Source organism: Taurulus bubalis (genome assembly GCF_910589615.1).
Source record: "Taurulus bubalis genome assembly, chromosome: 12".
Lineage (NCBI taxonomy): Eukaryota > Metazoa > Chordata > Actinopteri > Perciformes > Cottidae > Taurulus > Taurulus bubalis.
In genome coordinates, this window is record NC_136600.1 from 15,776,380 (window position 1) to 15,893,168 (window position 116,789).

Below are 116,789 nucleotides of genomic sequence, written 5' to 3' on the forward strand. Positions count from 1 at the left end.
AGAGCCCTCCTTGTCGTCTTCCTCCGGCTGCAGCTCATGTTCATGTTCATGTTCAGCTTCACCCCCGTCCACGTCGCGTGGCGTCCCTCCCCTCTTGGCTATGTTCTGCAAACACTTCTTCTTGACAGATTTGCTCTTCATGCTGTCACCATTAGGACTGCGTCTCTTCCGTCGTGCTGTGGCCCAGAGGAACGCACTGTTGAGGCACAGACAAGGCAGGTGTAAGCAATACAAAAAACCCAGAAACAAGCGTTTTTTGGGGGCCGTCACTCTGTTATCTAACGTTAGCATCATAGCTAAGCTGCACCAGCAGCGCTAGCCTAATGCTAGCACTGTGGGTCATCTACTGCACGTTTTCTCGTCACGTCATCTGTCAGCGTCAGTGCGCCTTTGTCCGCTGCAAAAGAAAAGACATACCGTTGAAACGTCGGGGATGCAGCCGACGCTGCTGGTAAATATGTAAGCGTACGGTGACAGTGATTGTCTACATTAGTGTGTAACGTTGGTGATAATAACACAGGAAAAGCAGCTCACTTCCTGCGGTCTGTGGCCAACCAGCTTGGACCACCGGGGTGTCCACTCCACCCTGTGTTTAAAGCGACAGTAACTGTTTGTTATTACTTATGTATGCATGTTTATTCATGCACAGGGACAAGCAAAACATTAACAGCTGAAAAACGACGTTTTACTTACTAAAATGGACAGATAAGCATTTATAATTAGATCTAGCCACAAGCTGAACCTTTCATTTGCTGCTGTCAGGCTGCACAACCAGCAGTAGAGCACAACAACACTTCAATCGCTTCAACTGGTGCAATATAAATACATGTGTATTCTGTCTGTATATATAATACTGCTATTGTGCATTATGTACTACTTTATTACTGTGTATTTATATTACTTGTGTTTTAATTTCATTTTACTATGTGTCTCTTGTGTGCACTTTACCTGTCTGCTGCTGTAATCCTGCAATTTCCCCACTGCGGGACTAATAAAGGATTATCTTATTTCAGGGACATAATTAAATATAATTGTTTGGGCAAATTCCACACACACAGAACTACAACTTCTTTGAAAGTAGTTGGTGATATAAAAGATCGAGAGGATCGAAGACTCACTTCCAAACATTGCCTGAAATCTACTGTGCTATTTTTAATATTGATCTTATTTCGGGATAATTATTTTTGTCATGTAATTTCCCGAACCTTTGTTCAAGCTGTGATGTCTGATTGTTATTGATGTGCATTAGTTTTTGTTTATAAAGATTACAAACAAAAACAATATAAAACTGCCATAAGCCAACATTTTCCTTGCATTAAGAATGATCTCCAAAGACATACATCTTTGTATTTAAGGATTAATTAAGTAGCAAACTGTGAGATTAAAAAGAGATTCTTAATTATTGTTCAATTCTAAACAAGTGCACTCGGGAGATGACGGATAATACACGCCTACAGTACTGTTGTTTGATCCAGGTGAAAAGTCTCAGCTTATTCCAAATAACCTACAGTAGATTTTAGGCAACAAATAGTATTAATACAAAATATAGGAAAACAGATTTTCTCCTCTGTACAAAACAAACTCAGGTCATGTTCCACAGACTTTATTTCAGCCAATTCAGGACAGAATCTTGATGCAAACTTCTGTACAACACTGTTCCCTTCTTTGAAAACAAGAAACAAACACAACTAAAGTTTATGTACAACAATATGTTAAAAAAGAACATACACAAAGATACGAGACAAAAAAAACAAAAAAAACAGTATTAATGCTTTTCTGTGAAGGGCTGTTATAAATAGGGACAGTATTCATCGTAGCGTTAGTTTGCTTAACTATGCTGTGAGTATTCAGTTTATGATAAAACAATCGTGCTATCATAACTTTGTTCATTCGATAAGAAGCCAGTAGTGTCACTGTGAGTTCATCCATGACACTGTGCGCCATCTCAGGCTGGACGACTTCCCCTCATAGTGTTTCACGTGAGAAATGGGGCTCATTGCCTCCATGCAGTGCAAAAAGGAAACCAAAGAGGAAACAAACAAACACCAAACAGTGAACCAGTAGTTCACTCTCATTGCAAATAAAAATGTTTAAAACAAAAAATCTCACCAGGAGAACTTTTTCATCCAATTTTTTTTTTCTAAATGAAATCGTAGCTATGATTGGTTAATACAATCATCTAAGCAGACAAGTTGCCTGAAAAAAGCAGTCCAGCAAAACTAGCCAAACACCAACATACATTTCATGTCAACAAAATGCAATCAAATGTTTCAGAATGACACATCTTCATTCTAATGGACGAGTTCATTTGTGTTTCAAAATGATTAGTGTCAGGAACTGAACAACAATATTGAAAACACTATCCTTCATTTTCTTTTTTTACAAAAACAATTCATGAAACAATATGTAATATATGTAACCGTTATTAAATGTAAGCCGGTCGACTCACAGACAAGGCAAAAAGTGAAGGCAGATGAGCAGAAGCACACTTGAAAGTGTAACAGCCGGTGAACAAATATGCAAAAACATACTCGGGAGTCTGTTCAACATAAACATGTAGCTTAGAGGCCGGCCATATACTGAGTTACAATTATAAATCACTCATCGACTATAAAAACCATCTCACAAGCAACTTTGACCTTTTTTTTTTTTTTTTACCTGCGCTAAGCTGACAATCAAATTCTTACACATTATATGCTGAACCAATTTAAAAGTCTTTTGTTCTCGTTTGCAATTTTGATTGTCACTTTTTGGGATATAAAGCACATGTTGGTACCACAGAGGGCGGCTGTATTTTTAACACCTCTGTTGGTCAGTGAGAAGAATTTTGGCAACAGTCTAGCTTCAGTCTTTTCCTGAGACCGACTATTGAATGTGCTCATCCCTCTTTAGTGATCACAGACCGGACGCAACGTTGTTTTGTTGATGCGTAAAGCAGTTGTAGTGCATTCTAGAGACAGCTGGCTTGGTCATGTGAAGCTCCGAAGTACAGTACAGCAATACATAATACAATAAAATACACTTAATTCATCATACAGTGTATGTACATCTCTGTTCAAAATGCTCATGTTAACTGACTGTCACAACTCTTTCTTCTGGACTGAAAATATGTATCATATATCAAACACATTACAGATTTGCTCCTTCTTTTATCTCTGTCCTCTTTGAATAGTATTCTTGCTTCCCTACATAGCCATAGTGGTCAGGTGTTGATGCCCTAGCAGCCCCTTGCGCCCTGCTCCTGCCCCTGGGTGCCCCCCTCCGTTGCCATGGCCACAGTATTCCTGCAAGTTCTGACGCAAAGTAACCAGTGCGGAGCCCAGACAGGCACGATTTGGAGCCAAGACACCCCCAGGCAGCTGGAAGAGGACAGTGGCCACCCCAGCCATGCCGTCATCTGTGGGCTCCAGGGTGATGGGCCCGACCTTGAAGGTGGAGTAAGAAAAGCCCATGAGCTGAGAGAGGAAGGGGTCGGAGCGGCAAAAGTGCTGGTAGCCGCTGTACGTGGATGGGTGGTGATGTTGTGAGGCCGGGGTGCCAGAAGTGGTGCTGGCATAGTGGTGGGTGTTCAAGTAGTGCAGAGGCAGGTGCTGGCCACCGTTGCCCCCTCCACCCAGGGTGAGGTGGTGGTGGTGGGCTGTGGGTCCGGAGCCCGAGTCATGTTTGTAGGAGACGGCTCCTGCCCTGCCCCTCTGGCCCACCACCACTCCTCCCAACTTGCTTGTGCGGGCATGAGCAAGCGATACAGTGCTGCCCCCCACCCCTCCGCCAGCTGAAGGCAGATAGATGAGCTGAGGCTCCTCTGGCTCAAAGTATATGGTGAGTTTAGCAAAGGGCCTTGATGCCATCTTGGTCATCTCCTGGATGTGGCGACGCTGCTCCCGACGGAAGTCCAGGAACTGCTTAACCTTCCACAGCAAGACGCAGACAGACAGGAAGAGGAAAAAGCAGGAGAAGAAAACAGAGAAGAAGACAAAAAGATCGATGTGGGCTTGATCTTGTCGCAAAAACAACAGGCCCTGGGATTCTCCCAGTTTATCGTTGGTTCCCACACCTCTCAGAGCGATGTAAAAGCGGCTGGATTTCAGGGAGTGCACCTCATGCGGGAAGGTGATGACCACACGATCTCGAACACCACGGACAATCAGCACCGTCTGTGGTTTCCACACAGTGATGTAAGTAATGAGTCCTTCCGCCCGATCCTCTGTAATTTCTCTCTCTGCCCCTGGGACTTTTGCTTGCAGCTGCAGTGGGTTATGGGAGAGCACGGGACCCCCAAGACTGGACGAGGCATTGGCAAACACCTTTATGGGGGATGGAGGCGAATCCTTATCCGCACCAGTCGTTGTCCCCCGAGTCGCTGATTCCTCCTCGATCCTGATGGTGTGAATCCCTGTGTATCGGTCGACATCCACGATGAAGATGTCATGAGAGTTGGACACATACACCTCCACCTCACCAAAGGTAACATCAATGGTGACTCGAATGTCCACATTGGTGAACTTTGGCTGCGCAGAGAAAAACACAGTGCGCCCCTTGGGCAGGTTGCGAATGGTGGGATCATGGAAGCAGTTGGTCTGGGACGTGGGGTCAAAGCAGCACTCCGTGTCCACGTTGAACTGACGGTAGCACTGACGCCCATTCACCGGTGTGCCATTGAAGGAGTCTTTGCACTTGGCACACTGAATAGAAGGGCACAACAAATAACATTTGAGCAAACACGGCATATTCCTATTATCAACGCAGGTAAAGAAAATGTAGAATTATATGATGACCAAGGCCACCATCTGTGTGTAGAAGTGAACCCTTTTCCATATTTGATGTGCATACATAGAGCTGGGTGATAGAACGACATATATCATAAAAAACATACAACAATGTGTAGTGTTCATGCTTTTCTTAATCGTTTCTATCATGTAAAAAAAAAAAAAACAGTGTCTGATGTGCATTACGCCAATATTTACGCCACTTGGACGGCGCTTTGCGTTCTGATCCGTGCATGTGGGAGTCGAGCTGTAGCAAACGGTCAAAACAAGAAAAGGCTCGTACCTTGACGAGGGCTGCTTCTTTCGTTTGGCTACTAAAAGGGTTAGTGGTAACTTCTGCAAAGTTTGCCACAAGCTGGTCGTGGGGACCAGCATAAATGGAGCGCAGGCTATCTGTTGTCATTAGCCGGCACAATGTGCCTTTTTTCTTATGCTTACACTCCACTATGATTTAACATTTAATTTAGTTATGGAGGCTACATACACCTCACATGCAGTTGATTCAGACCAAGATGTATATGTGTACATTCTCATGGGCCTCAATGTGCCCGGCCTGCCCTTTAAATTGCATTAGACATTTTAAATTAATTTTACATTTGCTGTCCCCTTTATCTAAACACGCCTGTATACCGGTATATAAGACAAAGGATAGACCTGTATTCATTCATTGCTTTTCTCTATAAATTCACTTTAATGATATATATGAACATAGTGAATTTTGCACTTATGTTCTTAACAAATTGAGAAAAATACTCAGTAAACTATATTTGTGAAGTATTTCATTCACACGTGACTAAATAAAAATGTCCTTTACCATTTTGGTTATTTCACATGCTATATTGTGATATGTATTGTACATGGAGATATCTAATGTCTTATACCTGTTGCCTGTAGCAGTCTTTCCGGTCACTCTGAGGGCTGCTGAGACAGGAGGAGGTCTCTGTGTTGTTTTGGCAAGGGCACCCTGTACCATCGTGTTCAATACACGTGTCGGCGTGTCCATTACACTGACATCTGCAATGAAAAGGGTCAAATCCAAACACTAAAAGGGAGTCGTAATACTAAGACTTTACTTTTTACCAAGTTTGTTGCCTCTATAAGCATTTTTGCAACATTTGCATATCCTATTTATCTACCTTATAGGTATGGGGAAATGTACATCTCATTACTAGCATTTTGTTTTGTTACTGTAAGACCAGATAGAAAAGGAAGACGTATCATTTAGCTGTACAACATGCAGTAAGCACCATATATTGATGCTGATTATATCTTAAAGCTCTGACATTGTGTGTACCCAAAACAATGGTAATTTTGCACACTGCCTAAACAAGCAGTATAAAGGCCTTTTTAAAACATTTAAAAGCCTAACATGCATATATGCTTTGTAATGTTTGTCACAGCATGGGGATTCAATTGTCTGCTGGGCAGAACACAATACTCACTTATCACACTTCCCCTGCAGCAGGAAGAAGCCACTGAGGCAGCTCTCACACTTGTCCCCCACGCTGTTGTTCTGGCAATTCACGCAGACAGCATTCTCTTCTGTGGGACCCTCAGTCACCCAGCTCTGAATCTGATGAAGGGACAAAGAGAGATGGACCCCAGAAAAGAACGACGGCAGTGCCCGAGAGTAGGCACACTAGTGTATTTTTTTTCACATATCAAGAGAAGGCTACAAGGCCGGCAGACACTTACGCTGTTGGGGTCCAGGGGGCAGAGTCGTGGGTTCTCAATGGCCTTCTTATGTTCATCTCCGGATAAACACACAGCACTGTTTCCTCTGCAAAACTCCCGACATGGACGACAAGTGCCACCCCCCTTGGCAGAGCCCACAAATAGAGGCTTACACTTCTCACAGTGCTTTCCCTGGAAATGGAGGGGGGAAGGATAATTAATCACCAGTAGAGATGGAAAAACAGTGTTTACTATAAGTACTTACGATGGTGTTATTGTGGCATTCAAGGCAAACATCTGGTTTGCTGACTCCAGCGCAGTTGCTGTGTTTGTTGCAGCTGCACTGAGAGGAGCAGTTCTCCCCCACAAATCCAAAGTGACATTGGCAAATTCCTGGGGACGTGCATGTCCCGTTCACACAGCCTTGTGCACACACTGGCTCACACTGACCAGAAACACTGTAAAGGAGAAAAACAAAAAGAGATTTTGGTTAACATACATACACACACACACACATACATATATATATATATATATATATATATATATATATATATATATATATATATATATATATATATATATATATATATATATATATATATATATATATACATACATATATATATATACACATATATACATACACATATATACATACACATATATATATATATATATATATATATATATATATATACATATATATATATATATATATATATACATACACATATATATACATACATACACATATATATACATACATACATACACATATATATACATACATACATATATATATACATACATACATACATACACATGTGTGTGTGTATATATACATATACATATATAGAAAATATATATATATATAGAAATACACACATTTACTCTAAAAAAAGCAATACAGTATTTTATGGTATTTATTAACTATCCTTGTGTATTAAGTGCCTGAGTCATACTTGCTAACTCTTGATCTTACCTGCTAAGTATGTAACCCTGTTTGCAGGTGCAGTGATATCCCTGGGGTTGGTCATGGCAGTCCTGGGTGCTGTTACAGTGGTGATGGTCATTGGCACACTCGTCCTCCTCTGGACAGTGAAGGAAGGACCAGCTGCTGTTTCTCATGGGGCAAACACCTTCACTCACACCTGGGAGACAAGAATGGAAGAAGGTGAGTGCAACACTGATGAGAAAAGCAGAAATGTAGATTGATCAAGTGGAACTGACTGGTTACACATTGCCATGCACAACTAATTGAATGCATCAACTGAAGATATTTCTCACCATCAAGACCTCCTTGTAGGCAGCGTCCAGCCCCATTGCCCACCTGAGTAGCACACCAACCACACTGAGGCCTGGCAATGCACTGGGAGCACTGGGTGAGCTGGAAGCATTGGGGAGAGCAAGAGTCCCCCCCAGAGAGCAGACGACCACACTGACCTGCCTCACATCGCAGTGGAACAAAAGAAGGGCTCATGCACTAGAGGAAGGGGAGAAGGGTTAACTGTATATTAACGCGTTTTCTCAAATAACGCACAAAATACTCTGGAAAGCACAAGCAGGGCAGTCTTACCTGCTGCAGAGCCATGCTCCACACACAGTGCTGCCAGCCCCCATCAGAGCCCCTGGAGCCCAGACAGAGGCTGCAGTTATTGAGACTGTGGCAGGGCGGAGGGCATGGCATAGGGGGAGAAGACTCCACCTGCATGGGTGAGACGTTGAGCAGGGCGTAGCTGAAACACGTCCAGTCATAGGTGGGGTTCACACTCAGGATGCGCCTTGTCTCACCTGGAGGAATCAAAACACAAAAAAAGTGGATCACTTCATGAGAACAAAAATGCCCTAAATATGGCTTCCAAAAGATAGCTGAAACTTATCACCAAACTATGTGTAATGGTCATAATAAGTTAATCACAAAGTATTTTTTTAAATTATCTATAGCTTTAGACTGAAAAATAAAAAAGAGCCTTGAGGAAATTATGAATTTTCTTAAAGCTCTTCAACGCTATTACCCCTACCTGTGCGCTTGAACTGGCGAGTCCACATGCATTTCCCAGAAGCAGTACACTTGGGGCAGTCAGAGGCCTCACAGCTGGTCTCAGTGCAGTTGCTGGACAGGAAGATCTCTCTCTGGTTGATTCTACAGTCATGTTCAGACGTACAGCTAACAGAGCTGCTGATACAGTTCCCCTCTGGACAGTTTGTGCACCACTTGCAGTGTAGTGCAGGCTGGGAAATTCAGTGAGGAACAGATTTTAGTTTATAGAAAGTAGTTTTCTCGCCTAGAGCTACCAACTGTGTTAGAGAAGAGGTATTGTATGTTACCTGTGATGGACTTGAGAATGTTTTAGGGTGTCGGGCGAGGCATTCACTGCAGGTCTTCAGTCTGCGACACTGGTCTGGCTGACGAGGGGTCGGCGAACAAGGACTCTGGCCTGTGGAACAGCCCATTCTGATGGAGAGGGAGGGAGATAACATTGTATTCAGTAACAGTACATACAGGACCTTGCAGTAATAGTCTCCAACATGTCTTTTTTCTTTTTTTATTTGCCTAAAACCCAACTCTGTGGAATGAATGCCATAAAGTGGTCCTTTGGAGATGCTCTCTTTTGCTATGGCGCTTTCCAGCTCCTTCAGGGTTAAGGTCTATTTGTTGCCTCTCTGATTAATGCCCTCCTGGTCTGGTCCGTGTTGTGGTTCCATATTTTTCCCATTTTATAATAATTAATTTAATGGTGCTTCGTTAGATCATGTGACACTTACATTGCACATAGGTGGGCTTTATTTAACTAATTGACTTCTGAAGCTAATTGGCTGCAACATATATTATTTAGGGGGATCATAGCAAAGATGTTGCATGCACCACTTTTTCAGAAAACATCTTTTTTTATTTCACTATTATATTATTTATATTATTATATTTGTGTAGGTCCATAAAAAAAAAAAAAAAAAAAATCCATATACATTTCAGGTTGTAAAGCAACAAAATAGGAAAGAAAGCACCAGGGGGATAAATAATTTTGAAGTTGCACTGTAACTTCAAACACAAGAACAGAGTATATATTTAAAGTTGCTTTAAGCCATCACCTCTCAGCAGTATCAGAAGAAGCGCAGGTTCCTCGAAACCAGACGCAGCTGCCTGTAGTGGTGTTGCAGGCCTCTGGTGTGGGCAGCAGCGCACAGGGGTCAGCGGGCACAGACAGGGTTAAGAGTCTGCCAAGCGTGACACCATTGAAGCCTCCTGATAGGAAGAGGCGGTCGCTCCAGCTTGTCATGGCAAGAGAGACTGAACGATTTACTGGATCTCCGATAATCGAGACTGAAGATAGAGATATAAAGTGGTTATAGTTATGGTAAATTATGATTTGACCATCATCAAATCTGCAGAATGACATTAAGATGGTTACCTGGGTGTATCCAGGTGTTACAGTTGATCTGGTACAGAGACACTGAGTTACTATAGTCTTCTGCTTCTGTCCTTCCCCCGACAATGACCATGGTGTCTTTGATCATAGCCGCAGCGTGGAAGAAATGGGACAGGGGCTGCACAGCAAAGAGATGACATAGCAAGAATTGATAAGTTATCTATATGCAGTCGACTGAGGATAAATGCTTGGCTTGTCTAATTTACTGGGTTGTAAGAGGAGGATAGAGACTAGATGAGGCTGGCCTCTTACCTTATTACCCTGTGAAGGGACCAGCAGAGACCAGGTGAGGTTGGGGTAGTACAGACTGTAGAGCTCGCCTGAAGGCTCCACAGTCTCCACGTGAAAGCGGTAACCTCCAAAAACGTAGATGGCATCAGTCTGCTCATGGTAGACTGCTGAGTGGCCATATAAACCTGTTTGAAGAACACATAGGAGCACGTTTTGCTTGACTAATAAATAATCTATGTTTGTGTGTGCATCAGTCAATAAGTCATTGGCCGAGTAAAAACTATGTTATAACCCATAAAAAAGGCCTCAGAAACCTGTAGGTGGTGTGCCAGTGTGGGCGGCAATGGTCCAGTTTCCAGTGTGAGGGCTGAACTCCAGCAGAAGGTGGTTGAAGCCGTTGTCTGGAGAGTAACCTCCAATCAACAGCACAGAGGAGTCTCGTCGAACAGTTAAGGTGTGACCTGCCAGCGGTGGCATTACTGAGCTCTGTCAGAGATGGAAGAATATTGTATTTGCTTGGAGGTAAAACACACTTCAGTTTTTATTCATATTTTGTATTTCCCAGATAATCTAAGCCTCACCTTGTGTTCTCTCCAGACTAAACTGCTAAGATTGAGACTCCAGGCATCCATGGCAACACCGTTTTGAGTGACACCACCCACCACCAACATCAAGTCGTGACTGTGGCTGCCAGACTCGTGACTGGTCAGTAGTGCAGAGGCGTGGTGATAGCGAGGACTAGGAGTCGAGCCTTCTTCTACAGAACTTGTCAACATTTGGGTCCACCGGTGCTCTGACACAGAATATCTAATAAAACCAGGGACAAAATGTATTATTGTACACATATAGACAGTACATGTGCTGCAGTGGTGGGCCGTCAGGGCCTTCTGTGCTGGCCTAAACAGAATCACAAAGTTATAGCTATTTTATAATTTATTTGTTTTTCACAAATACACTACATGTATTATAATAATGTTTCCCTATCAGGTTATTTTCTCATTGTACAGCTCTGTTGCTCAGCCTGCAGTCTTCAGCCATCAAACTGTAGCTGGTTTGAAGGAGAAGCTTTCATCCAATCAGATTTTTTCTCTCCAGTGTCTCTAGGCCAGCAAGGCAGTTTAAGCAGGCCTTTGCAGATTAAAGTACACGGGGAGTGGACGTTGTGGTTGGTTGTCATGGACTTCAACCAATCAGATCGTTAGTTTGACAAGCTGGGCGGGTTCTTTGACGTGCAGGGCCTGCGAGGTGGCATGGTGATTGGTTCGTGGCCCAGCGTGACCATTAACATGCGCTGTGATTGGCCAGTGTGTCAACAGGGCGGCGCTCAGTGGGAGCTGGAATGATTCAGGCAGAAGCTAGAGAAGTTGTGACATTTTTTTTGCGTGTTTTGGCGCTCGGTGGAAGATAAGCGGACTTGGTGGTGGATTTGGGGCGTCGACTGCTGCTGTCGAGCGGATATGTTCTGCCCTAGAATGCGTGGAGGTTTTCGGGGTGCGGTCGGAATGCTCTGCTGTCCTCACCGGTCCATGGCCACCCGTTGCTGAACTTGTTGTTAATAATGATAGACGGATGGACTTTGTCTTTAAGTGAACAGCATCAGGTGAGTTGCTTTTTGTGTTTCATCTGCGGTGGCGTTGCATTGTGTGCTGTTTTTTTTTAATCATGGATTGTGTGGTTCTTGTTGATGCGGGGAAATCCCGGGTCAGAGAGGCGCTGCGTGAGCTCTCCCCGACTCAGAAACGTCCGCTGAAAAAAGAAAGAAAAAAACTACTTCCACTTCTTTCTTTTTTTTCGAGAATAGGCAAGGGGGGGCTTGGCGCTTATACGGTGAAAATAGCTCCGCGGGTCGGTCCACACCGTGTGACCTCCATGCCCGTAATAGTGCAAAGAAATCGGCCGTATAGCAGAGTGAGCGTCTGCTGTCCACACAAGACAGTTTGTATGAACGCGCCGTGTAGTGGGCATCGCGCCGTGTTCAATACACTCAAGGGTCAGACAGGAACTCCCAGGACACTTTTTTTTTTTCTTCTTCCCCAGTCCGCACCTGATGTGGACACACGTCATTGAAGGCCTTGGTCTAAAACCCACGGCCCGCCACTGATGTGCTGTATACATACAGTAACATTACACCTATAAAGTTTGATGACATTACACTCCAAACAGTCTCCGGATACACGGCCCTTACCTATAGACATTTCCCAGAATGCCCTCAGACAGAGAGAGTCCTCCATACATCCAGAGGGTGCCCTGTGGTCCAGACACCAGAGAGTGTCCCATCCTGTGGAGGAACCTGTGTGCCTGGTTCTGTGGAGCAACAGCACATATGAATGTGTGTCCGTGTGTGCTTTGGATTAAGATTCATGAATAGTGCAGATCATTTTTTGGGGTTTATTTTCTGTTCCTACCACTGTCAGTTGTGTGTCCAGCAGTGTTTCCCAGACCAGGCTGTTGGAGTCCCGAGGAACAGAGCAGTCTGAGCCAGCCCAGCTGTGTGAGCACACACACACTCCCAGAGACTGGGGCAAACAAAATATGTCAATAAGCAATTTAGGGAAATTTGTAACATGACTAAAATACATTATTTTACAGCTGTCATTTTATAGCTGAAGATTATTATGAATATATCACAATAAATCAAATGGCAGGAGTATACAACTATAGTTTATGGTATTAAAATGCTGAACAGTACATTTTGTATCATTTTCTTTCTTTATTCATTTGCAAATATGTCTATCCCCATAAACCATTGAGCGCAACTTGGAAAATGAAACCAAATATATATATTTTAAAATATAAATTGTCACAACTCTTACTATATTACAAGCTCCTCTTCCTTCTGCTACTCCGCAATCCTGAGGGCACATGGGCCGGTCGCAGTGTGGTCCACCATACCCCTTAGGGCACTGACAGAGCCCCCCTTGGCACTGGGCTCCACCTGGACACACAGGTGACCCCTCTTCACCCTCATCAGAGCTCTGGTGACAACGTCGCACCCAGAAAGATGCATTGAAGCCTTGAGGTTTGTTTGAGGAGACATTGGCCTCAAAGTAGACAGAGATCACACCTGGTAGTAAAAGAGAAAAGACAATATAATAAAAAGGGACATGGTGAATTTCTACTACTGTGTTTTTAATTCCCACTATAACTTGATTACTTCAAATAATTAGATTCAGAGTTTGAATAACATGTTTCCATTAGTGACGGTAAAAGGACTTCCCTATTGCCTTGAAGTGACGTAATCGGCTTGGTAATTAGTGGTTAATGTGTTTACAGGGATGTGTGGTAGCCCACAAGTGGCATTTAATAGCTCAAATTTTGCTGGGCGCCTGTAATGGACTCATGTCAAGGCAGATTTCTCCAGACAAAATGTTTATTACCCAATAAATATATGGATGGATACCTGAGGTGGCCTCAACAGTGATCGGTTGAGTCCTTGTGGTGCCACAAAATGCCCCAATCAGGTTGTGATCTGAATGAACCACTCCATTGGCCAGGAAACGAGGGAGGCCATCAAACACATAGACAAAGGAGCTCTGAGAAAAACAAAACATATGGAATATAAGGGAGACAGTTATACAGAAGGGAACATTGACAATGTGTGATGCTACAGCAGAGCAAACATGTTAATTGGCAGAGCTGTATAATCAGGTCATGTTTGTACTCACTTTACAGTGCGTATGGGAGTCTGGGTGTAGAGTGAGGGCGACAGGGGGACACGGCTGTCTCGGCAGACATGGTGCCAGGTTCTCAGTCACAGACAGGACCCACAGGCAATGAGAAAGTCCTCCTCTCCCCTCTGTGCCACTTCGCCATCCCAGAGAAGAGGAGAGAGGCATGGCAGAGGAGGAGGTGGAGGAGAGCAGCACAGAACGGCCCTGGCACTGGCGGTAGCATGTGCCATTGTTCCTGTCAGAAGGAGAACGATGGAAGGATAGACGAGTCGTGATGAAAGCATCTGAACATACAAAAATCATCCACTGTTTTCACACTTTCTGCTGTTATCCATAATCGCCACTCCTTGATTTCAAATTGTTTTCAATCAGTTCAGACAAGAAGAAATTAAAAGTTTGCATTACACCTAAGGTATAAGATGAAGATCTCCTTACCTGGGGTCTCCATAGTAACCAGGCAGGCAGGACTCGCAGTGTGGGCCCTGAGTGTTGTGGGTGCAGTAGCACTGGCCTGTCTGGTTGTGACAGTAACCTCGGGCAGGGTCGCCATGGCCGTTACACTCACATTGCACACAACCACCGCCACCAGCCAGGGCTGATCCAAAGCTACCCGGACGGCAGTGCTCACAGTGGGGTCCTGTCGTCCAATCTGAAAGACAGAAAGTAAAAACAAAAACACGTTATTTTTTTCAAACTTTATGAATGTGTTTACCCAATAAATTGGCCTGGTTCAGTAATGACAGAACAAACTATTGAAATAATGCATGTATTAGGTCCTCACCCTGGCATTCGTCACAGATCCCTGGTGCAGTTATACAGGTGGAATGGAAGTTGCAGCCACAGTCAACGTCACATTCAACTCCACTGAGAACCAGGGTGGCGGGGTCAGATGTCCAGCCAAGGGAACATTCACACTCAAACCGCGGGCTGCCGCTACATTGGCCCTCACGGCACTCGTTGTAGCACCTGTGGAGGGGACACATTAGTCAAAATGTCCTTTTTCAAACCTTAGAAAAATAATCCTGATGACTAAATGGTAAAGGTGAAGAAGAGTTTTAGAGTAAGAAAGCTGATGGATGAATCCACAGAGGACCACATCTTACGTCTGGTTGCAGTGTAGTGTGCCATCCCCTGTGTATCCTCTCTCACAGTGGCACTCATAGGAGGTGGGAGTGTTGATGCAAGTTGCAAAGGGGTGACAGTTGTGGAGACCTAGCCGGCATTCCTCCACATCAGGGCAGGTCGGGTAGGACCAGATCGCATCTTGGTCTTCGTCATCCAAGTGCTCCAGCTCCAACTCCATTTCCAGGGGGCGCGGCGGGGCCGAAGTCTGGGGCTCAGGGCTGGAAGAGCAGGAAAGGGAGAAGTGAAGTTAGTACTTTATCCACCTATACATCCACCCACTAAGTTATGGCTCTATGTAGACATTCTGTTTTAGTTAGGCAGACATTCAAAGATATGTGAAGGTTTCAGAAAGCAAAGCTCAGCCATCATTAAGAAACAAAAAACATAAATTATCTATTTTCAAATGACTATAACTGATAACAACGTGTTTTCTTTCAATACATAGACTGGGACTGGATTGTATTTATTGTCTTATTGTATTTTGTCCTATTTAACTTGGAGTAATCGTATTGTGAAAAGCAAGGTAAAGACCACCACAAATACATTTACAAACTGTGAGACACACTTCATCCACACTATTAAAAAACTATAAAATTACCCATTTAGCAAAAGTCCTCGTCTTATGCGAAAAAGTCATATGCTTATTACTGCAGCAAATCATGAAAGTATAAAACAGATATCTTTACTTTGCGGCCCGCACTTCAGCCACAGCCACGCTGCAGTTATACACCAAGGGATCGTCCATTCCAGCCCAGTCTCCCCTCAAACATCTAAAGAGATAAGAGGAAAACATTGAATAAATAAATATAAATCACAATAAAAACAATGACATATCAGATTTATTTTTGATAGCAGGGATTTATTAATTAGTCATTTAAAATCAGATGTGTTGACCCTGTATAGACTTACTCTGTACAGTGTAAGTGTTGCCATACTTACTTTCCAATTGTGGGATTGTTGTAGTCACCACACCAGCCACACTGGAATGTTCTCAGGCAGTCTGTGCACGTGTTTAAAGCTGAGCATTGCTTACACTGGGGAACCGAATGAACACTGACAAGTAAGAGAATAAGGAATGAGAATATTAGATTATTTATTTATGGTTATTTTCAAGTCACTGAATCTTTGTTTTAATCTAGTCAGTTTTTTGTCTTATTTGTGTGTATGTGTTCAAGTCACTAAAAACAGAAAAGCAGCTAACTGTATGTGCAACTGCAAATAGTTATAACGAGCTAACTATCGCTTGAAAATTATAATAAAAAAAGTCATCATACCTGTCGTACCAGTCCCTGCACTCTCCATAGGGGTATTTTGTGAGGTAGGCAGCAAAATAGAAGCAGGCCTGGGCTGACTCACACCAGGCACACTGGCTTGAGTTAGAGAGGCACTCACCACACGTCTTTCTCCTTTGCAAGACAAAAATATGTCCAAAGAGGGGAGGACAATAAGGTGAGTTATAGGTTATTGTTAAAAACATGTATGATCTGCATTTACCTGTGTTAAAATGTAGTTTTTCAACTCACTGGTTGCAGACTTTGGGACACCCCCCTGGGTCACGGATTGATCCATCTAGTCTTCCGCGTCGACTGCACTGGTAGTCGCCTTTCTTGCTGGAGTTTATCTGCCACTCGCAAAAAGGGTCCTGGAGGCCAAAATCATCTTAGCATGAGTGAGAAATACAGCAGCTCGAAAATAAGCTAAATAATACCAACTTCACAGTGACATTCTATGCTACAATTCTGTGATGTACCTGAGTACAAGCAGAGCAGTCTCTGTACTCTTCACACAAGGTGCAGTGCTGGGGTGCCAACAGCAGATGGCGCTGACCTTCTCCCTTGCCTTCCCCAGTTTCTCTCTCGGGGCAGGACTCAGGGTCTGGGCTGTCCCGCAGCAGGCAGCGGGACAAAGAAGGGCACCAGCCACAAGACTGGTCGGACAGACAGGCCAGGCAGGACATGTATGCGGAGCAGGAACCGGAGCGGTAAGGCTCCAGGAAAAGGAAGGAAATCTCCTAAAGGGAGAGCAAGTAAGTACGAATTCAACTTTTGAATCACTACTGAATGAAAGTCACTGTGCAGAAAAATGGCAGAAATTACAATGTGCAATGGTTTCTTTTCTTTTTTTTCTTAAACATGCCATGCCAGTACTCACACTCCCTCCAGGCAATGTTCTGTTCCATATCAGGGCCATCTCACTGGTCTGTCCTGAGCCTGAGTTGTTAAGGTAGCCCTCGGCTTGAACAAGGTAATGGTTGCCCCTGGTCAGGTTAGAGAACAGTCGACTTCCATCTGTGCGAGCCAGCAGCTTCAACTCTTTCTCCTGCTGGGCTGCCCAACGACCCACTACCTCCTGCTCCGACAGTTTAAAGGTGTATCGAGAATGATACAAAGAACAAGTGGACAAGAGTCAAGTGAAAGTTTTGAAATTAAATTAGCGTTCCAGAAATGTATATAATGTAAGGCAGCTACTTTAAATTTAAAAAAGTACACATCACAACCTATTGCAATATTTGTCAAAACCCTGTCAAAAGACATACCTACATCTACTGTATTTGCTGTCAAGTAAGGTAGTTAAAATTTCTAACAAGCAGGGACATAAAGGAGATTATTTTCCCTTCACGGATTACTCTTGTGGGGATGCCTGCCTTCCAACAGTCACAACTCAATGTGATTCAACAAGGGAACAAGAGAAAACCACTACATGACACTTGTTATATCTCGAACATCTAATCTGTCAATGTGTTCCAATTTCAGGTGAGCAATTTGTTTAAAAAGTGTTAACATGCACTTTCCCCTCACCAGTTGTTTGGAGTTGGGCCCTGAAGCCATTCGAGCCTCAAAGTGGAGCCTCTGGATGCGAGCCCACATGGAGACAGTCTCAGTGGGAGCGGGTGCAGGTGGAGGGGCCCCCCACAACGGGTGGACGAAGCCCCTGAACTGTAAGGCTACGTCCATTTCTGTAGTGGGGCTAAGGATGATGGTGGTGCTGCGGAGGATGGACACCTGGCAAGAGGTGAGGAGGACAGAGGACAGTAGAGAATGGATGGAAGTGGAAACACATCAACAGAAGCACTAATATCTACAAACTGCTCCACAAGTTTGACAAACTACTTGAAAAGGGAATATTCTCTATGAGAAATAAAACAGACAGCGGAAAAGAACAACGACAAAAAGACACGTGAGCATTGTCGATTTTAGAGGCGGAAAAGCCAAGAGCACCAGCCAGAAATAACAAATAGAAGTGAAACAATCATAATATTGAAGTTGGAGAACTGCAGTACAGTTAACGTGTAAGTAAGGATCAGTTTAAGCAGAGAGGGAAGTCACAATCACAACTAGTACAGTTAGCACTTGAGATTTGAACTCCGTACCTTATCAGGCTGGGAGTCGTTGCGGGGGTGCTGGAAGGTGAGCAGGTGCAGTCCCGGGACATAGTTCTCGGTGCGACAGGAGTGGAGGGAGGTTAGGAAAAGGGTACGCTCCCCCCACCAGCCGTACGCCCCTGAGATCTGGTCCACACGGCACGCACTTTGCTCTGTGAGACCGAGAGGAAGACACACAAAGAACACATCTGATCTCCTAAAATCTCATAATACAGCAGTTTCCTAAAGTGTCCTACTGTACTAAAACAAGTGTGATCGGTGACTTTTGTGTGACGTGTGATCAAAAAGAGTAAAACAAGATGACCTCATTGCACCAAAGGAAGTATGCGATTAGACAGGCAAGTCAAATCATGGTCTGAGTAGCTTGTCCAATCTCAGCTGGGTGTAGTGACGTCACTGTGCTCAATCTCAGAAACACGTCCAACAAAAGTCTCTCCAATGACGACGCCATTGTTTTATTTATTTTTTTCAATCTGAGGCTGAGCCCTTCTCTTCTGCCTTCTTTCCTCCCTCCCTGGGTCTCACCTGACACTGGTAGGCAGGACTCATTCTGAACACACCAGCCAAATTCCCCAGGGGCACGGGCCAGAGAAGCTGGAGTGCCACTGAACACCAGACAAGACTGGCAATCAGACAGGAAGCGAGCCAGGCCCAGGCAGCCAGTACTGCCACACTGTGAAGACAAAGGGCTGGTTATAAATTGCACTGGTAATCCTGACAGATACATCAAAGTGAAATTAATGTGGGAATGGATATAACAATAATATAGTTGTACTCTACATTTGTATGAATCAGTCAAAAACAGAGTAAGCCACAAGGATGTGCCGAGCGAAGTGTTACCGGATCAGTGGGCTGGTACTCTCTACAGCGGCCTTCACACCAGCTGCACTCGGGGTTCTTCAGGCACATACTTTCGTCTAGGGCCTCAGCACAAACGGCATCCTATTAATGACACGGACACGGACACACACACACACACACACGCACGCACACACACACACACACACACACACGCACACGCACACGCACACGCACACACAAATTTAGTTATCCCTAGTTGCAAAAGTTGTTCAGCCTTTCTCTCATCAGTTGCACCAATGATATGACTTCCAGTCTTGTTTTATGACACTCACCCTGTCACCTTGATCGCTACTGACAAACAGTGGAACTTTATAAGCCACCAGGTCTCCAAGGGCAACACCACTGTAGCCTCCAGCAACCAGCAGCACTCGTCCCTCCATCACAGCAGCAACATGCGAATAGCGGCCCCTCACAGGATCCCCTCCTAAACAAGTTAATGTTTTGTAGTCAATGTTTGTGAGGATACTTAAGTATCCACCACCAAGAAACAAGCTGTTGATCAAAACTGGACTGCGAGTATGGTTCTACAGAAACTCACTGAGTGACCATCTCTCCCCCGCAGACACCCATTGGTGACAGCCTAGATGGTAAAAGAAGATTTCCTCATCATAGCACTTCTCCTCTTGGTAATGAATATGTACATTCCCCCCTGCGAGAGAAAGGCAGGAAGAAATAGATAAATATACACAGAACGGCATTAATTACATGGTAAATGGACTTGTACTTATAGTGCGCTTTTCCAGTCTTCCGACTACTGAAAACGCTATGTCATCATTCACCCCCATTTATACACTGATAACAGGGGCTACCGTACAAGGACTCTAACTAATCATTCATACCCATTCATACACCGCCTGCACAGCCTGAGGGAGCCATTTGGGGTTAAGTGTCTTGCCCAAGGACACATCGACAGACTAGCGAAGCCGGGGATCGAACCACCGATTCCTCTGATTGAAAGACAACCCTGCTCTACCACTGAGCCACAGTCGTGAATTATACCTTCTGGTTTTCTCAATGCTTACCGTAGACAACCATGTAGTTCCCAATGACGGTGGCTGAGTGAAAAGCTCTCTCTCTGGGGCCGGTTGCTGGGAAACGGGAACGGAAAGATGTCCAAAAACGTCTGTCCACGTGGAACACGTCGGTGTTGTTCACTCTCACACTAAACCTTAAAAAAAGATATACAACGAGAACTTTTAGTATTGATAAAGATACTGTCTATGTTTTTATTCACTTTCAAATGTCTACATTTGCTATCCCTTTCCATCTTATCTTTGTTATTTTAATGGAGTGCTGAATTGAACAAGTCTTCCTAAATCTAATGGGACAATATTATTTACAATTCACTTGATGAGAACAAGAATAAACTGAAATATCACACGTGCAATCCCCAGACACAGAGATACACTCCAAAACGTGGCACCAAACTGTTCCCTTTCCTCATTAAAAAAAATCCCAAATAGAAAACAGTGTCCAAAATGGATGTGTATGCGTTACTCCATCCAGTATGCTAAAGGACAAGAGGGTGTGTACCTGGCAGTGGTAGGCCTGTGGCCTCCGTAGACCAGCAGTGTCCTGGATGGGCTGTGGAACACCATGGAATGGCCAGCAGTGGCCGGGGGCTTCCCACCTGTGGGCTGAACCATTTCCCACCGACCAGAGCCACGCAGGCCGAAACGATACAGAGAAGAGGAAAACATATCCTCCTCAGTGCGACCTGGGAAATAATGAAAAGGAGAGATGCTGCTAAATTATGATTTATTTCTCAAGGGACTTATTTAAGCCAATCCAAACACAGACTGCCAAATGAAAATATCATGTGAAACCCACCTCCAAATACATAGAGATAATTTTCTACTACAGCTGCAGCATGATTGGCCAGTTTAGGAGACCCACGCGAATTTGAAAAGCCATGCTGTTGCCAGTCATCGCGAAGTGGCCGGTACATCCAGACATCACTGGCCAAGGAGCCGTTGGCTAGCTCTCCTCCAAAGATAACCATATTACCCGTCCACTCTACCGCTGTGTGGGAATGACGAGCCACCTAACAACATAGGGGAGGCAAACCATGCAGGCAGAAAGTGAATGAAAAGAAAAAGTAAATAAATTAGAGCATTTGTATTGAAGTTGTATATGTTTGAATGTAAAGAAAAAAACATCGCAAATTAGAGAAATCAGGAAATAGGAGTAAACATTAATTGCACTGCATTAACCTGATTATCATAAAAACTTTATTTACAAACATATTGCATCAGCAATCAGATTTCTGTACCTTCCAATGTTCTAAATCTTATCTGGCATATTTTCAGTGAATTTGTCATGTGATGATGTTTTTAGGGTAGTGTTTTTAACAGGGTATCTGGACTGAAAACACAGTGAGACAAAAGGCTCTATAGCAAAAACTTGTGCAACTGTATCTGAATTGTACAAATGATTTACAGTTTAGTTGTTGAAACCAAATTTGGATGAGACTTCTACATTTAAGTCTGAATTTGGATTAGATTTTTTTGGAAGACTCACTTCATTGCTACGGCTAATTATACTTACAATAATCTCTGCCAAGAAATAAGGTTTCTCCAGCAGAATACTAACTGTGTTGTTGACAGGGTTTCTTGAAATACCTTATCCTGATTAAGGAAACCGGGTTTCTCATTAACATGACATTTAAAGGATCAGGTTATTGCAGAAGGCTGATAGTAAAGATGTCCCTTGCATGAAAACACGGTATATGAGGTGCAAGAGCAGGAGGAAGCAAAAACTGTGTGTGTGCACTTACAGGAGAGTAACCATACGACCTGCTTTCCCATTGGTTTGATGTGAAGTTATATTTAATCAAGTCCCCGAGAGCTCTATTCAGGTCAAACCCTGTTAGAAGACAAGGAATAATCAAACATAAACTGATTAAATGAATCATCAAAACACTATAAAATACAAGAGAAGGGTAAAAGGCAATGTGGGACTGCAGCTAAAACAAAGGGGGTGGAAGATGAGTTTGTTCACTGAATATTGTGTCACTCTCACCGCCAAACAAGTACATGGCTCCAGTGGTGGACAGATACACGCCAGCAGAACCCGTCCTGGGCGGTGTGTCGGGGTCTCCCTCACTCACGCGCCACCACTGCCCTGCCCCACTGTCGTTATGGAAACCAAGCATGCAGCTGTGACCCAGGAAGCCTGGGTTACACAGACAGCCTTCTCCTTTCTGAGACAAAACATGGATGAGCAAGAATAGTTTAAGCCCAATGTTTTAATGAACTGCACATCTGACAGACATAACTAAAGCTTCTTCAGGGGAAGATGAGTGACCCTTTGGTTGAAGACTGGTTGCTTTGTGTGTTCATTCAACCTTCCCCACTCTTACCTTGTCACACTGGCCATTCACAGAACAAGCCTCTGAGCACAGAGGGGTTGTACAAGCTGGTCCTCCCCAACCCTGATGGCAATTGCATTTTGATGTTGAGGAATCACAGCGGCCATGACCGCCACAGGCTCCAGGGCACACAGAGAAGGTATAAGTCGCATTGAAGCCCAGCAGGTTGTAATTAGCATCGCTGAAGAGATGGAGTAGCATCTGCAACAAGAAAATGAAATAACAGTCATAAACTTAATATAATCAATGGTTATAATGCTTTAGAGGTTTTTTTTGTAAATTGGTAACCTTTCCAGACTTGGCTTCAATGGATTGAGGCAGAGTGTTGCCACTCAGGCTGGCTAGGAGAGGGCTCCGGTAGGAGTCTCCATCATACACAAAAAGGTAATCATAGGTACACTCTGTGTCCATGAAGGTGAAATTTAAGACAATGCGGGGACTGTTGCTGGGAGCTGGAATATATAAAAAGATGGGAAATATCAGTCAGAATAACTAGCTGTGGATTGGCTGAAAGTTATTTGTTCAACTGTCAATTTGTCTGTGCACAAGACAATAGCATGGCTCGTTATACCTTTGATAAGCCACTCGCAGTTCCCATTGACAGAGTAGTTCCCTGGTCCATCTGTGACGTAGCCTGGAGCCCCCCTCAACACCTGCCTGTGGCCCTTGCAGTCCCCTGCCTGGCATGCAGGCGACTCAGCCAACAGCAGAACCACCAGGACGAAGGAGACAGGGAGGGGGGAGGCCATCACTGGCACCGCCTTAACAACGAGGGGTGAAAGAGAATGAGTTGGTGTGGTTTCTTGACAGACATAAGTTTCACCAGAAATGTGGAGCAAAATCATGCAGCAAACATGGACCGACCACTTGATATACCACACATGACAACTGAACTAGAGGAGATGTATAATGGAAAACCCAGAGTCGTGCAGCTTGGAGGTCCCACGACCCACTTCATGTGACCCTCACAGTGCCCTGTCCGTGTACATCATGCTGACATGATGCATTAGCTTATGCCACTCGCACAGCAGAATAGAACAAACCCAAAAGGTGCCCAAATAAACCACTAGCTTACTACACTTGATGAAAAACACAGATTCAGATGCTCAGCTTTATGTCCAGTAGGTCGTTATGGTGAGACACTTTTCTCTCAAACACAACATTAACGTTACACGAAGTATTCCACACGTGTGAGTCCGCGTTATTTACAAAGGTTGCGTTAACAGACTGTCTTTATTAACCTTACGTGAAAAAAAACAGCACCGAGGGGCTAATCACAACAAAGCTAAGGTACGTTAGCGGAACACCGTTAAGAGAGGCCGTTAGTTGGTTTGTAATGTAACATTAGCACACTCACCAGTTCCCGTCTCGTTGGTCTCATGACAATTTACATTTTCGGTGACCCTGTAAAGTTGACGACCACAGGAGCACACTAACGACTGGTGAGCGCTCGCGACTGACAGCTAGCCACGTTAGCTCGTAGCTAATGGGGCTACAACACTGTGGTCAGTTAGCTTGTTCGATAGCTACCTAGTTAGCTAGCTAGCGGCTAAATCCAGATGCGCAATCATCAGCTGGCTGCAAACCTATCAATAAAAGTCACTTTTGAGAGTAATTCCTGGTTTTGTTTCTAAAACTCTGTCGATACACTCGTAGGCCAGCTAACAAAGGAACCCTTTAACGGGTTTGACCCGATTCCTGTGGTCCATCTCCGGGACAGAAGTCCGTTGTTTTGGTGTTTATGGCAGAAACGCTAGCCGGTGGTTGGCAACACAAAAGACAGGGCGCGTGCCACCACCGCCATCCAGCGGCGGTGAGAAACAGCGTTTAAACATCTGGACATTGACCACGGACAATAATATCTGACATGAAATCAATGATTCTTTCAGAATTGCCAATAATGTGCACCAAGTGCAACATTATTTTTAATTGTAATTAGCCGCGAACAGTTTATGTGGTAATGAAACAAAATACATCTGATTTTAATGTTATTTATTGATCAAGTTTTTATATGAAGACAGAAAATTCAGATTTCAGCATATACAGATTCAGAGCAGTAGTAGAACGATTGGATTATCTGTATTGTACTGTGTTCAGCTGAGCAGGACAAGTGATGTAATACAATACACTGAAAAAAAGAGGAAACAAACCACACAGATTCAGTGGACATTTTAGTCAACTATATATTCGAGCATAATCAACAAAAATCATATAAAAGAAGTATGATTAATCAAATGAAATTTCAGAAGCCTAAATGCATTTCATTCAATTATTATAAAACTGAAATTGTGTACAGAAACACTTTTTTTAATTGAGCCATCAGATATTAAGAGCTGGATGTCCCATTTTTGCTTCCACTGCATTAATAAATCAAGAGAGACCGTTGTAATCAGCTCTAAAAACGTTATCAGTATTGGCCACTAGCGTCAGCCAAGCTTCCAGTCATTTCTTTAATGAGGTCTGTTCCTCCATTGTAAAGTGATGACAAAAGACTGATCAATCCAATCTCCTCCAGCTAAGGCACATCTAAAAAATAGTTTTTTTCAAGTTCCAGCGCCATCAGTGTTCCAAAGTCATTTCTCAGTCAGCTCTAACATGTGCATCATGCAGCTGCAAGGCTTTAAAAAAAAACTAAATGTCTTACCTTTAAAAAGGTATCCCCCACATTTGTATATTTTCTTAAAACATACTTTTTGTTAGGCTTTCAGTAAATGTATTGTCTTTTATAATCTTTCAGTAAACCCATTCAATATTTTCATCAATATTCTGATTGCCTCCCTAATTGGTATTGTTTCATCTCTTCTCATTGGCATTGTCATCATTTATTTTCTACAATGATAGGCAATTCATCTCTGTTTGACTGATAAAGTTGAAAAAGATTATTATTATTTTCAATCCTTTTAGGTCACCAACCACCCCTCTGCAGTATATCGGCTCATGAGGTGTGAACAGCTATTTTTCCCGGAGCCAGAGTCGTAGGCGTAGTATGGAGGCCAGGGCCAAAAATTGGATACATCTTCTCATCAAACTTGTGTGTTAAACTAACGAGGTGCTTTAAAGTTCCCGCATCCCAAAATGACACCTCTCCCTTATCTAAATTAAGCTTAATGCGGATTTTTTCAGGACGCTGCTGCACCTGCAGCTCGGTACGCTCAGGTGTGGAGACGGTGTACACGCCTTTGCTCAGTCCTATGGACCACACACCACGGGTCGTAGAGACAGTGAACTTCTTTTTACGGGGCACTGACTCTTTGCAAACTCCCACAATCCACCTGGGGTTGTCACCAACAATGACATCCCATCTGTGTTTCCCAGAGTAGTAACCTTCAGCACCCATCACAAAGACGCAGGGATCAAAGCGCTCCGGGTTGTCAGGGGCGGTCAGCCGCTCTGAGCTTTCCTTCACACTGGACAGGTCCGCATTCAAGGACAGCCATGGAGAGGCTGTGTTCGGGTCCAACACCACTGGATCTGCACACAGGAAGAAACAAGACCCAATTACTTCATATCTGTACATTTTGTCCGGTCACATGTAATGTTAGGAGACTGAAGAATAGTCTGCTCTATCACGTCAATTCAGTGTTCCCCTAGACTTGTGTTTCAAGTACACCGATAACATTTTTAGCACTAATAAAAACACTAATTTTAACACTAAAACAGTAAAAACTCCCAGTACCTACAACCACAGATCATTCCCCAACTCCCAGTGTAATGTACTCACTATATTTGACATGGGCCTGCATGTTCTTCCAGATGTTGAAGCTCAAAGCACCAACATGCTTGCCCATGTTCAAAAGACAGTCATCAGGGATGCGAGGTTCTGCACGAGTCCACTGGGCTCTAAAGCAAAGATGGCAATATGTGAAGTTGACAAGAGACATTTGTAAATCCACACAAATAAAGCAGAAACCTGAATAAAGCAAATCTTTGAATGACAAAAATGTGTAATGTAAAAATTATCCTCTACCCTCGATATCTAATATAGTTTATTTGTTTTTTCCTATGCAGCAAATTGGTATGCAAACATTTAAACCGTGTAAAACAAAATACTGTGGTGTATATGTATATATATATATATATATATATATATATATATATATATATATATATACATATACATATACATACATACATACATACATACATACATACATACATACATACACACACACACACACACACACACACACACACACACACACACACACACATTGTGATTTTTGCAGTTACTTACTCTCTTTTTAACTTCTGGAAATTCTAAAACATAAAAGAGAGTAACTGAGATTAGTTTAATGTTGTTGTTTTTTTTAAACATCACAAACAGGCGAAACTCAGGCACAGTGTTATAAGTCTCATGACTGTGAGGCGAGCTGCCTTCTCTTACCCGAAGGAAAGTTAGATCCTCGTTGCCCATCTCTTTCTGCAGTGTATCACTGAGCTTGTTCATAGCGGCAATGTCCTTGTTTGTGTTGTCAATCAGCTCCTGTATTGAAGCAATCTTCTGCTCCTCCTCAGCAGCCAGAGCTTTTAGACGCAGAGCTTCCTCTGTGACAAGCATCATGCGTAACCTCTCAAATTCCACCTTGATCTGCGTCTCTGCCAGCCCAGCTTGATACTGTGTTACGAGAAGAGAGTTTACATGTATAGTAAGCATGGATTAAGAGATGTGCAGTGTGTTATATGTCTTGTCTTGTTGGAGGAGTACTATTTAAGTACTGCAGAACACAATCTCTCTGTCTCAATGCGTAAGGGAAGAAGAACTCCTTCCAAATAGCAAACAGAATGCATATTATGCATATATCAGGGGGAAATTACCTAAGGGATCCCTGAGGCGAGCACTTTCCTCCGTAGAGGTCAAAAGTCGAGCTGAACAAGGGGTGAATCCGCGGTATCTGGTTCAAGTACTGAGGATGTCTGAGGACAATGGACTAGTTTTGCAGCTCGCATAATAATAATAATAATAATAATAATAATAATAACCTACTTTAATGATTACTGTATACACAGATGAATATAATATGAACATTGTGAGACATGACATGAGTAACTTTACCTTGATGTATTCCATTGTGTTGCTGAGTTTATGTGTAATTTTCTTGTAAGACTCCACTTTCTTTTCAAAGATCTGGACTTTGAAGCCCAGCTCCTTCTGCAGGGGAAAAAAGCAGAACATGAGGTGATCGGACGGTTGTTCCTCAAACCTGTATCCACACTGTGGACACAACACGCTACCCTCATTGTCTTTACATATTGTGGTGGGGAAAAAAGGTTAAAAGAAAAGGCGGATTCAGATTATATTTATTACTGGGGCCATATAGTTATGGGACAAAGGTGGACAGCTGTAAAGGTTAATGTAAATATAGATGGACAGAAATAGGGAGGTTATGTTATTTCCACACAAAATCCCCATTTGTGATGCTAGAGAGTGGACATCTGATCAAATTGCTGACTCGGGCTAATCCCTGCTTTTTTCCCCATTCACAGGAGACCTGAAATTGTACACACTTGTGACTTGGGAAAATAATAATAATAATAATAATAATAATAATAATAATAATAATAATAATAATAATAATACATTAAATTTGGAGGCGCCTTTTAAGGCACCCAAGGTCACCTTACAATTACAATAAAATAATATAGGGTAAAAGATAAGCATAAAAGATATAAACAACAGTAAAACAGAGCATCAACATACAAAACAAGTGAGGTGCACAGGGACCAGTTATAGTGTGTATGCCAGTTTGAACAGATGAGTTTTGAGTTGAGATTTGAATAATGTGATGGAGTCTGATTGTCTTATGTGTGGGGGGAGGGAGTTCCAGAGCCTGGGTGCTGAGCAGCTGAAGGCTTGGGCACCCATGGTACTGAGGCGTGGCGTGGGGATGGATAGCAGTCCAGAAGAAGATGAGCGGAGAGTGCGGGAGGGAGTGTATTCCTGAAGGAGGTCGCAAAGGTAAGTGGGGGCTAGACTGTGGAGAGCTTTATAGATGAGGAGAAGGTTTTTGTAGTCGATGCGGTATTGTACAGGGAGCCAGTGAAGTTGGATGAGTACAGGGGTGATGTGGTCCGATAATTTGGTACAGGTGATGATCCGGGCGGCTGAGTTCTGAATGATTTGCAGTCTGTTGATGAGTTTGGTGGGGAGTCCGGTGAGGAGGGCATTGCAGTAGTCGACGTGGGATGTGACAAATGAGTGGACCAGGATTTCGGTGCTGGACTGGGTCAGCGATGGGCGGAGTCTGGAGATGTTGCAGGGGTGGAAAAATGCAGTCCGGGTGATGTTTTGAATATGGGGTGCAAATGAAAGGGTGCTGTCCAGAATGACGCCGAGGCTCTTGACTTGGGGGGAGAAGGGTACAGGGAATCCGTCAATGATGATGGGTGGAGCTGGGGTGTGTGGGGATTTGGTGATGATGGATTTGGAGCCGATGAGCACGGCCTCAGTTTTATTGCCGTTTTGCTTTTACTTTAACAAAGGCTGTGTTCGACCTTGTCTTGTACCATCTCTTGTCTTGTTGGATGAGTACCATGTGTGTACGCGTGTTCATTAATGTTATTAAATAAATTGTTACTTTTTCTGCTGTGACAAAAAGTCACTGGCAATATTGACTATATAGTTATAATAAGTATATAATACATTTGTAGTAACTCTGTAATAATTATATAGTTATTATAATCAAACCCATGATCTCTGGGGTCTCAGGTCAGCAGCAAGAGATCAGAAAATCAGTAGACCTGCATTGACCTGGTTTTTGTTGTTCACCAAAATGTATATTGACACAGCAAATGTGAACGGTAGACTTGGATTTGGGAGTATGTGGTGAAATATGGTGAATTTTGGAGTTAGAATAAGGCAGAGGTCACATGTTAGTGGAAAGGTGGTGAGGATTGGAGGATATCACATATACACTCACATTTAGAGGAATGTTAGATGCACAAAAGCATTTAACTGAATGAATGAATGAATATATACTTTATTAATCCCCAAGGGGAAATGTTTTTGTCATCATCAGTAGCGCCTAACCACTTGAAATACAAACACACAAGATAAAAGATAAAATATATAAAGAAGCAACAGGAATTAGAGATATATACAAATTAAAATAAAGTAATATATATATTTAAATATACACAATAAAATAGAATAGAATACAACTAACTGGAATAAAATATATATATATATATTTACAGCTGAAGAGTGTATTCATTAACTAAGTAAATAAGTAAACTAGATAAACAGATAGTGCACAGTGCAAAATATATACGGTACAGTGATGAACTAATCCACGTAGGAACTAGCAAGCGGTGACTTGTTGTAAAGCCGTATAGCTGTCGGCAGGAATGTTCTCCTGTAACGGTCCTTCTTGCAGCGGAGCGTGAGGAGTCTGAAGACTGAAAACGATAATAGTAGCATTTACTCAAATATTAAAGAACTACCAGTATGTCAGTTCCAGTATGACTGGAATGACTGGTTATGGGGAAACCGTGGAACTACAACAATGTATAGTAGTTCCACGAAATTTCCATAGAAAAACACTGTCGAGTATTTTTTCATTCAGTCAACAAAAGTTGAAATCAAGATGTTCTTTTTTCTTTTTTCTTTCTGGGTGTGAACCCGAGTCTAACTTTACCTTACACATCGGCGCCCCCTCTCTCAGCGACCACAGCGTGTGTGTGTTGTGCAGAGTGACACAGTCCACACACACGGGCTCTTCGTCCTTCTCGCAGTACAGCTCCAGCCGCTTCAGGTGCAGGTTACAGGTGTCCTCGCTGAGGGGCATCCGGTTCGGCCGCCAGTTCGACTGGAGGAAGCTCTCGCACGCGCTGCTGAGCGCGCGGTTGGCGATGGCCCGCCCCTCCTCGCACACCTCCCGGCACACGGGACACTTCTTGTTGACCTGAAGACTTTTCTGCAGACACTCCCGACAGAAGCTGTGGGTGCACGGCAGCAGCACGGGGTCCTGGAAGACGCTCTGGCACACGGGGCAGGTCAGGTCCTGCCGCAGCGGCAGAGCCTCTTCCGGCATTTCTTCATCCATGCAGTCGGCCATGGCTTCACGGGCCCGCCTCCGTGTACTTTCGGTTTTGAGAAAAACGAACAAAATACGCACCCAGCTGGCTCCGCGTGAGAGACTATGTCACGGCTTAGACAATTTGCTTGCGCTCATGAAAGAAAAATGCGGGGGAAAGTATCGTGGACAGTTTTAGAAAGCCCCAAATCTGGTCTGTCGAGTTTGTTCAGCGTTAAGTTCCACAAACTATTTTCTTGCGTTTCAGTGACAGGCTTCTTCCTCTTCCTCTTCCTCTTCTTTGGGGGTTTCCGGCAGTTGACGTCCTTTTACTTGCATTACTGCCTCCTACTGGATTTAATCGTCCACTGTTATTCTCTTCTATTACGGATTGTAAAAAGGGAGTTTGCTTTGAAAAACTTAAATATACATTTTCTGCTCTCCACAGTCAATCCCCTCTTTAATCCTGGCCTCCCCTCGTCCTTTTAATTTTAATAATGTATGTCATATACATTGAATGTTTTGTAACTCTGTATTGTTGTTCATTCTGTACACATGACATCCATTGCACCCATCCATCCTGGAAGAGGGTTCCTCCTCTGTTGCTCTCCCGAAGGTTTCTTATGTGTACAGATTGTAAAGCCCTCTGAGGCAAATTTGTGATCTGAGATTTTGGGCTGTACAAAATAAGTTGAATTGAATGAACTCAAGACGTGCTCAAGGCTACTGTCTCCATTTCTTAACACTGAATTCTTAATCTACTTATGATTACATATTAGTTCTTATAGATATGTTGTATTTCATGCAAGTAGCTTCCTTTTGTCGCACTATCCTTATAATGTTGCCACTGTTTTCTTACTTCCCGCCAAACTAAACTTTCCCTCCCTGATTATGTAAGTTTAATATGTATTAAAATATTTTCTCCCCTGACTGCCGCCTTCCCTCATAGTGACAGGACGCAAACATGATCAGAGTTAATGCAACGTCGCCCTCTAGTGGATCCTGAGGTTGTGATCATTATTATGATCAGTTCTTGTGGAGGTGTTCACATCTGCACCTGTCGGCACACCTGGCAGAGACAGAGAGAGACAGAGAGTAAGAAAGAGAGAGAGAGAGAGAGACACTCTCTGTGAGACAAACATTATTCAGTTACCCACAAGCTACCATGACAATATGCAAACACACCACAGCACATACGCTTACTATTCAGGTATTGGACTTTGTATTTTGACATCACAGGTTGTGTTTTTTCATTTACTTTGCACTTCATTTTAAGGAATTCAGTTGTTTTAGTTAAACGTGATGAACCCATAAACTTGCCGTTTTGCATAGATGTTTTGTCAGTTTTTTTACCCTGATTGTGGATAAACAAAAAAGGTAATTTAGACGTAGGACTAAAAAGCAAAGGATCAAGCTCTTTCTTGTATCACTCCTGTTTTTGCTGAGTCAAACTAATCACACATCATAGCTTGTTACTCCATTATTTTGCACACAGACATGGACGCTACATTTCTGGTGAATATTAAGTTTTTTTTTAAATCTCTTTGCCATGTTGTCATATAAAAAATGTTCTAGCTGTATATCTTCCTTTTATAAAAGCCAAATCATCTCATTGACTGGTCCACACACCGGCGCTTCATTCAAAAGCCCATTCTGGGGGTTAATGGTTCAAGTATGTCCAACAGGTGGAGCCACATTGTCATCATGTGACCATGTCACCATGGAGTGAAGTGCGGCAGACGCGCTCTTTGTGTCTGTCCTTGAAATGATTTTCGCAACTCATAAAAATATAAATTAAAACATTGTAGCCATGATCAAATGCACGTCCAGGGCTTCAGACCGCCATCACATAGACGCGCCTGAAAGAGTGGGCATGAAGGAGCAGTTGGATACATTGTATGTTAAGATTATTTACTAAAACGTTCAAACCAATGGAAACATCTAAAGAAAAAATGACACATTCTGTTCTCACCACAAACACTCTCTTCCACCCCCTCATTTTCCATATGTTCTATGAGTTTATATATGAGTGATGAATTTCCAGCAAATGTTCAAAAACACTTCATTTATCACATTTGAACATCCCATGAGTCGGCATGACAACTGTATGCCTTTCTATATGTACTAATAGCAGAATACAAACTTTTTTTTAAATGTTGCGTTTACTACTGTCACAATTTAAAGTGGTGAATTCCACGCACTGTCAACACAAAATGCATGAAAATATAACTACATTTCAGTCATACATATTTTTTGAGGGGCCCACATCTGCACTGCTATACTAAATATCAAGGGTGATAATGTGGTTTATGACAGTCAGAGCAGCACATTTTACACAGGAAAACCACAAGGGTCCTGTGGGTATGAGCTTTTTTAGTTAAGTACATTTGCACAAATAATCAGTTTTTGTGGAGATTGGTGGTTTTGTGATCTTGATATTGTAAAACTTCACAAATAAATCAAAAAGTGAATAAATGTCTTCCTTGTAAAAATGTAGATTTGATAATGTGATATAAACTTGTCAAGTCTCTTTGAGACACTGATTAGATTTGTTTAGTGATCCCTTTTTTATGGGTTGCTGTATTATGCCATTGTGGGCAATGTTGCAAGTACATTAACTGTAAAAAAAAACTACTATATTATCAATATTGCAATATAAAATTCCAAGTGACGGTCACCCAAGGCTATACAAAGGAACGGAGACCATGTACACATAAGAATACATACATGTAATAAGACAACAAAGTACACCTCCCACCAGCACCGACACAGAAACCATCTTGTCCACCCTCAGATGAACCTTGGTATCCGAGGAAGCATCTGTGAGACCACTTAGGGACACAAGATTATAACTTAACCGTACTCCAATATACTTTGCATGACCTCTGCATTTAAACCGCCCTAGGCACTCAGGAGCAGTGTGATGCTGTGAAACTTAGGTTTCAGTGTCTTGCTCAAAAAGAAAAAAACACATTGAACAACATATAAGACAATAGTGTTTGCAAGGCCAACTCCTTAACAACATGAGGAACACGTTCTAACAAAAATCTTTGCTATGAGCCTCATGCAACACAAAACCGTACAAAAGTCTTCCGGCAAGTGTTGCTGTCAGGACCATACAGAGAGCTTGAAACCAAAAACCATATTCTAAAACTGGATTTTCTCAGAGATTATGTGCCGTACTCCTTCTGTTAATCACAAGGCTTGGAAACTAACAGATATAATGTGTGAGAACTAAAACATTTCAGTGCATCATGACATGATGTCACCGTCGGTGCTGCCATGGATATCGGGCCTTCAATGCATTCGGGTTCTGATGTTAGTGACATACTGACCTACAATGTGGTTACACCACGTTCAGCCAAACCAGATTAAGGAAGCAGATGTTCAAATGGAGGGGTACACAAAACCATTTCTGTAGGTGTTCCAGGAAAGGAAAAATGTCTCGAGGTGTTTTGATTTTTCCTTAATAACATTGATAATTAATACATCAATCTTTCTTCAACTTATATTGTTGTGAGCTATGCAGCTCACGGCCATTATTACAGGAAGTGGAAAATAATTTAAACAGAATTGTGTTGAATTAGTGCACTGATTACAGCTGTCTGTGTAAAATGATGGTTGTTTTTCAAACGGGATGGGCAACAGGACAGGTTATAATAGAAACTGGCATGTGGAAATGTTTTTTTTGTATGTATTTTTGTTCTTTTCAGTTCCTCCATGATTTCACAGTTGTTCTTAAACAATGTAAATTTAGGGAAATGTTCACAACCTACGTTGAACATCACTCTTTCGTCTATCTCAGTCTATTCACAACCTAACAGTGTATAGTTACAGAACAAAGCAGCACCATTACAAATGTAAAAGAAGTGGTGCAGTGTTTTGTGGTCTAACTTTTCTCTATCTTTATCATCCCTTTCCAAACATCTGAAAACAATATTGTCACATGAGATTTTTGGGTAATATGATTTAACCCGACAAGTCCTTTACATTGGATTTCACAGCTCAACTACAGTAAAACCTTAAGTGTGCGTGCTGTATCCATACTATGTGAAATCAGTGGTGTAAATCACAATCCAATTAGTTTCCAACAATGTTTGTCTCTTGGTTGTGGCCAGTAAAATACTCTTCTGTCAGACTCTCACTGCAAGAACTGCATACATCCTGCAAAACAAAAGAGGAAAGAAAAGGTGTGAAACAAACAGGAAAAAGCTCTGAGCCTTTTAAACAGGCAACCAAGGGGAAACAGACACTTGAAACTTGAGACTGCTGCAGGTGTCTTGTTTGCATGCTGGTGAGCAAAAACTAAAGTTGAGATAAGCTGAGCTTTAGGAGACAACTGCAGCTATGATATCGCAAGTGAAAATGATTCATGATGAGATTTTAAACTGATTTGTGTTATATACATAGTATCATAAGGCCTTTAAAGGTGCAATGTGGAGTTATTTTTACATTCACCGCATTGATTGTATCTTTGCGGTCTAACAGACGTGCAATTCCTTCCTGAATATGAAACATGTGCATAGTACAACTTTAAATACATAGGAACTTTAAATCCAGCATTGCCTCCATCAATGATTACAAACTTAAGAGCTTCTTCTTCCTCATCTTTGCTGGCACGTTGCAGCACATCCTGACATCAGTGGAATAATGTGACAGCGTTGGCAGGACTGTGTAAGGCGTCACCTGCATGCCTCTGCGTCCGCATGTGCACGGAATGCGCAAAACAGAAAACTAAATAGGAAAAACAGCTCAATAAGACTATTAGAAGTCTAAAACTCTACAGAATATACACATTAACCAATAGGAACAAGTCGAGTATTTTACCAAAGGTGTGACATGCTGCTGTGCTTGTATGTCAGTACATACTGTTCCACTACATCTATGCACTAAAACCACAAGAATAAACCTTGTTTTTTTCAGTAAATTGGTAAGTTAATAATGGTGAACAGCATGCTCATTTCACTGCTCGGTTTGTATGCAGTTGTGTGCTTTTCAGTTGTCTCTGGATGCAACATTAGATCTATCGAAGCTGCATTTAAGTACTTGAATCTGTATTGTATACAATGACATAGATGAATGGTCTTGTTGGATATATTTGAATGGTCTTGTTTTTAGTTGCATCATTACAGTATTTTCACCCTTGTATTTATGAATTGCTTAATTGCTACATTGGCTTTTAACTTGGCTGAACAGTCTCCTGTCGTACATTAACGTCTACTTTGAATATGTCTAGTTTCGGTGTTAGTGTTACTTCTGTAGTGGCAGTTTCATATACTGTCTGCTGTGACCTTCATTGTGTCTCTTATTCGTTGATGTCATTGTAAAAAGATGACAAATCTGGGGGTGAATAAAGTTATCTAATCCAGTTCCGAAATGTAATCAATAGCTTCAACATCTCAATTGAATGCACATTACATTCAACACATGACCATGCCAGTTTGTACCAGCCAGGTCACATGTGTTTTTAACATATTCATATTTTTATAGTTCCTTTGGCGGCTCAGCCAACGTTTAGGTTCTGCTACAGAGACCGAATTGAAGCAGTTAATTAAATATACTGTGTCTGGTGCATTTACTGATGAAAGTCCGAGACAAACTTTATATTTGAACACTCAGTTTTTTTATTTGTTGACATCTGTGCCCATTTAACGTTTATAAAATTAATCAAATTGAGTTGCAGCCACAATCTGCCTCAGCATTAATAGTGTGTGGCCAAAATCTGTCCATCTTCCGGACGGAACACCTGATGAGACTTCATATTTAAATCTTCATATATATATCATATTTAAATACACGTCACTTTAACACACACTCACAGTACACTTGTTTACAGTACTGTTATCTGTGCAATTTATTTTATATTCTATTGTAAATGTAATATGTTTCTATTGCACTGTGTTGCTTGTTGGTTGTTGTTGTTTGTCTATTGTATGCAACACCCGCCAAGGCAAATTCTTCGTATGTGTAACATACCTAAATAAATGGTTCTGTTTCTGATTCTGAGACAAAGGTACTTATTGATCTGAGCGCTAATTGGCTTTTACAGTCACTTTACGAACACAAGACAAAAGGGCAGCAAAGTATCTTGGGTCCAGACCTCTGAATCCCCGCCCAGCTCTCTGATTTGTTCAGAGCTCGGAACAAAGAATTGTTTTTCTTTCTAAAAACTTCAATTTCAAAGTTGTATTTAGGAGATTACAATAAAATAGTAAAAGTGTGGTTGAAATCACAATGATTCCAACTATCAATAAAACAGTTTGCCTTTAAACATGAACCCCTCTGCATGGTTTTGTTTCTCCTCTATGCTTTACGGTTCCACACAGTGGTGAGAGGCAGCTCCCCCCATGGTGGCTCTATATGTATGCTGTTCTTTTGGTGACACAACATCATTTTTGCCATCTGCCCCAATGAACTCACTGCTCACTGACGAGAATACAATACCAAAAGATTACAATTTGGTAAGTTATTGCCATAGCCTAATTTAGCAGACATACATTGTTTGTTACTAGGAAGATTTTAGTAAATTATATATCATTATTTCTTATTTGATCGATGCATTTCAAGTGCTTTTGTACTTCTCACCTGTTTTGTTTATGTGATCTTCGCCTAATTACTGATAAACCTTAATTGAATCATATTTATATATTTGACCTCCGCCTACAAACAAGCAGTTTGTTCTCACAACTTTAGTTCACAGTAGGAGATGGCAGCATGTCAGACTGTGATGTGGTTTGTAGCGTGACAATGTGCCGTGAACGTTATGGTGCCATTCAGTATAAAGTTGCAGCATTTGAGTCATGCATCATGACCAAATAATATTCCATGCAACAAGTTACAGATGCTAATTAGGACTGTGATTAATGCACTATTATTATGTCATTTATTTCTTTATTCTATACTCTTCTGTCTCACTTGAATGTTCATTTTTTTCTTAAATATCTTTATTTTGATTTCTGTTCTCTTTTCATCCATACAATTATTTGTATTGTGTTACATTGTTTTGAGCTGTGTCATGTTATTTTGGTTATTTTTGCAAGACTCTTGCTGAAAACTCTGAAACTGAAATGACACATGCTTCCTGTCCTCGTGCATTAATTTCTCTTCCTCAATCTGCACGAAGCAATTCTGTGCAAGTGGTCATAATTTCCTCCATCTTAACAGGTAATCACCATGTTGATTGGCACAAAGTCATGAAGTTTATCAGGTCTGATATCATAAAACCTCACAAAACTTGGTATTGTTACACCACGATCAAGAAAAAATACGGTGCTTACATTTAACAAGACTAAGGGCTATTATTTTACCTTATTTATATTTAAGGATATATTGGCACTCCAAAAAAGTTGTGAGCACAGATAAAATTTGATAACTTGACACAGATAAAAAAAATGCCTAAATAAACAACAATTATTAGCCGATTCTGTTCACATTTTTAATTTAGGATTTTTTGTAATTTACATTTATTTGTCAAAATGTGCGTTCTAATGTTCTAATAGACAGATTACGAACCAGCTCCTCAAAAGACCGAAATCTCTTTTGCTCTTGTCCTATTTTGTTTGACATAATTCATTGGTGTGTGGGTGTGTGTGTATGTGTGTGTGTGTTGAATTGCTATCTTGCTCTTATTTCGTCTGACACAGACAATAGGTAGGTGGATAAATGTGTAAACAGCACCACTGTGTGGTAAAGATGTCAAATGCTCAAATACAATTAATGTAGATTTGTTCTTCTTTTTGTGCAGAGTTCACCAATGGGGACATTTAAAATGAGCAGAGATAAACTCAATGACGAATTTATGGATTTATACGACAATTCCTCTTACGATGAATACGAGGACATGTGCGAACTGAACGAGGGTGGGCAGTTCAAGGCGGTGTTCATCCCAGCTCTGTACTCTGTGGTGTTTGTTGTGGGCATACTGGGGAATGGAGTGCTGCTGGGAGTTCTGGTTCAGAGCAGGAGGACCTGGAGTGTGACGGACACCTTCATCCTCCACCTTGGTGTGGCAGATGTCCTGCTGCTGGTGACTCTGCCCCTCTGGGCTGCACAGTCCATTCATGGATGGACTTTGGGCACTCCTCTCTGTAAGATCACCGGAGTTGTTTTTACGGTAAGAGGTGTGCAACAGGAGAGATGCACTCAAACTTGCACTAGTGCATGATAGTAAATTGTGGTTGCAAAGAGATTTTTCACTTGTGTCTGATTTCTTTGTACCCTCAGATTAACTTCTACTGTGGAATCTTTCTGCTGGCCTGCATCAGTCTGGACCGCTACCTGTCTATCGTCCACGCTACCCAGATGTACTCCCGCAGGAAGCCCTGGGTCGTTCATGTCAGCTGCTTGGCCGTGTGGATCTTCTCCCTGCTCCTCTCTATCCCTGACTGGGTATTTTTGGATGCTGTAATGGATGACAGACTAAACAATACACAGTGTGTACGCAACTACCTCAGGTTTGCCTCTGGGGCAGTAGGTGACTTGCGACTGGCATCCCGCCTGCTCTTCCACACTGTGGGTTTCCTGCTGCCTTCAGTTATCCTAATCTTCTGCTACTCTAGCATCCTTTGCCGGCTGCGGTGCGGCTCCCAGGGCCTCCAAAAGCAGAAAGCTTTCAGGGTCATCGTGGCAGTAGTGGCGGTTTTCTTTCTCTGCTGGACGCCTTACAACATCACACTCATGGTGGACACACTTCATTCCGGCAACACCCGTGAGACCTGCGGAGTCAGAACGTCTCTTGAAACAGCCAAGATAATCACCTCCTCCGTGGGCTACCTCCACTGCAGCCTAAATCCCATCCTGTATGCCTTTGTGGGTGTGAAGTTCCGCCGTCAGCTCCTGGACATCTTGAGGTCTCTGGGCTGCAAGCTGAAGACAAGTGTCAGACTGCAATCTGTTGGGACCAGCAGGAGAAGCTCCATTTGGTCGGAGTCTGCCGACACCTCCAACTCCCTTGCTATTTAAAAGAGAGACACAAACGCATTAACAAGCACATGACATTTTTTTTTACCAAACTGACAAAATAGTAAGTAATAATTTTTAAATAATTTAAAAAAAGTGAGATTCTCATGTTTGTTTTTTATTATTATAAAGCAGGTAAAAGTGCTATAAAAATACTGTAAAAGTATCAATTAGGAATTACGAACAGCTGACAGGAAGTAAACAAGGACACAATTCCCTTGTTAAACGTGCTTAAATGGCGTGTTCCACACAGAGGGTGAATACAGACAGTATACAAATTCGATGTTTGTTTTGTTGTCATTAAAGCATGTTGATGTGTTCTAGTATAAACCCAAAATGCAAGTATGAACCTGGAAATGGCGTGATATGTATGTAAAAAGAGACATGAACAGCAGCTTGTACAATGCTGTTGTTAATTTCCTGTGTGATATAATTGTTAATATGCTATGCTTTCTTGCAGTGTCCTGTAGTTCATAGTATATTAGTAGAACTTGAAAATGCTCAACATGAACATGACTAAAATACTGTTGTCTTTCTGGGACTTGAGGTTAAACACCTGTACTTGTAGGAAGCAGATCTATTTTGTATTGTATTGTAGAAGTCATTTTCCTTTTCTGACTGCACAGCTGCATTGCAAAGTAACATGTGAGTATTATTACTAAGGCTGTATACTGCTTTGAAATCAATGTTATACCACAATTATAACTTACTGTATGTTGTATTTTATTTTTGTACATGGATTGTTCAAACACAGAATAAAATGATATTTTTAAAATCATAATCCAGTATGTTTTCAACATTACAGTACAGAAATAGGCCCGACAGGACTCATTTTAGGCTAATTCTGAGATTTCTTATGACTAAATTTCCTAAGATTTACAGAAAATAAATGAAACAGATACATGAATGAATAAATACATTTGTAATAGCAATTTTGTTTTACATTTGGTTGGTGTCTCGTAAAAAATACTATCCAAAACACGCTTTATCCCTTAAAACTCTTGTGAACTGAAACAATTTGTCGCTTTCCTAAATTGTAATCTTGAGAGGTAATTAACAGAAACTGATATTTTGACATTTTTCTATTACAGCTAAATTATAAAATCAGTCAAGTAAATACTAAATATACTATAATAAATGATGTGAATTTCACAATTTAAACTTTAATAGAAGTTAGATTGTGCAACGGCCGTTTGTATTCTCTGTTCTTTCTGTATTGAGCATTTAAGATATTCTAATAGTAACTTTTCTCAGAATGTTCTCTATGCTTATGATACAGTTAGGATCAGGTGATTAGATAGAATACATGCATGAATGACAAGTTAACTGCAAACCACCACGTAGGGTTTCAGTGGAAATCTCGTACATCTTTTTGACAGGAAACAAAAAGCCACCGCACATCCTCAAAAGCAAAAAAGAAACTGCAATAGATGAACAAAGAGCACAGAGTGATGGCGTCACTTGTGGCAGACCACTGCTTTCCATCACAGCACGGCTTATTCACAATTTACAAAAATGTCCCAACAGCTGGCTGGTGCCACTGGTGTTAAAACGAGATCATCCCTTGAACTTGCACAAGTTTGATTCCAGCAATAACAAGGTATCTATGGTATGCAACCGTTCACTCCAGAAGCAGCAGCTCTGGTTCAGTCACTGAGGTAGAGAACAGAGTTCATGAACTCTTCCACAGTCTTTCAGAGTAAACAGCTTGACTGCACGCTCATTCAAACGCATCAAGCTCTTTAACATGCAATGGTCTTGCTTTCAGTCATCGAGCTACGATGCTCAATTATTTGTAACTTTTTTACTGAAACGATCAAAGTCTTGAATTTCAAGTGGATTCAACTACCTTTCCTGTGGACGGTACATCAAAGTTTGTGTTTGTACTGATACAGGTTCGTTACTTATTAAAAAGTCCTGACGAGCCGCTTGTCTTGTAGTTTGGTGAGAAGCTCGAGCCGACACAGGAAATAGCACTTCAATCTGAGGCAATACTCAGACCAGCAATGCTATAAACTTGACGTGTTGCTGCTGTCACATCATAAAACTTGCATATCTCACATTCAACCATATCTTTCAGGCTTTGGCTCTTGACAAACTGAAACACCATTAGAAAGATTAAGGAAAATAGGTGGCCTGAGAGGAGGGAAGGTGTTTCTTGTCTTGTGTAAATTTATTTTACAGTTTCTAAAAGCACACCCAGTTGTGAAAGCCCACTTAATTTCAGGTCACATGTGTTTTCATGATCTTGCCTAGCAGGCCATACCTGACCAACAAACCACAAATTTAGTGCTCAACACAACGTGCACCGTGAGCTTTAAAATAAGATATTTTCTTCTCTAACTCCTCTTCTTTTCTCCATTTGCCACCTACATTTTTTTTTCCAGTCAACTGTGCTTATGGCATAAAGCATGCCACTGTTCTCTCGCCACCAAACAAACAGGCAAATCTTGAGACGAGAGGAAACCGAGAGCTATGAAAAGGCTGCAGTATTAATGTCTTTCTTCCCCTCTTCCACCTCCTCTTCTATCACCTGACTGATGACATCACCACATGTTTGTGTCATCCACTGTCCTACAGTCCACACACCCATGTTGCAACAAAGAAGTCAAGAGCAAATAAGGCTTTGGGATTCGTCAATGTAAATTCCCTCACTGCACTGTGGTCATACACACACACTCACTCACTCACTCACGGCACCATCGTGGAATCCACAATCTTTACTTCCTGAAGATTACAACATAACAACATAGTTATGTTATGTTAACAATAAGAAGTGGATCAGTTGTGTAATCAGATTACATGTAATAAACTCCATCTGTCCGCTTTATGGAGGATCCCAATAACACTGACTGAATAATTATCTTATGTTTTACCATATTCCATTCGAAGAGGTTCAACAATTATTATGGCATATACAGTATATGGCATTATAGCTTTGTGATGATTGTTTAACAGCTTAAAAACTGTTCACTGACACATTTCTTTTTCATATATAAAATAATAATAATACACAATAAAAACACAGATATTTACAATTTAATACAAAATTGTAAATATCATGATTTAGGCTAAAATTGTGCAACAGTGATTGCAAAATAAAAATGCGATGTTTGTCACCATGACGTGGTACGGAAACCTCCGCATTGAAGTGCAATTTCTAGTCATATTTTAAAAATATCTCTTTCTCAACCTTATCTCATCATAAAGTCCTCCATCCCTTAAACCCATGACACAACTTCCCAATAAATTCCCCTCAGGGGCGGAGCACCATTCTGATCATTTCTCAGTCACAGCAGGGCCTTTTTGTCCATTATTCAGCACTGAGTTGACTGCACCTCATGACCTTTACTTGACATCTGTTTCAGAGCTTCCCCTTCGGGATTTTGGTCAGGCAGGTCCTCCTCGCCAACACCCAATCCCCACAGCGAACTCTCAAATTCAACTTTAGCGCGTCTAAACATGGCCAGTGTCTGTTTCCTGAAGTTTCTACATAGGCCGAAGTAGAGCAGAGGCCTGAGGCAGGTGTGCATGCAACCCAAAGCAGATGTGACCATCAGAGCTGTTTTTAGGGCACTTTCAGGCTCAGAAGGCTCCTTCGAGCGGCTTCTGAAGGTGTCCACAATGAGCGTGATGTTGTATGGCACCCAGCAGAGTAAGAAGGCCCCTACCAGGGGCAGGATTAAGGTGACGGCCCTCTGCTTCTGGAGGACACAGGCGCAGCAGACGATCAGGGCGGCTGCAGGCAGCAGGAAGCCCAGTGTGTGGTGGAGAACGCGTGACACCAGTTGCCAATACATTACTGACGGGGAGTAGCTGTGAACACACAGGGTGTTCCCTTGGGCCGGATCTCTCCTCGCCACCAGGAAAACACAGTCAGGGATGGTGAGGAACAGGGAGACGATCCACACCGACAGGCAGCTGATATGAGCTAACCTGGGCTTCTTCTGGAAGAACCGGTGGGTGGTGTGGACGATGGACAAGTAGTGATCCAGACTGATCACAACCAGCAGAAAGATGCCACAGTAGAAGTTGATCTAGGAAAAAGAATAGGAAAACTTGAGCTGTTATTTAGTGTAAGTTGCAAAACCTCCAGCTAGCTTTCACTTTCACCTCTCCCCTACTTTGATCCCCTCCTCTTGCCTCTTTCCAGAAATGCTGAAATGCTTGGAGAAATGTGGATGTGACATGGGAGTATACTTGCTCAATAAAAGTGTTAAGTGCAATGACCCTGGTTGGCCAAGAGAAGGCTTAAGAGGGAAACAATTGGCCTACAGCCAAACACAACTTTCTCACAGCTTCACTGATAAGATCTCTCTTTCACTTCCCAGATGCCACCTGTTGAACACACTGTGTGGTACTTACATTAAAAACAGCTCCAATGATCTTGCAGAGAAAACTCCCAAAGCACCATCCACTCTGTTGAGCCGCCTGTGCGGCCCAGAAGGGCAGCGTCACCAGCAGCAGGATGTCCGCAATACTCAGGTGGAGGATGAAGGTGTCCGATATGCTCCAGGATCGCCTCTTCTGAGCCAGAATGGCCAGGAGTAGTCCGTTTCCAAGCAGCCCTACAAGCAGCACCACGGAGTACAGAACCGGGGTCAACACCGCTTTACTGGCTACTGTGGTGGCGTCCTCTTTATACTCGTAGTCCTCATCGTAGTCATAGGTGCCATTCTGGCGAAATAATCCATCGAGCTCCACATCCATGTTCATCTACTGTGGAGGCAAAAAGAGAAATCGAAAATGCTAAAGTGCCTTAGAGCACGGATGTCGAAAACACCAGTTTATATACTCCTCTCCCTCCCTCTGTGTGTGTGACAGTCAGTTTTGTGTGAGAGAGTTGAGTGCTGAAAATCCCCCTCAGGGAAGTCCAGCTGAGGCAACAGTGGAGTTAGTTTAAACGGAAAGCACAGTTCACCCTGGCAATGGGCGCGCGCACGCGCGCACGCACACACACGCACGCTATTTTGTGCACAGTGACTGAGCTGTCACTCTGCTTGATCAAGTTAAATATACAAACACGTATGCCACGAAACCAGAAGTGCTGGTATAAGATACTGTACGTCAAAGAAGCCGGCGCAAATATACATGAAGTAGCTACATCAAAGATACATTTCGAAACTGAAAATAAAAAAAGAAACGGAGAGGTAAAGACTTAAATATCAGAACTGCAATATTGGCTACAACTGACATAATGTATCAAGTCTCCAGTCAACATGTACTTACTTATTATGATACCAAAAAAACCCACTGTAACCGCATGTTATGCACAGAGAGGCTACATAAAGACTGAAGAGGATCACCTCGCAGTGCGCAGACGGGCGATACTAAAACAGGACACACTCTTCACAGGGGGGGGGGGCACGCTTTGGTCGAGTTTACTGCTGCAGGTTTTTGGAGACTTGCAGCTGTCTCCCGCCACGTCCGGCAGACAAACTACCCAAATATCTCTCCGGCTTTGAGTGGCAACACTGAAGGAGAAACTAAAGCAGACGATGAGACGATGAGAGACGCCGCGCTTCGCCAGCTGTTTTACAACACGGATGCCCTTCAAACAAACAGTGATCTTACCGCCTGAATAACACGAGCACCGGGTGGATTTACGTCCACTTTAGTTGCGTTTCTCACCGGATTGTTTTGCTTAATCAAACGCCACCTCGTCTCGCACATTGCAAACTCTACCAAATCCACACGATCCACCAGAGGCGCTCCATTAATTGTTTTTCAAAATAAAACGCGTGTTGGAGATCATCGTAGCGTCAACTAATACAAATCCAAAAGAAAGAGATTGAGAGGTGGAAAGTGCGCTTGTGTTTGTAGTAAGTGGTCGACTCATGGATACAAAATGGCACTGTCCTTACTGCCTATGCCATTGTCGTGGGGCTAGGGTGCTTTATTCTGAAGGTCAAACTGCCCAGCTTCCGCGTGTCCGCTTTCTGTGCCTGACTTGACGCGACTACGAACACAAAGTACAGCCGAACAATACATCTCACAATGAGCCGCACGGAGAGCCGCTTTCCACGAGGTGGCGCTGTTGTGTTTGTGTTTCGAGGCCTGCTCCACGAGGTCTGCCCGGCTGGATGGATACCGTGAAGATGAATAACATCTGCAATTTATCTTTTTTTACATCACTGTGTGACAGCGATGCTTTGGTGAGATCATGGTTTTACTCAAGTAAAATATAAATAAATCTGACGGAAGGATGACAATTAAAACATAACAGTGTTTGAGGTATACTATTCAACCATATATTATAATTTGAGGTATAGTTGCAGTCTACTTTACTTGAGTAATTCAATTTTAAGCTACTTTAGAATTAAGTTTTTACATTTGTATTTTACCTACAAAAATTATACATTATTAAATAATAAACTGAAACTAATGATAATGCATTGATAAAGATTAAACTAATGGTTTTGACCTTTTGACAATTGATACATTTTGTGAAAATATGTCATCTAAAAAAAAAACTAATAACTAGTGATATATTTCAAGATTCAAGATGTTTTACTGTCATATGCACAGATAACAGAGTTATTCTATACAATGAAATGCTTATTTTGCTGGGGCCTCCTAACACAAAGAATTAGAATAAACTTAAGGTAAAAAATAAATAAAAATAAGGCACAAAATATAAAAGATATAACAGTATTGCACAAAAAAGAATACATAATAATAATAATGAATATATATATATATATATATTTATACATTTATAAATATATAATATAGTTATTAACTATCATAATAATTAATATATATATATATATATATATACACACACTAATATAATAATTACAATCTGAAAATAGCATTAGTATTGCTCAGTGTATAAAGTGCACTATGCATTGCTACAATGTCCAATGTTCACCAGACTGACAAATGTAGTAGAGTAAAAGGTACAACTTTTGCCTGTAGTGGAGAAGTAAAGTACAAGTACCTCAGATGAACTTAAATATATTACATTCACCACTGGCAGTAACAGGATACCTGTCAGTGCACTTAGCAACTGCACTGAGCTGGATGAAAGTTGGTCAAGTAAACGTGCAGAGAGTGAACCTGAGATGTGGATGCATGACACTATTTTATTCAAAAATATTTATTACAAAAATCTTTGTACATCACAAAAATCATGGGTTTTGATGTGATTTACACTGCAAAAGAGTTTTGAAGCACACCATTGAGACCAGCTGTATATAGATCAGGGGGGGGGGGGGGGGGGGGGGGACAAGAAATGGGAATTTTAACACAACTATTTTCACTGTTTTATAATTTAAAACTTGTTTTGCTACCAATTGCGTGTTGAACCTGATGAGAACATCAACTGAGTTTAAGGGTGTGAGCTATGCGGCTGACTACTGAGGCCACAGCTATACCTCAACTGCTGAACAAGCTTTTCTAGGAGTGTGAAGTAATCTAGACGTTTCACAAGATTTGACTTATGGACAGAAAAAAAGCACTCTGTACTCAAAAAATAATAAGGCAACATGTTGGAAGCTGCACCATATAAACAATCAAATATCAAAGCACGGTGGAAGAAATTGTTCACTCTTCCCGCTGAGAACAAGTTAAAGTTAAAATAAATTCATAGCACACGCACGCACACACACGCACACTCTTCTTTGTCTCTCGCTTCACCCCATGACAGAGTAGGAGGTGTTTTCGCTTTCCGCGGAGCTGAAGGATTTGGTGGTTCTCCTGAGCTTCCTCTCCTTCCATCCCTCCATCCCCTGCAAGCCTCTCTGTCCCATCAGCCCCTTACACATTCTGGCCAGCTCCCTCCTGAACTTCACCCCCACAAAGCCATACAGCAACGGGTTCAGAGCGCAGTGCGACAGCCCCAGGCTTTCAGTGATCAGAGTCCCAATGTCCATCACATGGCCAAAATAGCAACCTCCAGTCACCACGCCCAGCTTGTACAGACTATCTGCCAGCTGGAAGCCGTTGTACGGCGCCCAGCAGACGACAAACACAGACACTAAGGAGATAATGAGGCGGAGAGACTTGCGCTTCTGGCGACGAGTGGCGTTGCAGAGAGACCTGAAGATGCGGATGTAGCAGTATAGCATGATCAATAAGGGGAGCCCAAAACCCAGAAGCACACTGACCAGCTGCAGCCCCACCTGCCACTGGGTGGAGTTATCAGTGAACCACACCTGGCACAGGAGCGACTTCTGATGGCCCACAGTGTTCACCTCCACTACCTGTTTGAAGGCAATGTCTACTCCACTCAGGCCTATGCAGCACACCCATATGAGGGCACACGCAACCTGGGCATGGCAGGTGCTGCGCTTCCAGCTCGAGCCGACAGCATGGACGATGGCCAGGTAGCGGTCAAAGCTGATGCAGGCCAGGAAAAGAATGCCGCTGTAGCGGTTCAAGGAGAAGAGGGCCCCGGAGATCTTGCAGACAGCCAAGCCGAACACCCACTGGTGAGCCCACTGCACTGCAAAAAGGGGCAGGGTGAAGGCCAGCAGGAGGTCCGAAATGGCCAGGTGAAGGAGGAAGGTGTCTGTCAGGGAGAAGGCGCAGGCTCCACCACACTGGGAGTTTCGGTAGCGTCGGATCACACACAGCACCAGCACGTTGCCCACAAAAGCCAGGAGGAACACCAGAATGTATACAACAGGGGAGTACCTCTGTGCAAAACTGTAGCTGGCCTCCTGTAAGCATGGGGTGGCCTGCGACTTGCTCGTGTCGGGGGACCAGGTGTAATTGTCATAGTCATCGTTGAAGTCCTGTTGACAAGAGAGGAAAAGACTTATCTCAAATTCTTGAAACAGATGGATGATGAAAGTGTGCTTCTCACCATTTCACAAACTGTGGTATCCAGAAACCAATCGTTGTCTATTTCCTTTTAATTTTCTTGAACCTCAGTGATGGCACTTTTTGAAACAAAGTAATATAATAAAATTCCCAAAATGTCAAGATAAAACCTAGTTCAGTATGTTATCAATAGGGAACTTTAAAGATAGCTATTTGTGCAAGATACTGAACAACATTTGAGTAACTCATCTGCAAATATTAGTTGTCTGAATATGTACTCTACGACCTGCTCAAGTTATAGAATCTAAGGTGCAAACAGAGACAGGCTAAGTTCACTCTTTGTGTCCCCTGATGAACGATGATGCACATGAAAGATTTGAAAAATATCCACTTACCCAGTAATCTTCTGTTGTTGAAATAACTTGATCCATATTTGTAGCAAACAAGGAGGCAGCAGAACACCTGAAATCCTCCAACAGTCAAGAAAGCACACTCACAATCAAAATGGGTAAACATCCCTCTTTTTTTTGCCATCCTCATTTATCCAGAGAGGGGATCAGAAAGAAGAAGTTGTATTTTCAGGAACTGAATCCTCACACATTTAAGACAGACGCAAACATAGCTATGATAGTAATAGAAGACTGCGTAAGGGAAATTGTGATGTACATCTTTAAAACATGGCAGCCAGCTATAAAGCTCCATCAGACAGACATGACTGGTGTATGGAAAAATATTCTATTTTCTACTTAGTCTATACTGCAGATCCAACTTATGTTATTGTTGAGTATACACAAGTTATTACTATTGAAAGGGGACAAAATGTATGGGAATTTAACCCAAAGGAAGCAGAAATGGTTTTACAAAACAATCCTCCACAAATGGAGAAGTGAAAGTGCTTGGTTGGCAGAAATGATAGTTTCTACTATAATGTTGCTTATTTTGAGATAGTAAGCACTACATACTGTATTGTAATAAATTGGTGAAGACTTGTCACACATTTCCCAAGTCCATAAAAATGTCAAAATGTGAATTTTTTGAAGAAAACAAAAAAAAGTACTGAAACCAAGTTTCTGGTTTTGATTTTAGTGTTTTTAAAAAAAAACTCCAACACCTTTACAAAGCTCTGTTTGTATGCAATCAATGTTGAAACAAATAAATGAGTTTCCTTACCCTTTGAGATCTTCTTAAGAAGACAGGATGCACACAAAGAGACTGATAGAGGACATCCTGGATACATATATGTTATATGTTTAGATATTAAAAAGAACACAACCGGAAATGAAGTACTTTTGATTATCAAAAGTGGTTAAATGATCAGACTCTTCAGGAAAAACATGAACATGCTCATTAGAGATGCTTTGGACAAACGGAAGTCTGCAAGAATGCACTATGCAGAAAAATAAATACATTTAAAACTCTATCATGTTCTGTAAAGCAACAAGTTACAAAATTATCTTGTTGATAGCCTTTGGACAACTTCCTGCAGATGCCTGATATGAACAAACACCTCCAGTGAAACTACCAGTAGTCTGTCCACATTACAACTTGTTTTTCACTTCAAAAGGGAGTGTTTAGGTGAAGTTTTAAAACACATGCAGACTCAGCTCAGGAGCTCAAATGCTGGTTGAGAGGAAGAAAATGCAGCGACGTGTCACATAGACATTTTCTTTTTATAACTTCCATAAACTAGACCAGAGACAGACAGGATGGACATAATGAGTAAAGTCTCCTTTCAGTATTACTTTATGATTCTTTTCAAAAACAGCTAAAGTGTGAGGAACTGAACACTCTTGCGGTTACTTCTGTCTCGACTAAGGGTCTTCTGGTAAATTAAATTATTGTGCAACATCACTGGTGTTTTGCTTCCTTCTGTCAACTTATTTTTGTTATGAACAGAGCAATACACACCACAGAAGTATAATGTTAAAGTTATATTTACAGTATGTAATTGGATGAGCACATTTTTGTAGATTTTTTTCTAGAAATAGTGTTACTAATTAAGTACCAAGATGATCAAGATACATATTAATTAAGCAGTGTAACAATCACCTATTCAGTGCTCTCTGGTGGACAAACTGTGCCATGACAGTGCATTACCTAAAGCAGGGGTCGGCAACCTGCAGCTCCGGAGCCTACCCGACCAAATCTCTAAGTAACATTATATCTGTGGGACATTCACTTTCTCATAATCTTCCACAGCTGCATCACATGCAGGGGATGAGTCACAGAAAGGCATAACAACGTATGTATCTGTTCCGTCTTGTCTTGACAGGTATTTTTGTAATCAGATTATAGTTTATCTGCTGCTCAGATCGGTGAATACAAACTGCAATGAGATTTAAAGCCACACCTCTATGACTTACTGCAGGGGACTGCTTGAGCTTAATGTGTCCGATAGTTCATCGGACAAAAACAAAAAACAATATAGTTCCCCCGAAAAGCCATGATACAATCAAGTAATGCTCGTGCATGTCATTTTCTATTGTCAGTCTCTTCACACATTATTAAGCCCACTTTTTAATACAAAAAAATAACCCATTTAACAAGTGTTTAAATGTTGTTTACAGGATTAATATTTGAGTGTTTATGTATTTATGCTATATGGGCTATGCATGAACAAACATGCATTATTAAGTTATTTACAGACAAAGAAATGTATACTATCCCACATGCTGACATCAATTATGTTTCGGATCAGTGGTTATAATTATAGTATTCAGTTATTATGAATAACCTGCTTCTAAAACACCAATAACAGTCATTTGGGGTTTGGGATGGCAGTGCTGTGTAAAAAGAACTGTCAACATTAATCACAGATTTAGAGCATATAAGGTTTTACAGTGGTCCTACTTGTGAATTAAGTTGTCAGTTTAAAATTATGTTCATAAGAAATTCTTATGAAAGTAGGAAAAGTCATGAAATATCAAGGTATTAAAACAATTTAAAGTATGCTTTTTGAGTTGTGAAAGAGGACCAGGTGTCTCCAGTGTTTAGCAGCAGGACATGTTTATAAATGTTTAGAAGAATATATACAGTTGTTGAGTTGCATAGGTATAATGCTAAAGCACAGTGTAATTCAATTCTGTAATGTATCACTTGCACTTTATTGATCTCGGGCAGGCAAAAAAGAATCTGGAAATTAACTTTAATCTTTTAATGTTTTCATCATACTATATGCCACATGTATTGCATTACATCTGTACCAATGTCAAAGGATGTATCATAGCACAAGAGTACAAACCATATTTCAACTCAGGTGTGTGCTTGAGGGTCCCAGCTCATATTAAATTCCCATTAACAGAGTTGGACCCACAGTGTGTATACACACCACGCCTGCCATAATGGTGAAACCTGGTTTGTAAGTTGCTGAAATACAAATATGCACTATATGCCCACTTTGTTCTTCAATTACTTCAATGCTGATAAAGACCACGTCATGTACGGTGCACTCATTTTGAAAGGTGATACGCCCCAAAACTAAACACTTAGGTTTTGTCTTTACAAGATGACTGCACCTGCTCAAATGGCCATTGTTTGCCATTTCATATCAGCACTGAAAATGGGCTCTGGTGCAAGAGTGAGGTCAGACTGGATATAAGAGTTGTGGCCATGCCTCCAACCTCCTATTTGTGGATTAAGCCCCGGACCGTCTGCATCGTCAGGGGCCATACGCGGACCTCAGGAGGAGAGACCAGGTGAGATATGGAGCAATGTTTCCTCCAAACTGAGTCTTTTGGTTTTCATTTAAATGAACTGCACTGAACTGATATTGTGGATTTAATGCCTCTCTTTCTTGCACTATTAATGAAATGAGCTTAAATTGGCTCTCGTGAAATGAAAACCCGCAGAAGCTTTGACGGCACAGGGCAGGACAAGGTTTTTGTTTGGGGGAAACGTTGCTGCAAATAGGGCTAGAAAATGTACCATGAAGTGAACTGGTATCTTTCATTTTAAATATTGTGACTTTGTATAATATTATCTGTTTTTAGATTTGAATATTCATTTGCCTCTCCTCACAGCAATGACGTTCCAGTCAAATGTGATCAACTCGCAGCCTCAGGTCTCCGTCACACAGTACACTGTGTCGTCCGGATTATCGGATTGGAGTTCAAATGTGTGCGACTGCTGTGAAGACTGTGGTATCTGTAAGTATTTGTGGAAGCAAGCAGAAATTAACCAACACTGCGAAATGAATTCCAATGTGACAAGGCGCCTCTCACCTCCAGGTCTTTGTGCAACGTTCATCCCTTGTATCCTGGGCTGTAAGGTGGCTCAGGACAACGGGGACAGCTGCTGCCTGCCCTTCCTTCCAGGTGCCATGATTGCTTTAAGGACAAGCATCCGCAGCAGATACCACATTGAAGTAAGTGTGTTAAAATGGTCTAGACCAAAAAACAATGATACAATTCATTTCTATACTCAAAGGGTGATGCTATTGTGTTGTAACTGTGAATCTAGAGACGATATCGTTCACCCCAACCAATATTTGTTTTGAGATAACTGATGTTTGTGCTTCTTCCCAGGGCTCGGTGTGTGACGACTGGGTAGTCATGGCTTGCCTGCCGCTGTGTGGACTGTGTCAGATGGCACGAGAGCAGAAGAGGAGAGGATAAGGAGATTGGACGTTGACTATAACTTTAAAAAAAAAAAATATATATATATATATATATATGTGGAAAATAACAAGGTTGATCAGGTTAATAATTCAGATGGATGAAAAATAAACAAAATTTACATTTCACCAAAACTTTCACACTCACTAACTGTGATGAAATTGTCTTAATGCAACAAAGCAGTGAAGAAGGAAATGAAGGACAATGCCTTTCACCGTACAGTAAATCAGCATTTATAGTGGTGAATTTACACACATTTATTTTGGAGTGAAATTATACCTGAACACTGTTTTTCTAGTATACAATGTTATTCAATAATGTATATCAAGTGTTCATCTAGTATCCTATTAAAATTAGTAATTTACTTGTTTAATTAACTAATGTATATTCATTCACTATACAGTATTTCAATAAAGAACTCTTGGGATTTTGATGTTGTGACTGGAAGGAAAAGAATGGGTTGCACCCATGTTCCTCTTTCTGATTTGGTATGTATATAAGATATCCACAGTTCAGTGCGAGCAGCTCTCTGAAGAAGAAGGTGAGGCCGTCATGACATATTATATTATTTTAACTTACAATATAGTAACATAGTTGGCAAAAACTGGCTAGTATTTTTCTGATCACAGTGAAAGATTGTAACGATTCTGTGTGCGATTATGAGATGGTGACTTCTCACAGTGTCACCGTCATTTGCATTTTCTGGGACAACAGTCAGTTTGAGACTAAAAATACCTTTTTTTTTTAAAGTGTATGTAAATGTACGTATAAATGTAGGACACATAATGGGAGGATGTTTACGACATAAAATGTACAAGGAGTATTGACAAATGCTGGGGTTACTCATACGACGATTGACAAAATGTCGTAATATTTTACTCCTCTGTAGTCCATTCCTTTAGTTAGTAGTATTCTTCGGGCCAAATTATTTGCTGTTTAGCCAATATCCAGCATCAGATCTGTACTATAACAAAGTAAAACAAATGTCAGGCGGTAGAGGAGGAACACAAGCACAGACTGAAAAGGGATATGAAAACATCTTAAAAGAGGAACCCAGTTTTTCTTGTATAAAGTTCAGATTTCTCTGTAAATACGACAATACCTCAGGTTCTGTGATAAAAGACAATTAGAGGAACCTGGTGAAACTGGAGTTTTGGATTGAGTCGGGATGTGTTCAAATAATTGGTATGTGTTAAAATAATATATGTAATAATGTAACAAAGTTAACTTTTGGTTTCACATGGGACACAAACAGCGGGCCCCCTGGGTTAAAGTCCTGTGTTTGTGTGAGCCATCCACTACACCTTTAACCCACTTTGTATGTACTTTATTCGCTCTTTATATAATGGCCGCTCAATAAAATGGGTGCTGGGTAGGATCGAGCGTTGAGCAAAACAGTCTAAGGCATGCTGTGTATGAAGAAGGCTGCTTTTAAACTGTGTGTCACAACAGAGGCTTTTGCGTGGTGTAACTTGTCAAACTTGAAAAACCTGCCGTAATAGTGTACTGTGACTTCAGAGTTGTCATTCTTCCATGTAAGCAGATTAGTCGCGGCTGTTTGCCATGGACTGTCTCAGGTCTTGTGGACTATCATGGGCTCCTTCGTGTTGAAAAGTCCTTTCTTCTTCTAAAGTCATACCTTTACAATCATCTCCTCAATCTGCTGGTTCACCCCGGGCTAAAATAGGATGTCACAGTTATGTTCACTAATTGCACTATTCTGCATGGATTTGGGACAATATCTCTGCATGCAGTGAGGTAGGGATGAGGATTTTCTCCCCCTTGAATATGGTGTCATTTATCCTTGAAAGTTCATTTTGATGGTTCCAGTATTCTGCTGTGCTCTGAGGGCACATTCTCCTCAGAAGACCCGTTCTCGATTGTCTTTCTCAGTAGCATTTCCTTTTCAGTCTCTGGTGTACGGTGGTCATAATGCAAATAGTGAAATTAAATTATGTAAACAACCACTTCCTTATCGGCGCCTTTTCATGTAAATTTACACCAGAAGCAGGTGGGAAATGATTTCTAAAGGAATCTAGTTGTAGTCTTGCAAATACTAACCCTAAATCGTATAGTCTGTGACTAAAAACTCTGACTTATGACACATGATAGGAAAGGGTGTCAGTCAGTGTATGGTAAGCTGCTCGATACTGTCTGTACCCGTGTCCGTGCTTTCTCTGAGGCTGTTGCTCTGGCATATTTGATTTCACTGTCTGTTAGTGAGTTAGATGCATAGCCAATGTGGTTGCCCTGGTGCAGCAGGACTGTAGCCTAAGTTCTTTGCTAAAGTCAAATTATGTTAGGAGTAGACTCTTGAGATTATTTTTCTGAATGCTTTATACCTTTCTTTTATCCTCTGTGATGTTGCTCTTGAACAGACCAGAAAACAATAAATCCTTAGAAGTTTAAACTTGCTACGGGCAGCTTGCCAGCATCCCAGTCCACATGGGGTCAAGGAACTCCAGTGATGTGAACATCATTGTACTTTGACAATGATGTTGTTTCTCAAAGTCAGGGAAGGATCCTTCAGGGGCAAAGATGGCATATCGTTGGATCCCGCCAAAGGACTCTTCCAATGTCCAGGATCCTTCAGTTCTACTGAGGACTGAGTCCTTCGTTCAGAGGATTATGAAGGATACACAAGTGTATTCTCTGCGCTCCTAAAACACTCATGCCCCTATGCTCACGATGTATTTCCTGCCCTTTGAATTTGAACTAGGGGAAACATGCCGGTTAATTTCCAGTTCTTTTATTTCAGCAGTCCACCAAAATCTGTTTCTGAACAAATTTGAGGCAAAACAATAGAAATCCAGTTGTTGAATCTTTGCTCATATTAGAACCTATATAAGTGAAGTCAAGGCTGAATTTAAAAGTGTGTTTCAACTTTCGTTGTGCAACGACAGATTAGTTTAGTAACAAACTCGTTCAGCGACAGACTCCTGAAATTCAGACTGTTGAGCAAGCTATTAATAGCATTGAGTCCGGTAAACAGCAGAGAGAAACAGCAGGGGCAGAGCTATCTTCACATCTATCTCAGTGAATTAAGACATTATTTTGACCAAACCAGAGTTGGTGATTGTTTCAAGTGGAAATACTTTCAGTTTTAATGAAGTGTGTTTTACAATCGCTGAGGTAAAACTGCTGTGATTTACCAATGGAATCTGGCGGCTTTAAGTAGAGCATATGAATTGCATGTTTTATACCTTTATAAATCGTAATAATTGTAAAGTTACTCTTTAATAGGCCAACATGTTGTGAATGTGTGTACATTGTTTTGTAAAATGCTAAATCAATACTCCTACTAGAAATTGTAACGTAATGAATTATTTTAAATAGAGCAAAGAAATAAACCAAACCGGTACACTCGTCAAACCCATCCTTCCCAGGAAGCATCCTTGTGTTGACTCCCATGTCTTGTTTTGTACAATATAATACATATATGTAATATACCAGGGACACGCATTGAGATTGCACTGATAATCTTTATCTGTATATGAACCAAACACAATCAAGCACGGTTAAGCAGCCACAAAGGATATTTGTTATCATCTCATAGTTCTAACATTGCTGATAACCAAATCTTACTAACATATTCTACATGAATATTACAAAATGTACAGTATGAATGGTGAATAAAACATAAGTTCTGAAATTCTGCTCTCTTTCCTCAGATTCCTGCACCTCTTCAGTTCAAGAGCCCTTCTTCAGACATTTGCCACATAATATTCAAACAAACCAACAAAGAAACTGATGAAAGTAATTTAAAAGGACGTGTTTTACCGATGTGAAACCAGACAAAATGGCAAGTCGAATTTATCAGCTGTTGGCAGTAACAGTCGTCCTCGGTGCCGTTCAGCTCATCAGTGGTTACAGCTTCCAGAACTGCATTGAAGACCCGTACTCAAAACTGCAAAGTTTCAACTGCATCCGTCGCAAGGAAAACAAAATGTCTGCTATCATCAAGGACCTTCCACCATCTGCCATCAACCTCACCATCTCCATTAATCCTATTTGGCACATTCCCAATAATAGCTTTGCTCATCTACAAAACCTTCAATATCTCAAAATGGATCATAATCACTTAAGGATCATTGATGAATTAGCTTTCAAAGACTTGCCTCAACTTAAGTCTCTCAATGTGTCCTTTAACAACATATCAGAGCTCAACCCTTCTGTGTTTCAGGACCTACGCAACCTCACCTTTCTCTCACTGACAAACAATTCCTTAAAGCAGCTCCCCGAGGGAATTTTCTCCACTCTTCTCAATCTGAACACTTTAATCATGAGACAAAACCATATGACAAATTTTTCCGGGATTGCGGAGTCTGTGTCACATCTGAGGAATCTGAGAGTACTAGACCTTTGCTTTAACAAGTTGACCTCTCTCAGCCATTTAAATGTGTCACTACCCAAATCTCTCACGATATTATACATATGTAGAAATAATCTGTTGACATTAGGATGCAAGCAATCGTTTCTCGGGTTCATCCAGCTACTGGATTTGTCATACAATCCCAGGCTCCATACGATGGCTTTTAAAGGACTCGATCTCAGACATGTAAACTATCTGCGTTTGCGCTCAACAAGTGTCAAGGTAGTGGAGTTTTTAAACATCAGCAATATCACTGCAAGTCACGTGGATTTCTCTGGCACGGGTCTGCACAATGACGACCTGCTCATAGAGCTATGCAGATTGTTAAAGCGAAAAGTGAAAAGGATTCCAAAATTAAGCTTGGGTGTTAATGGGATTGAGAATCTAACAAATTACACACTGTACTATTGTCCGACAATCACAGGGACTTTGGATCTATCCCTCAACAACCTGAAAAGCATAAATTGTCTGAAGTTCCTCAATCAACAGAAATACATAAAGAGTATCAATGTAGAGCATAACCATCTCACTTCCCTTCAATCCTGTAAAACACAACGTATGGTTTATTTGAACAAGCTGGAGGAGCTGAGTTATCGTTACAACCGCATCCTCTCTGTCGGCTCTTATGCTTTTTATTATACACCAAATGTCAAGACGCTAAAGCTTAACATAAACACAATTGCTTTTCTCGATTGTAAAGCTCTCAAAGGGCTCAAAAGGCTTGAGACACTGCGTTTGGATAATAACCTTTTAACTGATTTGTTCAATTTCACCTTTGAAGATAATTACAACCTAAAAATCCTTAACCTACGCAACAATCGCATATCTGTCATTTTTGATAGGACCTTTCACAGTCTCAGGAATCTAACTACACTGGACCTAGGAGGTAATAAGATCACTCATTTTCAGCCATCTGGCCTTGATGGACTAAAAAGTCTGTCCAAATTTTATTTAGATGGAAACAACCTCAAACAGATTGACTCTTCCCTCTATCGTGTATTTCAAGATACACTAACAGTGCTGGATTTACAAAGTAATCAGATTCACTTCCTCAATGAACAGATAATTTCACCCTTTATGAATCTCAGCAAACTCAGTGATCTGAAACTGGATGGGCAGCGGCCGCATGGCCTCACTGTTTTACCCCGCACTTTTTTCCGTGGCCTCCACTCACTGAAATCTCTGTATCTCACCAACAATAACATCTATTATCTTGCACCCGATGTCTTCGATGATCTGACAGGCTTACACTTCATCACATTGGATAACTGCTGTGTTGGGGTGACACAACTACAACCAGGAGTCTTTAAAAATCTGAGAAATCTGACCAAATTGACAGTAGAAAATATGGGTATTCAGAATCTCTCAAAGGAGGTTTTTGGGAATCTCACACAGTTACGCACACTGCAGCTCAACCGTAATGTTATGCAGAGCATTCATGTTGATGTACTAGAAAGTTTACCTAACCTCCACTACCTTGACATGCGTAATACTCCTTTAAGCTGCACCTGCGAGAACAGCTTACTGCAAAACTGGACAGTAAAAAACCCACATGTGCAGGTGGTCTATCTCTACAACATGCCATGCCCACAAGATGCCAAACTTAATTTCTACAAATTCGACACCAAAGTTTGTTACATAGATCTAGGAGAGTACCTCTTCTTAAGCACAGCAGTTGTGATCTTTCTGTTTGCAGTAACTCCTTTACTTTATGTCAAACTCTACTGGAAAATGAAGTACGGCTACTATGCGTTCCGTTCCTGGTTTAGTGAGCAGTGGCGCATACTCAGAGAAAAGGAGGAAAATTGCAAATACGATGCATTTATTTCCTACAATTCCTCCGATGAACAATGGGTCATGGAGCAGTTAATGCCCAACCTGGAGGGAAATGGATCGTCTTTTAAACTTTGCCTGCATCACAGGGACTTTGAGCTGGGCCGTGACATTGTGGACAACATCGTCTCTGCTGTATACAGCAGCCGTAAAACTATTTGTGTGGTGAGCAGGAATTTCCTGAGAAGTGAGTGGTGTTCTCTGGAAATCCAACTGGCCAGCTACCGACTCTTTGATGAGCACCGGGACGTTCTCCTGCTCGTGTTTCTGGAGGAAATCTCTGAGAGGCAGGTGTCGTCCTATCATCGCATGAGGAAAGTTATGTTAAAAAAGACTTATCTGCAGTGGCCTGGCTCAGACTGCACTAACCCGACACAGGCCCAAGAGCTGTTTTGGAATCAGCTACGTAGGGCAATAAGAAGCGGGAGCAGACCAGAGGCCGAAGAGAAATACAGTGAAGGTTCGAAACAAGAAGAAACTGTAAATGTTGAGACATCAGATGAAAACTATTACTTGCTACCTTGAAAATATTTGGCAAATAAATGTGTGATTGTCAAGATAAACCTCTCAGTACGTGAAATTAACAATCACATGTTCTGCTGCTGCGGGAGAGCGTCATTAAATGTGGTGTAAATGCGATGAATTGTAAGAATAATAATTCATTCAAGCATGAATCAGAAATTAAAGCAACACCTTGTGCTCAGTTTATTTAGGAATGTCTTTTATATTGTGTGGATTAACCACTGTACATGTTTATGGTTATCTACACTTCACACTTAACATATCATATTACATACATTATTTGCATTTTTGCACTCTCCTGTTGTTTGTTGTTGTTATTATAATTTTATTTACACCTCACGCTTAATATGCACATAAATACTTGCACTTCTACTGTTTAAGTTAATTTAATTCCTAAATTAATACTGTGTTATTCTTTCTTTCATCTAGCTATTTTATTGTTATCTGTATTAGTATTATTATTGCATATATCTTATATATCTTTCATCCCTGTTGTTTTTATTCTTATCTTATTTTCTGTGTAAAGGGCTGCTACTCAACACGAAATTTCCCCTTAGGGATTAATAAAGTATATATTCATTCATTCATATTATTGCACAAATGTGTTGAATTAAAACATCAAATGAATTTCACAATAGCATATTCTTGGTTAAAATTATTGGTCTGTAAATAATTTCCCATCATAACACCCGTGTTGAAGAAGATGTGTGTACAGTTCTGCATATTAAAAATGTTTAAAAACACATAATTATGGGTTTCTATAACTCAGCTGCACATAGGACAAAAGAAAAAGAGGTGACTCTTGAGATGTCAGCTATTACCATTACATTTAATATTGTGTTTTTAGTAAAATATGAGGACACAACATATTATTTCGTTGACTATGAACAAAAAATCTTGAGGGTATGAATTAAGAGAGCATTGTGTTTTTTAGCCATAGAAATGTTCACAAGCATGTCTATGCAGAGCTGCAAAACAACTTAGTACAGTCTCATAGGAGGGAAGGACCATTGTTCAGGGCTCGGGAAAGAAGAAAGGGGAGCTGCTGGGTCTCTTTCAAGGGTGTGAGATGGTGGGTAATGTATCATGTCAGTGTGGTGGGACCTGAGGGGAGGGCAAGTTGAAGGATGACTGAATTGGCTCAAAGGTTGGAAGCTCTGCAGAGGATGGTGCAGTTGAACAGAGAAGGAGGGAGCAAAAGAGTATCTGTCAGTTTCAAATGGGTCTTTCTCCTGGGGGAAGTGCATTGGCACTGCTGAGCGTCTATCTGGCAGCTGTGTTGGATAAGGAAAGAAAGGCTGGATGTTGCCACTACTGTATTGAGACCCACTGCTCCCCTTTGGAACTGCTCTGGTGTGGTTAAAAAAGATTTTTTCAAAGGGATCAAACATAGCAGCCTTGTTGTTCTTTGGCTTGTTGAAACGGTCTTCCCAGTGCTGAGATACTGAGGCCTTTTCTCCCCAGCATGAGGTGGGAGAGAACAAATGATCACTGGCTGTACCTCCAAAGGGCTCAAAGTCCATGCAGAACTCAGGAGTGTAAGGTCTGAGGATATCATCCACAAGGCTGACCGCGGTTGCCATAGGGCTTGTCGGCCATTCAGCAGTCTGTACATGAAAACCAGAAAACATTTTATTTCCAGAGTGACGGAATATTCAATTATCTGAGGATTACTAAAGGAAGGCTAACAGCTGGACCATATGTGAAATGAACTAAACTAAGAAAGTAACAGAGCAAATTAAGATCTTACCTGCTCCAGGTTTTGGTGTGATTGTGGCCTGGACTTCCAGTTAAAAGGTCTACTTCCCATCATTTTGAAAGATGTGGTTTTCTGGGTGTCGAAACATGGCTGACTCGCCGTGTCAGCTTGAAATGCTACTGCACCTAAAAAGAAAAAGGAGGAGACAACTGAAAATTGCCCACAAACTATAATGTGTACAATGCTCACTAATGTTCATATGATAGGGTCATAATAAAAATAAAATAGTCGCTTTGTTACTAGTCCTGTACTGAGCTTCATAAAAAAGGGAATTTAGTACTAAAAAGACAGTAACTTGCAAAGACACAAGACGCATGCAGAACATACTGTACACGCCTGCCATTGCGGATGATTGACAGATATACATCTATGATAATGGACTTAAATAGAATTGACATGCAAAGAAAGAAAGTAATGCTCCAACAAAGGCAAAGAAGACCAAAAGCTAGTGAACACAGATGGAAACAATGGTTTGAAATCCGCTTTGCAAATGTTTTACACCTCAAGGATACACTGAAATAAATAACACTGAATGTAAACATCACTTTTGTTGACAGAAAACTCCACAGGGCAGCTTTAAAGACGGCCAACTATCACTGTATAATAAACAGTATTATCAATATTGAGATGAATTTGTTATTGATACAAATACTAAAGTTTTTTTTATAGGTTTTTAAACATCAATAATGTTGGTTAAATGTATTATACTTTTACTTATTCTCAATGAGAACTTAACCACCATATTTTAATTACAATAAAACATACAGTAACATTGAGGCATCACTTAAGCAACCTTTATGTTTTAATAAATCACTATATTCTTTGTTTATAATGAGAATCCCAGAGTTGTCTCGTATTTCAGTGCCTACCTGGAGGAAAGAGCTCATCTATCATAGTTGGCTCCTGATCCTGGACTTTCTTTGTTGGCTCAACACCAAAGCTGAGGCCTCGGTGCACCTCAAGCAGGTTCTTCTGAAGCCGGGGTCCATGCCTCTCCTGTAGAGCTTTCAACAGCACCTCCCTGCTCTCTGCCACCAGGTTTCTTCTCCTCAGAAGTGGGAACTGCAGACAGTCACATAACCTTGCTGCCACTGCACTAACAGACTTGGATGCGCAGCGAGCATCTTTGCTTCTATCCTGCGTGTCAAAGCCGCCAACAGTGTGTGAGCTGGAGAGCTGAACTGGGCTTGGGCTGAGACCATGAGCTTGTGTTTGGTGAACCGGAGACTCCTGGTTCTTTGAGGTGTGCTCCACAGTTGAAATCAGGTCGCCCCTTGCGTTCCTGTTTAAGGTCTTCACATTTTCTTTGACAACAGTGGGAGTCAGCAGTGACCCTCTGCCCTTTTCCGACATGAGAGGGTTTGTCTTCTTGCTCTTGATTATCACGACATCGCAGGAGCTGCGTTTAGATGAGATGCTTTTGACATTTTCAGATGAAAGATCAATCTTTTGCTGCGGTCTCTGCCCCGGTGTAATATCTGATCCTTGACTGATTTTCTCCTCTTTCTTCCGGCAATCATCATGAGCAGATTTATTTTCAAATGGCAGAACCTCAGTAGTGTCAGCACCCAATAAATCTTTAGTGAGGTACGGAGAAGGAAGGTGAGATTTTGAAGACGGATGTGAAGTATAATTTTTCTTTTCTCGTCCTCGATGTCCACTTTGCCCTAGTTTCCTCTGCTCACTTAACAAGCGTTCTATGTCGATAGACTTCACCTCATGGTTGAACAGGCCATGGTGTCCTATCAGGCCATGGTGTCCTATCAGGCGACTGTCCGTGATTATACTAGGCTCTTGTGCAGCAGGAATGACATTTGGAAATGGCGAATTTCTCCTTTTAGCACAAGGACAGCAGTTCTGGAAATATGCCATGTCTTTACTCATTTGGCTTTGGCCATGAGGATGGCGATGCGCTTTGGACTTTGAGGCTTCTTTCCCACCAGCTCTCATCTGAGTCCTTTTCTTGCGGCTCCTTAGTCGTTTAATTTTGGGCTGCCCGTCGGTCTTACTGCTCATTAAGCAAAGTTTTGTATCTGTTTTTTTAAACTGCTTGTTGAAAACATTGAATAACTTTCCTTTGTCCGATACAACTCTGCCACACACGTGGCTCATTCTGCACCGTATTCTGTTGGAAGAAAACTGCATTTAGAAATGTTTAATACTGTAAGGAATAGATAAACAAACAGCTGGGCAACTTCATCAGGATGCTGTTACATTATCAAGCAAATTAGTTATGTTTCAATGACAGTGGTTGAATCCAAATGTTGAGCCTCGTGTGGACTGGGACATTTTGGATCATAGATAGTGAGACATGTTTCTTAATAGTTAATGACAATACAGACATTAGGACTTAATGCAAGATAGTGTAAAGTCTCTGCTGTGGATAGTTAAGCAGAGACAGACGATAGTTGACATGTACGGAAAAATATTCACTTCACATGATCATCAACTGTTTCAACTGAGGATCCTCACAATGGGAGTGGTATGATTTTTTTCCCCCTAAGTTGATTAAAAACTAACCCGTCTACAGGTCCTTTTAGATAGTGTGCAATATTTACCCCTTGATTGTTTATGCATCACAGCAACATCTGCACTCTGATAATAAAAACACTGATGTTCTTCAGACCCAGTTAGTCATATTTTGAGAACAAAAATCTCAACAGTGCGCAGGTTTGACAATAGTGCACACATCTTTAAGCGGTGATGGCAATTAGATGAACGTGTATGATATCAACTGAAACTTTTTGCTTGACTGTAGACTACATTCATAACAACTGACCAATGTGATAGACCTTTCTTATAGTGGGTCATGGCTGATCTGTCTCCTCTCCACATTTGCCTTCCCATAATGGGCAGAGTGGCTCTTGTCAAATGCACATAACTCCCATCTCCACAAAATATTCAAATTGACTCGTAAAAGTATTTCATGGTGGGAAAACTGGAAAAACTAAATAGCTTGAGCGACAGTGGATCAGGGCACTATTTCCAGCACATAACGCTATATTATGTGTACCGTGTCAAATGGCCTTAACTAAATAAATGTTCATACCGTCACAAAAAAACAATAAAAAAAACTGATAAGTATTGCGCATTTTGACTAAAGGCTAACAAAACGTTTGGATCTTGAATGTCTTCTCACTTAATCAGATATCAAGAACGAGTTAATGTAACTTAGCCTAACTGTGAGCTAGCGTTATGCTAGCTATTTATGTGGTCAGCAAACAGGTGATAAAAACGTCAATCACCAGGTGCACATTTACCTGACACACACGTGTATGACTTCAGAGTGTTTAGCTGTAGCTGCTAAGGAACACAGAACTAACCTTAACTTTAGATATATGTCATACGAGACATAAAGTAAATCTGTCAAAAAACTTTTTTGTACAAACCTAAAATCGTTAATTAACAGCGCTGCTTACCGACAGTCGTTTTTTGGCCACTTCTGTCGCTGCTCAGCAACACGTCGTAGTAGAGGCGTTTCTTTGCGCAGCGACAACTCCCGCGAACACCAACGAGCCGGGCGAATCCACTTCCATAGACGAGTAGGTAAAACGGTCTCAACTTTTATATTCTTCTTTGCTTGAACAGCGTTTGAATTGTCATTTCTTTATACGGTATGTTCTTCAATCCAACAAAAAGCACGTACCACCGATAAAGTATCGAACAATTCTAAATTACACGTAAACATATATGCTGTTGCCCGTGGACAACAATGGTACGTGCAACTATAGTGAAAATGTACTTCCTGAAACTGAATTGGGAGATGACGATTTTTTGATTTCATGGTAACCTATGTTCATTAATATCTCTAAATGTAGCCGCTAAATAAACCTCGCTCCTTCCCATTTAGCATAATACAGAGTTGCATAATTTAACGTTAAAAACTATTTGCGTTACTTGTGTGACTGGTGTCTCTGTAAAACTAGCGACATCAATATGTGTTTCAGCAAGTAGGCTAGCTGCTGTGGCTAATTCTACCAACCTCCTTAAATCTAGCTAGCAGTTTCAGCTATCGTCTGAGGATTATCGGTTTGTTTCCGTTGTGAAATAGTGCCAACAACCCGACGTGATTGCTTTCCCAACACAGATAGAGCCAAGTCATGAGTGCAGAAGACCCAAACCCAGCCGCCACACCCACTCCCTGTGAAGACACCCAGGGAGATGGACGATGGATGTCTCTGGTGTGTGAAACAATATTATAATGAGTTTTCTGTCACTTCCCCAGGTTTTCCACAGCTGCAGCACAACAGTCATGAATTCCCAGGTTTTATGAGTCTGCATTGTTGCTAATGTTCAGTTTTGTGGATAAAACTAAACAGATTTGTACACAGTTGATTAAAACATTTAAAAAACACGATTGTGATAGTAAATTAAAAGCTGTGTTTAGTTTTTCATTAGATTGACATGGGAATATGCACTGATATTAGTTAGATCCACTGATAACATATTATTTCTTGGATTCAACCTAATTTATTTGTGTATCTGAAGTTCTCATGTAGAGTTGATTTCTTACTTCGTATATTTGTCTTTTTCTCTTTGCAGCACAACCGATTTGTGTCCGACAGCAAAGACAAAGAACCTGATGTCCTGTTTGTTGGAGACTCTCTTGTTCAGCTCATGCACCAGTTTGGGGTAAAACATAAACCACACACTGAACTGTCTGGTGCTGTATACAGAGTGTGATAGCGTGAACTTTGGTTTCAACACGTGGACTCTTTGTTGTGGTTTGTCTACAGATATGGCGGCAGCTGTTCTCCCCTCTTCATGCCCTCAATTTTGGGGTGGGTGGTGATGCAACACAACATGTGCTGTGGAGATTGAGCAACGGCGAGCTGGATAACATCAGCCCAAAGGTGCATATCACTGCCAAATATAGAGATCCTGATTGTGCTTGTTTATTCACACAGTAGATTAATTGTGCTTATATGTGTGATAGATTCCAAGTGTAATGACCCGAAACTATCAATGGCAGATGCTCAGTCATGAATTCCTCTCTCTGTGTTGTTATAGGTTGTGGTGCTGTGGGTAGGAACTAACAATCATGGTCAGATTGCTGAACAGATCTGTGAAGGCATCATGGCTATTGTCCAAGTAATCAAGAACAAGCTCCCAAATGCTCGGACACTTATACTTGTAGGTCTTTTTTCTGATTCATTCCTTAAATAAAGTGTTTATCTACTCACCTGTCTGTCAAACATGACAAATGGAAGTTCATACAATCATCCGACTGCACAGTGACTCCATCCCTTTGAGTTCCATCTAACCTTTGTGAGACTATTGAAACAATAGGCTATTGAACTGTGCGTTAACTGTTTGGAGATGTGCTACATCTCAATTGTATTTAAAAAGCTAAAATGGATCTACGTGTAAGCTTGCTGCATCTTTGGGGCTACAAACATCATTGGTGATTCAACTGACGCGGGTGGGAAAGTAACATCTCATTACATTTTTTTTACATTGATGTATGAAATACTTAGAATATTACTAAAAATGTGAATATGTGTTCTATCTTAAAAACAATAACATCCTTGCATCTGTTTTCCAGGGTGTATTGCCCAGAGGTAAATTGCCAAATCCTCTGCGGGAGCGAAATGCCAAGGTGAACGAGCTGGTCCAGGAGGCTGTGTTGTCACTCCCCCACGCCTCTTTCCTCAAGGTGGACCCAGGCTTCGTCCACTCCAATGGTAGCATCTCCCATCATGACATGTATGATTACCTTCACCTGACCCCTCAGGGCTACCAGGCTGTGTGCGAACCCCTGCACGCCCATCTCAAGTCCATGCTAGACAAGCCTGCAGAGAACTGAGCAACAAGCGCACAAAATTACACTACCACAGTGGTCCTCATCCCTGGTCCCAGAGAACATCACAATTGGCTTATTAACACTTGTATGATGGATCAAATCAATTACTTGGGGGTAAGAGCTGCACACATTTTTGTGTAAGTCCTCTTCATGGCCAGGGTTGACGACCACTGCTAATGGGACCATAAAGGTTAATTTGTGTTTATGATACAGTAAAACAATTAAATGTGCTGTGCTATAGAGAGACAAAGTCTGACCTCAATTCCTGGTTATCATCTGTTCCACTAGCTTTTGGTTTTTAAAGTGTTTTTCCATTGAAGGGTTATTTCAATCCTCTGCTGATGAATAGGATAAGGGGAACTCCCTGGCTGTCATCCATCGGGGTCAGAGCCACACAGTGAAATGACGCTTGAAGGATGACACTGGATGTCAACAGTTATAGTTTCTGTAGGTCAAAACTTAAGTTGCTGCACATGATTAAGAATGATATTTATAACTGTGCCCCATATCTCGTCCTTTTAGCCTTCAGCCCTCAAGAAACTATAAAAGCCCAATTTACCTCAGAATATAGACAGATATCTGCTTTTCAGGAGAAAACATTTCTATAACAAAATGCATTGCCTGTCCGAGGCTACTGGAACAGAGAGTAGTTGGAAAAGGTTGTGAGACCTTGGCTCTTTAGGTGCTAGGATATGTCTGGTAAAAAAAATACGAGATACAAGAACTGCCCCTACCAGGAAATTGCTGTAATTTGTCATTTTGGTTTTTCAGTTTCACTAAGTTACATTTATTTGGCAATAGCTTTATTTACTTTTGTGATGTCTGGTGTCTTTTGTATATGTTAATTTGAATGACCAAATGTTTTTGATTGACCATTACTGTTTACTTGCCTTTTATCACGTCACATGTCTCATAATTGTCCTTGTACCTTTTTGCTCCACATATTGTAACGGCAACAGATTTTGACGCAGGAGGCTGTGTTGCAAACATGGATGTATTTGAGTAGCTTGTGAAGTTGTATAGATATATCTAAAGTTGCTTGTGCTTCAAGTTTAATCTCATCTGCAACATAATGGCCAATCAGACCATTTCCAAAGGCTTTTACTTCACACTAAAATGCTTCTGAGCCTCTTATAGAAGGATTGTGCCACAGAACTTGAATTATGCTTCAGGACGGCTGATTGTGTAAGAACAATGCATTAAATATGAAAAACTGTTTTAGTGTCCCTTGACTGATTGATCAGATCTGCATGCTGATACTGAATAAGATGCATTGATGTATTGTCACTGATGCGGTGCGCCATTTGTATGCCTCAAAACTGAATTAGGAGATTCATTGCGAGTACACCTACACAGATTCGGTCCAGGGCCCTATTTCTCGTACCTGGCTTACTGAGTTAGCGGGCTAATTGTCAGGATAAGATGACGTAGTTCAGGCTTTCTCGGTTTCTCGAAGCAAGCTTAGATAAATCACCATAGCAACACATCCAAAAATTTAAACCTGCTCCCGGGCAGGCTTACTGAAATTCACTGGATAAACTGGACACTCCCACCGGACAAAAAAGGCAGCTCACTTCCTCAATGATAAAGGAGCGATATTAGTTATTAGATATTAGTTTTATAGGGAGAGAGTTCTTTCAGATCGCCAGGATCCATCCTTTACATTATCATGACTTCCTGTACGCGGTGATATAGATTTTGCCGGCAAGACATAATTTATTTACGAGAGCTTCTCGAGCCGCGGACATTGATCACCACAGGCGCAGCTGATCGCCCGTCTCAGACACAGACTATCAGCCGCTGCATGCCGCTGTTCTTAAGTTTATTTAGCTCTTAAGAAACTTATGGATGTGTTGAAAGCACTCATAATTATATGACAGTGTTATTAGTACACCATACATATCATTATTGTAGAACATGATTAAGGTGATCGTGATTAGAATACAGAGAATCACACACAATTTATTTTCACTGCTTCAATTGATTGAATTTCTGATTATGAATAATGCATACATACTGATCCGCCCATACACATATTCAAACTCATATACACATATATAGTACATGATTCATACGTCCATACAGTACATATATCCTCATAAGTATATATTTATTCGTAAATATAATCTGATTGATTTGGGTGATGAAGCACTTCAAATTAGCCGATACATTTTCTCAACACTGACGCATTTAACTTGTCTGATATATTTGCGACGCTTATGTCTCGCAGCGGGGGCGATGTTAAAGTTGCGTTCACGGCAACAATGTTGCAAAAACGTTGGAATATTCGCAACGCGTTTGCTGTGAATGACTACGGTATTGACTTTCTCATATGCCTTGATGATCATCTCCTGCTTCTCATTAGAGAAATAAAAAGAGGTTCCTCTGAGTTTATTTGCCATTGTACTGTTAGAACATCGTGGTGTCAGTGCTCGATTATTATCCCTTCTGAAGAGGAGCGGGCGCGCGCATTTATCCAGATGACTGACGTCTGGCTAGAATTAACGAGACCGTTTCAGCGCGGATCAGCCGTGAAGAAACCCAGATAGCCTGATGTCAATCATCTCGCTAATTTTAGCTGGAGATTAGGACATTTGCTTGACTTTGTTTAGCCAGGTACGAGAAATAGGGCCCAGCAGAGATTTATTGCTTTCATTCCAGTCCCAGGCATGCTTGTTAGCAGAGAGTTGTATTTCAGTAACTTTAGGAGGTTGAACAAGTCTCACTTTGCCCATTATCTGCATTCAACATTCATAACACTTAACCCAATACCTTATACTTACAATGCTGCCAGTTGTCTAGATTATAGCAGGCATGATCTAACATGTGATAATGGACGACTTGGCTCAGCACTTTGATTGATTGTGGGCCAATCTGTGTAGCATGAAATACTTTGGCCAGGAATTTATAATTCACTATACACTACACCAACCAAATTAGAGGATCTAATTCAATTTTGACATCTCAGTTTCCTTTACGTTGGCTGCAACAGATACTGAAGACAACATTCAATCTCAGCTGTGTCTCAATGTGAGAAAGCATGAACACCTAAATACATAATAATGAGACCATGTCAGAAAGGTTTCACTTGAGACTTAAAACATGGGCACATCTGGCATCCAAATGTTATTTTAGTGCAGGTCAGTATCATGTGGGTCCCTACATTTCTCACGTCAATGAGCCATTACCAGAACCACCTTTTCTGGCAAAGGTACAGGTTTCCTGTATTCACAGTCACCCACTGTGAAAGGTGCGGGTTGGGCAGGCTTCATGCTTCACATACCTGGCAGCCGATGAATTTGCCACAGCTTTAATTTCAGACATCAACACCATCCTTTATAAAGAGCCACAACAACAACCATGTCATTCTTTCTCTGGGGCTGGAGTTAGTGCACATGCAAGATTTCTTTACCTGGACTTACTGTATTGGACTGGCTGAACTACAACATGGGATCAAGGATGTTTTTGCTGTTGGTTCTTGTACTGCTTGTATTGACTGATCACAGCCACGGTATTGTATAATTTATCAGAACGAGACAATGTACTAGGTTAGAAAAGTAAAAAATCACATCCTGTGCTTTTTTTATTTTGTTTTCTTCAAGGAGTTCCTGAGACAGATGCAGAATCATTGGTTGTCAACAAATTCACCGATGGTTTGTGAGGTTAATGTTTAAAACACATTTTCCACAAGAGTAGTTTAATATGTATTGAGTTTTTTGGCATTTGCATTACTTCATTAAATGAAATTATTATCATTTCATTTCATTTTCAAGTTTGACATCAATTGTGTCTTAGCCTCTGCTGTTGGAGAACCACGGACCACCGCACATCCAGCCAACATCCCAAGACAGCACACCAGACTGTGTAATTGTGAGGGTGAAAGCGACATTATCAAAGGTGTAAAGTGAACAACGCATCTCTGTTTATATGTAATCAGAGCCTGAGTATCAGTGTAGTGCATTTCATCCTAACCCCTTCTGCTCTTTTGTCCTTGTGTATTTGGGTCACGTAGGAAAGGGAAGAGAGATGGTAAATAAACACTGTGCTTGTCAGCAATCTGGCAGGCGCAACGGCAAGTATGGACAATGTAAGTGACGTGTTACATTTTTTGAAATTCTGAATATAACAAAGTAAAAACTGACGTCTTGCATTCAGTATTTCCCCTGTCTTAAACTGGTGATTATTAATGTAAATACTCTTCAAAAGTGAGGTTTTTAAATATTATGGATGGTGAACTTATTCTTTTTTTTTTTTTCTTCATCTGTCTGGAATTATTTAAACCGCTAGTGAAAACATTGTGCCAGAGGAAAAAAAATAAGAATCTGAAAAGGTGCAGCTGGTTTTCCAAAAGAAGAAGAGGTGAAGAACCGAAGAAGGGCGGTAACTCCAGGAAGTACGCTCCCAGTGTCCCTATATGAACAACATAGAAGAAGCTGATACACACATATCATTAACACTGTGTATAGCAATATTAATGTAATGTTTACTGTCATACATATTTCTTCCTATCTTGTTTTTTTAACAGCAAAGTGTTTATGACAATGTTTCCCTAATGTAAGTTTGCATGAATTAAACTTTCTGAATCAGCACAAAGACAATATTCTTCAAAATAAAAGTCCCCACAAAATCGATTCTGTTGATTATTTATTGATTAAGAAATAAATACCATAAATTAAAGCATGCTCAGACTTACATACTGTTTGGATATTATTACGCATAACAAAAAAAGCTGCTGGTGTTCAGAATGAAGAATTGCAGGTTCTACCAAAAGAGTATGCAGGTATTTTAGAGGAATACACTTGTTAAACTATGTCATGAATTATTTGTAATAAACTACCTGAAGGGTATTGACAACAACAACCATCACAATAACACTAACAGAACTATTTTTACTAATGAAAATAAATCAATAGATACCAATACATATGAAACCTCAACATGAATTTAAATCTGTCACATTTTTTAATTTGTCTTTGTATTTTCAGCAAAAACCATAAGACCTGATGAAGTGGCATCAGGTTTTGGATTATACGGTACCATTTCTTTAATTTTCCAATAAAACTGTTAAGACTGTAGTGGGAGCCAGAGGGCTTGCTATCTGACTGTATTTCTCAGTGCAGAGAACTCAGTTGAACAGCACAGGCAAACAGACCCATCATTATCAGAACACCTTGGGATGGGGAGTGGAGGGCGGAGGCATGAGCTAAGAGAGATAAAGAAACAGAAATGATGACAAATCAATCACATGTTACATTTAATACAACTTGCGCTATCTTTAACTGTATAGAGCACCTATTTTGGTAATGTTTTAACTGTAGTAATCACTTGCAAACAGATTTAGTAGATGAGTGTAATCATTTTTGTCTTTCAAATATTCCACATAAAGCAAGCAATGCAAATAAACAAAAACTTTTGAAGATGATCAAAAAGATTAGATTTAGATTCATCCAAAAAGTATTTCCACATTTGTGGACAACAAAGAGGATTATTATTATATTTGGCTTGTCAGCTCATCAAATATCACCAAATTACATTTAAAGAAAGGGTCACTCACCAGCAAAGGCTTTGGTCTGGTACATTGTGATGTTGGTCACAGGGTTCGTCGCCTTACATGTGTAGTTTCCCTCATTCTCTTTCGTCCCAAAGAAAGTGATGACAGAGCCCGTGATGACAGAGCCCGTGTTCAGAGCCGCTAATGGCTTATTGTTTAAGAACCAGTGGAAGTTACAATCTGGCCGAGAATCCGCAGAGCATGTCAGGGACACGTGGACATCTTTTGATGAATTTGGACCAGAGATGTACACACTCAGAGGGCCATCTGCAAACATACACAGAGAGAGGTCAGAGTCAAGTTCACAAGTCTAAAGCCACATATGTTCTGAACAGCATTTCAAAAACCCATTATGGTATTTCTGATCGAACTGGAACCACTGTGTGGTAATTACCACACAGTGGTTCCAGGTTAGTAAATATGAATTATTTTGCTCAATTTCAATCACCAGATTATTAAATCTGCTTAAGTCATGTATACATAAATCTCTTTTGTAAAATCAGTCCCATGATCAACAGGGTGCTCATGTTTGAGTTAAGATAATTGTAAAGATAGTGGCAGTTTTTGAAGAGGTGATGTTAGTGTAATGTTATTCTGATGATGATATAAAATGATGCATTTGGTTCTTCCTTTACACTACTGTGAGGGATTTTCGTATTAATATATTTGTCATGCCACCTTTTTCAAAACCTGTTAAAATTGACTGAATGAGACAAACAAACAAATATCCAACACTCACAGTTCACCAGGAGCATATATTTGGAGCTTTTATGTTGACCCGCCTGATTGGTAGCCACACACTGATATGTGCCCTCATTGTGCAAGGTCAGCGGAGTGAAATGCAGCATGTTGTTTTCAATGTAGGAGGACATGTAAGGATCTGCGATGGAGCCCGTCAGGTTGTGGTGCATGTTGCCCTGCTTGTTGTACATCATCCAGTAGATCATGTCATAGGGCCCAGTGACGTCACAGGTGAGAGTGAAGTTTTCAGAGTTGATTGGAACTGTGTTGTTTCTGATCATCACTGACCTTATCGCCTCTGTGGACAGAAAACACAGCGGAAACCCATCAGTATGTGATTGGTTGGACAGTGACACGACACGCATTGAAGGAGTCAAACCCATCGATATTCTTACCAATGACTGTGAGCATCTTGGATGTTGTGGCCTTCTTTCCCGTCACATTATTGTAGGCCTTGCAGGTGATTTCTCCACTCATATTTAGCGCCAACATGTTAGTTGTAAACATGGAAGAATTGGCCACGTTGGAGCCATTGAACCACCAGCTGAACTGACTGGGAGGCATCGACATGGCAGAACAGTGGAAGACAGCGTTTTGTCCCGTCTCAGCAAAAGCTGGCCCATAAATCATAGGTGTTTCTGGTCCAACTGCAACAACAAAGACGTGTACAGGCTCTCTTTGTACCATATGTATTGAAATAGCTTCAGATGATGCATTACAGTATATGAAACTGAAATGAATCCTTATTAAATGTTACTCACAGTTCACAAGAAGCATGTATGGAAGGCTGGTCATGTTCCAAATGGCATTAATAGCCATACACTGGTAGTGTCCAGTATCATTGTGTTGGAGTGGGTTAAAACCAAGTGTCTTGTTATCCAAGTAGAAAACAGTTGTGTTGTCTTCATGCAGTCGCTCACCATTTTTCATCCAGTAAACATGGTCAGCAGGTCCAGTCACATTGCATGTTAGGTTATAAAACTGACCCTCTATGGCAGTATACATTGGCTTTTCCACTTGTACATATACTGAATCTGATAACAAAGCAAAACATTACAACAGTTAAGTGGTTCTCTCATGTGCCACCTGTCCTGTTTGTCTGTGGCAAAAACATTTTCACAGCAACATAAAAATGGAAATCCAAAACTCACCAAAAACAGCGAACATCGTGTATACAGTGCTGTTTTTGCCGGTGATGTTGTTGAAGGCCATGCAGATGTACTTCCCGCTCATATTTAAGGTCAGAGGTCCAATCACTAAATGTGAGCTGTTCGCCACCAGGGAACCATTGTAGTACCAGCTGATGCGGCTGGGAGGGTTAGAGGCACTTGAGCAGTGTAAGGTTTCCAGTGTTCCTGTCAGAGCCATGGAATTCCCCGTGATCACTGGTTTCATTGGGCCATCTTTGAATATCAGACAATACATTAAAGAAGTTAAACATTTTATATTACAACTCTTTGTGTCTCTGCAACATAGAGTGAGTTAGAGATCAAAAATACTCACAGTTTACTTCAACTGTGTAGGGTCTGCTGGTCATGTTGCTCACTGAATTAAAAGCCTGACACTGATAATCCCCATTATCTGAATGTTGGGCGTGGGTGAACATCAATGTCTTGTTGTTCATGTCAAAGGAGGTTCTATTGTCAGGTGTAATAAGTTGACCATTCCTCCACCACTGAATGCTGGTAACAGATCCGTTCACTTCACAATGCAGACTGAACGGCTCATGAAGTATTACTGGTCCACCTGTGTGATTCACCACAACTTCTGCTATTGGCTCTGTAGAAGGAGAAGGGATATGAGTAATTGAAACTCACACGTGAATCATTTTCAAGAAACAGTTTCACATTGTGGGGAACACAATCATTTAACCTTTTTCTTTCCAAGAGAATAACGAGAACTAAGCCTAGCTTAGCATACAAACTGGAGACAGGGAGACACAGCTAGCTTGGCTCAACCCGCAGTAAAAAAAACCTGCGTCTCTAAAGCTAATTAATTACCATTTTATATCTCATTTATTTATTTCCTCCAAAATAAGTGTAAAATGTGTCAACTGGCAACATCACGGTTACAACAAGATTTCCGGAGGTCCTGGGCAAGAAATAGTTAAGCATGTAAAACCACAACTATATGTCTTTATACTTCGGTATTTGCATAGATTGAGGATATGAGATATAATGTGTTAATTAGTGAGCTTAAGAGGCGCTGCTAGGCAGAGCAAGGCTAGCTCTTTGCTGGTTCTTATCAGTCTTAATGCTAAACTTAGCTAACTGGCTTCTGTTTCAGGGTCAATTCTTTTATCTAACTCGCTGCAAGAAAGCAAATAAGCATACCCCTCAAAATGTAGGACAATTTCTTTAAAATAATCTAAACGTCTTTCCTAAAATAAACAAAATAAAAGGCACCAAAAAAATGCCCCCCTAAAATAACACAGATCCAACCTTACCCATAATCCTGATCATTGCACTTTTGCTGCTGAACCTTGACGTTACTGTGTTGTGAAAAACGCATTGGTAATTTCCTGAGTTGCTCTCTGTAACCGTCTCCAGTTGAAGCTGTGGGCCAAACTGATTTAGGTACATCCCATCAACCATCCACTGCATCGTCGCTGGAGGACTGGACTCCGCTGAGCATGCCAGTGTGATGTTCGATCCGGTTATGTAGGTGGACCTCATGGGCATGATCTTCATCGTTATGTTACTTGGACCATCTGATGAAACAACAAGAAGGAAATTATTTTAGGAGTTAATGTTGAGTGATTTTTTTTTACATAAGCCTATATACAGTATGAAATTACTGTTTATATGAGCTCTCTTTAGTGCAAACTCACAGCTGATGTTCAGATGTACAGGGAGACTGCTTTCATGGCTCACACCATTGGACACATTGCACCAGTACGGCCCCTCGTCATAGCGAGTCACCCTGGACATGGTGAGAGTGGCACCTCCATCGCTGAGCTGTACTCCCCTGCCGGCTGTGACCACTGAGCTGCCGTTCAGCCAAACATAGGACAGGGACGAGCCGTTGAGCACAGAGCACGTGAGAACTGCTGTGTCATTGAACTCCACCAGGTTGGTTGCGTTTGCCCTCAGAGTCACATTTGAAATAGGCACTGCAAAGAAGGAAATTAACTCTTTTTAAAGTTTTTTGGAAACATGGGATTGCAGTGGACAACAGGTGTTGTGTCCTCTTTCAATAGGAGGCAGAGAACATGACTTGAGCAAAGTTTGAATTAGCCTCTCTAGCGGCATTGCTCAATAGATGGCAATATTGGTCTGATGGTCGGCAAGTCGAACACTTGGATCTCGACTGAAATATCTCAACTACTATTGGATGGATTGCCAATATGCTTTGCACAAACAATCGTATCCACCTGATACAAAACAAGTTTTTTTTCTATTTTGAAAGTTTTTTTTCTATTTTTTGGGGGAGTTTTTCCTGATCCGATGTGAGGTCACGCGGGACAGGGATGCTTTATGTGTACAGATTGTAAAGCCCTCCGAGGCAAATTTGTATTTTTGATTTTGGGCTACACAAAATAAATTGAACATTAAAACTCTTAACATTTCATCCAGTGCCATCATCTGGTCAAAATTATTATTTGTTGAGAATTTTGCCAAATTATTGCTAAAAATAGTGACATTATCAGCCTCAGCTGTACTTTAAGGTAAGTGCTTAATACAATAATATAAGGAACACTAGCATTTAGTTCAAGTACAGCCTCAGAAGGCCATTCATATGTAAACTCTTAGTAATGTTTTAGACTGTACTTCACTTGTGTTAAATTCACTAAGAGGTGACAGCAGTATTGGACTATTAACTTTGCGTGACAGTAGTATTGGACTAACTCCAAAATATTTTAATATATATTCATGCATGTTTGGTGATTTAGAATTTTTTTATTATATTAAAATGAAAAGAATTTCAGTCAAAATGTCCGAATTATTTAATTTGAAGACTGAAACTAAAGACATGAGACCAACATGGGACTCCAACAAAGCTGAGTAATTCTCCAAAATATTGCAGGCAATGTGGCCGTTACAACTCAAGACTTCCACGCTGCTCTAGTCTTTTGTCTTTTAGGTTATGAGTATGCAAGTTTGTGTATAGACTGAGTTTTATTTAAATTTGAGCAAATATATAAAGGAGTGAGACAACATAAAAAGTGATAAAGTGGTCCTTACCTTGGACTGACAGTTGTAACTGAGCGCGAAAAGAATTCAGTGCCTGTAATGTGTACACTCCAGAGTCTTCCACCTGTACTGAACTTATCGTCAATGATGACAAGTTGGAATCCAATGTAACCCTGTCAATCCAAGGGGCAGTTATTGTTGGCATTCCAGAGATAATCCACACAATGATATTATTGTCGAACATCCACACCCCTGAGGTGGCATTGTGCTGGCTGTAAAGTGTGACATTGCTGCCCACTGGCAAGGGGTTCTCGGAGGCTTGTATCTTCGGGGCCGGTGCAGCTGGGAGCAGAAAGCAAGGAACACGCGGTCACCCTTGAATGTATTTTTTATCTGCATGCATATATTGAATACTAAAATACGCATCAAAGCACTTACAAACACATAAAGTAGGACATTTAGAACTACTTTTTCAATCAATAAGAATATAACATGTCTCCCTTCTCTGAACTGAATCAATATAATGAAAAAAAAAATATATTCAAGGTCAAAATTATTCTTACCTGTTGCAAAGGTTATCGTGAACAGGATAAGGGCAAACACTACTGGAGACTCCATTTCACTCTTCAGTTTCTTGTTGGTTGGAGTCTTCTTTGCCAGCTAAATTGACTCTGGCTGTGATCGACAGAAATCTGGCGATATCGTAAGGTCACAGCCGACTTTTAATCAGCAAATATTTGCTCTGCTTTACTTGAGCGTTGTGTTCTCATGATGTAAATGCTCACCCCTACCATCACCTCGCCATCACACAGTTCCGGCCACGCCTTGTTTTGTTGCCTTTGTCCACACCGTTCCACATTAAGGAGTGTCCATTTACTGTAAACCTCGGCCGGTCGACAACTTCTAACCAACCAGAGGAGGGGATCGGGATATTTTGTTGGTGTGCTCGAAGACTGTGAAGTTCAACCAAAGCAAAGACCCATTTAGTTTCTCTGAGATCTTACACAACAAGTCCTCTGACAATGTAGGTGGGAAATTAAGAAAAAGACTGAAGGACAAAAGTAAAACTCAATGAATATTTGAGGTCTGAAGAAGTCAACTAAACATATTGTGGAATACTGTTAATTATTTATCACATCATTAATAACAACATTGACAGGATTAAGCGGAGGACCGTCTGTCTTTTTGCTAGATGTGTATCCTTCTCTCTCTTTGTTTAATGTAACCAAAGCATTTATATCTTTGTTCAGCAACAAAAGGATTCCAGAATGTTTTAATTATATTTTTCTTATGGTTTCTTTTGAGTTCAGCCACATAAAAATAACATTTCCTAATTGTTTAAGACTGCATTTAAATGAGCCATTTCAACATGTGTATGTGTCATTATTTTTATTTTAAATACTTAATTTTACTTAAAAAATGAGAGCAATTTTACTTGAGTGCTATCCAGTACATGAATGACCAACAAAAACATAATGGTACAACACTTAAAGAGTCTGGCCAGTGGTATTTTTATTGCACATAAAATCAAACAGTATTTAGGCTGGGTTGTACAGCTAATCTACCTGTTCCTGATTGTTGTGTTTGAGCTATGCGGTTGTGTAAAGCATTTTCTGTCCACTGCCAGAATTCATTGTTTGATTAGTTAATGTATAACAAGACATCAATTCCAGACTAAAGACAGAAATACTGTATTTGAAATGAGTAATGTTAAACAAATGTGCTTATCCTAATATCCAAATAAAAATAAAACATTTCAAGACCCATAGAATTGGTTTTGAATGATGTATTATTGCTTCAAGGTTCTCTGGCTCCGATTCTTCTCATTGCAGAGTCTTTCATGGACTGAATGAGCCACCGACATCTGTGAAAGAAAGGGCAATTATTTGAGTTATTAGTCATGTTAGTTATATAACTGTAAGTGGGTTAGTTACATTTAAGTATAGCTGAATCTCTGTGTAATTCTTTATAATGTAAATTCCTTTTCCCTCTAAATGTATTTGACAAAACAAACTAGTTGTGTATTGAATATATTTGATTGGATTAATCAATAAAAACAGAAAAAAATAAAGAAGAATGTACTTTTAGTCAATGATACGAAATTAAACATCCTTGGGCAAAACAGGCTGGCTGTTTAAATTGTTCAACTTTGGCTTCAGAAGATTATCATTTGTAAAGTGTCACTAGTTATTTAGGCATTTCATAAACCAAACCAAAACTGAATTGATAAATATTTGCCATAGTAATCAATTATGAAAATAAAACAAAGTTGTAGCCAGTTACATCACTTGTCAGGTACGGCTCAACAGGATGCTGCTTTGACTGTATATCTGCCCCCTGCTGCACAAATCTATTTAACTCATCATATCATGTTCAAGACTTGAACTGATCTGAATGAGTGTAAAAGTGTCACCATTTTTGATAATATTCCTTTTTTTTCTTATAAACTATGCAGAATGTCAATCCAAGAATCAGATTATTATTTTGAAGTGTATCAATGACATAAAGACGTTATTCTACAACTTGCCTGGCAATAAGAAGAGGAACCCAACTAATAATAGCAGGAGCATCACATTGACTGCCGGTTGTTCAGACCCTGAAGGCTCTGTGGAGACAAACCAAAGTAAGAAACAGAAGGAGAAAGATGGAGTTTGATGTGACTTTACTAACAAACTCACCTGCTATCACGATGTGTGCGGTGATATTGCTGTTCATGTTGGTGTGATTGTTGAAGGCCAGACAGGAATATGGACCGCTTTGGTCTTTACCGACACCGAACAGCTCAAACAATGGACCCGTAGTGTTCACAAGCTCTCCTCTGAACGCCCACTGGAGCTGAGCTGGAGGACTGGACTGTGCTGAGCAGACCACGGTCAGATTGGATCCGATGGGAAAGGAAGTCGTGCTCTGTCCATTCATTGTTAGCGCCATGTTATCTGGACCATCTGAGAAAGAGACAGCAAGAACAACATAGAAGAGAGGAGACGGCATTTTAGAGCTCTGTTAGTAGAACTGGACGAGTATAGCGAATGATGATTGAAGTGACTCTATCTGACTCACAGCTGATAGTGAAGGTTACTGGATCACTGGATCCATTACTGACGGGATTGAGCACACGACAACTGAACGGCCCCTGGTCGTAGCGGGTCACATTGACTATGGTGAGAGTGGAGTTTCCATCAGTGAGCTGAACTCTGTCGCTGGCTGTAACCTCAGAGCTGCCGTTCATCCAGAGGAAAGAGAGAGAGGATCCAGAGGAGACGGAGCACCTAACGACTGCTGAACCGCTGAACTCCATCAGGCTGGTCTGATTGGCTCTGAGCGTCACATTTGAGATGGGCTCTGTGAGGATGAGACAATAAGGGTCAACATGTTTCAACATACCGTACACTGTGAGGCCGTGTAGCAGGCAGGCATTCAAGGAAGTGCATAAATACAAAAGACCGATGTTAATGTTTCTGCCATAATATCTATCTTCATGAAGCCGTTCAGTTGTTGGTGACGTTGTGGTAAATCGGTGAATTTAATAGCGTGTTTATTTGTGATACCACAGTTAAGAGTGAGAGGTGTTTCTATTTGTTTTGTCCTACACGAGGGGGACATATTATTGTTATTTTTCATGCTAAACCACTTCAAAATACAAACACTGTGATTGTTATTAGAGTGTTAGAACTATTAAATTTATGGATAATAATGGATTATTTTAATACAATTATCTTTCAATTCTGGTGTGGGTCATGATATATTATTTTTTTCTGCATACTATGCTTCTTTTTCAAGAGGAACCGCCTAATCTTATGCGCTTTTTAAAGAGAACTTCCGATTTATAAAGCATTACAAAATATATTTACCATAAATAAAGGTATCTGTTACACGCTATGAAGTAATTTATTAGATGGTGGTTTATTACACGTTGTAGGAAATCTATATTTAAGAGGCCCTAATTGTGTGGGGTAAAATCTAAAATGTAAATGTCTGGTCTTAAGCATTCTTATAGTTGGTTTCGTATGGGGAGGCAGGGGCGTGTTGGGAGCCATTGACTCAGCAGAAATGGGATCTGTGAAACTGAAGGAACAAGAAGACAAAATGTCTGCAAAGGTGAGTGTTGACAGATGGAAACTATCCAGAGGACGCAACCATGTGAGCAAAAAGGGCAGCAAAACCAAAACACAGGCAGACTCTCACAGAATTTGAGTTCACTGGTTGTCAGTCCAAATATCACGAGGGAGGAACATGATTTCCTCTTAAGTTGTTATAGAATACTGTTTAGGGATGCACTCTTGTCCTCAGAACAAGAACCTGTTCCAGTAAAAAAGGGTAGTGTAAACAATTCGTCAGCACATTTTTCTTTGCCTCTCCCAATCGTGCCTAACTGCACGTGTTCATTGCAATATGCTTCAGTATGTTTGTTTGTATGTTCTGATTACCTTTAATATAATTATTGTTTTTGACAATTTTACAAAAAGACGTGTTGACAGACAACAGTCTGACAAACAAGTCTTTGTTTGCTCATAAGAAGTCTCGTTTTGCTCGCTCTCTCTCTCCAGCATCACTTTTATTACATGTTCTGTGGTCACTAAAACCGGTTCCATTGTTGACTGTACATAATCTTCATATAACTGCCTGTGTCATTCCGGTTGAATAAATCATATTTTTTAAATATCATTTATTAAAGTGACAGTATCCAAAGCGACATTACTGTAACATTATAATGCACGGCAATCTTTAAAAAACAAATACTATTTTTTAGTGAATGGTTTATGTGGATAAATGACAAAGCTTTCTTCAAAAAACTAACTCAATTGAAAGTCAGAAAAATAATGGATATGGATAATGAAGGTAACACAAATTAATAAGGGCTCAAGTCTCTGTGACAGAAAACAGTTGCCCTCTGAAATTTCCTTGAATAAGATGTTCAATCTGCACCATAATAATACAAATAACTTAAATATTTGTAGGCAGTTGTGGAATACGTCACAAAATATACTTATATTACCTTCTGAAATATGACACCAATACTATTTTAACTTTCTAAAACTCTTAAGTGAGTTGATTTAACATTGTTGGCTTTGATCTTTTCCATGCAGTTCAAAAAGGCAGAGAGGACTGTGGTGTGAGTTTTTCTTCTCGTTGCTGCCAACCAGACTCTTACCTTGAATGCCATTTGGGAAGTTTACAATGGCCTGGTTTCTATTGCAATGGTTAGGAGAGGCTACAGAGTTTATAAATGATTAACTATTGAATACAGTTATTGAACAAAGTAATTTGTTTAGTCTCACCGAGAACAGTGACGGAAGCATTGGCCTTAAGCTGGGGGTCACTGCTCTGCACTATGTAGACTCCCGAGTCAGCCACCTTGAGGGAGCTCAGGGTGAGAGCTCCGGTGAGGACGTTGACTGAAGCCCTGCCCGTGTGATTGGGGAAGACTGCCTGCTGGTCCCCCAGCCAGGTGAGGATGAGGGACTCGCCCAATGCCCAGCTTGCACTCTTCAGAGTCGTCGAAGGAGACAGCGACAGCGTCACAGAGTCCCCGACTACAGCAGGATTGATGGAGGGCTGAACCTTCACAGCACCAGAGGCCAGAACACCTGAAGAAAAGAAAATGTGTTACTAACTGTTACATCAATAACACCTTGCAGTATAGCTAAGTTTGAAAGACACTATACCTTGGATTAAAGTCAGCAATAGAATAGCCAGGGTTCCTTTACTCTTCTTCTCCATTTTGCATTGATGGTCTAAATAAGTCCTCACTATTTCTCCTCTGTTATACTGGACCATGCGTCCAGCCCCCTACCATAAATACCTAAAGCACCAACCTCAGTTCTTATCTGCAAGCGTTGTCTGTTTTTTTGGTGTTTACACTTGTCCAATTTGTGACAGTAGGTATGTGCGACAGGATTAGGGGGTGGGGTTGTGGGTAGTTATTTCAGTAGGAAATGTTCCAGCACCCCCTATACTCCTCCTGCCGACTAGAGGCAAACCCCCGTGATTTTACACACCTTCATCGACCCCGGCTGTCAGGCAGGGGAGGGGGGGTTGCTGTTATCCACAGAATTTGTTTTAAATGCACTCCCACCTTACATAGCAACTTTACATCTTTTGAACATATTGGTTTTATGGTCAACTCTAAAGCACCTGTCATCATTTTAAATAATCTACAGACCGCCAAAGTCTAACAGTATATTTATCGGTCTGTTGCCCGCCTCAGACTCTTGTCAAAGATATTATGGATACTTTGGAATCTTTTAACCTCACTCAGGCAATACAAAAACCCACACATTTTAAGGGTCCCATCCTTGACCTCGTCCTGAAAACCTAAAAAATGAACTTGAAAATTAAGGATATCTTTGTGTCGGATCACAAAACAGTTATATTCAGTGTGGTTTTATCCCCATCTCCCACAAATCTCAGAAAACTTGCCCATTGCCGTGTTTTTAACTCCATGTCTGCTAGCGCATTTTCAGAGTGTTTTACTGCTGCTTCTTTAACTGCTTTTAATTCACATTCTGATACAGAGGCGCTGGTCTCCCGGTTTAATCACACCTGTCAGACGGTCCTGGACTCTGTTGCCCCCTACAAGTTCAAAAGGTCAAATAGAACACCACAGGCCTGGCTAAATGAATCCACCCAAGAACTCAAGAGTAGAAGAAAGGAAAGAAAATGGATAAAAAAAATAGTTGACATGTATCTTATGAGAATTGGAAAGATGCAATGAAGAATTATCAAAAGGCAGTTAAAGAAGCAAGAGCATCCTTCTTCTCCAATTTAACTTTAGACAATCACTCGAACCCCAGAGTTTTATTCAAGGTCATAGACTCGGTCATAAACCCCTCCCCCTATCATTTTACTGATGCCTCACAAAAGATGTGAGAGAAGTTTTTTTTTATTATTTTATTAATAAGGTAAAGGAAATAAGACAACAAATTACCCCCCAACCTGTGTTTTACATGACTGTAGGGAAATTCAAAGCTATTTTAGTAATTTTGAACCTGTATTGCTGTCCTTTTTATCCAAAATCATATCTCATAGCCTTGATTTTATCCCCACTAAATTTCTCAAAGAGATTAAAACACTGGGCCCTAGCCAGAGTTTTATTGATTATAAATAGCTCCGTATCAAATGGCACCTAACCATCGATTTTTAAACATGCTATGGTCTAACCTCTTTTAATAAAGAAACCTAAGCTTGATCCTTCTGTTATTTCCAATTTTTTGCCAATTCTAAACTTTTTATCAAAGGTTTTTGAAAAAGTGGTTTCAACACAACTCTTAGCTTTTATGAATCATAACAACATATTTGAGAAGGAAGATATTATTATTATTATATCATTATCTAGTTGTATTCATTTTTTTTTATTATTATAGGCTAAATAATTAAAATGTTGTGGGTGGATTATGCTATATTTCTTCCCATCAGTGTCATGTCTATCCCTGCCCTGACCCTTATCGGTACGGGTTAGATTTCGTGCGAGGTTTTTTATTGTATTTCCACCTTTACCCCAGAAGTTTCGGTGTACACATATATCACTTTCAGCTCAGTTCTTTTCCTGTGTGTATCAAAGACAAATACTTCGCCTCGATTCCACTCCTCATATTTTCAGCAGCTTTACACTCAAAATGAAAACACCTGCACCAGCTTTGTACATGTTTGCTAATAATGTCCATCTGTCCTTCTCTGTGTGCTGAGTTCTCTATATTTTGCAAACACATCAACAACCATCTAGTTTTAATTTATGAGAAAGAAAACCAGGCTGGATTATATGACCGCCCAGTTGATTAATTTGTAGTTTCACAGTTGAATCACTGCCCGTCTCATATCTCAGTAATGAAGAAATGCTGTCTTTTCTCTCATTACACGTTACGTAGGCAAACCATTCTACCTTTCACAATACCACTCAGTAAACATCTGTGGCATTATTTTAGCTGCAGTGGTGCAAGGTTCAGTATCTGAGCAAACTTGTGTTGTGTAGCTGACACACAGGAGGTGAGATTGATGACTGGGCGGCGTTATTTGTAGAGCATGAAGGTGAGTAGGAGTAGCATTGTGAGGACAGCTTCCAATGATTGAACTGAAGATGTATAGTAGTATTTATTAGTGTTTTTAGATGAATAGGCTGTGACATTTAAGTTTGACACATGTTGTCTGCTCTGCAGTGCTATAAACAGTGGTCACAGGAGAACAAATAAAGTATGTTTACATTCAGTATTTCTCACTCAAACTCAAACACAGTGTGCGTCCTTAATATTTTAACAGATGTGCCAAGTTAATTTCTCTGATAATTTCTTAATGAGCAAATACTTGCTTTAGTGAAAGTACATACGCTTCAAAATAAACTTGAAGTACCAAAGTAAAAGTACTCATTTGCAGAAGAGAATATTCATGACCCACATCAATAAGACCATCCCAGACCCCGTAGACACGCTGCGTTTGCGTATCGCCAGAACCGGACCACTGATGATGCAGTCAACAACGTCATCCACACAACCCTCGTGCACTTAAAGGGCAAAAACACTTATGCAATACTGCTCTTCATAGACTTCACCTCAGCATTCAAAAAAAAGAAGAAAAAAAAATACCTCTCACAATAACTTAGGGACAGTATTGAAGGAAATTAACACTCAATAACACTTCTTAGATGCCATGGAAGCATTATTCAAACTATAAACTTTGGATGTGTGGAAATGCTCCTTAAACATCCATTTTGCACCCTAACAACTTTTTGCTGTGTCATACCACACAAACTCTGTAAAAAAATCCTCGCTCTTGGTCTGACACCTGCTCTCTGCAACTGGATGGTGAACTTTCTCTCAGGCAGACCCCAATCAGTCACAGTTGGCAACCACACATCTGACACAAGAACTGTGAGCACGGGGACCCCCAGGGCTGTGTGCTGAGTCCCTTGCTGTACACCCTCCCAGGAAAACACCAGCATCATCAAGTTTGTGGATGATCATTGAAATGATCACTGATGGGGCTGAGACTGCGTACAGAAGAGAGGTGGCGGAACTTGTGGCCTGGTGTCAGGATAATAATCTCTCCCTGAAGACCAAGGAAATGGTTATTGACCCAAGGAGGAAGAGGGTGCAGCACACACCACTTTACATATAGGTGAGACAGAGGTGGAAAGGGGAAAAACCTTTAAATTCCTCGGGAACTCACATCAGAGAGGACCTCACCTGGTCTCACAACGCACTGCAGAATATTAAAAAGGCAGAGTAGCGACTGTATTTCCTAAGAAGGCTGAGGAAATTTGGCATGCCACCCAAATAATGAATAATAATGTGATAAAAACTGCACAGTTCATCTCAGGTGCAGCCTTCCCCTCTCTACAGGACATTTACTCCACCAGAGTCACCAGGAGAGCACACCAGATCATCAGGGACAGAACACACCCCCAGAACAGACTCTTCTCATTCCTGCCATCAGTCCGATGCTATAGGAGTCTGAAAACCAGAACCATGAGACTGACAAACAGTTTCTCTCCCCAGGCCATCAGAATGGTGAACAGCTCCCTCAACAAGCCACGTCCCCCTTGGTTATATGGTTATTATTGCATGTTTAATAACAACCAGATTCTGAAAAGTAACTATAGCTGTCAAATAAATGGAGTGATATTTGGATAAGCAAAAAGTTGTTAGTGTGCAAAATGGATGTTTAAGGAGCATTTCCACACATCCAAAGTTTATAATTTGAATAATGCTTCCATGGCATCGAAGAAGTGTTATTGAGTGTTAATTTCCTTCAATACTGTCCTTAAGTTATTGTGAGAGGTACTTTTTTTTCTGAGACTGAACAGAAGAACAATATTGTGTCATCATCAGTGCTGACATGCCGCTGATATATTATGTGTTTTATTAAACTTTATGTTGCTAATGCATTGTGTAATACTTAAGTACAACAAACAATGTAGGAAAATAATAATAATAATAATAATAATAATAATAATAATAATACATTAAAAATAAAATCCCATTCCACAGAATGCTCCTGATAACATCTGAGTCATGCCTGGTTTCTGCCCTGAAGTGGTGCTTGATGCCCTCATGTCCGGGCTTTGTAATCCAACACCCGGACCTGAGGAACCACATTTCCCAAAAAGAGAGCAGAATCAGGTGCGGCGGATGCGTGGGTGGCATGACTAATCAGAATTCACTTGTTGATACTTCTTTCAAGTTGAATTATGGTTTATGGAAACCTATGTGTAAGATTACCCGCCTAGTTATAATTTGAATGTAATTTTGTATAATGTATTATTCTTTTTATTGGACATGGAGTTATTTCAAGACACAGTAAAACACTTGCAATGCAGTACAATTAAATAAATAGCTCAATACGGACTTCATTTTGTTCACTTATGTAACTGTAACCAACTTTTGGAAAGCACAAAGCAGTCCATGACTGAAACATAACGAAAATGCAGGACAAGGCCTAGAAAATAAAAGCAAAGAAAATGTAAGAATATAATAAGTTGGGGCATAGCAAAATAGACTACTTTTTTGACTATTTTGACTTTTTTGAGTTTTTTTATTTTAGCCGTTAACTAAATGTATTTTGCACTTTTTTGTATTTTGTCAGCAGGGCCACCACATCTCCTCTTCATGGTCCACTGATTATCACGGTAAGTACAACGTATATGTAGTAGAGTTAAAGATAATGGAAACATAATTTCACATATAATATAATATTATATATGTAATATTATTATAACATACATCTTTAAACTGCTGTCCTTGTATTTGTTTGTACCACCACCATATACATGTAGTTTTCAAAACAAACACAGTGTTTCGAAATAAACCCCAGGGACAAATTATTGGAAACAGGTGAGACAACATCCTAGGAAAAAAAGACGAAAGAACCAAAGGGACGGTTGATATAAAATGTAAAAGCACAATACACCCGCGGCCTCTGTCTCCCTCTTCTGTTAGTTCTGATTGATTCTCTTATCTGTCTTGTTTGTTCAGTTTCAGGGGTTTTAAAAGAGACTTGCTTGAGTCACTCACCACGTGTATTTTAAAAACCCATCAGTATAAAATAGTCAGTTTATCAGTAACACATCCGGGTCAGAGGTCAACTACAAGGCAAACTGTGTGTTCCTATAGCCATACATACTACCATGCTATTTTATTATGTCAGGAAAATATTCATGTCCTAATACATCGTATGTCAAATACAGTGTGCCAAACATATGTAGTATGACCCAGTGTGTGCACACTGCATGTAACAATACGTACTTTGTAAGGGCTGCTGCAGTACAAACTGAAGTAAACAAGAGAAACGATGCCATTTGGAACGCACCCGATGTCTCATGATGCTTATGGCAAACACTTGATGTCATTATCGAGTTAGAACTAACATTTAATCATCACAAACATTGAATATACTTTGGATTATACTCTACTTTAATAATACAGAATTGCAACAGGATTTTATGACAGTCTCAGTAACAGTCATAGTTACAGTCACAGTCAACAGCTCTATGAATCAAAAAGCAGCAGCAGTCCCAGGCTGACGATCATTGCAGGAAGTCCATTTAGCGGCACCGCCTCTGATCCAGAGACAGGAATACCTGTGTGAGTGTGAAAATGACAAGTTATTAAACTGGATTCAACAGGTAACGATGCTGATGGGATAGCAGACACAGGAGCAAGTAGAGAGTTGTCTGTACCTAAAACTTCTACCAATTTGGTGGCCTCGGCAGAGCGTCCAGCAGCTGCATTTTCTGCAACACAGGTGAAGTTTTGGGAAGTTCCTGGTATGGAAGGGGTCCACTTGAGCTCATTTGTATGGACTGAAAGGTAGCTTCCGATGGGGAAACCCTGCCTGAACTGCCATCTGACAGTACAATCCACATTTAAAGTGCAGCTCGTCAAGCAGGTGAATTTACTCAATCTGCCAGGAAACACAGTGTCAGGTCCGCTGATGCTGACGTTCCAAGCATCAACTACAAAAGATGAGAAAGTTCACATATGTGAATAATACTGTCATACATTCATTAAACTATTCTTCACTTCATGATCACTTACAGCTGAGTAGATAGCCCAGGCTGAAAACTCTCGTCTGTTGTAACGTAGGCACATAAGTCTCACACATGAAGAATCCACTATCAGAAGGCAGCGGTGAGTCAAAGTGAAGTGTGAGGTTGTTTTGCAGCAGCTGCATATTTTCACGCAGGGTCACCTTCTGTCCATTTTTGTACCAGATCACCTGGTTCACCAGCTGTGAAGGGTCAGCTGCTGGAGCACCATGGCAGACCAGGCCCAGTGGCTGGTTGAGAGATGGGACAGTGTTGGGCGGACTGGTTTGCACAGACACTCGATCTGTAACACCAGAAGAAGATTTTAAAATAAAATCATGTGGTCACACATCAGAGATATTGAATGTAATTTGTGTGTCAGTCAAACTTTGTGCATTAACAATTTTCTATATAGCACCTTAAAAAAATATCCAAGTAAAAGTACTTGTTGTGCAGAAAAATTGACCCTGTGACTGACATGTGATTATAAAACATTATTAGATTGTAAAGACAATGTGAAAAGACAAAGTCAATGTGTACGTAAGTAGCTTGTCATGGTGGATCTAATTTTATATATTGTTAGGTATTTTAGTCTTGTGTCCTTTAAAGGGTCTCAAGAAAAATCTGAGTGTTGGTAAAACGGCTAAAAATCCGAACCTGAAAAGTAAAATGTACAATATTTCTTTATAAAATGTAGTGGAGTAGAAGAATAAATAAGCATAAAATAGATATATACAATTCAATTACCTAAAAATTTCACTTAGAGTACCCAAGTATATAGTTATTTTCCACCTTGGCACACCTGATATAGTGAGAAAATGTGCTCTACTTACTCTTAATTTCTACAATGGAGATAAAACTGCCGGAGTCTCCTGTTTCTGTGTTGAGTACATTGCACCGTAGCTCTACTGTGTTGTCCAGTCCGTCTGGTGTCCAGGTTAATTTGCTCCCGTTGACCGTGCGGCCCTTTAAGGACCAGGTGTAGATGCAGTTTGGTTGGCATGAAGAGGAACAGGTGAAAGTGGTACTGAAACCAGCTGTGACCTGACCGGCCCAGGAAATCTGCTCCCAGGCCTCCAAACCTGGTGCACCTGAGGAGAGCAGAGGTCAGTAGGTTGCATCAGACGATGATCTAATATTTAGTTCTTATACTTTCTTACCAATTACAGTATATGCTCAACATAAGTAAAAGGCTATTACAGAGGCCTTGGCAAAAAAACAACTTTAAATGTATATTCTTGTTCAGTCCACCTCAGAAAAGATAAAGTAATATTTCAAATCACAGCAATGAGTCAAGGCTAGTCTACATTTGCATTACCTGACTGAATCCTGAGGATTGAAATAATTACATAGCATAGGATATGAAGAGCATATTAGTGCAATGCATCAACATTAAACACTATTAATGTTTTTTTTTAAACTTCTGAAACATCACCAGCTTTCTTAATATCACATTAACCTGTCTCACCACTCATATGGTTTTTAAATCAGAACCAGGAGTAACAGTCTACTGTTTATAAATATCTGCCAGTAGGTAAAGTGCTCTTACCCATCAGTGCCACCAGCAGAACACAGTGTAGACCCCTCCAGTATATCAAAGTCATGTTTCTCATGACAGACTCCTCTTTTAGTTTAAAAAAGAACTACCGAGCCTCCTTTAAATCTACTAAAACATTACTCATTTCAGTCACACCCAGCATCTTGATCAACATCAGAATTTACTTAATGATGAAATCTTGAAGCAGTACATTTCCATAAACTATGACATGACATCTTCCATTATAGTACAAAGGTTGAGTTAGCTTTTGGGTCTTTTGTAACATTTTGGGTGATATAAAGTGAATATGGATCAGTAAATCTGAAGAAAACAGTGACAAGACAAGAAGAAACAGATGTGTTGAAATTGCAGTTGTTCTGGACAGGAAGAGCCTTGCATCAAACACTAGATGGTGTTGTCTCACCAGAGTTTGTCCTTCATTTGTGTTTCTTCCTCTTTAAAATATAGCCTTTATAAAAAGTACAATAAATGGCATGAATTTGTTTATTTTTTGCTACAGCAGTCTCTCAGCAGGCCAATATATTGGTGCCAATATAATAATAAAGCAGCTTTACAATGTACAATCTGTTGTTCCTAAAAAATATGATTGTCTATCTGATCACTAAACATTGCATTATCTGCATTAGTTAGCCACAGGGATGTGTAAAGTCCTATCATTACAACATGAGTTTTAGTATAGATGAGTTTGTATTACCTTAAAAGTGCATAGCCTCATCATAGATGACTCGTCCTCTACCAACTAAACACTGTACAAACAGGTGGGGCATTTCTGGTGAAAATGTTGGTGTGTGTGAAAACTGTAATCTGTTTCTCAAGTCTTAAATTGATTAAGAGACTAAACAGCACAAAGGAGAGTACCTTCATTTATAAGGAGAATACCTTAATGTATTGCTTTCACGCTGCACTTTTTATGCACAGTTGAACTTTGAGTAGATTGTTTCGCTCTAATGACGTCCGGTTGGCACAGCAACGTGTTTTAATTCATACTGAACTTTGAATTTATTGCAGTAATTAAAAGACAGTGTCGTTCCTGGAAATATGTATTATTTTGTATACTATTTCCCTACAACTCCTAATTTTTTATGATTTTTACTGATCATTTTTCGACTTTTGGTAATGCGGTAATCGCTAAGATTTAACCGATTATATAATGATTCCTAACAACAAACTGACCTCTACACTTTCCTTTTACTGCACTGAATTTCTCATGAATTACCCACACATTTATGATCCACTATTGACCTTTTGGCATTGTAAATAACAGACACCCACAAGCTATTGTGCCATCTGATCATTTCCATGTCCGCTGTATTTATGGAATCTGTCATAAACTTTGCAAATATGAAAACAGACTATTATAGGATTAGACTCAGTGTCTTCAAATGTCAAAAATAAAATAGTTTAATCATGTCAATGAACAATCAAATGATTACAAATACAACCTTCTATCTTTGGTCAAACATTAATCACATGTTCAGTTTGATGAGGCACTACATTACAGTCAAAGTTACAGTTAGGTTGAACAAAAACAATAATAATAAAAGAGTGGACACTGCTAGGCATATCATGATACAACACAATTCACTATGAAACAATAATTCAAATGACTCCTTAATTCACCCGTGAAAACATACCAAAGATGTAATATTAGGTTAACATGTTTAGTAGCCAGAGTCATTACTGCTCTAGCTGGCATGTTAGCCAGAGAAAACACCTGAATTCAAAAAGCACTTTAAAGGCATGTATCAAAAGCCATACAAACAACCCCTAAATAAAAAACTACAGCCTTGGGTGATTTTCATGATCTTTGGTCAGCTTCAAGATTTTTTTAAATATATAAACAGTGCATAGCATCCAATAAAAATACCATTTTATATTACAATCCATTCATTTGTCTATCAATTATCTCCTTTAAATACCATAATTGTATCATTATTAATGAATAATTTAATTGACTTTCAAGGTTCAACTTTTTTTTTAAGGGATTCTGTTTGCCGATGATTCAAGTGTAGAAACCTTTACTTTTCAAATGATGCTTCTTTAAATGAGGGAGAAATCACCCATGCATGTAGCTCATGGAGTTTGAGCTTTATTAATGAGTAACTAGTGGGGGAGGGGAAATTCACTCACTAGCTCGGGCTGGGAGACTTCATTCTCTTCAGGAGTGAAACCAGAATATAACTTGTGTATATAATGTCTGATGGCATTGATCTGGCTGTTAATGTAGAGCTGGGCTGAAGACAAATTACTTTCTGCCTTCATCTGAAGCCTCACTCTTTAAACACACAACTGAGAAAGACACAAGACACTTGTAATACTTGTAATGTCATGCATTTGTTGTGATACCAGACACAATTTATCCTACTACTGGTTTTATGTGAGGCACTTTGAATCGCCTTGTTGTTGAAATGTGCTATACAAATAAACTTGCCTTGCCTTGCATTGCCTTACTATGGAACTATATTTAATATTTATATACTAAATCTATTAAATAACAATGTGAGAACAATGTGTAAGGTGTTGCTACAGAGAACCATCACCTGAATCTGCAGCTCCCCTCGGCTTACGGAGTCCGACCGACTCTCACTTCTCTCACTGTTGTTCTTATTATTTTAGTTTCTGAGGTGGCAATCGTGACTTAGTTCTTGCTGTTGACGTTACCATCTCCAATACTGACATAATTCATACATAACTACTTTATTAACCTCAACTTGCACCCAATCACACAGTGTGCTTTGCTTTATTAACAAATTAAACCCTCTGTGTGCAAACATACGGCATTTAATGCCTTAGAATAGATAGATAAAATAGACAGCCATCAGCTGGTGATGTAGGATTTACACATGTCTTCATAAAAGTAAAGACATGTATAGAATTGAGAAGTCCTATACATATCTGGCAGTTAGTTTCCATAAGTGCATGGAGAAATAAATATTAACTTGTCCTTTCTACTTGCAATGTTTCACTTCTTTGAATTACTTCCCTGTTGGCTTGAGGCCTTTAAGGGAGATATGCTAAAAGATAAAGCACCATATAATTTTATCGCATTGCAACTTTTACTGACATGTACCGTAAACATGATCTGAATTACTCTGATGATCACTTGTGGGAAAAGACTGAGATAATTCTTCAAGGAAACAGTTTTGTGCCTTTTCTAGCACCTTCAAGACTTAAGGTCATTAGTGTAGCTGTAGATATGAAGCGTCTGCATTCCTTTAACTTTGATCAACTATTGTTTCTTCTATGTTCAACTGGAACCGGAGAGAAACTTATTGCATACTGTTGCATGTTAGCATTTTTGGATTATTGTGGCAGCAGACCTCCCCTTCGGGGGATAACAAAGTTCAACTTAATCACTATGGAATTATTTTACAAAGATGTATTGCTCTATTAATCTTTCAACTGTTCCTTTGGACCAGCGTAAATCTTTCCACCATGTCAAGGCAATTACAGTTCATTATTATACTGATAAATTAACAAGCTCAGGGTGTGTCCATACACTGACAGATACCACTGAAAGGTCAATTAGATATTGTTAAATAACCAACATGTTTTGCTTTTGTAAAATACAAAATATATATATAAAACTCATAATCTGTAATTTGAATTGAATTTAAATTAGAATCTCGCATGTGGAGTCATACAAGACACTGATTGTCAAGTATTATGTTCAAGCTCAGATATGTGCACTTCGCATTGACTGTACATGCACAAACAAAGAAAGACATTATGTAGTAAAGGGAAGCTTGTAGTCAATCATTGTGCTGCCTGACCCCAGCCATGGCAACAACTGGTAGAACCTGGTGGATTATTAACCACTGCTAAAGTGCTTTGATGTAAGCACAGGTGAAAATTAGTCCGCTATAAAAAAAGGAACTGAGAGGGAAAAGCAGGTTTCTCTGGCCACATGTCAGCTGCTTCTGGACTCCAGTCTAACCTCACCCTATAATCCATCACATACAGTGCGCTCATTTCTTGTGAACTTGAGCGTGAAGTTGTGCGGGATCAGGAGGAGGCTGAGGAGCTGGCTTCTTCATTCGCTGCTGGTGGGCATCATAGGTAGGAAGGGAGGAAGCTTCAGGAGGATTGTTGTTCACTCTGATCTCGGCGTATTCTGAGTTACTCAGTGGCACTAGGTGCACTGTTCCACCGTTTGCCTTCTGGAAAATACTGATATCTGCATATTTCACTTCCTAGAAACGACAAAGACAGGGAGAATGTTTACAGTTATATCATATCAGATGAAATATTAGCAGTTAAATGGATATCTGACTAATATTGCCCAAAACAAGCATAAACAAGAAAAGCTGCGTCCAATTGTTAAAACACACATACACTTCCACTCCATTTTGTCAACTGAATATCTCTTTAGAACAACATAAACAAGCCAGATCACACACTGGCCACATGTATTCAACAGAAAAATAATCGCATATTTAAGACTTTGTATATCATTTGAAATTCACTATTTAATATGACCATCTTCTATTACTGTGTGCACTATATGTGACAAAATCATTTGTTTTAATAAATTATAGGTGGATCATCAACAAAATCCTGATTTATTTATTCCTTTGGAAATTAATTTTTTCACTGATCTCTCATGATTTATATTAAACAAAAGTACAAGAAGAATAATCCATCATAACTTGTATTCACATGTAAGAAAGGTTATACTTCAATTTGTCTGAGCAATGTAGGCATACCTTTTGGTGGGAGGAATGAGAATCATTTAGCTATTGACTTTTATGTAAACTCATCACCTGATACACTGCGTAACCTAAGGTCTGCACATCAAAGCAGGATTTGGGGTTATCGAGGTAATTGAAGGGTTAACTCTGGGTTTTCAGTCCTGTGACAGTGGTGCACTGCTTACCAGGTTTTATTGCCATTGTAACTGATGCTGCACACCTCACCTGCTCCGGACTAGATTGTTTTTAAGATAAGAGATCAAATCGTATCAAAAGCAGCTCACACTGACCAATCAGAGCTCAGTGCGCAGAATGCAAAAATAATATTATGCAAATACAAATAAATCATAATTTAGATTAAAAGCAAGACAGTTTAAACTGCTAAATGCAGAAAGGACACAAATACCGAATTGATAACCACCGACTGTTGAATGGGATTGCAATGTTAAGGGCTAGTTCAGGGAGATAACTTAAAGATACTCTGTATGTTAAACTCGCTTTGAAGTGCAGGCATCAGGTTTAAGTCAGTATCTGGTTAGCACTGCTGACTTTTACCTCAGTTCCTGCGTATGCATTGTTGTCCTGGCCTTCAGCTCCTTTTAAGATAGAAGAAATAAACAATGCTTAGGATAATTTAAAGGCGTATGCAGAAATGATTTCTTACTGTTTGTAAACAACATTAAACAACGGCTCAACCACACCAGGGCCCTGTTTCTCGTACCTGGCTAAACAAAGTCAAGCAAATGTCCTAATCTCCAATTTAAATTAGCGAGATGATTGACATCAGGCTATCTGGGTTTCTTCACGGCTGATCCGCGCTGAAACGGTCTCGTTAATTCTAGCCAGACATCAGTCATCTGGATAAATGCGCGTGCCCGCTTCTCTTTAGAAGGGATAATAATCGAGCATTGACACCACAACAGTACAATGGCAAATAAACTTAAAGGGACCTCTTTTTATTCCTCTGCTGAGAAGCAGGAGATGATCATGAAGGCATATGAGGAAGTCAATACCGTAGTCATTCACAGCAAACGCGTTGCGAATATTCCAACGTTTTTGCAACGTTGTTGCCGTGAACGCAACTTTAACAGCGCCCCCGCTGCGAGACATAAGCGTTGCAAATATATCAGACAAGTTAAATGCGTCAGTGTTGGGAAAATGTCAGCGGCTAATTTGAAGTGCTTCATCACCCAAATCAATCAGATTATATTTACGAATAAATATATACTTATGAGGATATATGTACTGTATGCGCGTATGAATCATGTACTATATATGCGTATATACATGTATGTGTAGATTACCATATAACTAGGAGTTTGAATATGTGTATGGGCGGATCAGTATGTATGTATGTATGTATGTATGTATGTATGTATGTATGTATGTATGTATGTATGTATGTGTATGTGCCCGGGAGCAGGTATACATTTTTGGCTGTGTTACTATGGTGATTTATCTAAGCTTGCTTCGAGAATCCGAAAAGCCTGACCTACGTCATCTTATCCTGACAGTTAGCCCGCTAACTCAGTAAGCCAAGTATGAGAAACAGGGCCCCGAAGCTCACGTCCCTGTCGGAACACAGCCCAGTGCAACACCTGCAGCATCACGTAGGGCAGCAACAGTGAAAGCCAAAACCAGGTTCACTCTTATTTTGGAATGAGTTTGTATGCCACCTTGCTTTATTTGCATTTAATCGCTGCTTTGCCATAATCGTAGAGCGCTTGGATGTGCAACTATGCATGTGTGGGCTCTGCACACCCAGTGCCAAAAGGTTGACCATCCCAGAAACATGAGGGCAGGGTCTCCGCAGATAGTAAACAAGGGAGTAAACAATATAGACATAGAAAACACAAACACACACACACACACACACACCTACACACACACACACACACACACACACACACACACACACACACACACACACACACACACATTCAATACACATACCTGTTACGGTGGGAGGGTCTCTAACAGAGAGTTTGTGTGTCAGTTTTCTGTTGAGAGAGGGAATGAGTCAGTATTATGTAAATAAGACACTAGACCGGCATTATAAGTAATTTTGCCACGCAATAATAATACTATTGACATTCTGTTGTTGAAATCAAATGTATCTATTTATTGGAAATAACATGAAGGAAAATGTAGTTCTTTCTCAAAGCGATTTTAGCAGCAAACATTTCAAAGGCTTTTAAACAGGGCTATGGACTTTGAAGCACTGATGACAAAGTTTGAACTCCTGGTGAGCCACATAATCCATCACAGTTTAATGTTTATAGCTGACAACAACAACATGTTAAACTATCTAGCTGGACAGTGCCTATGGGAAATATATAACAAAAGCAGTGACCCTTTGTTGAACATCAACCTTTTGTAGGTTGAGGAAACAAAGTTCACGATCTCAACGTCGACCTGATTCTTGTTCCACATTTTGTGTCTGCTCTCTTCCTTTGCCATGTCCTGACTCCTGTCAGAGCAGATCCTGCCTGTTCTCTGAGTCGTACTTTTGAGTCCAAACTTTATAACACTGAGCAGTCACCTGACCATAATTATGATAGATTCATGTAAAATGATAGATGTTATGTGAACATGTAAAAAAAAGGCTCACTGGTTATATCTTAAAGCTCTTTTCCACTTACTTGGTATAATACATGTACCCTCCTCCACACAGTCCTGCACAGACGGCTAAAACTGCGATTACTATTCCAGCGATGCAACCGTCCGAACAGTTGTCTTGTATGTCTGAGCAGGCATAAATACAACAATAGATAAGAACATGATTTTTAAACCATTCTGTTTACAGAAACCACAGTAACTGTCTTGTTGTCTCATGCTTTTAAAAACAAAGAATGCAACAATCTCTCCCTTCATGTGATTTCACAGTTGGCAAATTACAAATACTGGTTTGTTTTACGGTCTCCACTGTAGATCTCCTTTAGCTGGAGAACATTCAGTCAGCGTTGTTTGAGGCTGAAGACTACACAAAGACTACAAGTTTGAAAATGAAAACAATCTGGAGTCGTTAGAAGATGTGAGGATAGCAGACCTCTGTGGTATGCTCCTCATCTATGCTTGAGACTATAGCTGCTACTAGCATAACAAATGTGAGGCTGTGTTTGCTGACTAACCAACTATTCCCACAGAGTATGACGTCAAATTGAATATGTAGTGCGTTGCAACTGTCTGGATTTTGTGTCTGCGAGAAATGTCTGCATGTATGGGAATTCATGAGTATGAGTGAGCTTACTGCACATACTCAACTGCCCTACAATGTATTGCGTCTGGGTACTTTTAGACGGTACTCCGTCATGTGATATTTTGAACCAGGCTAAAAGCAGGCAGAGACTTCCGATTCTGAAAAGTAAAGGCAACGCAGATTCTTTGTGAAGGCCCGCAGGGGCGAGAGACTCCTTTGGTTAGAAAAAAAAATTCTGATTATATGTGATTGACAGGTTGCTGCCACGGTAATGTCTGTGTTGGGAGTTAAACTTCTTTTCGTCTTAAAACTTTAACCCAGAGATCGAGGTGCCTTTTTTCCAGAAAACTGCATACTCCAGCTTTAAGAAAGTTTCATCTGATAACATCACAGGTACATGACCTTTACATAATCTTTTTTTGTCTCCATATTTCTTAAAACATCTTTCATTGAAACTTACTCACGACAGAGATGGCTGCAATACAAATCATGCAAGTGTACACGTATAGTAAATGACACCTTTGCTACTATATCCAGTAAACTTCTTCATTCAAACGTACCCAATATGGAGACAACTGAGGGCGGAGACGTTTTATTTATCAGAACAAGTCTGCAATACACACGTTCTGAATTGATTGATTCCATAAGGTTGAAAATGTGTTTCTAATATTTTGGACATGCCAATAGGGACAAAATACACAAAACAAGGCCACTCATCACTAAACTGTTACAATAATAAACAATATAAACTGTATATCTCTGTTTGCATCCAGATGTTGTCAAATAAAGAACTGAGCATGTAGGTTAGTAACTCACAGCTTTTGTCTCCACCACATCATGAAGGAAACATTTTGTTTTAGCTGCAAAATGATGCACTATGTTCACCAGCTAATTTCTAATCTGTCTCTCAGCTGTTTGGTGCAGGGCAGTTAGGGTGCAGTTGTTTTTCAGAAAACGATACTATGAAAGTGAACCAAAACCTAGCCTTGATTATAGCCGCTTTAAGTAATGCGTTGAAATTAGTAAATTAGTTTTTGGATTACCTTTTCTAATAAAAAATGTTCCGATTCAAAAAGTATCTTGTTTATTTATATCACCTATTTTAGTAAAATAATTTTTTTGTCTTTTGATGCCAATACAAATTATGCAAGAGTACACGTATAGTAAGTGACACCTTTGCTACTATATCCAGTAAACCTCTTCATTCAAACTTACCCAATATGGAGACAACTGAGGGCGGAGACGTTTTATTTATCAGAGTTTTGCTGTTAAAGGCCCCACAGCTGTAGTTTCCACTCTGACTCTCCTGAACATTGATCAGTCTGAGCACTGGTCCAGTATCATTCTGCAGGTCTCCATTCAGAAGCCACGTAAAATGGGCAGCAGGTCTGGAGTCAGCTGAGCAGGACAGGCTGACGTCTGACCCTTCCTTGTAGTATTCTTGTAGTGGAGATATTATCAGATTAATATTTTCTGGGCCGTCTGCATAGGAAAAAACAGGAGGAAAAAGTTAGTATGCACAACTGCATTATTGTACATCAAGTGACCAGAAGCAGAAATAAATGTTTAGACAATGAAATCACATCGTCAACAGAGACGGAGCATGTATGTTAGTAACTCACAGCTGATGGAGAGGTGTATTGGATAACTGGTGGCGTTATTGACAGGGTTGGTCACATGACACCTGAATGGTCCCTGGTCGTAGCGAGTCACACTGACTACAGTGAGAGTGGAGCCTCCATCAGTGAGCTGAACTCTGTCGCTGGCTGTAACCTCAGAGCTGCCGTTGAGCCAGAGGAAAGAGAGAGAGGATCCAGAGGAGGAGCAGGACAGACGGACAGAGCTGTCCTGCTCCAAGTCTGTGCTGCTGGCGGTTGCCGTGACGTTGGACACTATCTCTGTGGATGAAAAACAAAATGGTTTTACATTTGCCAGCACATGAAGGTTCAGTAGAAGGAAACACTGCAGCGGCTCAGAGTTAATCTATAATCTTTGTAGGACACGGTGAAAGGCTGCACATTGAAAGTTTACAGTACTGGCGTTGAATTAACTCTGTGATGTTTTTAAACTGTACCTTAAGGTGGTTGTTCTTAAAAAACATTTTCAATATCATGTAGTTCAATTTAACACCCTGTGACCTGAACACAGTATGACCACAAAAGTTTGACCAAATGTCATTATTACAATGTTTTGACCACAAGTCTTTGTAGAGCATGTCATGTATAAACACAACATTGACATGTTATCAGTGTTTAAGTTGATAAAGCCAACATTTAGGTTCCACATGCATAACATACAGAGCAACATTTGCAGTCGTGTTTCTGTCCAATATTCACTCTCCTTTTACCTTTGCTTTTGTCTCCACCACATCATGAAGGAAACATTTTGTTTTAGCTGCAAAATGATGCACTATGTTCACCAGCTAATTTCTAATCTGTCAGATGTTTGGTGCAGGGCAGTTAGGGTACAGTTGTTTTTCAGAAAACGATGCTATGAAAGTGAACCAAAACTTAGCCTTGATTATAGCCGCTTTAAGTATTGCGTTGAAATTAGTAAATTAGTTTTTGGATTACCTTTTCTAATAAAAAATGTTCCGATTCAAAAAGTATCTTGTTTATTTATATCACCTATTTTAGTAAAATATTTTTTTTGTCTTTTGATGCCAATACAAATTATGCAAGAGTACACGTATAGTAAGTGACACCTTTGCTACTATATCCAGTAAACCTCTTCATTCAAACTTACCCAATATGGAGACAACTGAGGGCGGAGACGTTTTATTTATCAGAGTTTTGCTGTTAAAGGCCCCACAGCTGTAGTTTCCACTCTGACTCTCCTGAACATTGATCAGTCTCAGCTCTGGTCCAGTATCATTCTGCAGGTCTCCATTCAGAAGCCACGTAAAATGGGCAACAGGTCTGGAGTCAGCTGAGCAGGACAGGCTGATGTCTGACCCTTTCTCATGGTATTTTTGTGCCGGATATATTATCAGATTCATATTTTCTGGGCCATCTTTATATATGGGAAAACAACAGCAACAAGTTAGTATGCACAACTGCATTATTTTACATCAAGTCACCAGAAAACAAAGAAACATCTGTTCAAAGAAATGTAACAGATCAAGTCTGCAATACACACGTTCTGAATGAAACCGTCTGTACAATAATTGTGTTGGCATTGTGCCAAACTTTGATTGATTCCATAAGGTTGAAAAATGTGCTTCTACTATTTTGGACATGACAATAGGGACAAAATACACAAAACAAGGCCACTCATCACTAAACTGTTACAATAATAAACTGTATATCTCTGTTTGCATCCAGATGTTGTCAAAAAAAGAACTGAGCATGTAGGTTAGTAACTCACAGCTGATGGAGAGGTGTATTGGATCACTGATGTTGTTACTGACAGGGTTGGTCACATGACAAATGAATGGTCCCTGGTCGTAGCGAGTCACATTCATAGTAAGAGTGGAGTTTCCATCAGTGAGCTGAACTCTGTCGCTGGCTGTAACCACAGAGCTGCCGTTGAGCCAGAGGAAAGAGAGAGAGGATCCAGAGGAGGAGCAGGACAGACGGACAGAGCTGTCCTCCTCCAAGTCTGTGCTGCTGGAGGTTGCCGTGACGTTGGACACTATCTCTGTGGATGAAAAACAAAATGGTTTTACATTTGCCACCACATGAAGGTTCAGTAGAAGGAAACACTGCAGCGGCTGATAATTAATCTATAATCTTATCAGGAGACGTTGAGTGGCTGCACATTGAAAGTTTACAGTACTGGTGTTGAATTAACTCAATGATGTTTTAAAACCGTACCTTAAGGTGGCTATTATTTCAAATACATTTTTAATATCATGTAGTTCAATGTAACACCCTGTGACCTGAACACAGTTTGACCATAAAACGTCTATCAATGTCTGTTTTAAATTGTCTCAACAAATGAAGGCAGGCCAGTTGTGTTGGAATGTATTTCAGTATACAGGTGTTTAAAAGATGGTAAACTCAGTGTTTCCATTACAGGTGTTTCAACATATTGTTGATATCAGTCCTTCTACAACTAAAAATAAGAATAACGCATCAGTGTTCAAGTGAAATGATTAACATTTCTTAGTTACTGTATGAGTTATAGATTTTGAATTTAATTATCAGTGAGAAATCATCCCATAATTTGGATAGAGAAGGAAATTGAGCAGGACAGTTTATTCTTGACCTTGGAAACAGTAGTTTGACAAAAAAGAAAAGTTTATTCAAAGTTGATTTTTCCTAGCTCGTTTGTTTTGTCTCAGTATCAAGTCATTATTATCGTGTCATTATGTAATAACATAATCTGAATTCTATTTTAGCTTGTATGTTTTGAACCTTTTTATAGATCTCATCTCAAACCATTCAACACCTCAACACAATTATTAATGCATTATAGTTATTAATGATATAATCTCCACTCAGGATTGAAAGTGAAGCAACGTGTGACATGTGCTCACCATGTACATCCAGTCTGGTTCTCCCTTCCTTCGGTCGTTCTCCAGCTTGACCAATGAGAACACTGTATTCTCCACTGTCAGTAAGAGTCAAATTCCTGAGCTCCAGAGATCCAGTAGATATGAACAGAGTGATCCTGCCTTCATACTCTGGTTCAGTGAAGTTGTCAACATTGAAAACTATTATATTGTTTTCCCCAAATTTCCAGTGCACTGATTGAAAAGGTGTTTCTGGTGGAGTCACTGTTGTGGTGAACATCACTGTCTCTCCCACGGCTTTTTTCAGAGCAGCGTCTGGCAACACACCGGCTCCTCTGGTCAAACCTGGAGGAGACATTTACAGGTCTGAGAGGAACTCAAATGAATTGTAAAAAAATCCTTGACTGTGACAACATCCTTAATCATAATCCAAAGAAAAAACACAAAAACTATTGTTTCCATAATATATTAGTATAGCTGTCTGTCTATTGAAAAAACAAAAACAAGCAATGATACGGTGGTTGGTTTCAATCTTAAGCATTTGAAGTTTACAACATTTATAGACCACATTATGGGACTGAAGTCTACAAAGTGAACCATTTAGCGAGAGACCAGTGGGCAAATTATTTATCAGAACATTAGTCCTCATAATATTAGTCATCTTAATCATCATACACTTTACAATAAAGATATACTTATCTAATTGTGATTTACATCAATTTAAGAAGTACACATATGTACTAGAGCACAGGCATGAGAGTCAACTAGAAAGAAGAAGATGATTTGTTTTAGCAATAAAGTTACTTTTATAGTTGTGCGTATGGCGTGCTGTTAATGCTGCTGTCGAGTCACAAAAGCATGATATCAATCTCAACATCAGGGCACATTTCTAACAACATCTCAACAATTCAACGATTGTTAAAGTTTAGAAAATGTGTTTTAAACACTGACAGCAGACGCCAGTAACTCTTTTAAAAACAAGATTCCTACCTGTGAAAGCCACGGCGACTGCACAAAGTAAAGGTAAAATATCCATTGATCTCCCGTTGAGATATAAACAGCTGAGAGAAATGTCACTCATCAAACAATGACTGTTCTAATAAATGTGAGCCTCCGTCAGCTCCAATTATACGAGTCAGTAAGCGCGGAGCTGCGTGTCGAATGACAAAGTGTCTCATGAGATAAACCCACGAAGCTGCAGTCATAAACTAAAGCTGCTAAACGTCACCCTCTAGGGGTGTAAATGCGTTTTTATTGACATACAGAAGGGAAATGAGACTGCTGTACTGCTCATTTAATAGTATAATTAATCTATACTAATAATTAAATAGCCATTAATACAGTATTTAATACAATGTTTTGTCAACAACAATAAGATTACACATGATGTATCTCAGACTAGTAGAAATAAGACATATAAGTAACCAAAGGATAAATAAAACCAAACGTTAGGAGCAGTAGGCAGCATTAAATACATCCATGAATGTTTGAATCAATGTGTGACATCATGAATTGATTCAGCATTTATAACTTTATATTCTTTAATTTTGCTTACTCTGCTTGTTTTTATGTATATTTGCATTGCTTGTGAAGTTTTATTCACAAGTTGTTTGAGTCCCTAAAATAATAGAAGAATGGTAACAAAATAAAGACGTCAGAATAATAATCACAAATTTAAACCTAGTTTTGTTGCAATGCATCGTGGTGATCTTGAACAATTTCTAAATCAACCTCATGGTGGCCAAGAGGAAAGTCAGAGGATCACTGTCTGTGTGTGTGTATGTTCTCATTCTCTGGGTGCCATGAGTGTCTGTATACAATTTCAACTTTAAATTTTACAGCAATCCATCAAACAGTTTGTATGAAATGTGTTTTTGTCCAAACCAAAGTGGTGGACCAACCAAACAAACAACATGTCAACATTGCCATAGAAACTCTAGTGTGGCTTACAATGCCTAAAACAATAGAACTACAACATGCTACACACTGTATGACTTCATCACAGGATACTGGATTGTTTATCAAATCATTTGTGAACAATAATTGTGTCTTGCCATCAGCAACCTAATGGGACTAAAGTATTTGTAATTTTGCCACCTCAGAGCAAAAATTCATATCCAAAATAAGATGTCTCTGAATAACCCCATCACTGTTTAATGATGTCAAACTGCGAATGTTGTTGCTATTTGGACATAAATTCAAAGTTTTGTTTTGTATACATCGTTAATTATCAACTACAGGGCATGTACTTTATTCTTTCAGAGGAATGATGATAGGGAAAACCCCACTGCACAGTACTTCCTTGTACTACGTCATATATTAAAATCGGCACACAGTATTCTGAAATTAGCAGAGGCAAAGTGAAGGAGTGTGATTCCTCTTCTCTTGTCTCTTGGTACTGCAGAAGAAATGGAAATAGCTGTGATAGACTTCATCATCCTGGTGGCCATCTCCGGTGAGTTCTTACCACATGATACTGCAAATAAAAGTGATAATTAACTTATTTGTCCAAGTTCCCCTGTTGCTATATTCTACATTTCTGTAGGACACATTTCCATAACATAAGGGACCAAAGAGCAGTTTCTTGGCAGCTTTTCTGATCATCTGTTATGTAAACATGTCAGCTAATTCAGCTTGTTAGCAATTTGATGATCACTTTAACTTGATTCAGAAGTTTCTGTTTGCAGCTACAACTGAGCTATGAAAAGAGTCATACTATATAAGCTTCTTTTGCAAGAAAAGGTGTTTTGTCTGCTGTAGATTTGTGTCTTGAGTATTTTTTATTTTTTTTGTTTCATTCTTTTTTTTATTGGTAGCAGGCATCAATCAGACATTTACAGATGTTTTTCAGACAATTGACTTTTTTGATGATGCTCATATTAGCTATATAGGACGAGGGGTGTAAAACAGAACAAACAACAAAAAGAAAACAGAATGAAACAAAGAACAACAATAAAAACAATGTATAACTAAGGAGTGATCTGGTCTCTGTTTTACATTCATTGATTTATGAAAACAAAATCAGGTCTATGGGGTGTTACGTATGTAACACATTTTTTCCAATATCCCAAAAATTGTTCCAGTTTGTGGGTGACAGATGCTGTTATCTTCTCCATGTTGTAGATGTCCATTGTAATGTCCATCCATGTATTCAGATCTCTTGTGATAACCATTTCCTGGTGAGAGTCTTTTTGTCGGCCACAAGCAGTACATTTATTAAATACTTGTCTCTTTTTGACAATGTGTCAGGTAAATATCCCAGATACATGGTCTTACTTTCCAGAGGTATTTCACCTCCAAACTTGTTCTGTAGGGCGGTGTGTATCAGGGCGGTGTGTATCCCTCTCCAATAGTCTGTGATATCAGGGCAATCCCAGAAAATATGATAATGGTTTGCATTTTGATTCCCACATCCTCTCCAGCAAACGGGAGGGTCACTATCATAGTGGCGTGGGGAGAGGGATGGGAGAAAGAGGCGGCGGCGGTTGCGGCGGCGGTTGCGGCAGCGGTTGCGGCGGCAGTTGCGGCGGCGGCGGTTGCGGTGGCGGCGGTATAATCAATATTTAGGACTGATATTGGTCTAAATGATCCACACTCCATTTTATCCTTGCCTTCTATCGGGATAGCTGAGATTATTGCTTCTTTTCAGCTGGGTGGTGTTTCACTTAGTCAATTTTTTATCCCTTTTGTTCTTGGATCCCTGTGGATTGTGTTTTCTGCCATCTTCTTTTTCAATTTCCATGCTAGTATTTTCATTGATTTGGATCCACTTTCATAGTGTCTCTGTTTCAAAAAAGTTAAGTTAAGTTTCTCTTGATTTCTTGTGTAGTCGAACTGTTCATTTCGTTTCTAATTCTTCTAATTCCCCCTAATGTGCTAAACTCAATTTATGTTTTTGTTGTAATTCCCTTAGTTTGTTGTACAACCCCTCAAGCATGTTATTCCTTGTTTTCTTTTTATATGAGGATATTGCTATAAGTTTTCCTTTTAGGACAGCCTTTAAAGTATCCCACAGAATGGGAAGTGAAACTTCTCCATTGTCTAGGTAAAGACTAATCTCTTTCCTAATTTGTTTCTTGACATTCAGATCATTGAGTAAACTTGAGTTCAGTTTCCATGTAGTGTTCTTTGTTCTCAAGTTAGAATCAAAAGAGAGATAAATAGGTGCATGGTCACGTGGGTCTATTGTCCCAATCCCACAACTACTTATTTTATCCTTATCTTTTCTAAATGTATAAAATAATCTATTCTTGTGTATAAGGAGTGAGGGGCAGAATAATAAATGTAGTCCTGTCTGTTAGGGAAAAGGTCTCTCCATATGTCAATTAGAACAACTTCCTCAAAAAGTGTGTTGACTTCCTTATATATGGACTTCCCTTTATGAGTCTTCCTGCTGGAGAAGTCTAACTTTCGCTGTAGGTGTATATTCATGATATTGGTGATTTTCTGGAAAAACTACATCGCTTCCTTAAACAGAGTAACCGGGTTCCCCTCTATGTTCCCCCTTATCAAAATATATTGGCAAAATATGTCAACTCCTCTCCTATGTCCTGACTTATATGATGAGAAGAACACATTAGTGAAGCCCATTCTCTTCAGTTTTTCGTGCTCTGTGTCATTTAAATGAGTTTCCTGTAAATATGTTTTTTGGGTAGTTATTAGATCCCTGTAAATGTCTCCTCCAGGTTTGACCAGAGGAGCCGGTGTGTTGCCAGACGCTCTTCTGAATGCAGCCGTGGGAGAGAAGGTGATGTTCACCACAACAGTGACTCCATCAGAAACACCTCTTCAATCAGTGCACTGGAAATTTGGGGATAACAATATAATAGTTTTCAATGTTGACAACTTCACTGAACCAGAGTATGAAAACAGGATCACTCTGTTCTTATCTACTGGATCTCTGGAGCTCAGGAATTTGACTCTTACTGACAGTGGAGAATACAGTGTTCTCATTGGTCAAGCTGGAGAACGACCGAAGGAAGGGAGAACCAGACTGGATGTACATGGTGAGCACATGTCACACGTTGCTTCACTTTCAATCCTGAGTGGAGATTATATCATTAATAACTATAATGCATTAATAATTGTGTTGAGGTGTTGAATGGTTTGAGATGAGAAAGGCTGATATCAACAATATGTTAAAAATTCATGTAATGGAATCACAGAGTTCATCTTTTAAACACTTGTATACTCAAATACATTCCTACACAACTGGCCTGCCTTAATTTGTTGAGACAATTTAAAGCAGACATTGATAGACGTTTTATGGTCATACTGTGTTGAGATCACAGGGTGTTAAGTTGAACTACATGGTATTGAAAATGTATTTCAAGAACAACCACCTTAAGGTACAGTTTGAAAATAACATTGAGTTAATTCAATGCCAATACTGTAAACTTTCAATGTGCAGCCACTCAACGTCTCCTGATAAGATTATAGATTAATTCTCAGCCGCTGCAGTGTTTCCTTCTACTGAACCTTCATGTGGTGGCAAATGTAAAACCATTTTGTTTTCATCCACAGAGATAGTGTCCAATGTCATAGCAACCACCAGCAGCACAGACTTGGAGGAGGACAGCTCTGTCCGTCTGTCCTGCTCCTCCTCTGGATCCTCTCTCTCTTTCCTCTGGCTCAACGGCAGCTCTGAGGTTACAGCCAGCGACAGAGTTCAGCTCACTGATGGAAACTCCACTCTCACTATGAATGTGACTCGCTACGACCAGGGACCATTCAGGTGTCATGTGACCAACCCTGTCAGTAACGCCACCAGTGGTCAAATACACCTCTCCATCAGCTGTGAGTTACTAACCTACATGCTCAGTTCTTTATTTGACAACATATGGATGCAAACAGAGATATAAAGTTTATATTGTAGCAGTTTAGTGAGGAGTGGCCTTGTTTTGTGTTTTTTGTCCCTATTGTATTGTCCAAAGTATTTCTGTTTTATTTTCTTCTGGTGACTTGATGTACATTAATAATGCAGTTGTGCATACTAACTTGTTGCTGTTGTTTTCTCATGAATGCAGATGGCCCAGAAAATATGAATCTGATAATATATCCGGCACAAACATACCATGAGAAAGGGTCAGACATCAGCATGGTGTGCTCAGCTGACTCCAGACCTGTTGCCCATTTTACATGGCTTCTGAATGGAGACCTGCAGTCTGGTACTGGACAAGTGCTCAGTCTGATGAACATTCAGGAGAGTCATGGTGGAAACTACAGCTGTCGGGCCTTTAACAGCAAAACTCTGATATATAAAATGTCTCCGCCCTCAGTTGCCTCAATATTGGGTAAGTTTGAATGAAGAGGTTTATTGGATATAGTAGCAAAGGGTCAAACATATGTCATTTACAGTAAGTGTACACTTGCATAATATGTTTTAATTAGATATTTTTTAAAGAAATATCGAGACAAAAAAGATGGGTTGTGTACCTGTGAAGGTATCAGATGAAATTTCTTAAAGATAGGGTATGAGGTTTTCTGGTGAAAAAAAGGCACCTCGATATCTGAAACACTCTGTCGATATTAATGTGACTTATTGAATTTATTATTTATTATTTTTTGAAAATCATTTTTATTGGATTGCTTTTCAGTGTAGACATTGTTGCAAATGCTGTAATATCAATTTTAACCACAGGATTTTGTGCTATTGAATCAGACTTTAACAATCTGGGATGTGTGCGTGCATCTACAGTTTATAGGAACGCCCTCTGAAATGACCTGTGATTGCTCAAAGTCTCCCTTCATTAGGTTTTCTAAAGCCTTAAAACAGAGGAGGTGCAGAAATTTAGTCTTCTCTCAGACACTTGTATCACAATATGCTGAAAGTTTATTTTGGATATGTTTCCCATAGAAAAAAAAAGAAGAAAAAAACCCATCTACCTCAGCTGTAAATTGAAAAGATTGTATTTAGCATTTGTGGAACAAAAAGAACAATTCACTTTTGCACTCAAGATATGTCTGCAATTGTTGATGAACAGAAAGACAGGCTCAGAAAGAAAAATGTTTGAGGTCGTACAAAAATACTTCTTGGAGCGGCCAGTAGCAAAGATGAAGATGGCACTTACATTAAGTGTACTCTTGCATAATTTGTATTGGCATAAAAGACAAACATTAAATATTACTTAAAATACCTTTTGAATTGGAATTTTTTTTATTAGAAAAGGTCATCAAAAAACGAATTCACTAATTTCAACGCATTACTTAGTGGCTATAATCAATGCTCAGTTTTGGTTCACTTCCATTTTATCATTTTCTGAAAAACAACTGTACCCTAACTGCCCTGCACCAAACAGCTGACAGACAGATTAGAAATTAGCTGGTGAACATTTTCCAGCTGAAGCATGTTTCCTTCAGGATGTGGTGGAGACAACAGCAAAGGTAAAAGGAGAGTGAATATTGGACAGAAACACGACTCCAAATGTTGCTCTGCATGTGGAACCTAAATGTTGGCTTTATCAACGTAAACACTGATAACGTGTCAATGTTGTGTTCATACATGACATGCTCTATAAAGACTTGTAGTCAAAACATTGAAATAATGACATTTGGTCAAACTTCATCTGTCCACTGTTTTGAGTCAATTGTTAAAGAAATCTTCTCCGTTATTCAGTGTGTGAACTGACACTATGTTTCTCAAAAGTAAATGGTGTGTTGCACTCAAATAGATGATTGTTATATTAGTTTAGATTGCTAGTGTGGACATTCTGACTCTGTCTGGAACAGTTGTTGTGTCTGTGTCTTGCAAGTTCCTTTAAATGTATTTAAAGTCAATTTACAGTAACAGTTCCCTTTGTTCCGGTTCTCATATCTTTCACATATCTTTTTCTCAACAGAGAAAATATCAGGCGCTTCTATCACATCGAAAACAAACCAGTCGATTGAAGGGAACTCTTTCAACTTATCCTGTGATGCTGCTGGCTCTGTGTTTAACAGAGAGTGGAGAAAGGATGACGTAGAATTGACTCCAGATGACAACATGGCCCTTTACGACAAGAACAGAGTGTTGTCTTTTAACAGTCTGAGTAGAAAAGACACTGGAGATTATTTTTGTAAAGTCAGCAACCCCCTCAGCCAGGATGAAGCTACATACACCGTGGTTGTTTCCTGTAGGTAATAAACTATGCATTTCCTGTTCAAAATGATGACTACCTTGAATAACAGTTTTAACAGCCTTCTAAATGAACAATTATATTACCAGCAGAATGTTCACAGTGAAGTATACTCAAGCAAAACGTATCATATGACTGACAGCTAGTCTCACCCGGTCAGCGGCAGTCATTATTTGGATGAACTCACCACATGTTGTTAATTTAAATGGTTTATTTCTCACCTTAAAACATATCAAATGTATTAACAGCTTTTAGCCATATACAACTACATAAGAAGTGGAAGCAAGTCACCGCGACGTCACATACTGGTTTGTGGACTGTGGCTTTAAAGTCTTGATTTCAGCATCTTGTTTTTTTGCCGTCGTTGATTTGTTTTTTTGCAAACAAAAACGTGAGGGTGGAACTAAGTATAACCAACCTGTACAACTTGAATACGACATTTTTAATGCGACCAAAATGTTGCAATTAACTCTTATGAACGGAAAAGTTTAAGACGAAAACAAGTTCAACTCCCAAAACAGACATTACCGTGGTAGCAACCTGTCAATCACAAGCTAGCCACGCCCTAAATCAAACTCTGCTTTATCGCCCATTTTATTCTAAAATGAACATCATGCTGTAAGAAGAGACTTGAAACTAGCGATTGAGACCATACACTCGTTGTTTATAATGTTTACGGAGAATCAAGTAAGAAGTACAATCCTTATCTGATAGACTTCTATACAATACTTTTTTTTCTCGCAGACACAAAATTCAAACAGTTGCAACACATACATACTCAATTTGACATCATACTCTGTGGGAGTCGTTGGTTAGTAAGCGATTTCTAACACAGCCTTACATTTGTTCTGCTAGTAGAAGCTATAGCGTCAAGCATAAATGAGGAGCATACTACAGTGGTCTGCTAGCCTCACATCTTCTAATGACTCCAGATTGTTTTCATTTTCAAACTTATCGTCTTCTTCTAGTCTTCATCCTCAAACAACGCTGATTGAATGTTCTCCAGCTAAAGGAGATATACAGTGGAGGCCGTAAAACAAACCAGTATTTGTAATTGGCCAACTATGAAATCACATGAAGGGAGAGATTGTTGCATGCTTTGTATCTAAACGCACATTGAGACATCGAGACAGTTATGTGGTTTCTGTATACAGAATGGTGTAAAAATAATGTTCTTATCTACTGTTGTATTTATGTCTTCCCAGACACACAAGACAAATGTTCAGGCGGTTGCATCGCTGGAATAGTAATCACAGTTTTAGCCGTCTGTGCAGGACTGTGTGGAGGAGGGTACATGTATTATACAAAGTAAGTGGAAAAGAGCTTTAAGATACAACCAGTGGGTTTTAGATACAACCAACTTTTTTCCAATTATTAAGAATCTATCATAATTATGGTCAGGTGACTGCTCAGTATGATGACGTTTGGACTCAAAAGCACAACTCAGAGAACAGGAAGGATCTGCTCTGACAGGAGAGTTTAGTTTAACATGTTGTTGTTGTCAGTCAGGTATAAATATTACAGTACCTGGTTCAATAAAGTCGATTAAATGTCCTATTACCTAGCTTAAATTAGCGAGATGATTGACATCAGGCTTACCCGGTTCTTCAAAGGTTGACCCGCCCTCAAACAGTCTCATTCATTCGAACCAGACGTCAGTCATCTGGATAAATGCGCGTGCACGCTCCTCTTCAAAAGGGGGACACAGATTCGATGATCTTCAAACGCTACAATGGCAAATAAACTCAGAGAAAGAGTGTCTCTTCTCTCCGTGGAGGAGCAGGAGATGATCACGACTACATATGATAAATTTAAGTCCATAATCATGGCAAAGTCTAATGGTGCGTTCACATCCAAAGCGTAGCGAATATTCGCAACACTTCCTGTTTGTGAATGCAGCATAACGGTGCCTCCGCTGGTCGGGCTAGAGTCACATAAGCATCGCAAAATATCAAATTAAATGCGTAAGTGTTGGGAAAGTGTATCGGCTAATTTTAAGTGCCTCATCACCCAAATCAATCTGATTATATTTATTTAAATGTGCCTGCTGGCAGTAGTATACACATTAATATTTACTTATGAGGATATATACTGTATGTGCATATGTATCATATATGTGTATACATATATGTGTAGATTACCATATAACTAGGAGTTTGAATATGTGTATGGGCAGATCAGGACCGTAATCATTTTCTACAATAATGATATGTATGGTGTACTAATAACATCGTCATATAATTATGAGTGCTTTCAACACATACATAAGTTTCTGCTAGTCTGCATACTGTGAGACAGGCAATCGGCTGCGCCTGTAGTGATCAATTCCGCGACTCGAGAAGCTCTCGTAAATAAATGATTCCTTGCCGGCAGAATCTATTGCGCCGCGTACAGGAAATCATGAGGATGTGAGGACGGATCTTGGCGATCTTGAAGAACTCTCTCCCTATAAAACTAATATAACTAATATCGCTCCTTCATCAATGAGGAAGGGAGATGCCTTTTTTGTCCGGTGGGAGTGGCCAGCTTATCCAGTGAATTTCAGTAAGCCTGCACGGGAGCAGGTTTACATTTTTGGCTGTGTTGCTATGGTGATTTATCTAAGCTTGCGTCGAAGACTGAAAAGCCAGACCTACGTCATCTTATCCTGAAAATTAGCCCGCTAATTCAGTCAGCCAGGTACGAGAAATAGGGCCCTGCTCTGGAGCAGGTTGAGGGATTCCGATGTGTTGCTATGGTGATTTTTCTAAACTTGCTTCGAAGAACCGAAAAGCCTGACCTGCATCATCTTATCCTGAAAATTATCCAGCTAACTCAGTAAACCAGGTGCGTAGAATAGGGCCCAGGACTTTGTCATCAGTGTTTCAAAGTCCATAACCCTTTTTGAAAGTCTTTGAAATGTTCGGCGGTAAAAACTAAAAATCATTTGTAAATCACTCTTTAAAAGTACATTTAGGACTAAAATCTCTTTGAGAAAGAACTGCATTACAAAAAGTAAGTTAAAGATTAGCCTTTATTAACATTCAGACATTTCTCTCTTTTTTCATGTATTAATAGATAACTGACATTAGAGTAACCCTAATTTAACGCTGACCTCACTCTAATCTCTTATAATTAGATTTATAGTCTATACAATACACACTAAGGACTTATTGTATTACTTGAAGAACATTCTTAACATATCATTCACGGCAGAGCAATGAAAATGTATCTGTTGATCACATTCATAATTATTTGCATTAACAATGCATAACTGGTGTAAGAATTTAAATACTTGTTATTGCTTTTATTTTTATTGTTAGTGCTTAACTTAAATCAGTAAACAATCTTGTTTAGAAAGTTTAGAAATTCCTTATTGAATGATTTTGGAAATGTCTACCCAAACACAACACAAGTTACAGTTTTAATTTTGAGTTGCATCTTGTGGACATTTTAACAATGTTTTATTTCCAATATTTAGAAACAACAAGAAAACTCTGCCAACTTCTAAAAGTCAAGGTTTGTATTCATCTGATCTAATTCATCCTCCATATGTGTGTGTATATATACATACACACACACACACACACACACACACACACACACACACACACACACACACACACACACACACACACACACACACACAACTGGTTATATGAATAATTGAATGTAACATACCTTTTTTTTCTCCTAGAACCGCCACCTTCTGAAAGTAAAGGTTTGTATTTATCTGATCTAATTCATCCACACACACACACACACACACACACACACACACACACACACACACACACACACACACACACACACACACACGTGTCACAAACCTTTGTTTTGTTTCCTAGAACTAGAAGAATGTGTGTATGAGAACACATCAGCAGTATATGAAAACATATAAACTCAACAATCATCTTTTCCTTAAAAGGTGAGTTTTGAATTCATTAATTAGATGTGGCAAAAAATGGATGAATGTATTTCAGTGGAAAGGATTTTACATAGTTTATATGTAGAAACTATTTACTGAATAATCATAACATACAGTTGATCAGAGCCAAAACAAATGTCATGAGTGACATTTCCCTCTTTTCCCCTTATGTCCAGCAGAAGATTTGGAGGACGAAGAGCTTCACAACAAGATAACACATTGAGCAGCCATGAGATAATCATCACCTCATTGATCTGGATGTGTGTCAGCAAACATTTGCCATTTACTCCTCCAGTAGAGAGCAACAGCTGTATTTCTGTTGCATTTCCTGTCAAAAGCAAGTCCAATATTCTTCTTGAGAACTTCTACCAGAAAGAGGATTGTGATTGTGAAATGACTTGAATAGAATAGGAAGCTCCATTGGCTGAAGAGTTGAGGGATCTACTTCTCTAAAGGTTTTATTCTCTGATTTATTTACATTTAATGTATTGTTAGTATGAACGATATTTTTTGAAGATAGCTGTGATGAGCTTTTTGCACGAAGACAGTAAAACAAGTTTTGTTCTGTTATTCTTCAAGTGTTTGCATTTGTATGAGTTTTGTGAACCCTGTGCATTACTATAATGAATATCTAACGCTGGCTTTTTTTCCATGTTTTCTTATTGTGTCAACATTTAACAATATTGGTTTGGAATAAAAGATTATGCACAAAATATATAAAAATAATTCTATTCAAATTGTGTTTGTCTGTCATGGTTTGAACAGCAACTGAAAATGTGACAGACTTTTAAATATAACTGTGGAAATTATGTTTTAAGTAAAGCTGGATATACTTTTTTTATTCATCCATTTGACATTCATGTGCTGCTAACAAACAATAAATAAAACAATTAAGGTGTGCCTAGAGTTTATTCTTGATTGTTGACTAAGCTTCGTGGAGAAGTGAAAGCTGATCAGACTTTGAAAGTGTTCAAATATGATGCTATTGCAGCTGTTATTATACGACTCGTGTTCAAGTTAACACTGATAATCTACCAAAACTCTGAATTGCAGAATGTCACAAGATTTTGGAATATGAAGTAGGGCTGCACAAATAAATACAAATTGTATAATTTTGAATATTTTTACATCATATTGAAAAAATATGATGTGTGATATTAAGGGGATTGTAATTCTTAAATCATTCTCATTTTCATTGAAAAAACTTTGCTTGCATTGATTTTTACTGGCATCTGTATCAAACAAAGATATTTTGACATGCCTTTAGAAAT

The 116,789-nt window shown here is 40.1% G+C and overlaps 11 protein-coding genes and 1 long non-coding RNA gene across 12 annotated transcripts; 6 read left to right on the top strand and 6 right to left on the bottom strand.

Annotated features, from left to right (window-relative positions):
* Nucleotides 1–1,587: 1,587 nt before the first annotated feature.
* Nucleotides 1,588–23,892, bottom strand: megf8 (multiple EGF-like-domains 8; the record flags this gene model as incomplete). The annotated part of the gene is made up of 44 exons (XM_079227029.1): nt 1,588–4,682; nt 5,648–5,780; nt 6,209–6,339; nt 6,462–6,632; nt 6,706–6,898; nt 7,426–7,594; nt 7,731–7,926; nt 8,020–8,234; nt 8,465–8,675; nt 8,772–8,898; nt 9,534–9,765; nt 9,854–9,989; nt 10,124–10,287; nt 10,417–10,588; nt 10,684–10,909; nt 12,288–12,406; nt 12,508–12,618; nt 12,916–13,166; nt 13,503–13,635; nt 13,768–14,008; nt 14,209–14,422; nt 14,555–14,739; nt 14,877–15,116; nt 15,585–15,668; nt 15,838–15,951; nt 16,173–16,304; nt 16,422–16,540; nt 16,649–16,909; nt 17,050–17,247; nt 17,697–17,900; nt 18,269–18,432; nt 18,806–18,953; nt 19,121–19,222; nt 19,414–19,565; nt 19,680–19,790; nt 20,164–20,309; nt 20,675–20,858; nt 20,972–21,185; nt 21,918–22,006; nt 22,163–22,343; nt 22,503–22,712; nt 22,800–22,963; nt 23,083–23,272; nt 23,869–23,892. 44 exons carry the CDS (start codon nt 23,890–23,892, stop codon nt 3,186–3,188), a joined length of 8,658 nt encoding a protein of 2,885 aa, XP_079083155.1. The 3' UTR covers nt 1,588–3,185.
* A 637-nt stretch (nt 23,893–24,529) lies between these two features.
* trim35-28 (tripartite motif containing 35-28) lies at nt 24,530–30,590 on the bottom strand. The gene is made up of 6 exons (XM_079227431.1): nt 30,146–30,590; nt 27,565–27,660; nt 26,896–27,126; nt 26,746–26,768; nt 26,233–26,351; nt 24,530–25,982 (listed from the first exon to the last, which is right to left on the bottom strand). The coding sequence occupies exons 1-6, from the start codon at nt 30,563–30,565 to the stop codon at nt 25,447–25,449; spliced, it is 1,425 nt and encodes a 474-aa protein (XP_079083557.1). The 5' UTR covers nt 30,566–30,590; the 3' UTR covers nt 24,530–25,446.
* A 7,731-nt stretch (nt 30,591–38,321) lies between these two features.
* On the top strand, nt 38,322–39,484 carry cxcr3.1 (chemokine (C-X-C motif) receptor 3, tandem duplicate 1; the record flags this gene model as incomplete). The annotated part of the gene is made up of 2 exons (XM_079228047.1): nt 38,322–38,636; nt 38,747–39,484. 2 exons carry the CDS (start codon nt 38,322–38,324, stop codon nt 39,482–39,484), a joined length of 1,053 nt encoding a protein of 350 aa, XP_079084173.1.
* Nucleotides 39,485–42,798: 3,314 nt separating this feature from the next.
* Nucleotides 42,799–44,197, bottom strand: LOC306745296 (C-X-C chemokine receptor type 3-like; the record flags this gene model as incomplete). The annotated part of the gene is made up of 2 exons (XM_079228048.1): nt 42,799–43,518; nt 43,847–44,197. The coding sequence occupies 2 exons, from the start codon at nt 44,195–44,197 to the stop codon at nt 42,799–42,801; spliced, it is 1,071 nt and encodes a 356-aa protein (XP_079084174.1).
* Nucleotides 44,198–46,469: 2,272 nt separating this feature from the next.
* On the bottom strand, nt 46,470–50,409 carry cxcr3.2 (chemokine (C-X-C motif) receptor 3, tandem duplicate 2; the record flags this gene model as incomplete). Its single annotated transcript, XM_079228050.1, is given in 8 exon segments — nt 46,470–48,222; nt 48,646–48,729; nt 48,733–48,777; nt 48,780–48,805; nt 48,808–48,847; nt 48,850–48,873; nt 48,876–48,918; nt 50,387–50,409. Coding segments are annotated over 8 exon segments (1,389 nt in total). The 3' UTR covers nt 46,470–47,118.
* Nucleotides 50,410–52,271: 1,862 nt separating this feature from the next.
* Nucleotides 52,272–52,863, top strand: cnfn (cornifelin; the record flags this gene model as incomplete). Its single annotated transcript, XM_079227257.1, has 3 exons — nt 52,272–52,395; nt 52,477–52,613; nt 52,774–52,863. 3 exons carry the CDS (start codon nt 52,272–52,274, stop codon nt 52,861–52,863), a joined length of 351 nt encoding a protein of 116 aa, XP_079083383.1.
* A 3,799-nt stretch (nt 52,864–56,662) lies between these two features.
* On the top strand, nt 56,663–60,293 carry tlr21 (toll-like receptor 21; the record flags this gene model as incomplete). The annotated part of the gene is made up of 1 exon (XM_079227258.1): nt 56,663–60,293. The coding sequence occupies one exon, from the start codon at nt 56,663–56,665 to the stop codon at nt 59,591–59,593; it is 2,931 nt and encodes a 976-aa protein (XP_079083384.1). The 3' UTR covers nt 59,594–60,293.
* A 4,806-nt stretch (nt 60,294–65,099) lies between these two features.
* Nucleotides 65,100–68,368, top strand: pafah1b3 (platelet-activating factor acetylhydrolase, isoform Ib, gamma subunit). The gene is made up of 6 exons (XM_079226998.1): nt 65,100–65,134; nt 65,437–65,530; nt 65,892–65,981; nt 66,086–66,202; nt 66,360–66,482; nt 66,895–68,368. The coding sequence occupies exons 2-6, from the start codon at nt 65,450–65,452 to the stop codon at nt 67,153–67,155; spliced, it is 672 nt and encodes a 223-aa protein (XP_079083124.1). The 5' UTR covers nt 65,100–65,134; nt 65,437–65,449; the 3' UTR covers nt 67,156–68,368.
* Nucleotides 68,369–70,757: 2,389 nt separating this feature from the next.
* LOC306744394 lies at nt 70,758–71,777 on the top strand. The gene is made up of 4 exons (XR_013771099.1): nt 70,758–70,805; nt 70,948–71,049; nt 71,165–71,239; nt 71,440–71,777. It is a non-coding gene; the product is annotated as an uncharacterized lncRNA (long non-coding RNA).
* An 8-nt stretch (nt 71,778–71,785) lies between these two features.
* Nucleotides 71,786–78,195, bottom strand: ceacam1 (CEA cell adhesion molecule 1; the record flags this gene model as incomplete). The annotated part of the gene is made up of 10 exons (XM_079227259.1): nt 71,786–72,355; nt 72,707–72,970; nt 73,443–73,742; nt 73,840–74,091; nt 74,206–74,478; nt 74,596–74,753; nt 75,926–76,154; nt 76,275–76,556; nt 77,629–77,919; nt 78,141–78,195. The coding sequence occupies 10 exons, from the start codon at nt 78,193–78,195 to the stop codon at nt 72,264–72,266; spliced, it is 2,196 nt and encodes a 731-aa protein (XP_079083385.1). The 3' UTR covers nt 71,786–72,263.
* A 16,924-nt stretch (nt 78,196–95,119) lies between these two features.
* Nucleotides 95,120–103,855, bottom strand: LOC306744580 (cell adhesion molecule CEACAM5-like; the record flags this gene model as incomplete). The annotated part of the gene is made up of 7 exons (XM_079227260.1): nt 95,120–95,344; nt 96,398–96,438; nt 100,257–100,523; nt 100,664–100,939; nt 101,787–102,053; nt 102,618–102,680; nt 103,522–103,855. 7 exons carry the CDS (start codon nt 103,853–103,855, stop codon nt 95,120–95,122), a joined length of 1,473 nt encoding a protein of 490 aa, XP_079083386.1.
* Nucleotides 103,856–105,766: 1,911 nt separating this feature from the next.
* LOC306744581 (cell adhesion molecule CEACAM1-like) lies at nt 105,767–111,616 on the top strand (the record flags this gene model as incomplete). Its single annotated transcript, XM_079227261.1, has 6 exons — nt 105,767–105,791; nt 105,902–105,952; nt 108,183–108,503; nt 109,021–109,293; nt 109,524–109,790; nt 111,336–111,616. The coding sequence occupies 6 exons, from the start codon at nt 105,767–105,769 to the stop codon at nt 111,614–111,616; spliced, it is 1,218 nt and encodes a 405-aa protein (XP_079083387.1).
* Between the last annotated feature and the right edge of the window lie 5,173 nt (nt 111,617–116,789).

Excerpts from the sequence above, each read along its gene's own strand:
- trim35-28 (XM_079227431.1), bottom strand. The coding sequence starts at position 30,565 with ATGGCCGACTGCATGGATGAAGAAATGCCGGAAGAGGCTCTGCCGCTG. Across the intron at positions 27,127-27,564 it reads ACACAATGGAATACATCAAG|TATCAAGCTGGGCTGGCAGA; the intron begins GTAAAGTTACTC and ends CTCGTAACACAG. Across the intron at positions 26,352-26,745 it reads TTCCAGAAGTTAAAAAGAGA|AGCCCAGTGGACTCGTGCAG; the intron begins GTAAGTAACTGC and ends TCTTTGCTTTAG.
- pafah1b3 (XM_079226998.1), top strand. The coding sequence starts at position 65,450 with ATGAGTGCAGAAGACCCAAACCCAGCCGCCACACCCACTCCCTGTGAA. Across the intron at positions 65,982-66,085 it reads AGCTCATGCACCAGTTTGGG|ATATGGCGGCAGCTGTTCTC; the intron begins GTAAAACATAAA and ends GTTTGTCTACAG. Across the intron at positions 66,483-66,894 it reads ATGCTCGGACACTTATACTT|GGTGTATTGCCCAGAGGTAA; the intron begins GTAGGTCTTTTT and ends TCTGTTTTCCAG.